Here is a 144,179-nt window from a genome sequence, read left to right as displayed (position 1 = left end):
TTTTTTCTAAGGTGATTATCTGACAAATTGTGTGAAGCAACGTAACAGAAGATCCTACGACTTAAATAGCACACATTTATTCTAATTATCGCAAGGAAAATTGCTCCCCAAACAGTTTGGTTGCTTTACTATCGATATTAACAATTTAGATTTTCATTCTACATTTCTTAGTTCTTGAATAGTCCTCATACACTTATAAAAGACTTCAATCCTTGTTACTGTCTCTCGACTGTTCTAAATTTGGAACAGTTTTAACAGATTTGTTTGTGGTGTACAAACAATGTTTCGGACGTAACATAAATGTTCATGCATACCAACATATTGTGTAGACGAATAGTTAATCCCCAAAAATTATGAAACCCGTTCTGGCGTCTGAAAGGCAGACGGTCGAAGCCATGTTATGGAAATGAACAAGAAACACCATAAAACCAACAGGATTTCGCTCATCATCAGACATTGTCGAAGAACTCATATTTTAAAAGAAATACGAAGTTTTCGAAAATGCATAAACAGAAAAAGCACAAAACTGAACTTGGAGTAGAATTTAAAACGGAAAGCCCCTAATCAAATAGCAAAACAAAAGATAAAACACATCAAACGAATGATAGATATTTCATTCTCATAAAACAATCATAGTACAAAGGTTACAGAGAAGTTTAAACAATAACAAAACAAAAAATGCATAAAAATGCATACAATTTTGGATGAGATAACATATAAAAGAATATATATATATATTAAAACAGTCAAATGTGAACGTTTAAATTGTATAAAGAAATACTTTTTGTGTATAAGTATGATAAATAAATTATGGTTGTTAAGAAGGAGTGAGCTTACCATTAATTCATCGTGTCAAATGAACAACAACTGTTATATTTCTGAATTGGAACAGGCATTTTCTAAAATTGAAAATGGAGAATTGAACCTGGTTTTATAGCGCTAAACTTTTCACTTGTGTGATAGTTGTATCAAATTCTGTTATATTGACAACGGTACGTGAACAAACAGACATAATAGGTTAAATTTTCAAAACCGGGTCACTACATGTACATTCATAACCGTGTAAATAAACTCATCAAAGATACCAGGACTAAATTTTATATATACTCCAGACGTGCGCTTCGTCTATAAAAGACTCATCAGTGACGCTCGAATCCAAAAATTTAAAAAGCCAAATAAAGTACGAAGTACAACGAAACATGCATCTGATCTGTAATTCTTATACATATAAAATACATGTTTCATTGATTTATATAAATGATCACATGTAGACATATATTTTTTTTTCTCAATGTCTACTTTTACCTAGAATGTTGTATAGTGAAAATATAATTATTTCATAGACATGGCAGAGTTACCTTCCCTTTGTACTATTATTTTGAGTATTTTATTTAGTGTGGATTGTATGGTATATGTGTTTGTTTTCGTTGTTCCAATTACTTGTCATATTAGACATCTAACTGAAGAACTTATATCAAACCGAGGTTCTAGATAAACCAATAACAACTGATTACACAGTTAGTTTTTATAACTATCTTTTCAGAATATGGAATCTCATATTTCACATTTATTGTTCATGTAAATAAATTGAAGATCCAGAAAAAAATTATAAACAAAACGTTCTATTATATATTGATGATTGAACTAGCATATTAACTTGATCAGCTAATTAACACTTTTGTTTACACATTATAGGTATATATAACCTCTAAACCGGGAATATCACAGTATATACCCTGTCTCAGACCTGAATAACATATAATATACCCTATTAAGCTTGAGAGACCTCAGTCTGCCAAGTATAGCACATGCACTTTAGCATTCAGGTTTATATATATATATATACCTATGGTTCTAGTTTTTAAAGTTTTGGTTTTAAATGTTTGACGGTTTTATGTTTGCTTTGTATGAATATGGTTTTTCAAGTCGTATATCCATTTCGTCTGGGTGAAATTTCCTTTCAAATGGCAATTGATGAAACAGATATCACCTTAAAGTTTTATGTACATATCTTTGTGTATATTCATTCGTTTATCACCATGGACACTACGGGATCATGCACTTACCCTGCAGATTAATGTTTTATGTATTATTCTGAATTAAGTGATATAAAACAATATATCAAACTAAACATTCAACTGCATTAAACAAAGCTTATTTTTGGCGCCTTTTACAATCTTATTAATAACTTATCACAATAAAATGCTGTGAATTTATGAACATACAATGTCATAATGTATTTTCAGAAACAAGCAATGTTTACTTACGTACGCATGTGTCTTACTGAATAGACAGTATTTTTCGACGTATGCATTTTGTGTACTAAAACGAACTTAGTGTAATTAGATTAACTGACTTTACTACAACATACTTCATCGTGTTCATGTAAGAGTGTATGAATAAAGATAGCTAAATACAAAATGGCAAACATAGATAATAACACAAAAGGTACTGGAACACCAGAATTCGCAGGTAACACCTTATAATTGATTTTGAGTTTGATACGTTTATTTCGTGAACATGTTTGTTATGTAATGCTATGAACAAGATGTTCAATCAATTATCCTATTGTTGTAACATTTGTTATTGTTTAAACACTACTTGTAACTTCCCAGGGATCATAATAGTTCTCTTTCTGGTGTGCAATATTTTGCTAACGTGTTTTTTTACCCTCAGTTTGAATAAAAATGAGAATGGAAATGGGGAATGTGTCAAAGAAACAACAACCCAACCATATAAAAAAACAACAGCAGAAGGTCACCAGCAGGTCTTCAATGTAGCGAGAAATACCCGCACCCGGAGGCGTCCTTCAGCTGGCTCCTAAACAAATATATACTAGTTTAGTGATAATGAACGCCATACTAATTTCCAAATTGTACACAAGAAACTAAAATTAAAATAATACAAGACTAACAAATGCCAGAGTCTCCTGACTTAGGACAGGCTCAAAATGCGGCGGGGTTAAACATGTTTATGAGATCTCAGCCCTCCCCTATACCTCTAGTCAATGAAGAAAAGTAAACGCATAACAATACGCCAGTTTGAATTTGATCCGTAACGTTTCTGGTGGTACAGTCGTCCTTCGATCATTTACACAACAAATTGGTCTAGTCTTTTTTGTACGTAATCGTGCTTTGACTTTGCAGCCGAGCATGATAAGCCAAATCATTACTGATGTAAAACTAACGACTATGACATATATTGCTTTCTAGATGCCAGAATAATAAACCTACGGAAAAACATGTAATAATTGCGGAAAAAAACTCATAAAAATTTAGAAATATATTCTTCAACATATTGAATAAATACTGCAATGTCCCTCTGTCTATTCAATTAGTAGTTTGGTTAATTTAAAAAAAAAAAGCCACAGAAATTGGGCGATGAGTGTCAATTAGAAAAACTCTCCACCAGCGTCAAACTGACACAAAACTGTAAATCCATAGGTCACCATTCGTCATATATCAATGACCAAAACTAAACAGTGGACGATATTACTACAAAATGTATGCAGTTCTTATGTGTTGTGTGTTGCTATGTATAAAAAGATACCAATGAAACATTCAAACTAATCTGTCCAGTGTCATAAAAAAGAAAATCCCAAGAATCAAACATCAGTATTCCAAACACAACATCAACTCTTAAGGGACTTACATTGACCTATAATTGTTTACTTATCTAAATTGTTAATTGGATGGAGAGTTGTCTCATTGGCACTCATACCACATCTTCCTATATCTATTGGAATCACTTACCCTACCAAATTGATGGTGCATCCGAACTGTCAACAGACCCGTCGTGTCAAATGCAATATATAAATAAGTATTTTAAATGATAAGGCACCACACAATTATATTATCGGGATTATGATTATCACACATTATTTTAACCCTCAAATATTGTACGACATCAAGAAATTAACAAAACATCGATCAAGTAAATTCTCTAACTTTGAAACTTAATACCAAAATACGAAATTTCGAATTGACGCGTTTTTCATGACAACGGATAAACAAGACCGTTACCGTTATAAACAACAGAGAGTTTGAAAAATTAAAGGCATAAAGAAAAAAAAACAATAAAAACTGAAAACAGGGCAACCTAACCCCATTAAAATCAAAACACATTTGATCGTATATGTTCCGTTATGGTAGAAAGACCCTATGGTGTTGCTCACGTAAAAATAAATCCATTTAATAAGTAGAATTATGTGAGTCACATTCGTGAAAAAAGGTCAAGATCTAAGTAAAGACAACTGCAGCATATCTGTCTTTTGACTGTAAAACAGATATTCAATATCGTTATTGCCATCTAGTTTGTGTCTAACTAAGGTTTCCTCGCATCTTAATTTATTCATAAAAAACTGAGTGAACATCAAAGATTGGTACAAATATCTTGAGTCAAGTCTTTCCCAACATGTTTATGATTTATAATCTATTCCTAACAACTACTTTACATAGTATAAACTATAACACTACCGCCCCATTTTATGTGGAGGGTTTGCGCTTACAAACATGTTAAACCCCTTATATGTATCCACGTCGGGAGTCTGTGGTAAAATAGTAATCGCTATTTGCTGTTTTTCGTGTATTGATTTGTATAATTTGTTCTTGTGGTGTACCGTTGCAAATTTTATACAGTAATGGAAAAAGGGTGAAGTTGGTGCATCTCAATATGTGTTTAACCGCTAAATCATATATGTGCCTGTTAAGAGCCTGTAGCCCAGTGTTTGTTATTGTTTTAGATCTTTTGTATTTATTTTCGTAAATTGTTTTGTAATAAGTAAGGCCGTTCGTTATCTCATTTTAATTTGGTTGTTTTCATGTTCGGGCTTTTAAAAGCCAATCACCCTCTCCAGTTTTACCAGTGATTTTTAGTTTGTGTGAAGGTATTTCATGATTTTAGGAACAAAATTTGTCCAAGATTTGGTCGCCTGTTTAGTTTTGTTACTATATCAACTTCAGATGTTTCCTTATCATCAACATGATATGTGCTTGTTATAAAATCCCCTTACATCAAACCTTTAAGGAAAATTCGTATTTCTCGTTAAACACTAGATATATATCTATAAGTTGAGATTTATTAGTTGAAGAATATGATTGATTTGATCTAAATAGATATAATTTATTTATTTCAAGCAAAAAATATAAAGCGTAAAATGAAAAACGTTTCAGTATTGAACATATCTACCAGTGCCTTACTCATAAAAATTTCAAGGAGGAACGTGTTTTGTGTAAATAGTAAAAAAAATATATCTCCGGTCTGTCAAAAAAGTTATGATTTTGTTTATGTTTTTCTCGTTTATTTTTGAGACGAGTTGTCTTTTTTTTTTTAGATCATTGAATATCCTAGTTCGAAGCTGGTATACTATTTGAAAAAAACATCACAAATGAGACGTTTAAAACAAATATTCATTTTTTTAGAAAAAACAACATTACTATACACATAGATTTATTATCCGGTAATACAAAAGATCTCCTTCATGCATTATTAGCAGATCTCACATTTTTGCAGCTAGACACATAGGCTTCAAATATGTCATCCGTCGGAATGAATTATTTTTTTTCGAAATAATCGTTTACGCCGCTTCAGAAAAGAAAGTTTGTCCCTGTCATTACCAGAATAATAGAAAATAAAAGTAAAAACAAACTATGACACTGGCTAACTCATTGATAACTATGATATAAGACGACGTGATACACTGTGATATTGGTGCCAATTAAACAACTATCCATGCAAGTCACAATTTGTAAAAAGTAAACCAATAAAGGTCAATGTACGGCCTTCGAAATAAATGCCTGACTCACATCGAACAGCTTGATATAAAGGGCACCAAAAATAACCAGTTTTAAACCAATAAAAAAAAAACAAAAAAAAAGGTGTAATTTTTTTTTTTTTTATAAAAAAAAACGAGAAACAACAAACTCTTCTGAAAATCATTTGACTCACTATATTTAAGACTAGATGTGTAATGTTTTGTTGGCGTTACACTTTAGCGCAGTTTTCTAAACATTGATTCGTCACTGTTTTGTTGAAAGACAGACATAAGCACCGACGTCGCTAAACGAGTGTGTTCCGACTTAAATGGGCATACAAATAATCTCATCTAGTTTAATTTGTTGATTCATTATTTCTGAATATTCAAAATATAACTATTGTAAAATACTATCCCCGTTATTTCTCTTTGATTGGTAAGCAATAATAGAGACAGATATATAGAATGCAAATTAGTTCTAAAATGAGTAAAGAATTCAAGAGTTTTCTTTTAAACTCTTTCACCAAAACAGTGACGAAGGAATAAATTGAAAAGTGTGCTCAATCGAACGTCTGAAAGTGATGTGGACAAATAACACAAATATAGTCTTTTATAGTGAGTAAAGTATGGTTGACCAAGATGAGATCTTATATTATATAATTGGTTGACATAACAATGATTAGAATCAATCCGCGAAAACTGTGAAATCATACATCACAGATTTAAAACAAAACTGACCAAATGATGTGGATTATGACCTTTTTGAACAACTGACATAATCAAATGTAAGACTTGATTTCTCGATACGGTCCCCTCTCCCCCCCCCCCCGCCCCTTGTCTCATTTGCTATTAAAACAAATTCGACGTTTTTGTAACTTTTAAAGTATACTATGATTGTAAAGCTTTATAGATTGTTTTCCAACTTGAAAACCTATGTTTTTGTCTTTTTTACTATCATAATTTTTATGCGTTTGTTTCGAAACAAAATTCAAACTTTTGATAATGACTTCAAAGAACGAAGCATGCTGTAGGTAATTATTTTATTATCGAGTCCTATCTGACATTATTCCCGCTGTGTTGTGTTTTGTTGGAGAATTATCTGCAAAAGACGCATGAATTAACATGAAAATGAATATAATTCATAAATTATAATAATTGATAGCATTAAGTAGTGACCGATACTATGTTTATAGTTATCAAAGGTACCAGGATTATAATTATAGTCGCCGTCACGTAAAATTGGCACCATGATTTTTGTCAAAATTTTCTTAAATATCGATCGCGTTTACTCGAGATCATGTTTTTCAATTAGCGGGATAAAAATCCAATCCAAATATATACTACTGTCCTACCTTTTATTGTGTTTGCACTGTATAATCCTGACCATCACATTTTTCAAGATTGTTTTCATTGTAAAACCGCCATCTTGGTTTCTATGAGGATCCCTTACTACATAACATTCGTTACTCTCCGGAAATATCATTGTCATTGATGATACCATTTCCCGCGCTTTTTACATAAAGATGACGCACAGCTCCGAGAGACACAAGAAAATTGAGAGCACGTGGACTCCACGGCAACACTTCCGGTAATAACAATGTCGGATTCCACCATACAAAATAATCCTGGATTTTGTGAAGGTCAGGATTATACAGTGCAAACACAAAAAAAGGTAGGACAGTAATATATATTTGGATTGGATTTTTATTCCGCTAATTGAAAAACATGATCTCGAGTAAACACGGTCGATATTTAAGAAAATTTTGACAAAAATCATGGTGCCAATTTTACGTGACGGCGACTATAGTAAGGATCTATTTTGATATGAAAATATTAAAATTTGTTTTAAAATGTCAATTTCAGCATCTGATTTCAAAAATATATGGTTTCTATACAAACAAATATAAATAAGGGAGATTTTTATTTACTTCTGGTTAAAAAAATGTTACTTCCCGTATTGTTTGATAGTTACTCGACACTGATTCCAAAAATATTTGGTTCGATATACTTTTACATTAATTCAGTACCAAAAAATAGCAACTTCCGATTAATAAAAGTCTTTTCTAGTTAATTTTACAAGGTCATATTGCTTGCAACCTAATGCATAAAGTCCAATGTCTTTATTATGTATACATGTGAGGTAAAAGCAAAGGTCAAAATCTAGCATGTTAGATTTACCAATGACCTTGAGCTCAATTTCAAGGTCATCAACCAAGGACCTCAATTAAAAAAAAACTGTAGGCCTCTACTTTACATTGTTTATAAATTATATTACAATAAGACAACTTTTATATATAAAAGGGGGGGAACTTGCATCAAATGTCCACGTACCCTTACAACTTAATTTATGTGTTACGACATGTCACAACTAACAATTGTTTGAACGTATTTTGTCGATATCTTATATGATACAAAAGAGGAAATAACTCTCATATGGAATCTCTATACGGCTTCGGTCAAAATTAAACAGAGCATCCTGAGGATATAACGAGCAATTTGGAAAACAAAAATTGTCGGTTTCTAATACGGTTGCGAGGCCTAAGAGATAAAAAGAAAAACTATTTTTGGGGAGATAACTCTTATATTGGAAAGTATTCGGTTATGCAGGGTCAGTTTCAAAAGCGTATAAACTGTTCAATATCATATTCCAAATATCTAAGCGACATCAGAAGAAAACCTATAGGTCTTTCCATGGAAAAGTGGAAAGACCTAATCAGTTTAAAATATATAAAACTATGTTCCTGCATGGGTCTGCCATATACACCTATGTGGATATGATTGAGGATAAGTATTGGTGTAAGTCTTGTGTAGGTGTCTCTCAATATCACGTTGGTCCTTACAGTATCAAAAGACTCCTGCATATCGACTTTAGTGTCTGTCTCAGATAAATCAATGCAAAGTCACCAAGAGCGAAGGTTACAAGATCATCTTTATATTCTGTTACACGGAAGGTCCAGTTGTATAATGATTTAACAAAAAATCAAGGATTTACATTTTAAAGGGTTGATCCTAAAATGAGATTTTCTATCAAGCTTAAATGTTCAAAACATGCTGTGTTTTATAAAATCGGCCTTTGCTATCCATCAAATGAATATTAAGTAGAATTTTAGTATTGTTCTTCAATAATATGAACCAATATGGTATTTATAATTATGCTATTTGGTACCTCTCAAATTTCCTATAAAGTGCAGACAGGTCACAAAAAAAGTCAAATTTGATATGGTAAAAATTCTTCCCAGGAATAACGGGGATATTTATTTCTATTAAGTTTGGTCTTTTAACTTTTGATATAGCTTTATTAACAAAATATAAAACAAACATGTCCTTGGCAAATGAATTTGTCTCCATGATTTTTATTCATCTTTCAGTCAAAGTAATGGATTTTGGCGATTTTTAAAATTTTTCAAATGGTTACTTTAAATAATCAAGTAAATTTTCAAATTGTTATAAGCATGAATACAGATGTACTGTCGTGTTTCCGGAAATGTAACGGAGTTCACGTCTTTGTTTTTTATCTGCTTGATTTATACACTTATTTTTATATCCGGCACGTTTGGAAAATTTGTTCAAGCAAAATTTTGTAAAATTTCTCATGAAATTTGTAACTTCACGACACCAAAGCGTAAGTTAATATGTAGCATATTTTTCTTTATATATGTATAAACCTTGTCTGACAAGTGTACTATTTTTAAGTCGTCCTAAACAGTTGACAAACATTCTTTTTGGTAATTTTACATGAACTGTTTATCATACCTTTTTTTTACATTAATTCTTAAATCCAGTGTGCTGATTTGTATTTCATTTGCTTTGATTAAGATGTTTTCTCTTGAAAAGTATTTAATTTGCGGTTTTTGTTATTGTAAACTGCTCACTTCGATTCATGAAAAAATGCGACTTTTTTCTACTGTAACCACAAGCACGTGTGCTACTGTTTTTTGATGTAACTGAATTATTTTATTACATCTATTATGAACTTTGAATTTGCTTAGACTATTATGACAGTCATTGTATAACACAAGTTGAATATTGAACATTGCATTTGACAAAGAGAAAAGAAAAGATTATTTAAACATTGTTAAAACCAAATATTGTGTTTTAAGTATTGATACTTTATTGTGTACTGTTATGCTAAATTTTTGTAATGCTAATTGTTAGTAAGAATTGCTTATTTTGTATTTTTCAGTTTTTCACCCTCTCCGGAGGTTTGTTTATCAAGTAAAGAATTTGAAGTCTTATTAGTCTTTCTTGTGAGCCATAACAGTTAAAAAGCTTCGACCAGTTGTGACAATGGCAACCTATCGAGAACTAAAGCAGCATGAAAAGATAGACATTACTCAGATAAAACCGAGTCGTTCAGTTTCAAATCACAGTCACTCATCGAGTAAATCTGATATATTAAGGAAAAAAGCACAATTAGAGACGAAGGTTAAATACAGTGCAAAACAGGCTAATCTTATAAGACAAAAGGTTGCCCTTGAGGCAGAATTAAGTATCCTTCAGATTAAAGAAGAGACTGAGGTGTTGGAGTCAGAGATCAGAATATTGGAAAATGAGTCCATGGTAGGAGAGGATGATGATCTAGACTCTGTATCTGAATTTCAAAAAGAAAGAACAAAAGAATATGTTCAAAATCTACATATACCAGATACAAAACCAATTGCGATAGTGAATACACCAGAAAAGCAATCTCCACAACTTAGCACTTATGCAAACACATCTACACCATATGTGCCTCCTAATGTTAACATCAATAATTCACAAATTGAACTGTGTAATTTGATCACAAAGATGATGGCTCGGAAGGATATTGTTTTATCACGACTTATCAAATACAATGATAGCCCATTTCAGTTCCTATCTTGGAAAGAGACATTTAAAGATGTTATGAAAGAACTTAGTGTGACTCCTTCAGAAGAGTTGGATCTTCTCATAAAATGGCTTGGTCCAGATTCAGCAAGACAAGCAGAAAGTATCAAAGCTGCCAGTGCTAGTGATCATGTTGGTGGCTTACACAAAATTTGGGACCGATTGGATGTTCGATATGGAAGTCCAGAATTGATTGAGCAATGCTTAAAAACCAAACTCGCTAACTTTCCAAAGTTAACAAATACTGCCAAAGATTATGAACGCCTGTATGAACATTTTATGTGAAATCCAATTTGTTAAAAACAATCCACAATATTCACAAGTTCTCGCTTATTATGACTCCTCAACTGGCGTTAATCAGATCGTAAGTTGTCTTCCTCATAACTTACAGGAAAAATGGTCAACAGAAGCTATTAAATACAAGAAAATACACAACATGTTGTACCCGCCATTCTCATTCTTTGTTGACTTTACTTACGACATGGCAAAATGGCGTACAGATCCCAGTTTTCAGTTTGCTCCTCAGACAAATAAAACTTCTAATCCTGCTAGTATGCAATCTAATTTGCGTGTATCTACTAGAAAAACTGATGTATACACAATAGATGAAAAGCAAGTTTGTCCTATTCATGGCACAAATCATGATTTTAATGAATGTAGAGCTTTCCGTCAAAAGCCAATGACTGAACGTATGGACTTGTTAAAGAAAAACAGGCTTTGCTTTCGTTGCTGCAGTCTTCAGAAACATTTGCAAAGAAACTGTATAGAAAATATACATTGTAATATTTGTAAAAGTTCAAATCACCCAACAGCTTTGCACATTTACCAACAAGACCAAAACATAGATCCATATAATGGCTCTCAATCTATAAATGACTGTGAAAGGGAGAAGATTCACGAAGGGGAGCTTGATAACTTATCACATGTATCAGCTATTTGTACAAAGATTTGTGGAAATCTGTTGAGTAGTAGCAAGTCTTGCGCTAAGATTTTGCCAATTTATGTTTATCCAAAAAATAAAACACACATGGCTCAAAAGGAATATGCAATCATAGATGATCAAAGTACTCATTCATTAGGTACATCAAAGTTTGTCGATATATTTAATGAGAATGCTTTACATTATCATCATGCTCAGGCAAAGTATCTACAATGGGTAGAGTAGCAAGACATTATACAATTGAAGCTTTAGATCATAATACTTCTATACACATTCCATCACTTATTGAATGCAACGACATACCAAACAACCGTGATGAGATACCATCACCAGAAGTTGCAGCTAGTCATGAACATCTTAACAACATAGCGTTGCACATACCACCCATTGACCAGAATATCAAAATTGAATTACTTATTGGTAGAGATGTGATTCAAGCCCATCACGTTCTTGATCAACGCTTGGGAGATGACAACTTACCCTATGCTCCAAAGTTGCCATTAGGGTGGGTGATCGTAGGAGAATCTTGTCTCGGTCAGATTCACCGAACAGACACTGTAACTGTAAACAAAACTTTTATTTTGCCAGATGGACGCACCTCTCATTTTCAACCTTGTGCAAATGCTTTTACTGTAAAACCTGAATCTATCTTTGAGAGAACACCTTACGATGAAACTATTGGACCTTCAATCGAGGATAAACTATTTATAGAATTGATGGATTCTCAAGTGAAACAAGGATCAGATAATCGGTGGACTGCACCTCTTCCGTTTCGCAAATACAGACCTGTGTTGCCTAATAATAGAGTACAAGCAGTGCAGAGAGTTAACTCGTTGGAAAGAGTCTTCGCATGAACCCTAACAAAAAAGAGCATATACTTGAATTCATGAATAAGATGTTTGTGAACAAACATGCTGAGAAGGCACCAAATCTACCCATAGGAAATGAATGTTGGTATCTTCCCTTTTTTGGGGTATATCATCCCAAAACACCTGGAAAAGTGAGAATTGTTTTTGATTCGTCGGCTAAGTTTAGCGGATCTTCATTGAATGATGTCTTAATAAAAGGACCAGATCTAACAAACAATTTATTAGGTGTTTTACTTAGATTCCGTAAAGAGGCTGTAGCAGTGACAGCAGACGTAGAACAAATGTTTTACAACTTTAAGGTAACAGATTCACATAGAGACTATTTGCGTTTTGTATGGCATGAAAACAATGAAGTTCATCGCCCTCTTATTGATTACAGAATGACTGTACATGTTTTTGGGAATAGCCCTTCTCCCTCTGTTGCCACATATTGCTTAAGGAGAGCAGTGCAAAATGCAGATAATGACATTCAGGACTTTGTTTATTACAACGTTTATGTTGATGATGGGTTGATGTCATGCCCAGATGTCGAGTCCGCAGTTGATCTTATGAAGCGATCTCAAAAGGCTCTTGTAGATGGTGGTGGATTACGACTCCATAAAATAGTGTCAAATAGTAAAGATGTTCTTCAAAGCTTCCCATCGGAAGACTTATCTGCGGACCTCAAAAACCTGGACCTTGGATCTGAAACTCCTCCTGTACAACGCAGCCTAGGACTTTCATGGGACATTTATGTCGATCAATTTACATTCAAAGTGTCTTCAGAGAAAAAGCCGTACACTTGCAGAGGTGCCTTGTCGGTCATTAATAGCATATTTGACCCTATTGGGTTTGCGTCTCCAATTACAATGAATGGAAAACTAATTCTCCGAGAGATGATGTCAGAATCTGGACCTACAAATTGGGATGAAGATCTCCCTGATCATTTGAAATTAAGATGGGAAAATTGGGTATCCTCATTGGTTCATCTTCAAAACTTACAAATACCACGAAGATATTCAGACATATCATTTTTAAACTCTACTCATTTGGAGGTTCATGTATTCAGTGATGCGTCAAAGGACGCGATAGCATCTGCTGCTTATTTGAAATTGTTTGGTGAAAATGAAAGTGAAGTCTCCTTTCTGATGGGCAAAGCTAAAGTATCGCCAGTACACAGCCACACAATACCGCGCTTAGAGTTATGTGCAGCTGTCCTTTCAGTCGAGATTGCAGATACTTTGAAAGAACAACTCAAATTAGACTCAACTTATTTTCATTTTTATACTGACAGTAATGTTGTTTTAGGTTACCTAACTAATGAAACACGTAGATTTTATGTTTATGTGAGCAACCGAGTAAACCGAATAAGAACATCAAGTTCTCCCAGCCAATGGAGCTACATTTCAACTGATCTGAACCCAGCAGATGTAGCAACAAGAAGTCTTAATACTTTAGATTTACCCAGTTCAGTCTATCTACAGGGACCAACATTCTTGAGTCAAGATTCAGATATTGGAAAACAAATGTATCCACTTGTCGACCCAAATGATGATAAAGAAGTCCGTCCGTCTGTAGATACTAATAAAACTGACATTAATGAGGAAGTAGGATTGTCAAGCAGGTTTTCTCGGCTTGCATCTTGGAAAAGTCTAGTGAGAGCTATTTAGTTTCTCAAAGCCTTTATTAGAAAGTTGCATCAAGAGAGTCCACCTTCTCGACAAGAAGTGGAACAATTTATCATCAAAACAGTGCAAGCAGAGGCATTTTCAAATGATATCAATGCAATTAGTTCTGTTGGTCAGTTACTTCCTACATCAAATTTATTGTCGCTTTCACCTGTGTTAGACAAACATAATATTCTTAGAGTTGGTGGACGGATACGACATGCAAAAAATGTTGAGCTACATCTTCAGCCAATAATTATTCCAAAGAAACATCATTTAGCTGTGTTACTGACGCGTCACTATCATGAATTGACATGTCATCAAGGAAGACACATGACTGCAGGAGCCTTGCGTTCAGGAGGTTTTTGGGTTATAGGCAGTAAAAGGTTAGTTTCTACAATCATCAGACAATGTGTCACATGTAAGAAATTGCGAGGTCAGTTTAAAGTACAAAAGATGTCTGACCTTCCGGAAGATAGACTCACTCCAGGACCTCCTTTTACCTTTGTGGGAATTGATACATTTGGACCATACCAAATCATTCATAGAAAAACTAGAGGCTCATCAATCAATCAGAAAAGATGGGCAATATTATTCACATGTTTGGTTTCAAGAGCGATACATATTGAAGTCATAGAAGAAATGAGTAGCGCCAGTTTTATCAATGCATATCGTCGTTTCATTGCTATCAGAGGATCTGTTAAAATTCTTCGATCAGACAGAGGAACAAATTTTGTTGGTGCAATACAAGATTTAGGAATCACAGCCGAATTCATTGAAAAAGGCACTGTTGATACAATGCTATCACAATACGGAACTATATGGAAATTCAACCCTCCGCATGCTTCACATTTTGGTGGATCTTTGGAAAGGATGATAGGCTTGAGCAGAAGGATTTTAGATTGCATGCTCATTCGTGAGAAAAATAGACTCACGCATGAAATTTTAGTTACTTTGATGGCAGAGGTCAGTGCTATTGTGAATTCAAGGCCGTTAGTATCTGTCTCTACTGACCCGGATAACCCGGAAGTATTATCTCCGTCTATGCTCTTAACACACAAGAAAGGACAGGATGAACAATCTATGCTACAATTTGGAACTAAGGACATGCTACGTAGTCAGTGGAAGATGGTTCAAGGACTGGCAGATGAATTCTGGTCAAAATGGAATAAAGAATATTTACATACACTACAAGTAAGGAAAAAGTGGGAAATGCCGATAAAGGACTTAAATATAGGAGACATAGTTCTCATGAGGGACCGAGAGTTACCAAGACCACAGTGGCCGATGGCAATAGTAACAAAAGTTTTCCCCAGTGCCGACATGAAAATCCGAAAAGTGGAAATTCGAACTATTAGAGACAACAAACCCAGTTCATTCATAAGACCAATTGTTGAACTCATTCCTCTCGTTCTTACTGATTCAAAATGAAGGTCAGTTATTTTTGCAACTTTATACCGTCTTCTTGTTCAGTACATGTATATTGCTAGATAAGCATAAATTTTGTATTTTTTGTGGTGATTTTTTAAAAAATCAGAAGGGGAGTGTCGTGTTTCCGGAAATGTAACGGAGTTCACGTCTTTGTTTTTTATCTTCTTGATTTATACACTTATTTTTATATCCGGCACGTTTGGAAAATTTGTTCAAGCAAAATTTTGTACAATTTCTAATGAAATTTGTAACTTCACGACACCAAAGCGTAAGTTAATATGTAGCATATTTTTCTTTATATATGTATAAACCTTTTCTGACAAGTGTACTATTTTTAAGTCGTCCTAAACAGTTGACAAACATTCTTTTTGGTCATATTACATGAACTGTTTATCATACCTTTTTTTTACATTAATTCTTAAATCCAGTGTGCTGATTTGTATTTCATTTGCTTTGATTAAGATGTTTTCTCTTGAAAAGTATTTAATTAGCGGTTTTTGTTATTGTAAACTGCTCACTTCGAATTATGAAAAAAGGCGACTGTTTTCTACTGTAACCACAAGCACGTGTGCTACTGTTTTTTGATGTAACTGAATTATTGTATTACATCTATTATGAACTTTGAATTTGCTTAGACTATTATGACAGTCATTGAATAACACAAGTTGAATATTGAACATTGCATTTGACAAAGAGAAAAAAAAAGATTATTTAAACATTGTTAAAACCAAATATTTTGTTTTAAGTATTGATACTTTATTGTGTACTGTTATGCTAAATTTTTGTAATGCTAATTGTTAGTAAGAATTGCTTATTTTGTATTTTTCAGTTTTTCACCCTCTCCGGAGGTTTGTTTATCAAGTAAAGAATTTGAAGTCTTATTAGTCTTTCTTGTGAGCCATAACATGTACTTCTACGTTATATTGTGCATGCATATTTTTTTTTGTATTAATTCGTGTTGTTTTAATTGTGTGTACACTTTATCAGTAGAGTGAAAATATGTAAAATTGCGGAAATCTGCTCAACGGAATGTGATTGAAACCGTACTTTGACCTATAATGGTTTACTTTCAAACGTTGTGACTCAGATTGAAAGTTGCATTATTGAAGCTCATACTTCATCTTCTTAATTTTTTAGAAATGTTTATTATTTCAAAACATGTCTAGAATATTCCATCGTTATGTAATCCTGGACAAACCATCAATTTTTATACATGGAGTTAAATTTGTAAAAAGCTAAGTCTCATGATTTATGAGAAACGTCTCAGGGTATACCTTAATTATGGAAAGGATTCCAAGGAGTTCATCAACAATAAACGCAATTATTAAAACAAAAACAATAAAAACAAAAATGCAGAGAAAGGACAAGACATCAATATACGTTTTCAAAAGGGTGCCTGGGAATAATACGTAATGAGTTAAACGAAAATTCAACTATTACCACTGAGGTCCCCCAACCTTTACAACAAGGGACTTTGACTTAGTACAAATTAAAAAAAAAAGCATTTGTAAACTTTATAAAGCTAAATGCCAAAATGACTACGTGGCACTAAACCAATTTTGTAAATAGTGCATTAAAAAATTTCTATAATATAGCATTGACTGCGACAAAAAAATCTAAAGTTACAATCAAAACTGTCAAAAACTTTTCTGAAACAAACCAAGCTCAATTTATTCAAACATGTTTTGTATAAAAATCAATAGAAATATGTAATCAACATATGCACAAACCACAGAAAATTACAAGTATGTAACAATGTTCTTTTAGGTGAAAAAAAACAAACAAAAAAAAAAACATGTTAAGTAACATTTAACATTGATCAAAATTGTTCAATGAGTCAATTAAAAATTGTATTCGAGAATGTATTGTGTATTACAAGAAAAAACAACAAAAACATGTTAAGTAACATTTAACATTGATCATGATTGTACAATGAGTAAGTTAAACATTGTATTCGTGAATGTATTGTGTATTACAAGAAAAAAGTGTCAAACAAATCAGTTAGATGGCACATTGAGACGTGTGATTTACCAACCGCTTACATTATAGGTTACTTTACGCCGTAAAAAAGATAAGTGAACATACTATGACATACAGTCTAGCACCACTGTTGACGTCTATGTAGAAAAAAATGCCCGTATGTCTTGCCAGGTTTTACACTAACATGTAAACAGCTAACACAAGTCAAACTTAAAACTTTTACAAAATGCTTTCATGTACACAATGATTCGATAAGTAAATATGACTGTATGTGATTTATAAAAACGCATTTGTATCTATACAGAGGTTTACTCCTAACTATTCTACTGTCTGTCGATACATTTATTTTAGACATTGCACAAGTTATCTCACAATGGCAAAATCATAATATCACCCCGCATGTGGCGTTCTACACAATGGCGAAAAAACGAAAAATGACGGAATAACACAGTCTACTAAACACAACTTGAAAGCTAAAGACTGATCAACACAAATTTAACATAAAAGAAAACTCCCTTAAACAAAACGATGAAATAGTTCTAAATCACCTACATTCATTGATAATGAAGCTTCTATAAACACGGGTTGTTTGGTAAACACAGTGTTTCAGAGTATGAAAAATCAATTTTAACTCAATTGGCATAGTGAAATGGAAAACGCGTCAAATCACTTTGGTGTTGGCTTTTTAAAGAAAAAAACTCGAATTCGAAATTTATTTTGATATTTTAGAAACTAACGAAATAGTAGAAATCTCCAAGTGTAAGGCTGTTGATATAAACCAAGCAAATGCTATCAATTTTCTACTCTTTCGCTAATATTTTCTTTAAAGATTGTTTTTGCATTGCGATTCAAATGCACAGGTCTAATTGAGCTACAGGAAAAATGATGCAAGAGCGCTCTACGTTCATTGCCTATACATGAATGATGCAATAGCACTTTGATTTCCTTGGCTAGACAAGAAGTACACGGAAGCGCACAATTCTTGTTAACAAAAATTATATAAAAATCAATAGAAATATGTAATCAACATATGCAACAACCACAGAAAATTACATGTTAAGTAACATTGAAAATTGGTCAATATTGTATTATGAGGTAGTTAAAAATTGTATTCGAGATTGTATTGTTTATGGAAAGAAAAAAGTGTCAAGCAAATATAACTAAACAGTTAGCATGCATATTGTAACGTGCAATTTACCAACCGGGAAAATAATAGGTAATTTTACGCCGTTAAAAGTTAGCATACTATGGCATACAGTCTAGCGTCACTGATGTCTTTTAAGTAGACGACATGCACGTCTGTATAACCAGGTAATACACTAACATGTAAACAGTTAATAAGATTCAAAGTTAAACTTAAAACATTTTTATAAGGTTTTTTTCATATACACAACGATATGTGTAGTAAATGTTACTGTATGTGATGTATAAAGACGCAAATTTATGTTCATTTTTATCTTTACAGAGGTTAACTCCTAACTAGTCTACATTATATTTCTTTTTCGTTTCGTGTGTTTTGTCTTTGCGACGGCACACATAATGAAAAAGACAAATAAAAACGTCATCTTTGTCTAATTTTCCTCGACTCTGGAAATGAAAATTATTACTAATGTATCAACGACACTATGTATAAAGTGTAGATCGCTGGATTGTCGTGTTATAAAAGTACAAATATATCCACGTTGATTGCTATATTTGGAGTCATTGTTTCATTTTGTTGCATATGTAGAGAAAACGTAAGAATACTTTTGTATTCAGACATTGGTTAAAGTTTGTAAAGTTTAATCAACTTTAAAAGTTGCAAAGCCCTCTTTGGGTCGCATTTCAAAATTTCAGCTTTACTAATATTTTCAAAAAGCAAGTTTCCTGCATCGACGAACTAGTATTTTACAGTAGTTAGATTTTCTGTTTCAACCTGATGCATACACGAAGAAAAAAGGTATCCATTTATATTGAGACATTGATTATGTTTGTGAATGTTGAATCAACTTTAATAGTTGTAATGCACTATACAATGTTATATTATACATGCATTTACATTTTTACAAACCAAAAACAAATTATCAAATAATCTAATTTATTTAATATCTGATCATTGTTGTCGTCAAAATGAGAGGCAACAGATACCAGAGGAACTATCAGAATCATAAAATGGAAAATAAACTGAGAACGCCATGGCTACAAATTGAAAAGACAAACAGACAAATAATAGTACACAAGAAACAACATAGAAAACTTAAGACTGAGCAACACGAACTCCAAACTTGGGGCGATATCTGGTGCTGCAGAAGGGTAAACAGATCATGCTCCACATGTGGCATTCGTCGTGTTCCTCAATACATATTTAAAAAAAGCAAGCTTTATGACCGTTGTATTGTACCGTTTTTTTAAATTTATATAAAAAAAGTATAATCAACGCCATGGGTAGACAATTATTCATATTTTATTAATGCACGAATGTTTTTAATTTTGAGGTAAATGACATGTTACAAACTATATACAATGATTGTTAATAATAATCAAACAGACAAAAAAATACACATATTTTCGTATGCAACCGGACGTACTTCAATTTAGTGGTAAATGTCTGACAGCTAAAAGAACAACCGATAAATAACAAAAGGAATTACAAAAATGCAAACACAACGAATAGAGGGAAAGTTGTCAAAATGTAAAGAACACAGAAATTATAAGAGTTTACGATAAAGATAAGATAACTTACCAATATTTAAAAATAAAATAAATAATGAAACATTTAGAATAGGAACATTTAGATTAAACTCACAATATAAACAATGCAAATTAGACAAAAAAATAAAGACTAGAGAAACATGCATTCTGAATATATAACATAACAAGATATAGATCGACATCTTTTTTTTTAGAAATAGTGAACGACAGATTAAAGGATAAGAACAGAAACATTTGGAATAATGACGTTGGTCCTTTCAATATAATGTTGGTCCTTTCAATACCAGGCTGGTCCTTTCAATATCATGTTGGTCTTACAATATCACGTTGGTCCTTCCAATTTCACATTGGTCCTTACAATATTATGTTGGTCCTTTCAATATCACGTTTGTCCTTTCAATATCACGTTGGTCCTTACAAAATCATGTTAGTCCTTTCAATATCATGTTGGTCCTTTCAATATCATGTTGGTCCTGTCAATATCATAAAACATAAACATTTGGAATAATTGTCATATAAAGTACAGATGTGATAATGAAATGTGGAGAACAGCGACATTTGACAAGCACCTATAGGTGATGAATGTAAGAAACATTGTACAGTTGTTTATCAATTTAACATGCTCGACAAGAAAGTTACAGGAATGTTTTAGACACACTGATTTGTATAAATCAAAATCTTTCTATGCGCTATTATGCTAGAATATGTTACATTTGTTTTCATAGTTCAATGAGTATCATTAAAAAAAAGTAAAATCAATATGTCGTATTAGTCCGTTGTTCTATTACACATTCTAGACTCGATTTAGCCCTTTGTAGTCATCCTCCACTACAAAAAAAAACAGATTCTTCACAAATGTTTTATTGAACAATTAGCAAAGTTCAGTAGGAGCAGGGTTCTCATAAAGGAATTTTGAAAGCAAGTCTAGGAACTCGTTATTTTTGGCCATACCGAGTCCAGCAGTTAAAATTAGACGAAATATCATTGATCATTGATAAATGAAATAGTTTGTAGTCTCCATTACACAGGGAGCAAAAGATGCACGCACCTTATACGTTCAGGTATATCACATCCAATATTTTACGTTAATATTCTTTACAAAGCACAAACATATCAGCATTTACTTTGTATATATCTGTCATTGTTTGTTTGCACCGAGAGATTCCTTTTCAAGAATTTCAAATAAAACCTGTCAAAAACAACACTTAATAAAGTAGAAATATATGATATGACAAAATAAATCAATGGTCCGGGATTTGAATAATTGACGTCACCAGCATTCCGGAACAAAGGGAGACAATCATGTTGCACTTTCCTCGATGAACCATGAAGTTACCTGTTTTATAGATATTACGGGGACACACATACCAATATTTTTTTTGTATTTATTTTAACCAATTCATTAAAATATGAAACAAAAAAAGTTTTTAAAAACCTTTGCATTTCACCTTTAAGCAATGTAAAAATCTGCAGAAACAATACTTTATTGTAAAGGAGGAACATCATACAAGTACACGGTACCTATAAAGTACTTTAAAATGTTATTACATTATTGTAATGTTGTCACGTTGTACAACCGGAAGTATTTACATGTCATAAGCAGATGTTTTAAACGTTCTGTAACATATTTGTGAATAATCTTGATAATTATTGATAAAATCATTTTATTTGTCTGCAAAATTTATTGAGAAAGTACAATGTCTCATGTTTATATAAAATATCAATATGCTACGTTATACAAATTAACATTTAACTTTGAGGATTTTGGTATTTGAATGGTTTTGTATACATGTACTGAAGATGTCGACAAAATAACCTTGTCAACATAATTGTGTGTGTTGACTTCACTTCATCTCTAAGATATCGTACACTGACTGGTTATCTTGTCGGTTAATACATTTTGATTCTTTAAATATAGGTAGAAACTAAAACTCATATGAACTAAAAATATTATAAGACTTCTGATATTGAGCACGATCATGGCATGACTACTAGATGGTCAAATCACGTGGAGACCTACGATATAAATGAACGGCACTCGCTGAGGCGAATATCGTTTGATAGCCATACCTGTTATATGTGGCGAATATCGTTTGATAGCCATACCTGTTATATGTGTTAGTTTTTTACAATATAGATTAATTAATACATTTTGCATTATACTTAATAAGTTATATACATTTATATGTCGTAATCATCAATATTTTGAGAGAGAAAAAGTTCGTGTATTATTTGTTTTGAATTTAAAACACTTTTTTTTTATTATTAAACTAACAATTTGTATAGATCTGCTTCACACCACAAACACGATTTAAATCCGTGAGTGTTGTACAAGGATTTTCAACGGTTTAAAAGATCTATGGACTAGGTATTACAAAACTTTTCATTTCGTGTATAGCTGGCAGTGTTTTGCATCAAAAGAGTCCCTTTTCAAGAATTTCAACTTAATCCTGCCAATAACAATACGTAATAAATAGGAATATATGATATAATCATATTGACCAACAGTCTGGGATTTGAATAATTCTTGAACAATTTAAAAAATCTGCAGAAACAATAAAGGATGCCTCCGGGTGCGGGAATTTCCCGCTACATTAAAGACCTTTTTGTGAACTTCTGTTGTCTGTTCTATGATCGGTCTGGTTGTTGTCTCTTCGACACATTCCCTTTATCCATTCTCAATGTTATTAAAAGTAAAGGGGGAACAACATACAAGTAGAGGGTACCTATAAAGTACTTTAAAATGTAATTGCATTATTAGAATTTTGTGTAGTTGTAAAACCGGCAATATTTACATGTAATTAGTAGATTTAAAAAATATTCTGTAACATATATGGGTGAATAATTATGATAATAATTTACTTTATTTGTCTGACAATTTGTTGAAAAAGTACAACGTCTTATGTTTATATGAGTTATAAATATGCTATAGTATACAAATGAACATTTAACTTTTATAAATTTTGGTATTTGAACGGTGTTCTACGGGTGTACTAAAGATCATAATTTTTAACCTTGTTAAGCAAAATTTTGAGTGTTAACTAAACTTCATCTTTAAGATACCGTTCACTGACTGAGTTCTTTTCCATTTGTTTGTTATGCGTTTTGTTATTTGATTTTGCAATGTGATTATATGTGGACTTTCCGAATTGATTTTCCTCTAAGTTCATTGTTTTTGTGATTTTATTTTTTGATCATGTCCGTGTTCCTTTCTCCTTACATGCAGAGAACAATATATACAATTCCAAATGCAAAGAATACATGCAAGTTTCAGCTCAATGTTAGTTTGTGCGTTTCGAACCATTGTTTATAGCTAGAAAATACAACTCATATCAACTGAAAACATAAAAGGACTTCTGATGTTTAGCACGATCATTGCATGAATACTTGCTGTATACCAAGAGACCAATACAATGGCCGAAACAAGAAATGAGTGGTGCTGATATTAATTATTATTTTTTATTCAATCTCATCGTCAACAAATGATAGAGGTTATTTACACGTACTTCATATTCTTTAACCGGACAAATCGATTTAATAATTAACAGAAGATTTCATAATACATTAGCATATTAATATCATGTATATAAATATTTTAAGTATTTACATGTCATTAGTAGATGTTTTAAATGTTCTGTAACATATTTGTGAATAATCATGATAATTATTGATTTTATTTGAAAGTACAATGTTTCATGTTTATATAAAATATAATGTGTTATTATCATGTATATCAATGTATAATTCCACCAGGATTAAATGCACACCACAATTAAAGTCATATTTAAAATCATTTATAAACAAATCCAAGTAATCTATAGGGTTGTGTGTTGTTTATCTTAATAAATATGCAGTACAAAAACAAACAATTTAATGCGCTTGTAAACTTATTAATCATAAACAATAACAAAACGGTAACCTTAAGATTTACATGTTACATACTCGAGCCAATCGTACAAGTGAAGATACATAAATATCGGTAGATTATGACAAGGGAATGTCACCATCTATAGATGGATAACTAACGATAGGAAAAGAAAAATCATCTCTTTTATCATAAATATGTGTATTAAGCTTTCGGTTAATGCTAAAGATATCAATATCGAGATAGAGCAGTGGTCATTGTATGTATTAGCTATAAGGTAAGTTCAACAGGATTATTTTTGTAGTATACATACTAAAATCGTAATTATTGACAACCAGTATATCATCAAAATATCCCAAAATATCCTTAAATTTTTGTAGCAAATGTTTTGCGATGGGTCTTTGCTAATTTTCGTCATGAACTGAAACTCATAGCAATACATAAAACAGGTCCACAATTACACAGTAAGACCCTTATTTTAATTCCATTAACTTGATGATCCAAAGGGAACACAGATGACTTGTGCACGGTAAGACCCTTATTTGAATTCCTATAACTTGATGATTTAGGGAATCTCCAAAGCGAACACAAATGTTATCTAGTAAAAACATGAAGGGCAGTAATAGTATCAACACATGTCCCATGGACTTAGTTCTTTTGTTTATTGCTTATAAAAATGACATAAAAGATTTTTAACTTATTATGTAATCCCATTCTAGCTTTAAAATACCCATTTAATTAGGTGTGTGATTTTTTTCTGAAAGAGAATATGAGGCAAAGTGGTATATAGAGTTTTTGACTTTCAAAGGTATTTCTTATACAAGTATTTGATAAAAATTATTATATGGTCATATTTAAAAATGTCCTGGTACAACCCTTTTAATTTTTCGACAAACTAAGGATTTTCTTATCCCAAGAATAGATTACCTTAGTTTGTTTAAAACTTATAGTCTTTTTTTATTATTCGACCAATACTACAGTCCATTTATGATTTTTCTTGTTGAACAAATCTAGGACGAAAAGAATGATCATTTAATTAATTAATATATTATGTAATGCACTTATGTATAGCTGTAAAAGAGGGTTTCAAAAAACCAGAGGGACAGTCAAACTCATAAATCGAGAATAAACTTACAACACCATGGCCAAAAATGAAAAGGACAAACAGACAAACAATAGTACACATGACACAACATAGAAAACTAAAGAATAAACAACACGAATCCTACCAAAAACCAGGGGTGATCTCAGATGCTCCGAAAGGGTAAGCAGATCCTGTTTTACATGTGGCATCGTTCGTGTTGCTTATAAGATAACAAAGCCGGTCGTATAGTCTAGTTACGAAGTAAGGAACATATTTTTATAAAAGTGCACATCTATGTTTCCTCCAGTGCATTGCTATTTTTAAAGTTGATTACATTTTGTTATTAAATTATTGCAATGAATTACATTGATTTCCCAGTAAAATAAAAAAAAACGATAATTTTACATGGACAATAATCCACGATTATGTCACTTTTTGACGTCATACAACAATAGGCGTTCTCAATACGTCGATAACGGCGGATCAACAAAAATTGCAAATGCGTTGAAAAAAGATGTTTTGCCTTGCAGATTTTACATTAATTTCTTGTAATAAAGAGAATATCTTATTAAAGAATGCAAATGTAAAATAATATCTAACTCGTGACCGAACAACTCATTCGTGAATAGGGTGGTGTTCGGTCACACGTTGAACATCTTTATCTATTTGAATTCTTTGATTAGTAATTTTAAAGCAATCTTTAAAAGTGTCTGAATACAAGTGCGTGGTTACTTTTTCTCTACAAATGCAACAGATTGAAACAATGTATCTAAATATAGCTTTTAACGTGATAAAACTGTTCGTTTATAACAGGACAAACTCGCGATCAATACTACGTATATATATATTGTATATTAGATATTAGATATACATTCATAATTACATTACTTACAATTTACATGTTCTGAACCAAAAACCAAGATGAAATTTGTATTTGTACTTGCCATTTTCATTGTGTGTGCTGCAGCAGTGACAATTCTTAAAGTTAAAAGTAAGACTTTATCTTTATTTGAAAATATATTATTTTTTAATTTGTGATGTTGTTTTATACACTGATTATGCTAATGCAGAATCAAAGTACAATTATGTATGTTTAATAAACTTTAACTCTTTTTTAGTTTTAGTTTTTTTTCGAGTTGATAATAGTCTGGTTTTTAATACAAATTACAGCATTTGAAACGTATTTTTCAATCTATTTTTATACGAATTTATTTAGTTTGATCTATTTTTTAACAACCTATGATAATTTTTTTTACCAACGTAACAATATCTTTATTGCAATTTTGCTGTAACAAATTACTAAGTATACAGCTTTAACTTAGTATCCCTCTTGTTAGCTTACCAACTAGTTAAGGGAAGCACTATTTGGCAAGGTATTATTTATTCATAATATTAGTATTCATAACATAAAATTTTTCACAAAATATATTCTATAAATAAATGTGATTATACACATACCTTACATTTTGTTTCTCTTTTTCATAGTATTTATTTTTTCTGGAATCAACTCCTTTATCGGTATGATCCGTGTTTCCATTAGTATTGGGCACAGCATGTGTTGTTTTTCGCATGTGCGTTATCGGGTATAGTTTGAATGTGTGTCTAAATTATATAAATATTATCCACTGGATTTAACGATTATATATGGTGAGTTTACTATTCAAATTTTCTTTAGTTATCTACTGATCTTGATTGTCGAAATGTATGTGTGTAATTCACAAATAGGTAATTTAAGTGTATCAAGTTGAAACACTCGACATGCGAAATGATACATTATATTTTTCCACATTAATTAATAAACGTACGGATATACTGTTTATACTATAACTTTTTTTTATCGTTGTTAATACACATTTTAAAATATAAAAAGAATGTTGTATAATTTACATGTGGTGACTCATGCATGGCTGAACATGCTTACAAACATTGATCATGCATGGTTGAACTTGATCATAAATATTGCCATGTTTGGTTTGTGTACAAGAAACAATTTTTTACACAATGTTGTGTGCTTCATACATAGCTTAGTCCTGATTTAATTGAATATTTGCAATGACTCTATTTGTTTTTATGAGTATCTGTTTAGTTTTTTTGTTATTAAAATTGTTTATTTCAATTATTTCTGAAATTTCTTTCAGGAAAATTTTTGAAATGTTTATTTTTTTTGTCTTCTTTTCTGAGACAAAATGTGATTTGTATATTGAGAAGGATATTAAAGTTAATATATTATTAATATCAAAGTATGCTGAATCTTCAATTTTGTACCCTGTTACTAAATTTTCAAGGCATATAATGTCTTTTTCATTAATTTCATTATTATTTTTAGAAAGTCATTATTATATGAGCAATTGACAAAAAAATGTTCATAGTCTTCCTTTTTTTTACAATGCTTACATAAGTTGTCTTAAGTAATTTTCCACTTTTTTAATAGTTCATTACTTGGCAGTATGTATACTAAACTGCGGCCAAGCTTCGCGAAAGGTCTTGCGAAATAATCAGTCAAGCAAACTTTATTAGATTAATTCTCTAAGGAACGATCGTTTTCATTGTTCAATTCAAACCTTCGACCTCACACCTGCGAAAATAGAACACGCGTACCATAACGTTGAATGGACTGATTAATATTCATGTAGCTGGTCAAGGTCGTTTAAAGCTTCCATCGGCGTCGTATTCGCATACATCAATTCTAGCTTTTATAAATGTGCATGTGAAATTCATTGGATTTATATTTTTCTCCAATTGGTAGTCAAGTTTAAACTTTAAAATCTTAACAGTTAAAATATTCAATTTAATTGTCTCCTCTAAATCAACATGATCAAGGGACGACATCGAAAGTTCAATATAGGATAAAAAAAAAAAAAAAAGGCTCAATTCACTTATTTTTTCATTGACTCCCCCAAGTTGCTTCTCCTGCCTTTTCTTGTACTCAGTTGACTGGATTAATTAACGTTGAACTTGAAAAAATGAATCAAACACTTTTCATATTCTTTGTTCATTTGAAATACGAATACATACTACATATACTTTAGCGGATAGTTCAACAATGTTAAGCAGCTCTATTCTAACAGTATGAAATTAAAAGATAAACGTTCATCCATTTAAAATCGAAAACAGTACATTTATATTTAAAAAAGAAGATGTGGTATGATTGCCAATGAGACAACTCTCAACAGGAGACCAAAATGACACAGAAATTAACAACTATAGGTCACCGTACGGCTTTCAATAATGAGCAAAGCGGCTTTGCCCATACCGCATAGTCAGCTACAAAAGTCCTCGAAATGACAATGTAAAACAATTCAAACAAACGAGAATTGTTCCTTATAAACTACGACATTTTTCACAAGTATAAATTTAGTAATTAGTTCCACACAAAGTCATGCAAAAGAAATAATCTTCGCCGAAGTAACATTTCAAATGACTTATTCAGGTGCACAAATGATACGATTAAAGTTATTTTGTTTCTATCTTTGGGGGACAATTTCCTCCGTTTATGGTACTCTTATAGCTACTCGAGTCTCTGTATGTTTTATTGCATGAAAGTAATAAGAGGAATGTCAGTGCAACCCCTCATTAATTATTGTAACGGATCAGTATTATGAGATACTTGCATGTATTATTTAGTGACTAAGACATTGTTAAGATTATTTATAACCTATAGTCAGTATGAAAGAAATTAGAAGTGGTTCACATATTCATCCGTTTAAAAGCGGCACATGTATTTTATTTTATCCTTATATTTCTTATCATGCCGGGTACAAGATAATTGAGTTGCTGCATGCATAAAGAACTTAAAATATTACTTAAAACAAAATATAAGTATAATATTTCGACCCCACTATTTGAAGTTAACATAATATTTATTTAATTCTTTTGACCAAAGGTTTGTAAACTATACAAATCATTTTTTTTTATGTTCGTATTAACATAGTAAATTCCATTGTCGGTCACCTGTGTCAATTCACGTGCACACTGATTACATTGTTGTTGTATTTAAATCTTTCGGCCAATTAAATGAGACGTAACAAGTTGTTTGTTTATGATACGCCAGAATGTTATCAATGAACTATCAAATGCTAAACTTCACTGCATTTTAGTATAGTGAATAAGTTTCCATCTAAATAGTTTCAATCTATTATCAGTAAGATATTGAAAAATAAAAACAAAAGTATTTTTCAATTTAGAATTTAAATGTTCATCAAATATTTTTCCCACATAAGAAAACCATTTGGTTTATCACAACTATTTTTCAATGTCAATAATTTATGGAGTTATTTTGTACTTATTAAGGGAGTAATTGCCCTGTGCATAATTTTTAAATCATTTATAACTTTAACTTTAGTTTTGAATGAATCTTCAGTGCCAAGAATTGTTTTCCAATCAAATGGTATTGCTTTTTTTAACATAAATAATTGCCTTATCCAATTTTGTTTATTTTTAAGTTTAGCCAAAATGATAGTTTCAGAGATATTGCCCTGTTCATCAATTACATCATTTATATTAGTAATGTCACTTTTTATCCAATCTTCGAAGTTTAAACATTTTCCATTAAACCGGATATTATCATTCCCCCATAAACTTGTTTTCTAATTTCAAGGAAATTTTTGGGATATTTTGTATTACCTCCCTTTACACTTATCTAATCTTTAATTTGGTGTTCATGATAATAAGTAGTCAGGCGTACTTGATTTTTCAAATTTTAGATAGTTAGTAAAAGAGTATAATTTCTAATATATACTGTTCGTATTTTCTAAAATCAATTAATTTCTGTTTGGTCTTATTGTGCATATCAACAGCTATAAAACTAGCATATGCATAAACAGTCAAGGGTCTAACTTAAATAAGTTATTAGAGAAAAATAACATACATGTTGTTATTGTGAGCTGAAATATCAAAAAACTGTAATAACATAGGTTTATTCCTTGAATGCCAACATCCTTTGATCTACCTACAATTTACCTGTAAAATTATGTTGGCATTCGAGGAATAGGTACAAGAAGTTAACACAACAAAAGTGCATGCTTTTTAAAACAATCATTCTAATTAAACAGAAAGGTATATTCCAGGTAGCTAAATCACATTCCTGTTTGTGAGGATGTTGAAAATTCATTTTTTGGTGTAACTGCTTGGACCAATATGTTCTTCTCTAAAACAATAAAACTTTGAAATTGTTGCATCACTAAGTCTTTGGACTTGGATGCTTTTTTATCATTTCTATAGTTTTGTGTGCCGTAATATCCTCCTATTTTACTTGGTGGAATTTCTCGAAACTTTGTATAATCTGATACTTTCTTCATTGCATAAACAGAAGAAAAAATTGAATAATATGTTACTTGTTTGCAGACAGAGAACACAGAAAACAATACATATAACATAAGTCAACATATAAGCAGATTGACAAAAAGCACTAGCTAAAAATCTTCATAAGTCTTGGAATATTGTTGGATATTTTATGCAAGCAATTTTCTTTAAACAGTCTAATACAAGTGTAAAATTTAATTAATTATACAATTAAAAAGTTAATATAGTATATTTACAAATAAAATATTCAATTTGATATGGATTTAGTTAAATCTATATATATATCCTTTTTTTTTTTTAGTTTAAAACAATTGTATTTAACTAGAATTTCTTTAATTTTTTTTAAATAAGTCTTATAAACATTTCCATTCCCAAAATATTTATTTTTAATAAAAAGTAATAAAATATAAAACAAAAATCTTTATTTCTTTAGAATTCGTGATCATTTTAACCCCAAAATCTACTATATATTCTTATCAAAAAGTGATAAAATGTTGCAATTTTATCAAGTACTCTAATTAATTTTTACATTTAAATACTCTTCAAATCATTTCAATAGGTATAAAAACACCTATTGTTCTTATAAACACATCTATAGAAAATTTTTTGTTGGCATTCAAGGATAGGTAATATATAAAATGTTGGCATTCGAGGAAGACACCATAACATATGTATGTAACATGTTTCAAAGGGAAAATATACAACCTTTATTTTGTCTCAAGTTCTATTGATATTATAATTTTCTTTATGTATACTAATCTTTGCAAATATATAACAGCTCATAGCTTACCAATCATGCATAGTACACCTATGTTATTACAGAAAATACATTCCTGCAATAACCAATGGGTGTTATTGCAGCTTCTCTATATCTCTTTAAAGGCTTTGCTCTGACTTGCATAAGAATGTATTTCAATTCATTGTAAGAAATGATGATCAGAGCTTGTAATGAGGCACTGTGCAAGATTCCAAGTGTCTCATTTACTCTGATATAGTAAATTATATTACATGCTTGTAATAACATAAGCCTGGTTATTACAGCTTAATTTCCCTTAAAAGCCTTGTCTCATTGATTTACCATGGTTAATCATAATTGTATTAATGGAATAAGAAAATTAGTTATCAAGGTAATTTATTAAGCTACTTATTTAAGTTAGACCCTTGACTGATAAATGATAAAAAATATAGATTGACTGGATCAAATTTTAAAACAAAAGTTGTTCAGGAAATGTTAAAAAGAAAAGATCAAAAACATCAAACGAATTGATATCAACTGTCATATACCTGATTAAAGACAGTTTAAACATGATAGATTTAACTTGGATGTATTGCTTAATAAACCTTTTGCTTCGATAACAGTCACACACACATCCATTATATTGACTATTATAAGGGAAAAAAACTAAAAGACATAAAAAGTTAAAAGTCACATCGTGTTATAACTAACAGTTAACCAACATGAATGTAGACCCAGTGTACAATTAAGAATAACACTATTTTTTCTATATTTTCTATAATTAAATCAAGGATTATAAACAAATATTATTATATTTGTATCAATTGTATATCTAGATACACGTCAATGCAAATCTAATGGTGGAGTATGTAAACAAACTTGTGCTGTAGATGAAGAAGACATAGGTCAATGTTGCCGCAATAGTAATAGATGTTGCCAAACGTCTACATGTATTGGTATGTACAAATGTTACACAGGTTCATGTTGCAATGGTAATATACGTTGTTTGCCACCTACGTGTATTGGTATGTACAAATGTTACACAGGTTCATTTTGCAATGGTAATATACGTTGCTTGCCGCCTACATGTATTGGTATGTACAAATGTTACAGAGGTTCATGTTGCAATGGTAATATACGTTGCTTGCCGCCTACATGTATTGGTATGTACAAATGTTACACAGGTTCATGTTGCAATGGTAATATACGTTGATTGCCGCCTACATGTATTGGTATGTGCAAATGCTACACAGGTTCATGTTGCAATGGTAATATACGTTGCTTGTCGCCTACATGTATTGGTATGTACAAATGTTACACAGGTTCATGTTGCAATAGTAATAGATGTAGCCAGACGCCTACATATATTGGTATGTACACATGTTACACAGGTTCATGTTGCAATGGTAATATACGTTGCTTGCCGCCTACATGTATTGGTATGTACAAATGTTACACAGGTTCATGTTGCAATAGTAATAAATGTTGCCAGACGTCTACATGTATTGGTATGTACAAATATTACACAGGTTCATGTTGAAATGGTAATACACGTTGCTTGCAGCCTCCATGTATTGGTATGTACAAATGTAACACAGGTTCATGTTGCAATGGTAATATACATTGCTTGCCGCCTACATGTATTGGTATGTACAAATGTTACACAGGTTCATGTTCCAATAGTAATATACGTTGATTGCCGCCTACATGTTTTGGTATGTACAAATATTACACAGGTTCATGTTGCAATGATAATATACGTTGCTTGCCACCTAAATGTACATGTATTAGTATGTACAAACATAACACATGTTCATGTTGCAATAGTAATATACATTGGTTGCCGCCTACATGTATTGGTATGTACAAATGTTACACAGGTTCATGTTGTAATCATTATGGTAATATACGTTGCTTGCTGCCTAAATGTAGTGGTATGTACAAATGTTACACAGGTTCATGTTGCAATGGTAATATACGTTGGTTGCCGCCTGCATGTATTGGTATGTACACATTTTACACAGGTTCATGTTGCAATAGTAAAAGATGTTGCCAGACGCCTACATGTATTGGTATGTACACATTTTACACAAGTTCATGTTGCAATAGTAATAGATGTTGCCAGACGCCTACATGTATTGGTATGTACACATTTTACACAGGTTCATGTTGCAATAGTAATAGATGTTGCCAGACGCCTACATGTACTGGTATGTACACATTTTACACAGGTTCATGTTGCAATAGTAATAGATGTTGTCAGACGCCTACATGTACTGGTATGTACACATTTTACACAGCTTCATGTTGCAATAGTAATAGATGTTGCCAGACGTCTACATGTACTGGTATGTACAAATTTTACACAGGTTCATGTTGCAATAGTAATCTACATATTATGGTATGAAAACCGCGTACACATACAACTGTTGATTGGTTGTGGTTTGTTGATTGAAACGAAAAACAGCTTTTGTAGACTAAGTGATACAGTGCGAAATGTCGAACGAATTACTTCTTTTCTATAAGTGGTATGTAGACTTTGTCAAAATCAGGAAACTAACTTATTGAACAACACGTCACATATAGAGATCAGATTAAGGTTAACATTTATTTACCTTTAGTAATCAACATTGGTACCATCAATAAAGAAAAGACACACTGTTCATAATATTTAATGGTCGTACTTTATCATGTTTATTGTTCAAAAGAAACTGAGAATTTTTTATTTAGATAATTTTGTGTTTATTGACGACATTTACATCGTTAATGGCTCTACTATTTCTTTGCAATTTCTACAACTTCATAGATATCAAGTTTTAATTTATTTCATGAAAATCTGTCTTTTGTTTTGGAATATTAGTAAATTTTTTTTATCATTTGGATGCTTTGTAATACACGTCTGTCCTTACATCGTTTAATTTATAAAAATTTCATCATGAAGTAATAATAATGGTCATTACAATTGGTGATTTTCTAAAATAATTAAAATAACTTAGATTTTTTTACAAGAAGACTTACATGTACATCATTTTTAGGTTTAGATGCAAAAAAAAAGGTTCATAAAGACTATATGTTAGATATTTATAATGATACCTTTCTTTGCGTGAAATCCTAGAATTAGTGCAACTCTTTTATAATATATTATGAGCATTGAATTGTCTTTCTTATCTATTCTAAGACACGCTTCAGTATGCCCAGTGTAAAGCTAAAAACGGAGATATTAAACCTGTGTGTGATGCTAATGAACAAGATACAGGCATAGGCCCTTTTTGCAATACACACAGATGTTGTGAGCCGCCTACATGCATTGGTATGTAACAAATATTTTACCCGTTATATAGTTTAGTAGGTCGCTTTAACTTTTTGAAACAAGCAATGTGCCAGTAAATGTATTTTACATGTCACTTCCATAGTGTTTACATCTAGTTAAGTAAAATGTGTGTCACAACTACTAGTTCTATTTTGACGATTTGTTTATCTTTTTTAATAAAAAATTATCAGAAAATTTCAGGATTGTTAATTCTTATATAGACGTCGGAAGATAAGATATGAGTGTCAATGAGACAAATTTCCATCCACGTAACAAATTATCAAAGAGAAACTATTAACAGTAAAGGTACGGCCTTCAACACAGAGCATATATGTTTGCTATTTGAAAACAAGCGGTTTCACTAGCCGCAAAACCAGGTTCAACACAACATTTGTTTTATTTAAATGTACTGTTCCAATTCCGGAAAATGGCTATTGTTATATTATAGTTCATTCCTGTGTGTGTTACATTTTAGTGTTGTGTTTATGTTGTTTCGTAGTTCTCCCTTAATATTTGATGTCTTTCCCTGAGTTTTTACTTAGTTACCCGGATTTTTCTTCCTTAATCGATTTATGAATTTTGAACAGCGGTATTTTGTTGTTGCCTTTATTTTGGTAGTGAAGAGATAGACAAACATAACAACATAAAGACCTGTTTATTAATACCAAAACACATTTCATATTCTTTTATAGCCAAAGTAGATTGCAACTGTAAACATTTCAATGATTGTCCTATCGGTAATACGGAGTATGAGGACATCACTGGAAATTGTTCAGGAAGTGATGAATGTTGTAAGCCATGTTGTCGTAAGTTCTCGTATTATAACCTAAAAAACACCACACGTTTGATCATTTAATATAAAAACTATGATCACACTTAACCTATTGTATAAATATAGATTCTACCATAGATATTTTTTTTGTTTTTTTTAAAAGCGAGGCTCGCAAGTGATTCAATTGTAAAATTTAACTTTCGAGAGTGGATACATATCGTACTGTACAAGGTTTGATGGTGGAATCTGTTTCTCTCATGATTTTAGACAACATGCAGAAATCTTACTTCTTCTTTTCGAACTACCCACAAAAAGATGCGTTCTATCTATGTTACGTCATGAGGCATTGTCGCCATTTTTCATGACGTCACAATAGACATTTCAGAGGAAAGCAAGTTAATAGGACGTCATAATCAAACAAGGCTAGAATTATTCCATATGAATCCCTTAATTTAAAGGTGCGAGTCAATTTAATGCAATGGTAATGCAGCAATAATTAATGCTGATTGCTGTTCAAACAGGCTTGTTTGATGAAGGCACTAACACATTAAACTAAATTATCACGCGTACGAGAAGCTCTTCCGTAGATTTCACTGACAATATTTCGAACAATCTAAAACACACAAATTAAAGTACAAACAGGACAGTTATAACCATTAAAACCTCTCACTTGACCAGAGGAATATAACAGTACAAACAGGACAGGTATAAACATTAAAACCTCTCACTTGACCAGAGGAATATAACAGTACAAACAGGACAGGTATAACCATTAAAACCTCTCACTTGACCAAAGGAATATAACAGTACTAACAGGACAGGTATAACCATTAAAATCTCTCACTTGACCAGAGGAATACAGCAGTACAAACAAAACAGGTATAAACATTAAAATCTCTCACTTGACCAGAGCAATATAACAGTACAAACAGGACAGGTATAACCATTAAAACCTCTCACTTGACCAGAGGAATATCACAGTACAAACAGGACAGGTATAACCATTAAAACCTCTCACTTGACCAGAGGAATATAACAGTACAAACAGGACAGGTATAACCATTAAAACCTCTCACTTGACCAGAGGAATATAACAGTACAAACAGGACAGTTATAACCATTAAAACCTCTCACTTGACCAGAAGAATATAACAGTACAAACATGACAGGTATAACCATTAAAACCTCTCACTTGACCATAGGAATATAACAGTACAAACATGACAGGTATAAACATTAAAACCTCTCACTTGACCACAGGAATATAACAGTACAAACAGGACAGGTATAACCATTAAAATCTCTCACTTGACCAGAGGAATATAACAGTACAAACAGGACAGATATAACCATTAAAACCTCTCACTTGACCAGAGGAATACAACAGTACAAACAGGACAGTTATAACTAGTAAAACCTCTCACTTGACCAGAGGAATATAACAGTACAAACAGGACAGGTATAACCATTAAAACCTCTCACTTGAACAGAGGAATATAACAGTACAAACAGGACAGGTATAACCATTAAACCCTCTCAATTGACCAGAGGAATATAACAGTACAAACAGGACGGTTATAACCATTAAAACCTCTCACTTGATCAGAGGAATATAACAGTACAAACAGGACAGGTATAACCATTAAAACCTCTCACTTGACCAGAGGAATATGACAGTACAAACAGGACAGTTATAACCAGTAAAACCTCTCACTTGACCAGAGAAATATAACAGTACAAACAGGACAGGTATAACCATTAAAACCTCTCACTTGAACAGAGGAATATAACAGTACAAACAGGACAGGTATAACCATTAAAATCTCTCACTTGACCAGAGGAATATAACAGTACAAACAGGACAGGTATTACCATTAAAACCTCTCACTTGACCAGAGGAATATAACAGTACAAACAGGGCAGGTATAACCAGTAAAACCTCTCACTTGACCAGAGGAATATAACTGTACTAACAGGACAGGTATAACCAGTAAAACCTCTCACTTGACCAGAGGAATATAACAGTACAAACAGGACAGGTATAGCCATTAAACCCTCTCAATTGACCAGAGGAATATAACAGTACAAACAGGACAGTTATAACCATTAAAACCTCTCACTTGATCAAAGGAATATAACAGTACAAACAGGACAGGTATAACCATTAAAACCTCTCACCTGATCAGAGGAATATAACAGTACAAACAGGACAGGTATACCCAGTAAAACCTCTCACTTGACCAGAGGAATATAACAGTACAAACAGGACAGGTATAACCATTAAAATCTCTCACTTGACCACAGGAATATAACAGTACAAACAGAACAGGTATAACCATTAAAATGTCTCACTTGACCAGAGGAATATAACAGTACAAACAGGACAGGTATAACCATTAAAACCTCTCACTTGACCAGAGGAATATAACAGGTCAAACAGGACAGGTATAAACATTTAAACCTCTCACTTGACCAGAGGAATATAACAGTACAAACAGGACAGGTATAACACGTAAAACCTCTTACTTGACCAGAGGAATATAACAGTACAAACAGGACAGGTATAACCATTAAAACCTCTCACTTGACCAGAGGAATATAACAGTACAAACAGGACAGGTAAAACCAGTAAAACCTCTCACTTGACCAGAGGAATATAACAGTACAAACAGGACAGGTATAAACATTAAAATCTCTCACTTGACCAGAGGAATATAACAGTACAAACAGGACAGGTATAACCAGTAAAACCTCTCACTTGACCAGAGGAATATAACAGTACAAACAGGACAGGTATAACCATTAAAACCTCTCACTTGACCAGAGGAATATAACAGTACAAACAGGACAGGTATAACCAGTAAAACCTCTCACTTGACCAGAGAAATATAACAGTACAAACAGGACAGGTATAACCATTAAAACCTCTCACTTGACCAGAGGAATATAACAGTACAAACAGGACAGGTATTACCATTAAAACCTCTCACTTGACCAGAGGAATATAACAGTACAAACAGGACAGTTATAACCATTAAAACCTCTCACTTGACCAGAAGAATATAACAGTACAAACATGACAGGTATAACCATTAAAACCTCTCACTTGACCAGAGGAATATAACAGTACAAACAGGACAGGTATCAACATTAAAACCTCTCACTTGACCAGAGGAATATAACAGTACAAACAGGACAGGTATAACCATTAAAATCTCTCACTTGACCAGAGGAATATAACAGTACAAACAGGACAGGTATAACCAGTAAAACCTCTCACTTGACCAGAGGAATATAACAGTACAAACAGGACAGGTATAACCATTAAAACCTCTCACTTGACCAGAGGAATATAACAGTACAAACAGGACAGGTATAACCATTAAAACCTCTCACTTGACCAGAGGAATATAACAGTACACACAGAACAGGTATAACCATTAAAACCTCTCACTTGACCAGAGGAATATAACAGTACAAACAGGACAGGTATAACCATTAAAACCTCTCACTTGACCAGAGGAATATAACAGTACAAACAGGACAGGTATTACCATTAAAACCTCTCACTTGACCAGAGGAATATAACAGTACAAACAGTACAGGTATAACCAGTAAAACCTCTCACTTGACCAGAGGAAATAACAGTACAAACAGGACAGGTATAACCAGTAAAACCTCTCACTTGACCAGAGGAAAATAACAGTACAAACAGGACAGTTATAACCATTAAAACCTCTCACTTGACCAGAGGAATATAACAGTACAAACAGGACAGTTATAACCATTAAAACCTCTCACTTGACCAGAGCAATATAACAGTACAAACAGGACAGTTATAACCATTAAAACCTCTCACTTGACCAGAGCAACATAACAGTACAAACAGGACAGGTATAACCAGTAAAACCTCGCACTTGACCAGAGGATTATAACAGTACAAACAGGACAGGTATAACCTTTAAAACCTCTCACTTGACCAGAGGAATATAACAGTACAAACAGGACAGGTATAACCATTAAAACCTCTCACTTGACCATAGGAATATAACAGTACAAAGAGGACAGGTATAAAAATTAAAACCTCTCACTTGACCAGAGGAATATAACAGTACAAACAGGACAGGTATAACCATTAAAACCTCTCACTTGACCAGAGGAATATAGCAGTACAAACAGGACAGGTATAAACATTAAAACCTCTCACTTGACCAGAGGAATATAGCAGTACAAACAGGACAGGTATAACCATTAAAACCTCTCACTTGACCAGAGGAATATAACAGTACAAACAGGACAGGTATTACCATTAAAACCTCTCACTTGACCAGAGGAATATAACAGTACAAACAGGACAGTTATAACCATTAAAACCTCTCACTTGACCAGAAGAATATAACAGTACAAACATGACAGGTATAACCATTAAAACCTCTCACTTGACCAGAGGAATATAACAGTACAAACAGGACAGGTATAAACATTAAAACCTCTCACTTGACCAGAGGAATATAACAGTACAAACAGGACAGGTATAACCATTAAAATCTCTCACTTGACCAGAGGAATATAACAGTACAAACAGGACAGGTATAACCAGTAAAACCTCTCACTTGACCAGAGGAATATAACAGTACAAACAGGACAGGTATAACCATTAAAACCTCTCACTTGACCAGAGGAATATAACAGTACAAACAGGACAGGTATAACCATTAAAACCTCTCACTTGACCAGAGGAATATAACAGTACAAACAGGACAGGTATAACCATTAAAACCTCTCACTTGACCAGAGGAATATAACAGTACAAACAGGACAGGTATAACCATTAAAACCTCTCACTTGACCAGAGGATTATAACAGTACAAACAGGACAGGTATTACCATTAAAACCTCTTACTTGACCAGAGGAATATAACAGTACAAACAGTACAGGTATAACCAGTAAAACCTCTCACTTGACCAGAGGAAATAACAGTACAAACAGGACAGGTATAACCAGTAAAACCTCTCACTTGACCAGAGGAATATAACAGTACAAACAGGACAGTTATAACCATTAAAACCTCTCACTTGACCCGAGGAATATAACAGTACAAACAGGACAGTTATAACCATTAAAACCTCTCACTTGACCAGAGCAATATAACAGTACAAACAGGACAGTTATAACCATTAAAACCTCTCACTTGACCAGAGGAAATAACAGTACAAACAGGACAGGTATAACCAGTAAAACCTCTCACTTGACCAGAGGAATATAACAGTACAAACAGGACAGTTATAACCATTAAAACCTCTCACTTGACCCGAGGAATATAACAGTACAAACAGGACAGTTATAACCATTAAAACCTCTCACTTGACCAGAGCAATATAACAGTACAAACAGGACAGTTATAACCATTAAAACCTCTCACTTGACCAGAGCAACATAACAGTACAAACAGGACAGGTATAACCATTAAAACCTCTCACTTGACCAGAGGAATATAACAGTACAAACAGGACAGGTATTACCATTAAAACCTCTCACTTGACCAGAGGAATATAACAGTACAAACAGTACAGGTATAACCAGTAAAACCTCTCACTTGACCAGAGGAAATAACAGTACAAACATGACAGGTATAACCAGTAAAACCTCTCACTTGACCAGAGGAATATAACAGTACAAACAGGACAGGTATTACCATTAAAACCTCTCACTTGACCAGAGCAACATAACAGTACAAACAGGACAGGTATAACCAGTAAAACCTCTCACTTGACCAGAGGATTATAACAGTACAAACAGGACAGGTATAACCTTTAAAACCTCTCACTTGACCAGAGGAATATAACAGTACAAACAGGACAGGTATAACCATTAAAACCTCTCATTTGACCATAGGAATATAACAGTACAAAGAGGATAGGTATAAAATTAAAACCTCTCACTTGACCAGAGGAATATAACAGTACAAACAGGACAGGTATAACCATTAAAACCTCTCACTTGACCAGAGGAATATAACAGTACAAACAGGACAGGTATAAACATTAAAACCTCCCACTTGACCAGAGGAATATAACAGTACAAACAGGACAGGTATAACCAGTAAAACCTCTCACTTGACCAGAGGAAATAACAGTACAAACAGGACAGGTATAACCAGTAAAACCTCTCACTTGACCAGAGGAATATAACAGTACAAACAGGACAGTTATAACCATTAAAACCTCTCACTTGACCAGAGGAATATAACAGTACAAACAGGACAGGTATTACCATTAAAACCTCTCACTTGACCAGAGGAATATAACAGTACAAACAGTACAGGTATAACCAGTAAAACCTCTCACTTGACCAGAGGAAATAACAGTACAAACAGGACAGGTATAACCAGTAAAACCTCTCACTTGACCAGAGGAATATAACAGTACAAACAGGACAGTTATAACCATTAAAACCTCTCACTTGACCCGAGGAATATAACAGTACAAACAGGACAGTTATAACCATTAAAACCTCTCACTTGACCAGAGCAATATAACAGTACAAACAGGACAGTTATAACCATTAAAATCTCTCACTTGACCAGAGCAACATAACAGTACAAACAGGACAGGTATAACCAGTAAAAAACCTCTCACTTGACCAGAGGATTATAACAGTACAAACAGGACAGGTATAACCTTTAAAACCTCTCACTTGACCAGAGGAATATAACAGTACAAACAGGACAGGTATAACCATTAAAACCTCTCACTTGACCATAGGAATATAACAGTACAAAGAGGACAGGTATAAAAATTAAAACCTCTCACTTGACCAGAGGAATATAACAGTACAAACAGGACAGGTATAACCATTAAAACCTCTCACTTGACCAGAGGAATATAACAGTACAAACAGGACAGGTATAAACATTAAAACCTCCCACTTGACCAGAGGAATATAGCAGTACAAACAGGACAGGTATAACCAGTAAAACCTCTCACTTGACCAGAGGAATATAACAGTACAAACAGGACAGGTATAACCAGTAAGACCTCTCACTTGACCAGAGGAATATAACAGTACAAACAGGACAGGTATAACCATTAAAACCTCTCACTTGACCGGAGTAATATAACAGTACAAACAGGACAGGTATAACCAGTAAAACCTCTCACTTGACCAGAGGAATATAACAGTACAAACAGGACAGGTATAACCAGTAAAACCTCTCACTTGACCAGAGGAATATAACAGTACAAACAGGACAGTTATAACCATTAAAACCTCTCACTTGACCAGAGGAATATAACAGTACAAACAGGACAGTTATAACCATTAAAACCTCTCACTTGACCAGAGCAATATAACAGTACAAACAGGACAGTTATAACCATTAAAACCTCTCACTTGACCAGAGGAATATAACAGTACAAACAGGACAGGTATAACCATTAAAACCTCTCACTTGACCAGAGGAATATAACAGTACAAACAGGACAGGTATAACCAGTAAAACCTCTCACTTGACCAGAGGAATATAACAGTACAAACAGGACAGGTATAACCATTAAAACCTCTCACTGGACCAGAGGAATATAACAGTACAAACAGGACAGGTATAACCAGTAAAACCTCTCACTTGACCAGAGGAATATAACAGCACCTGAGATCACCCCTAGTTTTTGGTGGGGTTCGTGTTGTTTATTCTTTAGTGTTCTATGTTGTGTCATGTGTACTATTATTTTTCTGTTTGTCTTTTTCATGTTTAGCCATGGCGTTGTCGGTTTGTTTTAGATTTATGAGTTTGACTGTCCCTTTGGTATCTTTCGTCCCTCTTTTACACATATACAGCTTGGTATTCAACATACTTACTTCAAAAAATGGTTTTCATAAGAAAGGAAAGATAATCCAATTGGTTCTCATGCTTTCATAAGATAAAAAGTAGTCCCTTACCTTTTAAAAACAACCATCTATTTCGATACAAGAATTCTACTAATAAACATCTGACTTATTTACTATGACAGTTACATGTGGTGGAATATTTAAGGGACCAGTTGGAAGTTTCACGTCACCGAACTATCCTTCTAAGTATTGTATTGATCAACATTGTTATTACAATATCACAGTTGCAGAAGGTTTAAAAGTTATCCTGAAATTCACTTACTTTCATTTAGAGGCGGGAATCAGCACTTCCGGTCTGCCTTATGACTTTGTGCAGGTATATACATATTCAAATGGTTAGAAAAATGTTTAAAACATGCTTTTTAAGTTATATAATTGTATTCATGTATGTTTTGGGGATTCTAAACATTGATAGAAGACTTGTTTGCCATCACATGTTTTATTTCTTTTTGCCGTATTTTTCTTTCTTTAAAAATTGTTTTATACAAATAAAAACAGAATAATCAAACCTAATCAAACCTAAAATCAAAATTAAATTAGAAGTCGAGAAAATTAGGTTATTGTAGTTAAAGCCGTCATCTTAAAAAAAAAACAACAACGAATTATAAAAAAGTATGCAAAACCAGACACAGAAAGTAACATATTTATTGTAATGAAAAATCGATAGCAATGCTCTGTTTTACATTATGTTATCGTCCAGTGGACAGTAGATGCAATGTGATACTAAAACATCATTATCTATTTATAATAAATGATTTTGATTAGATATATGATGGTGAGGTTAAAGCCGAAGCATTACTAGATACTTTGTATGGCGGTCCTACTGAAGGAAAAGAATTTAATTCCACTTCCAATAAGATGATCATTCACTTCGTAACTGATGATCGTGACCATTTTCCTGGGTTCAGTGTCAGTTATAAAACCTTACAGTAAGTGACAGCTTATCCTATTAAATGCATGATATACACATTCAAATCAAATAGTTATATAAAAACCAGAAGCAGACTGAGCCTAACGAACCAGAAAAATCAATAAGCATGCTTGAGAATCCATGAGCATTAGAAGGTTGTGTCGTCCTGAGTGTGCCAAAGTATCGAATATCGTATAAAGTACTAAAATGTATCTCATAAGAGTAACTCGTCCCTTCAATATCATAATATTTGTTTTTTTCTTCTACTGAAAACATATATCAATGTAGAATTATACCTATCTTGTAATTAAAGTAAAAGTGAGACGAAATATACCAAAGGGACATTCTTACTCATAAGTCGGATATAAACTGTCAAGGCTATGAGCACACAAACGAACAACAGACAACAATAGAAAACTAAAAACAATATATGGAACAGAATGTTATCAATTATTATTATTTCTGAAGTATATCCATTTTAATTGCAATGCATGTCTCTTTTGCAGATGATTCTCCTACACAAAATGCACCAAGTGAAAATAATACCAGAAAGGAGTTAAAAGAATACGTAGCCTGCAGCATACTTCGTTATTCATTATCAACAGTTGGAACTTTTTAGTTTTGGTTTTGAACATCATTAAAGATAATAAAAAAAAAGATGATTGTTAAACATACTCCCAAAAAGGTTTTAAGTTATACTTAAAAAAAGTACCAACAAAATCCCCATACACAATTTCGTCCCGAAATTGATAAAGGTTATCAGAGGTACCCTGCTTATAAAAACGAACTAAAGATACCAGAGACACAGTGAAAGTAATAGCTCGAAAATAAAATATCAACGCCATGGATAACAAACACATTTGTTACGCCAGACTTGCGTTTCGTCTAAGGATTTTCGTATCCCAGGATTGGATTACCTTAGCCGTATTTTGCATAACTTTTTTTGTTAATTTTGGGACCTCATTGATTTCCAACTTTGTACTTGTTTGGATATCTTACTATTTTGACCTGAGCGTCACTTATGAGTCTTTTGTAGACGAAACGCGCGTATGGCGTATTAAATCATAATTATGTTACCTTTGATCAATAAATTCGTATACACAAGGATCAAATATTCAAGAAGGTTATTAAGATTTTACCAATTAAAAAAAGACCGTTTAGTTCAACTCCAAGACTTTACAATTTTCATTTCTTTTAAATCTAATTTTAAATTAGTCAATTTGCATTTATTTAAGTAAGGAGTCAGAAAAAAAAGAGGGACGAAAGATACCAAAGGGACAGTCAAACTCATAAATCTAAAACAAACTGACAACGCCATGGATAAAATGAAAAAGACAAACAGAAAAACAATAGTACACATGACACAACAAAGAAAATTAAAGAATAAACAACACGAACCCCACCAAAAACTAGGGGTGATCTCAGGTGCTCCGGAAGGGTAAGCAGATCCTGCTCCACATGTGGCATCCGTCGTGTTGCTTATGTGATTTCAAATCCGGTAAATAGTCTAATTCGGTAGGTCACATTCATGAAAAGGAAGGGGATTGTAGTTACGACGTAAGGAACATATCCGATATCATTTGTGAAACGGTTATTCCATAACGGTCAACCAACTCGTGATGGCGTCCGTAAAATTTACGAAGGGATGATTTCAACTTCACCATTTGGAACTCTTGGTTTAATAGCTTCCTTGTGAGCAGTAACCCTCTATCAAGAAAATCATGATAGGAAATGCAAGCACGGTAATATTGTATCAATTGGGAGATGTATACCCCGTATGCAGGTGCTGCTGGAATGTTGCTACTTAGAAATGAAAAGTTCACAATTGGAAAGCTGAAATCATCTCTTTTGTCGTAAAGTTTTGTTTTCAACCGACCCTCATTGTCAATTTCAGTTTGTTTTAGATTTATGAGTTTGACTGTCCCTTTGGTATCTTTTGTCCCTCTTCTAGATGTAAGTCAAGATATGAAGCCGACTTAACTGTATCTGTAGTATCCTTTATCTCCAATTCGATGGGATAGATGCGTTCCACATAGTCACCGAATTTTAAATTGTTTAGTGAAAGAACGTCAGCTATATAGCGGAAAGTAGAGTTAAAGGATATTGCTAACTTCTTATCTTTCTTCCTAAGAAGTTCCTGCATGAAGTCAGCCTCATACTAATAAAGTAACAAGTCGGCAAGTAGAGGGGCACTGTTTATTCCCATTGGGATGCCGACAGTCTGTTGAAAAACACGTCCTCCGAACTTTACAAATATGTTGTCAATCAAGAAATCAAGCATCTTGATAATATCGGTGTCAAAGAATTTTTTGTTTGAATCAGAGTGATTCTTTACAAATACGATTTATCCCTCCCTAAGACAAGATACTTGTATCTACGTTGGCCATTTTTTTTATGAAGCAAAGCAATACAAACTCTTTCAATTTGTCTTTTAGTTTGGAATGTGGAATACATGTGCAAAGAGTAGAAAAGTCAAATGTTTTAATACTGTTACAAGATGAAAGAGAGTTAGATTGTATGTACTCTAAAAGATCTTTGGAATTTTTAAGTATCCACATCTGATTCACGCCACCTCTAGAATAGGCAGTTTCACAATAACTTTGAAGGCCGTCTTTGATTGCTGATAAAATAGATGTTAATAATTTAGAAAGAGGTTTCGTGGAGCACTTGGAATATCCAGCAATATACCGTTGTTTGTAAGGACACTTATGTAGTTTAGGTATCCAATATAGTGATGGAAGATCCAGTTCTTCATCTTTGGTTGAAATATCAAAGGAACAAAGAACAGACCGATGATTATCCAGGATTTCCTCTTTGGTAAGTGTCGTGAGGGTATATGTTGAGTTCCCAGTGAATTGTCTATACCTAATTTGTTTATCAAGCAATTAATGTAGTGACTTTTACAGACAAAAACGATGTTATTTGGGGCTTTGTCTGCGGGGACAACAACATATTTATCATGGAGGTCGGATAAGTGTTTAGCAACATTTGGGTCTTTAAAGATTGACGTAGCATGGGCATTGATGGACCCATTCAGTTTCTTAATTCTGATTTGTATTAACGACCTCACTGCCTTAATCCATTTGGATAGAGTGTCTACATCTTCCTTTTCACGTTTAGCCCATTGCCTTGCATAATCCTCGACTGAGTCCATCAAAATTTTAAAGTTGAATTTCCAATTGATGGATTTTGGCTCACGATAGTTCGGACCTTTCGATAACACATTTCGTAGAGAAGTGTTATTAACAATGTTAAGGTCACCGGTAATAACGTGGCCAGCAGGATTATATGTGAATTGGGAAATAGCACAAGTGCAATCAGGATGTTTAGACTTGAAGTCGTCAATATCGAGATTCTGCAAAAACTATGCTGATGAAAATTTTTCAGCTTACAGGTCCAAATAATAGAAATGGTCACGTTATCCACCAAAGACTTTCAAATTAGCTGATACACCGCTGAGGAGATTACAATAAATGGGGAAGTACACATAGGAGCAAGTCATATTTATTTCGGTCTAACAAGTTGTTTGTCTGTTTGTCTTTTTCATTTTTAACAATGGCGTTGTAAGTTTTTTTGGGGTTTATGAATTTGACTGTCCCTCTGGTATCTTTCGTCCCTCTTTTGTGGACAATAATCACTGTAATCACAATAAACTAAGACTAGGGTGACGTTAATACAAGTCTGGATTCATCCATTGTGACTACAGACACATTAAAGCACCTTGCAAAACTATTGCTAATACTAGAAAGTAATTTCATTATTAAATTTTCCACACAAAATCGTATGAAGTTTAAAGGAAGAGAAGTCAAAGTAGACATTTAAATCAAAACATTTCATTTGTTGTGAAAAGGTTTGTATCATTCTTCCGAACACTGTTTATAAGTCATCTGCAAACCAAGTTCAGCCTTTTGCCGTTTTGTTCCCCAGAATTCCGCCTGACGTAGTTTAAGATAATTAAGAAACTCTGCATCTACACTGCTAAAAATGTTCGGGAATTGAACTGTTCGTTACTTTCTTTTCCCCTTCCTATTATGCATGATATTTTCATCTACAAAAACCCTTGCCTCCTGTCTGCGAATCCCTGTTGTATTACATTACTTACAATTTACATGTTCTGAACAGAACACCAAGATGAAATTTGTATTGGTACTTGCCATTTTCATTGTTTGTGCTGCAGCAGTGACAGTTCTTAAAGTTAAAAGTAAGACATATTTATCGTTATTTGAAAATATATTATTTTTTTTTAATACAATGGACAAGACTTTTCTGTTGTCTTATTGTTTTCTTCAAATTTGTGATGTGTTTTTATACATTAATGCAGAATCGAAGTACAATTATGTATGTAAAATAAAGTTTAACTTTTTTTAGTTTTAGTTTTTTCGAGTTGAATACAGTCTGGTTTTTAATACAAATGACAGCATTTAGATACGTTTTTTTCAATCTAATTTTATACGAATTTGTTTAGTTTGATCTGTTTTTAACAACCTATGATAACAAGTAGTCAGGCCTACTTGATTTTTTAAATTTTGAATAGTCAGTAAACGAGTATATTTTCTAATATATACTTTTCGTATTTTCTAAAATCAATTAATTTCTGTTTGTTCTTATTGCGCATATCAACAGCTATAAAATTAGCATATAAATAAATAATAAAAAGTATAGATTGACTGGATCAAATTTAAAAAAAAAAGTTGTTCAGGAAATGTTAAAAAGAAAAGATCAAAAACAACAAACGATTGATATCAACTGTCATATTCCTGATTTGAAACAGTAAAACATGATCGATTTAACTTGGATTTATTGCTTATTTGCTTCGATAACAGTCACACATGCATCCATTATATTGAACAAAACTAAAAGACATAATAAGTTAAAAGTGACATTGTGTTATAACTAACAGTTAATCATTCCATAGGAATGTAGACACAGTGTACAATTAAGAATAACAGTATTTTTTTCTATATTTTCTATAATTAAATAAAAATAGAAATTATATTTGTATCAATTGCATATCTAGATACACGGCAATGCAAAGCTAAAGGTGGAATGTGTAAACAAACGTGTGCTGTAGATGAAGAAGACACAGGTTCATGTTGCCACAATAGTAATAGATGTTGCCAGCCGCCTACATGTATTGGTACGTACAAATGTTACAAAGGTTCATGCTGCAATAGTGATATACGTTGCTTACCGCCTACATTTTATGGTATGTAACATAGGTTCATGCTGCAATAGTGATATAAGTTGATAGCCGCCTACATATTATGGTGTGTAACACAGGTTCATGCTGCAATAGGAATATAGGTTGATTGTCGCCTACATATTATGGTGTGTTACACAGGTTCATGCTGCAATAGTGATATAAGTTGATTGTCGCCTACATGTTATGGTATGAAAACCGCGTACACATATTACTGTTGATTGATTGTGATTTCTTGATTGAAACGAAAAACAGTTTTGAAGACTAAGGGATACAGTGCGAAATGTCGAACGAATTACTCCTTTTCTATAAGTGGTATGCAGACTTTAGCAAAATCACGAAAACAACTTATTCAACAACACGTCAAATATAGAGATCGGATTAAGGTCAACGTATATTTACCTTCATTCATTAACATTGTTATCATCAATAAAGAAAAAATCCACTGTTCATGATATTTTTTGGTCGTACTTTATCATGTTTATTGATCAACAGAAATTAATTTTTTTTATTTAGATAATTTGGTGTTTATTGACGACCTTTACATCGTTAATGGCTCTACTATTTCTTTGCAATTTCTACAACTTCAAAGATATCAAGTTTTAATTTATTTCATGAAAATCTGTCTTTTGTTTTGGAATATTAGTTATTTTTCATGACTTGGATTCTTTGTAATACACGTCTGTCCAAACATCGTTTAATTTATAAACATTTTATCATGAAGTAACAATAATGGTCAGGAATTTGTACAATTGGTAATTTTCTAAAATAAATTAAAATAACTGCGATTTTTTTTACAAGACAATAAAAGCAAACGCAGATGTGTTTTTAAGGTATAAATTATACTTACATTATTTTTAGGTTTAAATGTAAAAAAAAAAGTTCATGAAGACTACATGTTAGATATTTGTAATGATACTTTTCTTTGCGTGAAATCCTAGAATTAGTGCAACTCATTTATAATATAGTATGACCATTGTCTTGTCTTTCTTATCTATTCTAAGACACGCTTCAGTATGCCCAGTGTAAAGCTAAAAACGGAGATATTAAACCTGTGTGTGATGTTAATGAACAAGATACAGGCATAGGCCCTTTTTGCAATACAAACAGATGTTGTGAGCCGCCTACATGCATTGGTATGTAACAAATATCTTACCCGTTGTATAGTTTAGTAAGTCGCATTTACTTTTTGAAACAAACAATGTGCCGGAAAATGTAATTAACATGTCACTTCCATAGTGTATACATCTAGGTAAGTAAAATGTGTGTCACAACTACTAGTTCTGTTTTGACGATTTGTTTACCTTTTTTAATAAGAAATTATCAGAAAATTTCAGGATTGTTACTTCTTATATAGACGTAGGAAGATAAGATATGAGTGTCAATGAGACAAATCTCCATCCACGTAACAAATTAATAAAGAGTAACTATTAACTTCAACATAGAGCATATATGTTTGCTATTTAAAAACAAGCGCGAGGTTTGACTAGCCGCAAAACCAGGTTCAACACCATTTGTTTTATTTAAATGTCCTGTACCAATTCAAGAAAATGGGTATTGTTATATTATAGTTCATTTCTGTGTGTATGACATTTTAGTGTTGTGTTTATGTTGTGTCGTAGTTCTCCTTTAATATTTGATGTCTTTCCCTGAGTTTTACTTAGTAACCCTGAATTTTTTTTCTTATTCGATTTATGAATTTTGAACAGCGGTATTTTGCTGTTGCCTTTATTTGAGTAGTGAAAAGATAGACAAACATAACAACTTAAAGACGTGTTAATAAATACCAAAACACATTTCATATTCTTTTACAGATTGCAACTGTCGTAAGTTCTCGTATTAATTATAACCTAAAAAACACCACACGTTTGATTATTTAATCTTAACACTTAACCTATTGTATAAATATAGATTCTCCCATTGCATCGAATATGATACAAGACAGATATTTTTTTGTTTTATTTTAAAAGCGAGGCTCGACGATTGATTTAATGGTAAATTTTAACTTTCGAGAGTGGATACATATCGTACTGTACAAGGTTTGATGGTGGAATCTGTTTCTCATATGATTTTAGACAATATGCAGAAATCTTACTTCTTCTTTTCGAACTACCTACAAAAAGCTGCGTTCTATCTATGTAATGTCATGAGGCATTGTCGTCACAATAGACATTTCAGAGGAGAGTAAGTTAATAGGACGTCATAATCAAATTCAGACCAGTGAATAACTCAGATTGACAAGTCGATTAAATAATGATAATGAACGGGTCAGGAAAAGGATAAATTTAATAAGAATGAGATAAATATTGTCTCTTAACCTTGAGGTCATGATTTCGAACCCGCATGTGTTACGTCTTCCTTGGTAATAATTGTCAGTTTTCTTGCCAAAGATCGTGGGTTCTTTCCGTGAATAGTGCTTTCTTCTTCAATAAAACTTTACTGTCTAGAAAAAGCCATTATCATTGTTACATCAATAAAAAAAACCTCAATAATACTATATTTGAACAAGGCTAGAATCATTCCATATGAGTCAATTTGATGCAATGGTAATGCAACAATATTTAATGCTGATTGCGCTGCAAACAGGCTTGTTTGGTGAAGGCACTAACACATTAAATTAAATTATCACGCGTATGAGAGGCTCTTCCGTATATTTCGAACAATCTAACACAAACAAATAAAAGTCCAAACAGGACAGGTAGAACCATTAAAATCCCTCACTTGACCAGAGGAATATAACAGTACACGTTAGATTCACAATGAACTTGCTTATACGGAAAGTTTGTGAAGGTAGAATCAGCTGTTGATTGGATACTGATGCAACGAAGACAAGACCAACAGTTATAACAAAAGATAATTTTTCTTTAAAATTATATTTTTGTTTTAAAGGAAAACGGTAACAACGTTACACATATAAAGTTTGGTATTCAACATGCTATAACTTCAAAAATTGTTTTTCATAAAAATAGAAAGATGATCCAATTGGTTCCAATGCTTTCATAAGATGAAAAGTAGTCCCTTATCTTTGAAAAACAACCATCTATTTCGATACAAGAATTCTACTAATAAACATCTGACTTATTTACTATGACAGTTACATGTGGTGGAATATTTAAGGGACCAGTTGGAAGTTTCACGTCACCGAACTATCCTTCTAAGTATTGTATTGATCAACATTGTTATTACAATATCACAGTTGCAGAAGGTTTAAAAGTAATGCTGAAATTCACTTACTTTCATTTAGAGGCGGGAATCAGCACTACCGGTCTGCCTTATGACTTTGTGCAGGTATATACATATTCAAATGATTATAAAAATGTTTAAAACATGCTTTTTAAGTTATATAATTGTATTCATGTATGTTTTGGGGATTCTAAACATTGATAGAAGACTTGTTTGCTATCAAATGTTTTATTTCTTTTTGCCGTATTTTTCTTTCTTTAAAAATTGTTTTATACAAATAAAAACAGAATAATCAAACCTAATCAAACCTAAAATCAAAATTAAATTAGAAGTCGAGAAAATTAGGTTATTGTAGTTAAAGCCGTCATCTTAAAAAAAACCAGCAACGAATTATAAAAAAAGTATGCAAAACCAGACACAGAAAGTAACAAATAAGAAGCATGCATATTTATTGTAATGAAAAATCGATAGCAATGCTCTGTTTTACATTATGTTATCGTCCAGTGGACAGTAGATGCAATGTGATACTAAAACATCATTATCTATTTATAATAAATGATTTTGATTAGATATATGATGGTGAGGTTAAAGCCGAAGCATTACTAGATACTTTGTAAGGCGGTCCTACTGAAGGAAAAGAATTTAATTCCACTTCCAATAAGATGATCATTCACTTCGTAACTGATGATCGTGACCATTTTCCTGGGTTCAGTGTCAGTTATAAAACCTTACAGTAAGTGACAGCTTACCCTATTAAATGCATGATATACACATTCAAATCAAATAGTTATATAAAAACCAGAAGCAGACTGAGCCTAACGAACCAGAAAAATCAATAAGCATGCTTGAGAATCCATGAGCATTAGAAGGTTGTGTCGTCCTGAGTGTGCCAAAGTATCGAATATCGTATAAAGTACTAAAATGTATCTCATAAGAGTAACTCGTCCCTTCAATATCATAATATTTGTTTTGTTCTTCTACTGAAAACATATATCAATGTAGAATTATACCTATCTTGTAATTAAAGTAAAAGTGAGACGAAATATACCAAAGGGACATTCTTACTCATAAGTCGGATATAAACTGTCAACGCTATGAGCACACAAACGAACAACAGACAACAATAGAAAACTAAAAACAATATATGGAACAGAATGTTATCAATTATTATTATTTCTGAAGTATATCCATTTTAATTGCAATGCATGTCTCTTTTGCAGATGATTCTCCTACACAAAATGCACCAAGTGAAAATAATACCAGAAAGGAGTTAAAAGAATACGTAGCCTGCAGCATACTTCGTTATTCATGATCAACAGTTGGAACTTTTTAGTTTTGGTTTTGAACATCATTAAAGATAATAAAAAAAAAGATGATTGTTAAACATACTCCCAAAAAGTTTTAAGTTATACTTAGAAAAAGAACCAACAAAATCCCCATACACAATTTCGTCCCGAAATTGATAAAGGTTAATATGAGGAAGGCGCTACCTTAAATGCCAGCTTTATACTAAGACAATGTCCTATGTATTGATGGTTGTTTGTTGTTTAACGTCCAGTTGCAAATATTTGATGCATGTTCAGAACGAATGTGGAAGGCTACACTAACGTATTGTTTATGTCTAAAATAAAGTTCAGATGGAAAATGTTTAGGGAACAAACATAGAACTTGAAAAGGCATGAGGGGTTATGCTATTTTTCCTGAAAAAATATTCTGATTCCAAAATTGATGAATAAAAAATCTGTTCAAGCATAGGACAAAACAAATATTTTGAATCCAGATCTTTACCAAAAATGATTTTATCTATCAGGTATGCAAAATAAATTTAACTTTTATATATCTAAAAACATAAAAACTTCCCAAACCGCACATATGTCAGTTTGTACACAGTATTTTTTTAGGTGATAATTATTATTAAGGTCATATTTGCCAATTTGACTGTTATGATAAACCTTAATACTAGTGTTAAATTTTGACTAAATAATTTTAATTGATATCGCTGAAGGGTTTCGGTAATAAAAATCTGACTCGAATAAAAAACATTTGTATTTCTGATCATCTCAAGTTTGTGAGTTCTACATAAATATCATGTACTATTAAATTCTGAGGCGGTTTTAGGCCATAGTTATTATATTTTTAATTTTACGAAATTTTTTGACAAAACCAATGGGAAGGAGGACGAAAAAAAACAAAAAAAAAAACTGCTGCTGCTGATTTTTTTTTTAATACCAACCGTCAATATCAAATATTTTTTTTTTTTATTTCACCAGGAGATTTTCTACTGTGTAACAACTATTTTTTCTTTTCTTGACAAAGTTTGAATTGAAAATCAATGTGCAACAGCTTACTAAATCATCAAGAGCATAAATTTAGATTCTTTCATGCAGTTATGAACTTTTTTTGCATGAAAAACACTGGGTTGGAGGAGAAAAAAAAATAAAAATCAATATTTTTAATTTTATTTTTTTTCCTATTTGGCAAAAATTAGGGTAGGAGGGTTCGTAAAAATAAAAATAAAAAAACTACGGCCCAATATGGTTTTATGTCCTTTCTTGCATATATTTGTTTTTGTTTATACATGTACATGATGTAGCTTACTTTTCAAGTTATTATATGACAGCAAAATAAAATTGAGAATGGAAATGGGAAATACAAGCATGTCAAAAATTTGCTTTCCAGTAATGCTTAATCATGTCATAGTTGTTTTCAAGAAGACACATTTGGTTTTAGACAATAACTTGAGTATAAGATAATGGATCTCCATGAAATTTCACTAGGAGGTTCAATACACAAAAGGAAGATTAGAATTGATTTTGGGGTTATGGTACATTATTATTGGGGATATCTTATTTTTTCATTTTGGGATTTTCTTCCAAAAATTACCTTATTTACATTGATTATACTTATCTAGTATATATATAGATACAACAAATACTGATTTGGAAGGAGATGCACTTAAAATAGGGCGTTTTTAATATTTTATCTGTAATTTGTGTATTTTTCCTATGATATGCACTTCTTGATAATGTCTCTGTGAGTATCAAGATAAAGAAAATATATTTGGTAATTATATATTCACAATTGACATGCGCCAGTGCGAGGCAAAAAGGATCTTCTTTCCCTTTAATTCCAAATATTGCACAAGATTTTTTTCTCTCACAAAAACACATGAGTGGTAAATAAAACACTTGTCATTGTTTGACACTTTCAGCAATAAAAATTTAGTTTAGCCTGTTTAAATGTTTCACTGATTGTATGAAAATTATAACAGAAAATGTACAAAACTCTTGATAAAATTGCATTATCTGCAGATTTATTGATAACTTTCCTCAAGATATATTCACAAGGACATAGAACTAACATATTGTATTGAAATTGAAAGGGGGGGTTTCCAGGGGTCAGAACCCCCCTTTTTTTGGCCAATCAATGCATTTGAATGGGCCCCCCTCCCCCCTTTGTCCTGTGTTGGGAACCCCCCTTTTTAAAAATTGCTGGATCCGCCCCTGTATTGTCCATGCTATTCTGATCTGAGTTTTTATTCATACATACATGTATACTGGCATGGCTGGTGCTGTTTCAAGTTGTCTTCTTTTTCGGTTTCTTCAGAAGTATTTGTTTAACCTGTTCGGTCACTATGAAGTGTTACAATTCTTATTTAGACGCAACACATAAATAGTGACCAAAAAGGTACTGCTTTCACATGAGAGAAGCTACAAAAAAAATTAAATGTACACATTTTCAATATTTTTGTAGGACTTATTATCATATGAAATTAAGGAGATATGTAGTTAGAGACTTCTGCTGAATAGAAATATTTGGGTCTACCTGCTACCTGTTTTCAAATTAGTCCATATTGAAGTTTAAAGGATCCAAAATTAAAATATGTTTGATTTCAACTGACAAAAAAAATTGTGTTATTTAGGGACAACATCAAAAGTTTAATGTAGGATAAAAAACTTAATTCAGATAGTTTTATTTACTGACCCCCCATCCCCCCTCTTAACTTAATTTGGTAAAAATTGATTGACCCATATGGATATATGTAAAATCAATGTAGGTTAAACAAAACTTGCAGCAAGTTTAACCTCCCACCCCAAAATTATTTGAAATCAGTTTTTTATCCTTCATTGATCTTTTGATGTCGACTCCCTTATATGCTCAATATACATCTGCGGTCGTATCAGGCTGTGCATGGCAAAGCATTTTATTGCCTTTAAGTTTGTACTTTTTTGTTTGTTTTGGTCATGAAAATAAATTTGCAGTTCTGTTGTGAAGTTGCTAACATGAAAGTACACAAATTGAATCTATATTGTTTTTTTCACCAACTTTTTCTATGAACCAGACAAAAGTTTATTTTGTGCTTATTTTTTAGAATATCCTTGTTTACAATATAGTTACACGGTCACCAATTTAATTTTGAGTTCATCCAGAGTCATAGAAAAATGGGTTTCAACTGACCTCCAAACATTCCATGATTCTGTAATGAGGTCAGTACCCAAATTTCATACATCATTACATTTTATTTCAAATCCTTAAAACTGGAATTAAACAAATATTTTGTTTTATTAATTTATTTCTTCAAATATTTCAATAAATTTGACATTATACCATGCTTAAACTTTATGTTTTGAAGAAAAGGATGCTGGTAACAAATTTAATTTACTCATTTTAAGAAGATGATATTTAGATAACTTCACATGGTGAAAGAAAACTTGTAAGATTTCCAGGGTTTTTTGTTGAATAGGTGCAATTTTAGTTACTGAGACAGAGTACAGTTTTGGTACTGTAATGTTATATAACCATAAGTGTGTATTGCTAAATAGGTTCAAATGTGAACCTGATAGTGATATAGTGATAAAGTACTTGGTAGAGTGAAAATGTTTTTTGATCAGGTTTAAACCGATGCATAAAATATACAGGTGACTGTTGCAGCTTGAATGTTTAAGGATGTAGCCCACAAATATGATAATCTCCAAAGTAATGTATGCCCTGTACATGTATATACCTATCAAAGTCATGGTATTATCATGGGTTATATTATGAAATTATCTCCCATCTTCCCATACATCCAATTTTGGACAATATGAGAGCATACAATATTTAGTTTGTACTTAAATGTACTACTCAGACTCAAGTCTCCTTTTATGATTGAACTTAGAAAGAGAAAACAAAACAGTTTCCATCTCCTGGGACTGTATCTATTAAAGGGATCTATGTGACATAATCAGTGAAAAGATTTGTTGAGAGTTGGCCAAAGGAAGTTATGAAGTTATGTAATCATTAGTTTTGAATTAGTCTGTGGGTTTCATGACTTACCGTGATCAACAGTATAACCAACGTCATTACCACTGTTCTTTGGTATGGGGAATTATGTGGCAGGTGAACATAAGTAGTCATGGTCAACCACAACCGGTGCACTGGATTCTACCCCGCATGCCGCATGGCCATTATAAAAAAAAAATCCGAAATATATTACTTGCAGAGTTTTTTACTGTGTTCCCATGACTGGACGGAACTTTTACACTAAATATGTTATCGTTTACTATGATTTTGTGACTTTTAAATGCAGTACCTGTTATTATTTAGGTGATTTGTTTTGACCTCACTGATAATGGAATGTTGTAGCAGACGAAACATGGCGTCAGATGTTGTTGTCCTAACTTCGGTAATTTCCGTGGTACGATAAAATTCAAATAAACTACAAAAGTTACCAAAATTTCTGAATTCTTGTTTTTGCAAACAAATAAAAATTCATGACGTAATTAACATCGAAATTATTCCGATCTGTCCCGTTTTTTCAAGATCGCGTTGAAACGAGAATTTTGGCAGCCATTAAAAAAAAATAATCGTACGAGATTTAACGAGAGTGACGAAACTTTTCAGATGGGTCGTCTAGCAAGAGTTATCGTTCTTTGTCCCAAAACGATGCTTCTACCATAAGTGCCAGCATAGCTGGCATATCAGAGGTACCCTGCTTATAAAAACGAACTAAAGATACCAGAGACACAGTGAAAGTAATAGCTCGAAAATAAAATATCAACGCCATGGATAACAAACACATTTGTTACGCCAGACTTGCGTTTCGTCTAAGGATTTTCGTATCCCAGGATTGGATTACCTTAGCCGTATTTTGCATAACTTTTTTTGTTAATTTTGGGACCTCATTGATTTCCAACTTTGTACTTGTTTGGATATCTTACTATTTTGACCTGAGCGTTACTTATGAGTCTTTTGTAGACGAAACGCGCGTATGGCGTATTAAATCATAATTATGTTACCTTTGATCAATAAATTCGTATACACAAGGATCAAATATTCAAGACGGTTATTAAGATTTTACCAATTAAAAAAAGACCGTTTAGTTCAACTTCAAGACTTTACAATTTTCATTTCTTTTAAATCTAATTTTAAATTAGCCAATTTGCATTTATTTAAGTAAGGAGTCAGAAAAAAAGAGGGACGAAAGATACCAAAGGGACAGTCAAACTCATAAATCTAAAACAAACTGACAACGCCATGGCTAAAATGAAAAAGACAAACAGAAAAACAATAGTACACATGACACAACAAAGAAAACTAAAGAATAAACAACACGAACCCCACCAAAAACTAGGGGTGATCTCAGGTGCTCCGGAAGGGTAAGCTGATCCTGCTCCACATGTGGCACCCGTCGTGTTGCTTATGTGATTTCAAATCCGGTAAATAGTCTAATTCGGTAGGTCACATTCATGAAAAGGAAGGGGATTGTAGTTACGACGTAAGGAACATATCCGATATCATTTGTGAAACGGTTATTCCATAACGGCAACCAACTCGTGATGGCGTCCGTACAATTTACGAAGGGATGATTTCAACTTCACCATTTGGAACTCTTGGTTTAATAGCTTCCTTGTGAGCAGTAACCCTCTATCAAGAAAATCATGATAGGAAATGCAAGCACGGTAATATCGTATCAATTGGGAGATGTATACCCCGTATGCAGGTGCTGCTGGAATGTTGCTACTTAGAAATGAAAAGTTCACAATTGGAAAGCTGAAATCATCTCTTTTGTCGTAAAGTTTTGTTTTCAACCGACCCTCATTGTCAATTTCAGTTTGTTTTAGATTTATGAGTTTGACTGTCCCTTTGGTATCTTTTGTCCCTCTTCTAGATGTAAGTCAAGATATGAAGCCGACTTAACTGTATCTGTAGTATCCTTTATCTCCAATTCGATGGGATAGATGCGTTCCACATAGTCACCGAATTTTGAATTGTTTAGTGAAAGAACGTCAGCTATATAGCGGAAAGTAGAGTTAAAGGATATTGCTAACTTCTTATCTTTCTTCCTAAGAAGTTCCTGCATGAAGTCAGCCTCATACTAATAAAGAAACAAGTCGGCAAGTAGAGGGGCACAGTTTATTCCCATTGGGATGCCGACAGTCTGTTGAAAAACACGTCCTCCGAACGTTACAAATATGTTGTCAATCAAGAAATCAAGCATCTTGATAATATCGGTTTCAAAGAATTTTTTGTTTGAATCAGAGTGATTCTTTACAAAGTACGATTTATCCCTCCCTAAGACAAGATACTTGTATCTACGTTGGCCATTTTTTTTATGAAGCAAAGCAATACAAACTCTTTCAATTTGTCTTTTAGTTTGGAATGTGGAATACATGTGCAAAGAGTAGAAAAGTCAAATGTTTTAATACTGTTACAAGATGAAAGAGAGTTAGATTGTATGTACTCTAAAAGATCTTTGGAATTTTTAAGTATCCACATCTGATTCACGCCACCTCTAGAATAGGCAGTTTCACAATAACTTTGAAGGCCGTCTTTGATTGCTGATAAAATAGATGTTAATAATTTAGAAAGAGGTTTCGTGGAGCACTTGGAATATCCAGCAATATACCGTTGTTTGTAAGGACACTTATGTAGTTTAGGTATCCAATATAGTGATGGAAGATCCAGTTCTTCATCTTTGGTTGAAATACCAAAGGAACAAAGAACAGACCGATGATTATCAAGGATTTCCTCTTTGGTAAGTGTCGTGAGGGTATATGTTGAGTTTCCCAGTGAATTGTCTATACCTAATTCGTTTATCAAGCAATTTATGTAGTGACTTTTACAGACAAAAACGATGTTATTTGGGGCTTTGTCTGCGGGGACAACAACATATTTATCATGGAGGTCGGATAAGTGTTTAGCAACATTTGGGTCTTTAAAGATTGACGTAGCATGGGCATTGATGGACCCATTCAGTTTCTTAATTCTGATTTGTATTAACGACCTCACTGCCTTAATCCATTCGGATAGAGTGTCTACGTCTTCCTTTTCACGTTTAGCCCATTGCCTTGCATAATCCTCGACTGAGTCCATCAAAATTTTAAAGTTGAATTTCCAATTGATGGATTTAGGCTCACGATAGTTCGGACCTTTCGATAACACATTTCGTAGAGAAGTGTTATTAACAATGTTAAGGTCACCGGTAATAACGTGGCCAGCAGGATTATATGTGAATTGGGAACTAGCACAAGTGCAACCAGGATGTTTAGACTTGAAGTCGTCAATATCGAGATTCTGCAAAAACTATGCTGATGAAAATTTTTCAGCTTACAGGTCCAAATAATAGAAATGGTCACGTTATCCACCAAAGACTTTCAAATTAGCTGATACACCGCTGAGGAGATTACAATAAATGGGGAAGTACACATAGGAGCAAGTCATATTTATTTCGGTCTAACATGTTGTTTGTCTGTTTGTCTTTTTCATTTTTAACAATGGCGTTGTAAGTTTTTTTGGGGTTTATGAATTTGACTGTCCCTCTGGTATCTTTCGTCCCTCTTTTGTGGACAATAAACACTGTAATCACAATAAAAAAAGACTAGGGTGACGTTAATACAAGTCTGGATTGATCCATTGTGACTACAGACACATTAAAGCACCTTGCAAAACTATTGCTAATACTAGAAAGTAATTTCATTATTAAATTTTCCACACAAAATCGTATGAAGTTTAAAGGAAGAGAAGTCAAAGTAGACATTTAAATCAAAACATTTCATTTGTTGTGAAAAGGTTTGTATCATTCTTCCGAACACTGTTTATAAGTCATCTGCAAACCAAGTTCAGCATTTTGCCGTTTTGTTCCCCATAATTCCGCCTGACGTAGTTTAAGATAATTGAGAAACTCTGCATCTACACTGCTAAAAATGTTCGGGAATTGAACTGTTCGTTACTTTCTTTTCCCCTTCCTATTATGCATGATATTTTCATCTACAAAAACCCTTGCCTCCTGTCTGCGAATCCCTGTTGTATTACATTACTTACAATTTACATGTTCTGAACAGAACACCAAGATGAAATTTGTATTGGTACTTGCCATTTTCATTGTTTGTGCTGCAGCAGTAACAGTTCTTAAAGTTAAAAGTAAGACATCTTTATCGTTATTCGAAAATATATTATTTTTTTTAATACAATGGACAATAATGTTCTGTTGTCTTATTGTTTTCTTCAAATTTGTGATGTGTTTTTATACATTAATGCAGAATCAAAGTACAATTATGTATGTAAAATAAAGTTTAACTTTTTTTTGTTTTAGTTTTTTCGAGTTGATTACAGTCTGGTTTTTAATACAAATGACAGCATTTAGATACGTTTTTTTCAATCTAATTTTATACGAATTTGTTTAGTTTGATCTGTTTTTAACAACCTATGATAACAAGTAGTCAGGCCTACTTGTTTTTTTAAATTTTGAATAGTCAGTAAACGAATATATTTTCTAATATATACTTTTCGTATTTTCTAAAATCAATTAATTTCTGTTTGTTCTTATTGCGCATATCAACAGCTATAAAACTAGCATATAAATAAATAATAAAAAATATAGATTGACTGGATCAAATTTAAAAAAAAAAGTTGTTCAGGAAATGTTAAAAAGAAAAGATCAAAAACAACAAACGATTGATATCAACTGTCATATTCCTGATTTGAAACAGTAAAACATGATCGATTTAACTTGGATTTATTGCTTATTTGCTTCGATAACAGTCACACATGCATCCATTATATTGAACAAAACTAAAAGACATAATAAGTTAAAAGTGACATTGTGTTATAACTAACAGTTAACCATTCCATAGGAATGTAGACACAGTGTACAATTAAGAATAACAGTATTTTTTTCTATATTTTCTATAATTAAATAACGGATTATAAAAAAATAGAAATTATATTTGTATCAATTGCATATCTAGATACACGTCAATGCAAAGCTAAAGGTGGAATGTGTAAACAAACGTGTGCTGTAGATGAAGAAGACACAGGTTCATGTTGCCACAATAGTAATAGATGTTGCCAGCCGCCTACATGTATTGGTACGTACAAATGTTACACAGGTTCATGCTGCAATAGTGATATACGTTGCTTACCGCCTACATTTTATGGTATGTAACATAGGTTCATGCTGCAATAGTGATATAAGTTGATAGCCGCCTACATATTATGGTGTGTAACACAGGTTCATGCTGCAATAGGAATATAGGTTGATTGTCGTCTACATATTATGGTGTGTTACACAGGTTCATGCTGCAATAGTGATATAAGTTGATTGTCGCCTACATGTTATGGTATGAAAACCGCGTACACATATTACTGTTGATTGATTGTGATTTCTTGATTGAAACGAAAAACAGTTTTGAAGACTAAGGGATACAGTGCGAAATGTCGAACGAATTATTCCTTTTCTATAAGTGGTATGCAGACTTTAGCAAAATCACGAAAACAACTTATTCAACAACACGTCAAATATAGAGATCGGATTAAGGTCAACGTATATTTACCTTCATTCATTAACATTGTTACCATCAATAAAGAAAAAATCCACTGTTCATGATATTTTTTGGTCGTACTTTATCATTGATCAACAGAAATTAAATTTTTTTTATTTAGATAATTTGGTGTTTATTGACGACCTTTACATCGTTAATGGCTCTACTATTTCTTTGCAATTTCTACAACTTCAAAGATATCAAGTTTTAATTTATTTCATGAAAATCTGTCTTTTGTTTTGGAATATTAGTTATTTTTCATGACTTGGATTCTTTGTAATACACGTCTGTCCAAACATCGTTTAATTTATAAACATTGTATCATGAAGTAACAATAATGGTCAGGAATTTATACAATTGGAAATTTTCTAAAATAAATTAAAATAACTGCAATTTTTTTTACAAGACAATAAAAGCAAACGCAGATGTGTTTTTAAGGTATAAATTATACTTACATTATTTTTAGGTTTAAATGTAAAAAAAAAAGTTCATGAAGACTACATGTTAGATATTTGTAATGATACTTTTCTTTGCGTGAAATCCTAGAATTACTGCAACTCATTTATAATATATTATGACCATTGTCTTGTCTTTCTTATCTATTCTAAGACACGCTTCAGTATGCCCAGTGTAAAGCTAAAAAAGGAGATATTAAACCTGTGTGTGATGTTAATGAACAAGATACAGGCATAGGCCCTTTTTGCAATACAAACAGATGTTGTGAGCCGCCTACATGCATTGGTATGTAACAAATATCTTACCCGTTGTATAGTTTAGTAAGTCGCATTAACTTTTTGAAACAAACAATGTGCCGGAAAATGTTATTAACATGTCACTTCCATAGTGTATACATCTAGGTAAGTAAAATGTGTGTCACAACTTCTAGTTCTGTTTTGACGATTTGTTTACCTTTTTTAATAAGAAATTATCAGAAAATTTCAGGATTGTTACTTCTTATATAGACGTAGGAAGATAAGATATGAGTGTCAATGAGACAAATCTCCATCCACGTAACAAATTAATAAAGAGTAACTATTAACTGTCAAGGTACGGCCTTCAACATAGAGCATATATGTTTGCTATTTAAAAACAAGCGCGAGGTTTGACTAGCCGCAAAACCAGGTTCAACACACCATTTGTTTTATTTAAATGTCCTGTACCAATTCAAGAAAATGGGTATTGTTATATTATAGTTCATTTCTGTGTGTATGACATTTTAGTGTTGTGTTTATGTTGTGTCGTAGTTCTCCTTTAATATTTGATGTCTTTCCCTGAGTTTTACTTAGTAACCCTGAATTTTTTTTCTTATTCGATTTATGAATTTTGAACAGCGGTATTTTGCTGTTGCCTTTATTTGAGTAGTGAAAAGATAGACAAACATAACAACTTAAAGACGTGTTTATTAATACCAAAACACATTTCATATTCTTTTACAGATTGCAACTGTCGTAAGTTCTCGTATTAATTATAACCTAAAAAACACCACACGTTTGATCATTTAATCTTAACACTTAACCTATTGTATAAATATAGATTCTCCCATTGCATCGAATATGATACAAGACAGATATTTTTTTGTTTTATTTTAAAAGCGAGGCTCGACGATTGATTTAATGGTAAATTTTAACTTTCGAGAGTGGATACATATCGTACTGTACAAGGTTTGATGGTGGAATCTGTTTCTCATGTGATTTTAGACAATATGCAGAAATCTTACTTCTTCTTTTCGAACTACCTACAAAAAGCTGCGTTCTATCTATGTAATGTCATGAGGCATTGTCGTCACAATAGACATTTCAGAGGAGAGCAAGTTAATAGGACGTCATAATCAAATTCAGACCAGTGAATAACTCAGATTGACAAGTCGATTAAATAATGATAATGAACGGGTCAGGAAAAGGATAAATCGAGTAAGAATGAGATAAATATTGTCTCTTAACCTTGAGGTCATGATTTCGAACCCGCATGTGTTACGTCTTACATGGTAATAATTGTCAGTTTTCTTGCCAAAGATCGTGGGTTCTTTCCGTGAACAGTGCTTTCTTCAATAAAAATTTACCGTCTAGAAAAAGCCATTATCATTGTTACATCAATAAAAAAAAACCTCAATAATACTATATTTGAACAAGGCTAGAATCATTCCATATGAGTCAATTTGATGCAATGGTAATGCAACAATATTTAATGCTGATTGCGCTGCAAACAGGCTTGTTTGGTGAAGGCACTAACACATTAAATTAAATTATCACGCGTATGAGAGGCGTTTTCGTATATTTCGAACAATCTAACACAAACAAATAAAAGTCCAAACAGGACAGGTAGAACCATTAAAATCCCTCACTTGACCAGAGGAATATAACAGTACACATTAGATTCACAATGAACTTGCTTATACGGAAAGTTTGTGAAGGTAGAATCAGCTGTTGATTGGATACTGATGCAACGAAGACAAGACCAACAGTTATACCAAAGATATTTTTTCTTTAAAATTATATTATTGTTTTAAAGGAAAACGGTAACAACGTTACACATATAAAGTTTGGTATTCAACATGCTATAACTTCAAAAATTGTTTTTCATAAATATTGAAAGATGATCCAATTGGTTCCAATGCTTTCATAAGATGAAAAGTAGTCCCTTATCTTTTAAAAACAACCATCTATTTCGATACAAGACTTCTACTAATAAACATCTGACTTATTTACTATGACAGTTACATGTGGTGGAATATTTAATGGACCAGTTGGAAGTTTCACGTCACCGAACTATCCTTCTAAGTATTGTATTGATCAACATTGTTATTACAATATCACAGTTGCAGAAGGTTTAAAAGTAATGCTGAAATTCACTTACTTTCATTTAGAGGCGGGAATCAGCACTACCGGTCTGCCTTATGACTTTGTGCAGATATATACATATTCAAATGGTTAGAAAAATGTTTAAAACATGCTTTTTAAGTTATATAATTGTATTCATGTATGTTTTGGGGATTCTAAACATTGATAGAAGACTTGTTTGCCATCACATGTTTTATTTCTTTTTGCCGTATTTTTCTTTCTTTAAAAATTGTTTTATACAAATAAAAACAGAATAATCAAACCTAAACTCAAAATTCAATTAGAAGTCGAGAAAATTAGGTTATTGTAGTTAAAGCCGTCATCTTAAAAAAAAAACAGCAACGAATTATAAAAAAAGTATGCAAAACCAGACACAGAAAGTAACAAATAAGAAGCATGCATATTTATTGTAATGAAAAATCGATAGCAATGCTCTGTTTTACATTATGTTATCGTCCAGTGGACAGTAGATGCAATGTGATACTAAAACATCATTATCTATTTATAATAAATGATTTTGATTAGATATAGGATGGTGAGGTTAAAGCCGAAGCATTACTAGATACTTTGTATGGCGGTTCTACTGAAGGAAAAGAATTTAATTCCACTTCCAATAAGATGATCATTCACTTCGTAACTGATGATCGTGACCATTTTCCTGGGTTCAGTGTCAGTTATAAAACCTTACAGTAAGTGACAGCTTATCCTATTAAATGCATGATATACACATTCAAATCAAATAGTTATATAAAAACCAGAAGCAGACTGAGCCTAACGAACCAGAAAAATCAATAAGCATGCTTGAGAATCCATGAGCATTAGAAGGTTGTGTCGTCCTGATTGTGCCAAAGTATCGAATATCGTATAAAGTACTAAAATGTGTCTCATAAGAGTAACTCGTCCCTTCAATATCATAATATTTGTTTTGTTCTTCTACTGAAAACATATATCAATGTAGAATTATACCTATCTTGTAATTAAAGTAAAAGTGAGACGAAATATACCAAAGGGACATTCTTACTCATAAGTCGGATATAAACTGTCAAGGCTATGAGCACACAAACGAACAACAGACAACAATAGAAAACTAAAAACAATATATGGAACAGAATGTTATCAATTATTATTATTTCTGAAGTATATCCATTTTAATTGCAATGCATGTCTCTTTTGCAGATGATTCTCCTACACAAAATGCACCAAGTGAAAATAATACCAGAAAGGAGTTAAAAGAATACGTAGCCTGCAGCATACTTCGTTATTCATTATCAACAGTTGGAACTTTTTAGTTTTGGTTTTGAACATCATTAAAGATAATAAAAAAAAAGATGATTGTTAAACATACTCCCAAAAAGGTTTTAAGTTATACTTAGAAAAAGAACCAACAAAATCCCCATACACAATTTCGTCCCGAAATTGATAAAGGTTATCAGAGGTACCCTGCTTATAAAAAAGAACTAAAGATACCAGAGACACAGTGAAAGTAATAGCTCGAAAATAAAATATCAACGCCATGGATAACAAACACATTTGTTACGCCAGACTTGCGTTTCGTCTAAGGATTTTCGTATCCCAGGATTGGATTACCTTAGCCGTATTTTGCATAACTTTTTTGGTTAATTTTGGGACCTCATTGATTTCCAACTTTGTACTTGTTTGGATATCTTACTATTTTGACCTGAGCGTCACTTATGAGTCTTTTGTAGACGAAACGCGCGTATGGCGTATTAAATCATAATTATGTTACCTTTGATCAATAAATTCGTATACACAAGGATCAAATATTCAAGAAGGTTATTAAGATTTTACCAATTAAAAAAAGACCGTTTAGTTCAACTCCAAGACTTTACAATTTTCATTTCTTTTAAATCTAATTTTAAATTAGCCAATTTGCATTTATTTAAGTAAGGAGTCAGAAAAAAAAGAGGGACGAAAGATACCAAAGGGACAGTCAAACTCATAAATCTAAAACAAACTGACAACGCCATGGATAAAATGAATAAGACAAACAGAAAAACAATAGTACACATGACACAACAAAGAAAACTAAAGAATAAACAACACGAACCCCACCAAAAAATAGGGGTGATCTCAGGTGCTCCGGAAGGGTAAGCAGATCCTGCTCCACATGTGGCACCCGTCGTGTTGCTTATGTGATTTCAAATCCGGTAAATAGTCTAATTCGGTAGGTCACATTCATAAAAAGGAAGGGGATTGTAGTTACGACGTAAGGAACATATCCGATATCATTTGTGAAACGGTTATTCCATAACGGTCAACCAACTCGTGATGGCGTCCGTAAAATTTACGAAGGGATGATTTCAACTTCACCATTTGGAACTCTTGGTTTAATAGCTTCCTTAAGCTTGTGAGCAGTAACCCTCTATCAAGAAAATCATGATAGGAAATGCAAGCACGGTAATATCGTATCAATTGGGAGATGTATACCCCGTATGCAGGTGCTGCTGGAATGTTGCTACTTAGAAATGAAAAGTTCACAATTGGAAAGCTGAAATCATCTCTTTTGTCGTAAAGTTTTGTTTTCAACCGACCCTCATTGTCAATTTCAGTTTGTTTTAGATTTATGAGTTTGACTGTCCCTTTGGTATCTTTTGTCCCTCTTCTAGATGTAAGTCAAGATATGAAGCCGACTTAACTGTATCTGTAGTATCCTTTATCTCCAATTTGATGGGATAGATGCGTTCCACATAGTCACCGAATTTTGAATTGTTTAGTGAAAGTACGTCAGCTATATAGCGGAAAGTAGAGTTAAAGGATATTGCTAACTTCTTATCTTTTTTCCTAAGAAGTTCCTGCATGAAGTCAGCCTCATACTAATAAAGTAACAAGTCGGCAAGTAGAGGGGCTCTGTTTATTCCCATTGGGATGCCGACAGTCTGTTGAAAAACACGTCCTCCGAACTTTACAAATATGTTGTCAATCAAGAAATCAAGCATCTTGATAATATCGGTTTCAAAGAATTTTTTGTTTGAATCAGAGTGATTCTTTACAAAGTACGATGTATCCCTCCCTAAGACAAGATACTTGTATCTACGTTGGCCATTTTTTTTATGAAGCAAAGCAATACAAACCCTTTCAATTTGTCTTTTAGTTTGGAATGTGGAATACATGTGCAAAGAGTAGAAAAGTCAAATGTTTTAATACTGTTACAAGATGAAAGAGAGTTAGATTGTATGTACTCTAAAAGATCTTTGGAATTTTTAAGTATCCACATCTGATTCACGCCACCTCTAGAATAGGCAGTTTCACAATAACTTTGAAGGCCGTCTTTGATTGCTGATAAAATAGATGTTAATAATTTAGAAAGAGCTTTCGTGGAGCACTTGGAATATCCAGCAATATACCGTTGTTTGTAAGGACACTTATGTAGTTTAGGTATCCAATATAGTGATGGAAGATCCAGTTCTTCATCTTTGGTTGAAATACCAAAGGAACAAAGAACAGACCGATGATTATCCAGGATTTCCTCTTTGGTAAGTGTCGTGAGGGTATATGTTGAGTTTCCCAGTGAATTGTCTATACCTAATTTGTTTATCAAGCAATTAATGTAGTGACTTTTACAGACAAAAACGATGTTATTTGGGGCTTTGTCTGCGGGGACAACAACATATTTATAATGGAGGTCGGATAAGTGTTTAGCAACATTTGGGTCTTTAAAGATTGACGTAGCATGGGCATTGATGGACCCATTCAGTTTCTTAATTCTGATTTGTATTAACGACCTCACTGCCTTAATCCATTCGGATAGAGTGTCTACGTCTTCCTTTTCACGTTTAGCCCATTGCCTTGCATAATCCTCGACTGAGTCCATCAAAATTTTAAAGTTGAATTTCCAATTGATGGATTTAGGCTCACGATAGTTCGGACCTTTCGATAACACATTTCGTAGAGAAGTGTTATTAACAATGTTAAGGTCACCGGTAATAACGTGGCCAGCAGGATTATATGTGAATTGGGAAATAGCACAAGTGCAATCAGGATGTTTAGACTTGAAGTCGTCAATATCGAGATTCTGCAAAAACTATGCTGATGAAAATTTTTCAGCTTACAGGTCCAAATAATAGAAATGGTCACGTTATCCACCAAAGACTTTCAAATTAGCTGATACACCGCTGAGGAGATTACAATAAATGGGGAAGTACACATAGGAGCAAGTCATATTTATTTCGGTCTAACATGTTGTTTGTCTGTTTGTCTTTTTCATTTTTAACAATGGCGTTGTAAGTTTTTTTGGGGTTTATGAATTTGACTGTCCCTCTGGTATCTTTCGTCCCTCTTTTGTGGACAATAAACACTGTAATCACAATAAACTAAGACTAGGGTGACGTTAATACAAGTCTGGATTGATCCATTGTGACTACAGACACATAAAAGCACCTTGCAAAACTATTGCTAATACTAGAAAGTAATTTCATTATTAAATTTTCCACACAAAATCGTGTGAAGTTTAAAGGAAGAGAAGTCAAAGTAGACATTTAAATCAAAACATTTCATTTGTTGTGAAAAGGTTTGTATCATTCTTCCGAACACTGTTTATAAGTCATCTGCAAACCAAGTTCAGCATTTTGCCGTTTTGTTCCCCAGAATTCCGCCTGACGTAGTTTAAGATAATTAAGAAACTCTGCATCTACACTGCTAAAAATGTTCGGGAATTGAACTGTTCGTTACTTTCTTTTCCCCTTCCTATTATGCATGATATTTTTATCTACAAAAACTCTTGCCTCCTGTCTGCGAATCCCTGTTGTATTACATTACTTACAATTTACATGTTCGGAACAGAACACCAAGATGAAATTTGTATTGGTACTTGCCATTTTCATTGTTTGTGATGCAGCAGTGACAGTTCTTAAAGTTAAAAGTAAGACATATTTATCGTTATTTGAAAATATATTATTTTTTTTAATACAATGGACAAGAATTTTCTGTTGTCTTATTGTTTTCTTCAAATTTGTGATGTGTTTTTATACATTAATGCAGAATCAAAGTACAATTATGTATGTAAAATAAAGTTTAACTTTTTTTAGTTTTAGTTTTTTCGAGTTGATTACAGTCTGGTTTTTAATACAAATGACAGCATTTAGATACGTTTTTTTCAATCTAATTTTATACGAATTTGTTTAGTTTGATCTGTTCTTAACAACCTATGATAACAAGTAGTCAGGCCTACTTGATTTTTAAAATTTTGAATAGTCAGTAAACGAGTATATTTTCTAATATATACTTTTCGTATTTTCTAAAATCAATTAATTTCTGTTTGTTCTTATTGCGCATATCAACAGCTATAAAACTAGCATATAAATAAATAATAAAAAATAAAGATGACTGGATCAAATTTAAAAAAAAAAGTTGTTCAGGAAATGTTAAAAAGAAAAGATCAAAAACAACAAACGATTGATATCAACTGTCATATTCCTGATTTGAAACAGTAAAACATGATCGATTTAACTTGGATTTATTGCTTATTTGCTTCGATAACAGTCACACATCCATTATATTGAACAAAACTAAAAGACATAATAAGTTAAAAGTGACATTGTGTTATAACTAACAGTTAACCATTCCATAGGAATGTAGACACAGTGTACAATTAAGAATAACAGTATTTTTTTCTATATTTTCTATAATTAAATAACGGATTATAAAAAAATAGAAATTATATTTGTATCAATTGCATATCTAGATACACGTCAATGCAAAGCTAAAGGTGGAATGTGTAAACAAACGTGTGCTGTAGATGAAGAAGACACAGGTTCATGTTGCCACAATAGTTATAGATGTTGCCAGCCGCCTACATGTATTGGTACGTACAAATGTTACACAGGTTCATGCTGCAATAGTGATATACGTTGCTTACCGCCTACATTTTATGGTATGTAACATAGGTTCATGCTGCAATAGTGATATAAGTTGATAGCCGCCTACATATTATGGTGTGTAACACAGGTTCATGCTGCAATAGGAATATAGGTTGATTGTCGCCTACATATTATGGTGTGTTACACAGGTTCATGCTGCAATAGTGATATAAGTTGATTGTCGCCTACATGTTATGGTATGAAAACCGCGTACACATATTACTGTTGATTGATTGTGATTTCTTAATTGAAACGAAAAACAGTTTTGAAGACTAAGGGATACAGTGCGAAATGTCGAACGAATTACTCCTTTTCTATAAGTGTTATGCAGACTTTAGCAAAATCACGAAAACAACTTATTCAACAACACGTCAAATATAGAGATCGGATTAAGGTCAACGTATATTTACCTTCATTCATTAACATTGTTATCATCAATAAAGAAAAAATCCACTGTTCATGATATTTTTTGGTCGTACTTTATCATGTTTATTGATCAACAGAAATTAATTTTTTTTATTTAGATAATTTGGTGTTTATTGACGACCTTTACATCGTAAATGGCTCTACTAATTCTTTGCAATTTCTACAACTTCAAAGATATCAAGTTTTAATTTATTTCATGAAAATCTGTCTTTTGTTTTGGAATATTAGTTATTTTTCATGACTTGGATTCTTTGTAATACACGTCTGTCCAAACATCGTTTAATTTATAAACATTTTATCATGAAGTAACAATAATGGTCAGGAATTTGTACAATTGGTAATTTTCTAAAATAAATTAAAATAACTGCGATTTTTTTTACAAGACAATAAAAGCAAACGCAGATGTGTTTTTAAGGTATAAATTATACTTACATTATTTTTAGGTTTAAATGTAAAAAAAAAAGTTCATGAAGACTACATGTTAGATATTTGTAATGATACTTTTCTTTGCGTGAAATCCTAGAATTAGTGCAACTCATTTATAATATATTATGACCATTGTCTTGTCTTTCTTATCTATTCTAAGACACGCTTCAGTATGCCCAGTGTAAAGCTAAAAACGGAGATATTAAACCTGTGTGTGATGTTAATGAACAAGATACAGGCATAGGCCCTTTTTGCAATACAAACAGATGTTTCGAGCCGCCTACATGCATTGGTATGTAACAAATATCTTACCCGTTGTATAGTTTAGTAAGTCGCATTTACTTTTTGAAACAAACAATGTGCCGGAAAATGTAATTAACATGTCACTTCCATAGTGTATACATCTAGGTAAGTAAAATGTGTGTCACAACTACTAGTTCTGTTTTGACGATTTGTTTACCTTTTTTAATAAGAAATTATCAGAAAATTTCAGGATTGTTACTTCTTATATAGACGTAGGAAGATAAGATATGAGTGTCAATGAGACAAATCTCCATCCACGTAACAAATTAATAAAGAGTTACTATTAACGGTCAAGGTACGGCCTTCAACATAGAGCATATATGTTTGCTATTTAAAAACAAGCGCGAGGTTTGACTAGCCGCAAAACCAGGTTCAACACACCATTTGTTTTATTTAAATGTCCTGTACCAATTCAAGAAAATGGGTATTGTTATATTATAGTTCATTTCTGTGTGTATGACATTTTAGTGTTGTGTTTATGTTGTGTCGTAGTTCTCCTTTAATATTTGATGTCTTTCCCTGAGTTTTACTTAGTAACCCTGATTTTTTTTTCTTATTCAATTTATGAGTTTTGAACAGCGGTATTTTGCTGTTGCCTTTATTTGAGTAGTGAAAAGATAGACAAACATAACAACTTAAAGACGTGTTAATTAATACCAAAACACATTTCATATTCTTTTACAGATTGCAACTGTCGTAAGTTCTCGTATTAATTATAACCTAAAAAACACCACACGTTTGATCATTTAATCTTAACACTTAACCTATTGTATAAATATAGATTCTCCCATTGCATCGAATATGATACAAGACAGATATTTTTTTGTTTTATTTTAAAAGCGAGGCTCGACGATTGATTTAGTGGTAAATTTTAACTTTCGAGAGTGGATACATATCGTACTGTACAAGGTTTGATGGTGGAATCTGTTTCTCATATGATTTTAGACAATATGCAGAAATCTTACTTCATCTTTTCGAACTACCTACAAAAAGCTGCGTTCTATCTATGTAATGTCATGATCATGAGGCATTGTCGTCACAATAGACATTTAAGAGGAGAGTAAGTTAATAGGACTTCATAATCAAATTCAGACCAGTGAATAACTCAGATTGACAAGTCGATTAAATAATGATAATGAACGGGTCAGGAAAAGGATAAATCGAGTAAGAATGAGATAAATATTGTCCCTTAACCTTGAGGTCATGATTTCGAACCCGCATGTGTTACGTCTTCCTTGGTAATAATTGTCAGTTTTCTTGCCAAAGATCGTGGGTTCTTTCCGTGAACAGTGCTTTCTTCTTCAATAAAAATTTACCGTCTAGAAAAAGCCATTATCATTGTTACATCAATAAAAAAAAACCTCAATAATACTATATTTGAACAAGGCTAGAATCATTCCATATGAGTCAATTTGATGCAATGGTAATGCAACAATATTTAATGGTGATTACGCTGCAAACAGGCTTGTTTGGTGAAGGCACTAACACATTAAATTAAATTATCACGCGTATGAGAGGCTCTTCCGTATATTTCGAACAATCTAACACAAACAAATAAAAGTCCAAACAGGACAGGTAGAACCATTAAAATCCCTCACTTGACCAGAGGAATATAACAGTACACATTAGATTCACAATGAACTTGCTTATACGGAAAGTTTGTGAAGGTAGAATCAGCTGTTGATTGGATACTGATGCAACGAAGACAAGACCAACAGTTATAACAAAAGATAATTTTTCTTTAAAATTATATTTTTGTTTTAAAGGAAAACGGTAACAACGTTACACATGTAAAGTTTGGTATTCAACATGCTATAACTTCAAAAATTGTTTTTCATAAAAATTGAAAGATGATCCAATTGGTTCCAATGCTTTCATAAGATGAAAAGTAGTCCCTTATCTTTTAAAAACAACCATCTATTTCGATACAAGAATTCTACTAATAAACATCTGACTTATTTACTATGACAGTTACATGTGGTGGAATATTTAAGGGACCAGTTGGAAGTTTCACGTCACCGAACTATCCTTCTAAGTATTGTATTGATCAACATTGTTAATACAATATCACAGTTGCAGAAGGTTTAAAAGTAATGCTGAAATTCACGTACTTTCATTTAGAGGCGGGAATACGCGATACCGGCGGTCTGCCTTATGACTTTGTGCAGGTATATACATATTCAAATGGTTATAAAAATGTTTAAAACATGCTTTTTAAGTTATATAATTTTATCATATATTTAGTACAAAATACAGCTATTTTGTATATCTAATAAAGGTTCGTTTTTCCAGTCTGTATCACCTACCCTGTATCGCATACCCCGTATCGCATACCCCGTATCGCATGGTAAAACCCGTATCGCATACCTTTTTTTTTTTTTTTTTTTTTTTTACATGAAGTCAGTTCTTTGGGTTTTTTGTTTGCTTAAGAAAAAATTTCTTCATAATAGGTCAATTTTTTGAATGACATTGTTTGGTATGTAACGTCACGAACTTCAAGTTTTCATTTTGTATGTGACGTCACGAACATCAAGTTTTTTTTTTGGCACACTAAATGCAACTATAAAAAATACAAAAATAAACAAAATATTTTTAAATCAACAGCACGCAAATTGAAAGGTAACCCAGGTGCTTCGTATAAATAATTGAGCAGTTATTTTAAGGCTTTGAAACAAGACAAAAGCAGAACTGAAGGTAACCCAGTGCTATTGATCAGAAAACAGTTCATATAATATAATACTCTTCTGTTGAAATATATGATAAAGCGTATAATACATGGCAAAATCCGTATCACATGCCGTATCACCCTGGACCAATATCATCCCTCGGGCCTAAAGGCCCTTGGGCTGATATTGATGTCTCGGGATGATACGAAATATGATACGGATTTTGCCATGTATTATTCTCTATGTATTCATGTATGTTTTGGGGATTCTAAACATTGATAGAAGACTTGTTTGCCATCACATGTTTTATTTCTTTTTGCCGTATTTTTCTTTCTTTAAAAATTGTTTTATACAAATAAAAACAGAATAAAAATCAAAATTAAATTAGAAGTCGAGAATTTTAGTTTATTGTAGTTAAGACCGTCATCTAAAAATAATCAGGAACGACATACAAACAGTTTGCAAAACCGGACACAGAAAATAAGAAATAAAAAGTATGCATTATTATCAATAATAGGTTGATTTCAGATACACTGGAAATGACATAAAGCAGATCTTGTTCATTTATTGGTACACTTCGCGATAGTCAATGCAATGTACAGTCGACTATATGCTTTATTGTAAGCAACATATTTATTGTATGAAAAATTAATATCAATGCTCTGTCGTACATTAAGATATCGTCCAGTGGACAGTAGATGTAATGTGATACTAAAACATTATTATCTTTTTATAATAAACGATTTTGATTAGATATATGATGGCGAGGTTAAAGCCGAAGCATAATAATAGATACTTTGGCTGGCGGTCCTACTGAAGGAATAGAATTTAATTCCACTTCCAATAAGATGATCATTCACTTCAAGTCTGATGGATCTACCGTTAAACCTGGGTTCAGTGTCAGTTATAAAACCTTATAGTAAGTGACAGCTTATCCTATTAAATGCATGATATACACATTCAAATCAAATAGTTATATACAAACCAGAAGCAGACTGAGCCTAACGAACCAGAAAAATCAATAAGCATGCTTGAGAATCCATGAGCATTAGAAGGTTGTGTCGTCCTGATTGTGCCAAAGTATCGAATATCGTATAAATTACTAAAATGTATCTCACAAGAGTAACTCGTCCCTTCAATATCATAATATTTGTTTTGTTCTTCTTCTGACAACATATATAAATGTAGAATTATACCTATCTTGTAATTAAAGTAAAAGTGAGGCGAAATATACCAAAGTGACATTCTTACTCAAGTCGGATATAAACTGTCAACGCTAGGAGCACACAAACGAACAACTGACAAACAATAGAAGACTTAAAACAATACAGTGTATATTCAGAAATTAATGCGAGGTTTTTATGATTGCGAAAAATGCGACTGGGTTGTAAACGCAATAATTTAAACTCGTATTTAAAAATATTTTATATGAATTTAACAGGATTTGTCTCAAAATCGTAAAAAATTTAAAATCGCATTAAGGTCTAAAATGACAAAATCGCAATAATAAATGCACGCAATAATTTCTGAATTTACAGTATACGGAGTAGAATGTTATCAATTATTATTATTTCTGAAGTATATCCATTTTAATTGCAATGCATGTCTCGTTTGCAGATGATTTTCCTACAATAAATGCACCACGTTGAAATAATACCAGAGAAAAGTTAAACGAATACGTAGCCTGCAGCATATTTTGTTATTCATAATCAACAGTTGGAACATTTTAGTTTTGGTTTTGAACATCATTAAAGATAACAAAAAAAGATGATGGTTAAAAATACTCCCAAAAAGGTTTTAAGTTATACTCAGAAAAAGAACCAAAAATATCCCCATACACAATTTCGTCCCAAAATTGATAAAGGTTATCAGAGGTACCCTGCTTATAAAAAAGAACTAAATATGCCAGAGACATAGTGAAAGTCATAGCTCGAAAATAAAATGTCAACGCCATGGATAACAATCACATTTGATACGCCAGACTCGCGTTTCGTTTAAGGATTTTCGTATCCCAGGAATGGATTACCTTAGCCGTATTTTGCATAACTTTTTTGTTAATTTTGGGACCTCAATGATTTTCAATTTTGTACTTGTTTGGATATCTTACTATTTTGCTCTGAGTGTCACTTATGAGTCTTTTGTAGACGAAGTGCGAGTATGTCGTTTTCAATTATAATTCTGTTACCTTTGATTAATAAATTCGTATACACAAGGATCAAATATTCAAGAAGGTTATTAAGATCTTACCAATTAAAAAAGTAGCTTTTTATTTCCGTTTAATTCAACTCCAAGACTTTAAAATCTTCATTTCTTTTTAATCTAATTTTAAATTATCCAATTGGCATTTATTTAAGCAAGGACTCAAAAACTATGCTGATAAAAAATTTTCAGCGTGTAGGTCCAAATAATAGAAATAGTCACGTTATCCACCAAAGACTTTCAAATTAGCTGATACACCGCCGAGTAGTTTATAATAAATGGGGAGTTTCACATAAGAGCAAGTCATATTAATTTCGGTCTAACATATTGTTTGTCTGTTTGTCTTTTTCATTTTTAACCATGGCTTTGTCAGTTGTTGGTTGGGGTTTTTTTTTTTGGGGGGGGGGGGGGGGGGGTTATGAATTTGACTGTCCCTCTGGTATCTTTCGTCCCTCTTTTGTGGACAATAAACACTGTAATCACAATAAACTAAGACTAGGGTGACGTTAATACAAGTTTGGATTGATCAATTGGGATTACAAACACATTAAAGAACCTTGCAAAACTATTGCTAATAATAGAAAGTAATTTCATTATTAAATTTTCCACACAAAATCTTCTGAAGTTTAAATGAAGAGAAGTCAAAGTAGTCATTTATGTCAAAACATTTCATTTGTTGTGAAAAGGTTTGTATCATTTTTCCGAACACTGTTTAAAGGTCATCTGCGAACCAAGTTCAGCATTTTGCCGTTTTGTTTCCGCCTGACATAGTTTAAGATATTTGAAAAACTCCATCTGCACTGCTAAACCAGATGGTCCGCCTGGCGCAGCTTTATACGACCGCAGAGGTTGAACCCTGAACGGTTGGGGCAATTACGGACACAACATTCAAGCTGGATTCAGCTCTAAATTTGGATTGTGATTAAATAGTTGACACAGCATAAGTTTCTGACACAGAATGAATGTGTTCTAATAAACTTAAAATTTTTATTTTGCCTTTGAGCAATTCACTATGCTGTTGAATATTAATCCTCTCAAAAAAATATTTGAAGAAATTTTCTTTTTATTTATGAAATTTCAAATGAGAAAAATTGACCCCCCCCTCCCTCAATTTTTTTACTTCCCCTTTTTCTTTATTCCAAAACCGATATCAATTCAAATTTCTAATGGAGTTTGCAACAATAATCACTCTTTTAAATACATCATAAAATATTAAAATGTAAAAAAAGTTCTTGTTATCACGGAATGGTAAAGATTGTTTTAATTTATCAGTTGGTAGTAAAAGTGAATATACATTGTATGTTGTATAAAACAATGATTTAAGTTGATTCAAATACTATTCTGCACAAAGAAAGATAACTCCAATTAAAATTGTGCATTTATATATTTCTTGCTATTGTGCAATACTGTGCAATTGAAAATACTTGCTTTTGCACAATACTGTGCAATTGAAAATTTCTTGCTATTGCACAACACTGTGCAATTGAAGATTTCTTGTTATTGCTGAGTACTGTGCAATTGAAAATTTCTTGCTATTGCACAATACTTAATATAATAATTTTGGATCCTGATTTGGACCAACTTGAAAACTGGGCCCATAATCAAAAATCTAGGTACATGTTTGGATTCAGCATATCAAAGAACCCCAAGAATTCAATTTTTGTTAAAATCAAACTAAGTTTAATTTTGGACCCTTTGGACTGTAATGTATACCAATTTGAAAACAGGGCCAAAAATTAAGAATCTACATACACAGTTAGATTTGGTATATCAAAGAACCCCATTTATTCATTTTTTGATGAAATCAAACAAAGTTTAATTTTGGACCCCGATTTGGACCAACTTGAAAACTGGGCAAATAATCAAAAATCTTAGTACATTTTTAGATTCAGCATATCAAAGAACCCAACAGATTCAATTTTTGTAAAAATCAAACTAAGTTTAATTTTGGACCCTTTGGACCTTAATGTAGACCAATTTGAAAACGGGACCAAAAATTAAGAGTCTACATACAGTTAGATTCGGAATATCAAAGAACCCCAATTATTCAATTTTTGATGAAATCAAACAAAGTTTAATTTTGGACCCTTTGGGCCCCTTATTCCTAAACTGTTGGGACCAAAACTCCCAAAATCAATTCCAACCTTCCTTTTATGGTCATAAACCTTGTGTTTAAATTTCATACATTTCTATTTACTTATACTAAAGTTATGGTGCGAAAACCAAGAAAAATGCTTATTTGGGTCCATTTTTGGCCCCTTATTCCTAAACTGTTGGGACCTAAACTCCCAAAATCGATACCAACTTTTCTTTTGTGGTAATAAACATTGTGTTTAAATTTCATTGATTTCTATTTACTTAAACTAAAGTTAATGTGCGAAAACCAAGAATAATGCTTATTTCAACCCTTTTTTAGCCCCTAATTCCTAAACTGTTGGAACCAAAACTCCCAAAATCAATCCCAACCTTTCTTTTGTGGTCATAAACCTTGCGTCAAAATTTCATAGATTTCTATTCACTTAAACTAAAGTTATAGTGCGAAACCCAAGAACATGCTTATTTGAGCCCTTTTGGGCCCCTAATTCCTAAAATGATGGGACCAAAACTCCCTAAATCAATCCCAACCTTCCTTTTGTGGTCATAAACCTTGTGTTAAAATTTCATAGATTTCTATTCATATTTACTAAAGTTAGAGTGCGAAAACTAAAAGTATTCGGACGACGCCAACGTGATAGCAATATACGACGAATTTTTTTTCAAATTTTGCGGTCGTATAAAAATGGTCGGGAAACGAACTGTTCGCTACTTTCTTTTCCCCTTCCTATTATGCATGATATTTCTATCTAGAAAACCCTTTACTCCTGCCGGCGAATCCCTGTTGTATTTTTGTAAGTTTATTTTTTTAATAGGTGATAATATTCAAACATCATGCCATACCATCGCACTTCAGCGAAAGGACAATCGTACTTCGGCGAAGACCATCGTTTTTACTTCAGCGTGAACATGGCACTTCAGCGTCCCTATCGCACCGCCGAGTCCTACATATGTACAGTACCTATAATACCATGAGGAAAACATTATAAGGGCAAAGGGGCCTCGGTGGTCAAGTGGTCTAAATAGTTCAAGAACTAAAATCACTAGCCAGTCAACATTCAGGTTGTGAATTCGAATCCCGCTGGTGCGATTGCACTCGTCTAGAATCCTAATTGACTACACAGCTACTTTTGCATAGGTACTATTTCTGTACTTAAATAATCCAGTACTGGAAATTTACTTTTAATATTTAGTAATATTTCTTTACTTTAAAACTATTGTAATATTTAGGTACATGTATTTTACAGTACTTGATTTGTACTAAATGTTTTGGTACAGAAAGAAAAACAATATTCCATGTTTGAAAATCAGAACTTTAAGAGATTTGAAATAGAAAAACTTTGAAAATGTTGAAAATATAACGGTAGTAACCAAAAATCTGTAGTACATTTCAAGTACTAATACAGTATTGTAAAATACAGGTACCTAAATATTACAATAACTTTAGAGCAACAAAATAATACTGAGTATTAAAAGCAGATTTCAAGTACTACACATTTTAGCACATAAATAGTAACAATGCAAAGGTAGCTGTGTAGGAGTCATTTTTCCTTTCGAAAGTCAGTGGTTTCTTTCCAGGCACTCAGGTTCCATCCACCCATTAAAATGTCGCGGGTAGGTTAATGCGGTTTCAAATAATTTTTTATAATTTTTGGTGATTGCATCGAAATCTCATCTATTACGTCATTTTCGAAACTATACGAATTTTGATTGGCTAAATCGGACGTTGGGAGAATTTGCTATAGAGTGGTGATTTTTTGGCATCACCGAGGTCAAAGATTTATCAACTTGTTGTTTTTTGACAACGGCATTGCGACATTAACAATATCTTCATACATGACCATTGTTCCCTTGAACACATACAGTTTTAAGTAAGAAAATCGCCAAAAACTAAGATTCATCAACGTCAATGTTTAGCTTGTCACGTCACAGTCATTATTATCAGCTGTTGAGCACCTTGTCACAGAAGTCGGCACATGGAAATCACAATGGAAAGGTGGATTTTGCATACATTTTGAGGTAAATACGTTGTAAATTGTAACTCTTTATCACCGGTACCCATTTCTTCTTATTGAATTTGTTAAAGTGAATCAAAACATTTATAATTCGTCATTTATAATATTATTAGGATAACCGACGACCGAAACCGTTGACCTATGAATCAATCAACGAATCAATAAAGTTAGCTAAATAGTAAATGGAAACAATGCTCGGAGAAAGATTGTTTTAATATTAGTTATATTAGACTTGATTTTTCCCAAGCTAACTGTTAAATAATAATTACAACCCCCCCCCCCCCCCCCTTATTCCCTCTTGGTTAAGTGTATGCAATAAATAAAAACTATTCATTTTTACTTTGGTAGTAAGGGGTGCACCCCCTATATTATCATACCCAGTCTACCTATCCTTAAGCTTAGTCATTTTTTGTTTATACTTTTATACACCAACCACGCAAATGAACAGTGTTGGTGTTTGTACATTTTAAACAGAGAATGACATTGTTTCAATTCAGAATTATTTTTTTTCATTGAGTTTAAGCATAAATTTTATTAAAATAAAACATGGATTTGTTTCACAAATAGTATTTATATATCCATTGTCATTTCTAAGTTTATAAAAAATACCAGAATTTATAAATGCATGTTCAAACAAATAAAATGTACTATTATTATTAAAGTTATATTTCAGTTATCAGGCTACTGAGATTTTACAAAATGAGAGAATTTGCTCATCTCAGTTTATATATTATCAAATTTAATTTTTAGTAATAGACATGAACATTTTAAATTGATCACCACTTTCATTCAATTGACATAAAGACTATTGATTACTTGTAGGATTTGCTAATCCAAATAAGTGACTTTAAAAAGTGTCAATCTACATTGATGTAAATATTTCAATATCATACAGATTAAATACCTAACAGTTTTTTTTAAGTATCTCCTTTATTGCCTATTTCCTACATGTTTAACAAAAAACTTTTGGTTTGTTTATTGCTTTTAAAGTTTTGATTATGCAATTTTATATTTGTCTTTTGCAGAATTGGTATTCACTGGTTTTTTTACTGCTTCCAAGTGAGTTGACATGTAGGAAGTCTGCATTATGATGTAAGCATTCAAATATTATATTATTGTTACTGACACTTTAATATTTTTTAGTCACATGAAGTGATATGAAAGCTATTTAAAGATTAATTGCTTATGAGTTTAGATTACTCTGTCTATTATATTTATGTGTTAAGAAAGTAAACAAGCATGGCAATTATTTTATTACAAACATGTTTACTATTAGTTTTACCAACCACTGCTGATACTAAGGGCTATAGCTATTAAGCTTACTAAAATTTGATTATATTGAAGTTCTCTTTTTGTATCAGAATAAGAATGTAAATAAGATAATTGTTATGTTCAAAATATTAATAACAGGGCACATTAAGAGCATATTATTATATAAATCAAGTACAATGATTGAAGTAATAGATATTATGCATATATATAGCAATGGGGCTTATAAATTAATTATATTGTGTATAATAATATAATTTTTGTTTGCAGGATTTTAAGATGAATGAGAAACAATGGCTACTTCCAATACAATAGCACAATTGATACAATGAATAAGACACAAGGACTGCACTTTTCATTCTAAGGAAGATCAACAAATAATACCCAAACAAGGATATTATTTTCCTATCAGATTCCTGTACATGAGATATAAAGAGAAAATTCATTTTCCTGAAAAGACAACTCTTTACTTATACATATGTGTGACAAAATTAATGGAATCAAGACTGTTTTAACTGTGCTAAAAGGAATACAAATTAGAAGTTAATTGACTGTATTAAAAAAAAAGTGAGAGAAAAATTTACTGTATGAAAAAGCAGGTTCAGCAAAAGGAAATATGTTGAAATGAATGAATAACTAACTGCAATGATTCTGGAACATGTGTTAGTTCATGATCAAACAAAGGAAAAATTTATAAGAAAGTGGAATACATATAGTATGTGATATTGTGTCCTAATTATGATCACTGAGGAGAGGATGTTTCACAGAACTTTTACTTCATAAATGTGTCACTGTGTACAAATTGTGATTTCATTCAGTGGATAAATTATACTTAGCTGTGCTCCATGGAATATTAAAATCAAAATCATTAATAGTGTTTATTAATAATAATGTGAAACAAAAGCAAAAGTGTGATGAAATGTTTTCACATACAAATTAGCATATAGATTCATCAATAGGAACACTCATTCCCTAATTTCAATGATTGTGAAACATGTTTTATAACAAAAACAAAAAAATCTATGTTATTTGGTTATGATGGTAAGTTGTGACACATTGAAAAACATACCACATGAAGTAAAATAAGTCATGTTAGCTACATTTAATACACAATTTCAAATCAATCAATCAGTGAATGTATATTTTAAATTACTTGGGTTAAATGAAAAACTTTGAGGTTTTCTGTCAGACACTGATCATATATTCCCTTACAAAAACATTCACACCCCCTTTTCAGAAAGTACCAAATAATGCTTATTGAGGAGCAATTATCAATATTAATTCAATTATCTAATTACATGAAGCTTTAAAAGATGATAAATATTATAATAACTTTTCTTATTCAGTTCAACATGATTTAAACTGATGTCTGCTAGTTTTATGCTGCTTTATCCTTAAAAATAAACACCTCATTGATGGTTAGCATTGCAATTATAAAAGATAAGATATTATATTGATATTAATAAAATATAGATAATAAAAACAGTTGTCCAAGTTCATGATTTTTCTAATTTATACAGATTAAGGCCACAGATTCATTAATTGGGGTCTGAACTGGGGGGTGAGGGGGGTTGTCAATTAGTTGCTATGAGAATTTTTCTCTATTATTTTTATTCAAATAGCATCTTTTCTTTACCCTGCAAAATTATTATTATATATTCTTTAAATAAACTTTACACCCTATAGTATATATACCTATATTTCTGTTTCCTGTACCTTAAAAAGAGATTACAGCTAATTTCCTAAAGCATGTAGAGCAAGACTTAGGTTACCTTGCTTGCTTTGTTTGTATATTGTACAATAATAATTTAGATAACATCCAATTGAATTTCACTATAATATTTACAGGTTTAAGTTTGTCTATATTTATTGTTTGAAGATGACAATCTTAAGTGCTTTAAGCTTTAAGCTTGGGTAAATATTTATACAAACAAGACAAGCGAGTCAACCAAAGTTTTACTCTACAAGCTTTAGGAAATTAGCTGTAAAAGAAAATATTCTGCAAATTTATAAGTTAAAGAGATAATGGTACATATATACATACATAGAATAAATACATATTTTGGAGTTTTAAGTATGCTTGAATGAGACACAGAATATTCATTGAATGTGTACATGGTGTATAAAGGGTATGTGTGAAAAAAATGTTGCAGGATTTGAAATATAATTAAATTTCCATTAGCTCTTGCACTATCATATTTGGTATAAATTGATTTAATAGTCCCATACTTACTGACCATGGCACCATAAGTTTTTTTGTTATGAAATCATCATCTATTTTTCTTAAATTATGTTTTCTATCAGCATGTGGTAATTAAATTTATTGAGAGAGAGAAAAAGCAGGACATTGAATATATATTTCAAGCTGTCATTATTATATGGTGTGACCAACGACTGAATGATGTACAGTGTATGGGTCTGTATGATTTATGAAGAATGAGCAAGATTCATGATTTTATTGTACACTCTAAAAGTTTACACTGTTACAAGTGGCAAAACCCAAACATGAGAGGCACCTCACCTGACAAAATAGAATTCAAAGAGCTATCTGATTGATTGAATGGTGTTTAACGACACTTCCCACACTGTTTTGCGAATACACCGAGGTCATGTTTTATTGGTAGATAAAGCTACAGTGTCCGTAGAAAAATTCAATACATAATTTTTTGGCCAAAAAATACCAAACAGAAGGAAAAGGGGCTTCATACCCCTAGCCGATGTGTAATTATAATCATTCTGATCTATTCTCCGAGTAAAATATATATATTTAAATAGTTTGTTTCTTTTATTAAATATTTGGTTATGGAGAAGATGCAACAAAAAGTACATTTAAATAAAGATCAGCAATAATTTCCCGATGACTGAAATTTTTATTTCTGTTTACAGAATTACTTCCCTTTGAAAGTCACTTGTGCGTTTGTAAACAATGTCGGACACAAAAAATTGTGAAACACGTTAACTTTGACTCAAAAGTGCTAGCGTGTAGAAATGATGAATTTTTAATCCAAGTTAACGTACAGAAAGCTGAATATTAATATTTTTCGAAAACTGCTACTCGTTTCATGTTGTTTATACCGTTTAAGTGTTAGACGTTGTAATATCTGAAGGTCAAAGTATTTTTGGCACAATTCAGTCGAAAATCTCCGTTTATGTATTTAATCTTTTTATTCAAAGGAGGCGAGTAGCACTTTTCTAATACTTTGGTATATAAGCTATCCACAGATAACAAGATTTAGAAAAACAAGACTGTCTACACGCTAGCACTTTTGAGTTTACTGTTTCCTCGTTTATAAATAGATTTTGAGTGTCACGTGATAACCACGTGATAATTTGAGAAGGTTATTTTTGAAAACGAAAATTTATATTGTCAACTTACTAGCAAAACTAAAAAATACAACAAATTACACTATAAATGAGTCAAAAAGTCTTTTTATTAAAAGTCGAAATTTAAGTATCATTTTTTCATTTTTTCGAAAATACAGCATTAACATACCCGCGGTATAGCCATAACATAGATCAAAAGTGGTGCAAAACACCAAAAATAAAGTAAAACAAAGTATCATGGCTTTATCATATGAGAGAAAAGTATTGGTCAAAACCTAGAACGTCAATTAAACCTAAGACCTTGAGTTCAATATCAGGTCATAAACCAAGGGTTTCAAATCAAAAGACCATAGATCTTGATTCTGTATAGTTAGTGAGTTATATCTCTATATGCATAATTTCTGATATAAAAAGAAGGAGGAAACTCTAATCTAATTTAAGCGTACCGTTTCAACTAAAATCAATGTTACGACCTGTTGCAACTTACAATTTAGTAAAAATATGTTGATGATATCTAATACAGTGTTTGAAAAAGAGCCCAAATCAAAAATATGACCTTGGATTTTGACTTGACCTAATTTTCTTCTTTTTGAATCAAGAATCTTACATCAAAAGATCCATTGTCTAAACGTTTCTTCCCCTTGGGTATCACCAGCCCAGTAGTCAGCACTTCGGTGTTGACATGAATATCAATGATATTGCCATTTTTACAAATTTCCTCTTAGCAAAACTTTGCACTTTACAAAAAACTAAGTATGGTCTTATCCCAGGAATGAGTTCCCTTGGCCGTATTTGGCACAACTTTTTCGAATGTTGGGTCCTCAATTATCTTTAACTTTGTACTTGTTTGGCTGTATAATTATTTTGATCTCAGCCTCACTGGCGTATTATATTATAATCCTGTTACCTTTGATAATTGTTTGCACGAAAGATGTTTATTTCAGTCTAGTAGTTACAATGCAGATTGCTATCTCTTAGTTTCGTTCCCTTTATTTCAAGCAATAGTATAATTCGCACACATATTTTCTTACTTTAAATTCTTCAGATTCTTAAGAATTTGTTTATGAAATCTTATATTGACCACATACAATGTTGAAATAGGAAGAAATGCTTTAAAGTTGTTTTTTTTCGCAGATTGAGGTATTTTGGCAACTGTATGAGTTGTTATGATTTACTCTTTGATTAGAAGTAAGCATAATTTTAAGAAATTTATGATGTCCAAAACTTCTGTGATAGTTATTACAGGGTTTCACTAAGTTTTAAGTGATAAACAGTTGAATCAGAAAAAAAAACAATTTGATTTTCACACATTTTGTTAACTTTTACTCGAGTTTCAGGAAATACGTGCTGTCTATCAAACACCCGCTTTAAATATTTAAAAATGCATTTGATTAATGACACTTTATCTAACTGCTAAAAGCTTAAATTGTTTACATATGTGAATTTAGTTTATAAAAGTCATGCAATCAAGGTGAAATTCTAGAAAATATACACTTATTTGTCATTGACCTTTGCGCTTCATTTGACTGAAATTGCACGGTACGATTTTTTTACGACCGGGCAAAACAGAAAGTACATATGTGTAGATTTCAAATGATATATATAAATCTTCCGTGTGTTAGGTGGGTGTATTAAAAATTTAATTTTATGGTTAAAGTCACTCGCCAATTATAACATGCATTCAGACAAGAGAAAAAATGTAGTCATCGAAATTCTCTTGTTTTGCTACATATCAAAAAAGGTATTTCAAAATAATTTCTATTATAAAATAACTTTATCTGAGTTATCTCCCCTTATTTGACAAAGTTAAATCAGAACTTATCAAACGCAAACAAAGTGGGGTTGTTGTTTTTTTTTTAGAAATTACAGCTGTAATTATGATAAAACACACAATTTCTATATTTATATAAAATGCCTTTTACATAAATTACATACAACTCTCACTATTTGCACATTTCATCAAATATCTAGACCAAAGTTATCTACTTCTTCAAAATCCAAGATGGAAGAAGGCACCCGAACCACCTTAATTTAAATATCTTCTGCATTTATTTGAAGAATGGCTTCACTAGAGATTAGTTCATACACATTTGTACATTTTCCCCCCAATACCTACTAAATCGACTCATTTCGTATATTGAAATAGTTCAGTATATCCATTATAGGGGTAGCTATGCAACCATTCTGCGGGTGATTAGCAATCGCCATTCCAATACAGCCTTGAACCTTTTGAACAGGATCAAACATATAGATGCACATTCCTGAATCTCCAGGCTTAAATCGTATATTGGTTATGTGGATTTGTCCGTACATTTTGCGTGAAATTCTTTTAAAAGATTCTTTGTCAAAACTCATCTTTAAGAAGGTCTTTTGCATGTGTACATCGCTTATTATTCCCGACAATATACTAGAGGTATGGTATATTGTTGATGTCTGCAGTAGTTTATCAATGTCATGTGGTGCATCACCTCCTCCATTTGCTTCTGATTTACAATACACGTCATACGCAATGTTAGCAATACTTTGTTTGGTTTCTTTTGAAAAGTTTGTATCACTTTCGCCTTCTACTATATTTATGATTTGTTTTTCTAATGGTATAGATGAGTTAAACGTTTTTTTAATGGTTGCGACTACAGAACTGGCCATTTTTTTCATATTTTCCAGAATCACATCATTAAATGACTTATCAAACGGTTCTATGTCCACATCAAATGGCTTTCTACTTTTCGACACCTCTGAATCTACTTTAAAGTTTCCTGTATCAGGTATACGAGAAATGGCTCCAACTGAGACAGTGGCTATTGTTCGCTTTGGATTAGAGAAACAAAACTGGCGGTAATCTATACAGCTGTCATTTAGAAAATCCGATTTAAGACCTATACGAAAAAATAAATACTGTTTAAATATATCATGAGATCACTATCAACGATCAACATTTCCATTTTAGAAATTAATAAGATTATACATGTTCTATAAACATCGTTTGTTGCTGTCATATTTGGTTTTCGTTCATTTTTTTTGTACATGTATAAGGCCGTTAGATTTATCGTTTGATTGTTATACATTTGTCCTTTCTGGACAATTTATAGCTGACTATGAAGTATGAGTTTTACTCAATGTGGAAGGCCGTACGGTGACTTATTTTTGTTAATGTCTGTGTCATTTAGTCTCTTTTAGAGAGTTGTCTCATTGGCAATAACATGATCATACTACATTTTTTTATCATCATTTATCAACACATAAGGTTATTGCTATTTTACAAAAACAAGAATCGTTTTTTTTTTTTGTAAATACGAATATCTGAGTATTGATTCAGATTGTAAAAAATTATGTAAATCACAAAGTACAATGCAGCAACATGTATATTGGTTGTATTAGACATTCTAATATTTAAGATAGAAAATCAACATCTGAGTAGAACACAAGACCCTATGTTGTTTGCATACTTTAATTTTCGATTGTAATTTGAGAAACAAGGACTTATCATGCAATTATCGTCCCAAGTTTGTCACGCATGGTCTAAACTATCTCTTCCTCAACTGAGTTGTTATTTTTAGTTCCGTGTATACGGTTAACGTGTACACAATATCGATATTAGCTACTGCCATAACTTGGTATGCACGAACCTTCTTATTATTCTTTTAAATCGTCTACTAAATCTTGAAATTGTGTATTTACAGTTATGATCAAGTTTAACCTAAATATATTGTATCTCATATTTAAGTTTTTCTTGATCTAAATTATATACACGATGTCCACAAGAGTGAGCAATATAATCGGTTCACACATGCATGTCTATAATTTTCTGTGTGCAGTTTAATAGACACATACAAATGTATTAAGAATGGTTATAACTTCACATCTTAACTAAGTCAATAAACTATGCGCATGAATATTCTACCAAAAACAACGTAGCGTGGGAATGACATATATCAATACTTATGCAATTGCATGCCAAATATTATTTACTAACCACAAATGATTCCCCTTTAACTAAACTAATCACACATTTTGAAAAGAATGCCAACGTCCAGAAATTAATTTTTAGATAATTTCTAAGGGGGGCAGGAAAACATAATAAATGGAAAAAAAATTGATTGCTAAATCCTGCACACCAAACATGAATGACTTATCGTCCCTTCCATGAACACGAGATCGGCTTATACAATTGTAAAATGAAAAACATGCAGTTACCGTCAGTAGTTACCCTTCAACAGCCTTATGTTGTATTTGTACATCAATTTACTAGGTTAGGCGTGGGGTTGGATCCGGCTAACATGTTTAACCCCGCTTCATTCTGTATGTATATGTCTGTCCCGAGTCAGGGGACTGTAATTCAGTTGTTTTCGTTTGTATATGTGTAACATGTTTGATTTTTGTTCAGTCTTTATACATAAATTAGACAGATACTTTTTCATTTGAATTGTTTTACATTGTGATTTCGGGGCAATTCATAGAGCACTATGCGGTATGAGATTTGCTTATTGTTGAAGGGCCTATGATGACCTATAGTTGTAAATTAATGTGACATTTGATCTCTTGTTGAGACCTGTCTCACTGGTATTAATAATGCATCTTCTTTTTTAAATTAATATCAAACTTATATTCTTAACTTATTCATTTGTTATTAGAAATTTCAAATTCAAAGATAATGACTATGGAGGCGGGGCTGAAAAGACCCAACGAAAATAACATGTAAAACTATAATATTTCTGCATACTAAACATCTACGTTTTAGGCTGTGTTCACATCAAACGCCATGTACAATAAACATGTGTACATTTAGTTTAATGTAAAAAGTACACTGGTTTCATATTTAATTTGTTCACATCAATACATATGGAACTTATATTAAGTGCTCACAACATTATATTGAGTGCTCACAACATTATATTAAGTGCTCACACCATTATATGCAGTGCTCACACCATTATATTAAGTGCTGACAACATTATATTAAGTGCTCACAACATTATATGCAGTGCTCACACCATTATATTAAGTGCTCACAACATTATATTAAGGGCTCACAACATTATATTAAGTGCTCACACCATTATATGAAGTGTTCACAACATTATATGAAGTGCTCACAACATTATACGTTTTTTGTTGTATGATGAGCTTGTTGTATGATGAGATTGATGTATGGTGAGATCATTTGGTAAACATCGTTTTTTTGCGGAAATTACCGAATCCATAATTTGTAAATTACGGTAATGCCCAGCAAACAAATTTTAACAGTTATCAATGTTTGGTGCAAAATAACTAGTTTGTGAATTTAAATTCTTTTAAGAATATAATTCGGACTACGCCGCATTTTTGCGCCTGTCCCAAGTCAGGAGCCTCTGGTCTTTGTTTTTCTTATATTATTTTATTTTTTTTAGTTTCTTGTGTACAATTTGGAAATTAGTATGGCGTTCAGTATCACTGAACTAATATATATTTGTTTATGGGCCAGCTGAAGGATGCCTCCGGGTCCGGGAATTTCTCGTTACATTGAAGAACTGTTGGTGATCTTCTGTCGTTGTTTTTTCTATGGAGTCGGGTTGTTGTCTCTTTGATACATTCCCCATTTCCATTCTCGATTTTATGCTATACATAAAAGTCAAATTAGCTTCGACAATTTTCCATTTTTTTCCCCGTGAGTGATCCCTATCCATCAGAAAGAAGCCCCACAGAAACAATCAAGATCCGCTGTCAAAAGTAACTTTCCAGATAACGAAAAAAATATTCAGATATGAAATTTTCAAACTTTTAGATTGATCCTAAGATGGAATATGGAAAAAAATTGGTAGCAAAAATAACAGAAATCCTCAGACTATAGACAAGCTTGTATGTGAGAAGAATTAGAACGCAAATCACAACAACGAGAAGAATTCACAGTAAAACAATACTAGAAGTTCTCCATTAATATAAGTATATTACAATTATATATTGACATAATAATGAGTATCTTTTTTTTTTGTGCTTCCGTTACAAAATAAATTGTGTGGACTTTAAATAAAATCAAAGAAGTGCTCAGCAACAAAAAGCATTCCTCTTTTTTGTGTTGTTGCTATCATCTGGACCTAAACACAAATTTGAATCTTTTTTCGAGGTCCATTGTTATCAAAGAAGTGCTATCTAAAAGATATTATTCTTCTATGACTTGTAGTTGATTATATTTTGTATCTTAATGTACCTTAACCAGAATTAATTTAGGTCAAGTAGTTATCAAAGGTACCAGGATTATAATTTAGTACGCCAAATGCTTGTTTCGTCTACATAAGACTCATCAGTGACGCTCATATTAAAATATTTATACATCCAAACAAGTACAAAGTTTAAAAGCATTAAAAATGACTCCTTTTTCATGGACAATCGTTACTATCCAATAATAGTAAATCATTCTATTTTACTCACAGTTTGTTTCAATCATTACCTTAATGCAAAACTTAGATGCATGTTTTTTTATTAGTTGTTAGTGGCTTTGAACTAGCTGTCAGTAATTGCGAGTACTCTCAGATCAGTACTTATAGTGTCTATTTGTACCCATCTGATGAGTTAAGCCTTTTACAACTGATTTTCATAGTTCGTTCTTATGTTGTTCTGTTACGCCACTGTCCGAGGTTAGAGGGAGGGTTGGTATCCCGCTAACATGTTAAAACCCGCCGCACATTATGTATATGTGGCTGTCCCAAGTCAGGAGGTGCCTTTATTTCAGTGGTTGTCGTTTGTTAATGTGTTATATACATGTTAGTTTTTCGATCCTTTGTTTGTACATAAATTAGGAATGTTTTACGTTTATCATTTCGAGGCCTCCTATAGCTGCATGACTATGCAGTATGGGCTTTGCTCATTGTTGAAGGCCGTACTGTGGCCGTTTAGTTGTTAATTTCTGTGATGTCATTTTGTCTCTTGTGGAAAGTTGTTTCCTTATCAAGCATACCACTTTTTTTTTATATATATCAACCGTGCAAACTGACGAACAAACGTAGTAAACGTTTTATTCATCCCCACAAACTCAGTTTTCATAAGAGATGATAACTTTAAATGAAAATAATGTTAAACTGGGTCTTGAAAGGGTAAAATTTATTGATTTTTTTGAAAAAAAAGTGTGTTTCCAGTTTTTGGAGAAAAAAATAATTTGTTTTTGATTCTGAGAAAAAAAAATTGGTTGATTCACCCCTAGCTGCCAATATATATAATGCTAAAATTGAATTAAAAATATTTTCGACTTGTCGCGAAAAAAATAAAAATCAATAGGCCCCCCCCCCCCCAAAAAAAAAATTTAAATGGTTGCTGCCTAAAGTTATGTTAAACACCTACAATGAAATGCTTTAAACTGCATTGTCCATATCTGTTAGATACTTATTCATGTGAAATGACAAATTCTGAAAATGGATGCCAAAAATGACTCAATCATGACATATATAAGCTAGCGTAATATGACGCTTATGTGTTATAGAAAGCTGACTGTTTTATTTAAAAGGTAATTAAGCTTTTTTTAAACTGAGTACGGACTATAAAGTGCGACTTGCTAAAGTTCTTCAGTAGGAAATGAACTCGAGGAATATGTCATACAAATTTCCCTTCGATATTTCTTTAAATAAACTTTTTATTATTTCACTTACATTTTGCCATTCGTATTTCTTACGACGAACAGAACTACTTTAATCATTCACTTCTTAGTTTCATCTTTTCCTTACTTATTTCAATCAGTTTTAAATATTGTATTCTGCCTTATGATCACATGACTTTAATAACTGTTCAAATTTGTTTGCTGGGTATTACCGTAATTTACAAATTATGGATTCGGTAATTTCCGCTAAAAAACGATGTTTACCGAATGATCTCATCATACGTCAATCTCATCATACAACAATCTCATCATACAACAAAAAACGTATAATGTTGTGAGCACTTCATATAATGTTGTGAGCACTTAATATAATGTTGTGAGCACATAATATAATGTTGTGAGCACTTAATATAATGTTGTGACCACTTCATATAATGCTTTGACCACTGCATATAATGTTGTGAGCACTTAATATAATGTTGTGAGCACATAATATAATGTTGTGAGCACTTAATATAATGTTGTGAGCACTTAATATAATGATGTGAGCACTGCATATAATGGTGTGAGCACTTAATATAATGTTGTGAGCCCTTAATATAATGTTGTGAGCACTTAATATAATGGTGTGAGCACTGCATATAATGTTGTGAGCACTTAATATAATGTTGTGAGAACTAAATATAATGGTGTGAGCACTTAATATAATGTTGTGAGCACTTAATATAATGGTGTGAGCACTGCATGTAATGCTGATCATTAACATAAGGCAGTCATGGGGTTCCATACATACACCTGGTTTAATAACCTGAACATAAGATTTGTTCACACTTGTACACTAGTTGTTATTTAAACGCAATTACATTGAATCAAATTCAAATTACTCGGACAACTTTTCTAGCTGTTATGAAAGCCATTTTGACGAACTGCTGTACTTAAAACATGTTAAAGGTACTAATGATATCTCGATTACAAAACAAAAAAATAACGCTGCAAGCTTATGGTTCAACCATTCAACTTCATAAGAGAGTTATGGTTTGTTTGTTTTCGTCAGAATTTGTTTTCCTTTATCAATTTTCCAGGTTTTTTTTAACTCTCTCGATCCATTTGTCTTTTGACATCAGACTCGGACTTCTCTTGAACTGAATTTTAATGTTCGTATTGTTATGTGTTTACTTTTCTACATTGGCTAGAGGTATAGGGGGAGTGTTGAGATCTCATAAACATGTTTAACCCCGCCGCAATTTTGCGCCTGTCCCAAGTCAGGAGCCTCTTGCCTTTGTTATTCTTGTATAATTTTTTATTTTAGTTTCTTGTGTAGAATTCGGAGTTTAGTATGACGTCCATTATCAGTGTTCTAGTATACATATTTTTAGGGGCCAGCTGAAGAACACCTACGGGTGCGGGAATTCTTGCTACATTGAAGACTCATTGGTGGCCTTTCGCTGTTGTCTGTTCTATGGTCGGGTTGTTGTTGCTTTGATACATTCCCCATTTCTTTTCTCAATTTTATCATGTTTAATCATATATCATACATGTATACGCAATATATACGAATCTAATGAATCGTGTCTCAAAAACTTTTAGTAGCAAAGTAATACGTAATAATCAAATTGAAAATCTGATTGGTTGCATTGTACTTTCTTTTCTAAAAAAGTATGAATAATCGGGGTTATAATTGCTACTACTTTATCCGAAAGCAAACATAGAATAATGGCCCAATCAAAATTTCAATTTTTTATCAAATTACATCTATCAATTTGTAGTGCTTAAAATTCAAAAATAAACATTAAAATGTGTTGCATTTTAACTGTATTTGCATTTTAAAATAAATAATTTATTCAGAAGTTAATACAATACTATTGCTTTTTCTAAGTATTCAACAGATTGATGTATCAAATTATTCATTTCCCTGTTGTTGTGGTAAACAATTCAAATACAGTCAAAATGTAACACACTACCAGTTGACCATACATACCTATTTGTTCATAGTTTATAGTATTCTGATTACCAGTGGACACATAGTCGGTTGAACACATCTCGATTTTTTTCTTTACTTTAATCAATGCCGCGTCTATACTGGTGGATTCAGGATTGTCGGTTTTGAAGGCTATATCTCGTATTTTCCCACAAATGAATGAAGGTGAGCTTGAGGCACCTGATTTTTCAAAGGCTGGATAGCATTTTACCAACAAAGGTTTATTATCATTAAGGCTGATTTTATCCGCAGCCAATTCCTCAGCATTTAAAAATATATGGAGACATGTAAGAAAGGCTGTATCCCCCCTTACCTTTACAAATCCTCCGAGAGTTCCTTTTTTGAATTCATCTGTGCCGATCATGTCTCCAACTCTAAGCTTAGACATAAATTCTGGGCTCCCTTGTACAACTTTTGTTGGCAACCCACAAAATATTTTCGGGAATTCATTTTCCCCAACAGGTAAGAACCCTTTAACTTTACAGAATAAATTAACACATTGCTTTTCAATACCACGTTGTTGAAATGATGATTTGCTTATAAGAGTCAGTTTGCTGTGTTTTGCAAACAAATCCCTTGCAGACAGTCCAGTTATTTGTTTGTTATCAGGAAACAGTACTTCCGCATTTGATTCTTCTGATTTAACAGTGTTAGTGTTTTCTTTAGAAATATCCTCATTTACCAAATATACAATATCAACTGAAAAATATTTAGTCGTTACATGAACATTGTTCATCTTACACTTCAGTTCAACAACTATTACAAGATTTTCAGACTTTAGTATGTGTTTACAGTTAAAGGCTGGCCAAATATCTAGTATGCGATCTAGGAGAACAACTTTGTTTGCGAGGAAAAATGTTCTCGTTATAAACCAAGCTATTGCCATTGCACAACAATTTTCTTCTTCGTCAATCGCTACTGATAGAGCCTCGAACAGGTATGAAAACGGTGTTTGCCTATCCATAATATTGGCAAGCGTTAATCTACATAACATGTGTTGTTTGGTCTTCACAGAATGAATAAGCAATTCTCTGTAAGGTGATAATGAACGTTGCTTTGTTTCCTTTAAAAAAGTGGATACCAAGCTCAAAATTTGAAATTCATTCATTTTTCCTTCTTCAATGTCATCTTTTAACTTCTGGAAATCTATAAACCAACAATAATGATCATTTATTCATGTTATTATTAGTGCAGATTACGGTATGTATTATCAATTTAATAAACCTCGATCATCAATTAAGAGACAGTAATTGTGCATATGATGTATACATTTTGGAAACGTTAATGTTATTAATACCACTGGTACTTCTATCTGCTGGTAGACCGTAAGTTCCCAAGGGTATCACTAATGAAATAGGCAGTACTTAAGTATTTGCATGAAAATACAGATGTTAAGTACAGCCAGTTACCCTTATAAATGTTCCTAAAAGTATTTTTGAACTTTAAAAATCATACTTGCCTTTTTTTTCTTAATTCATTTTATTTTTTTGAGAGTATGATAAGAAAGTTTGTACATCTGCATTATATTCACAAGAACTAAAGGATAAGTAAAATCAAATTTCTTTTCGGGAAATGTTTCATCCTCATTTCAGAATTTGATAGCTGTAGCATGCATGTATAGGTTGCACCAGTCCGTGATCAATGGAAAATTAAGGATATTGTAGATAAAGAATATGTTAGCAAAAATATGTGTGTGTCAAACTTTATCAAATGTGTTGCCACAGCACTGTAATCTTTCCAAGACACTGGCATAAAGTATGCAATATTATGCCATAGCTCAGGTTTTTACAAAATTCGTGTACATTTAAGATGGCACTAATAAATCAGTAGTGTCGTAATTGATGAAATAAAATTGAGAATGGAAATGGGGAATGTATCAAAGAGACAACAACCCAACCATAGAAAAAACAACAACAGAAGGTCACCAACAGGTCTTCAATGTTACGAGAAATTCCCGCACTGGGAGGCGTCCTTCACCTGGCCCCTTACCAAATATATACTAGTTCAGTGATAATGAAGGACATACTAATTTCCAAATTGTAAACAAGAAACTTAAATTAAAATAATACAAGACAAACAATTACTTGCATTTTATCCTTTCCTTCTAGTTTATCAATTTCAGACATATATAGGTTGATCATCAAGAAACAATTATTAGATTTAGTTATCCTAAAAACAGTTCAGTCCAAATATGATTGAAATTTGTCAAGTGTTCTCAAAAATCTTTCTTACAGCAATATCTTATTATTTCAATTTTTCAATAGTACTGACAAAACTATGCTAACTCGACCAAATGATAAAAAAATTAAATGTACCTACATTTCTGTATTTGGAGACATTTCCTTTATCAGTGCATCATGTATTTATGTGAAAAATATATGTAAAAACTAATAGCTATTTTTTAGATTAAATTCCCATTTGTCATATTATACCTTTAGTTGTCTTTTTCCTCACATTATGAGAGTCAATCAACCTTTTGTCTACCATCACATCTATAGCATAACCATCGCATACAATTGGAGTCAACAATAAGGAACCTAAAATACCAAATTATGAGATTTTGTTAAACAATGATATAACAAATATTTACAAATGTTACACCAATCACAAATTTAAGGACTGTTTTCTACTTTTCTTCCTATTATATGGTATGATCACTTTATCTAACTTGTGTCTTTTTATGTTTTTTTCTCAGTCCCTGTCGTTTGATTCAAAACGATGGTATAATATGAAAATCATGTAATAAATATCAAGCAAGTGAAACTGCGAGCTACTGCTCACTGATGATATTCCCGCTGCAAGTGAATAGTTTTAATAGTGTAAAAGTATGTGATTTTCGGTTAACAGGATGTTGTATAATTTATCTGAAAACAAATCACACGGTGTAGTTAACTAATATATACTCTGAAACCAAATTTCAGAAATCCTTATATTGTAGTTCCTGAGAAAAATGTGATGAACATTTTCAACTTGACTATCATGTGTAAAATGATTTAAGTTTTCAGTAAACAGGAAGTTGTTGAGTGATGAATCTGAAAATGCATCAAACCGTAAAGCTGACATACATAAATCCTGAAAACAAATTTCAGAAATCCTTGTAATGTAGGTCATGAGAAAATGTGACAAAAATTTTCAACTTCGCTATCACGTGTAAAATGATAAAAATAAAAAGAGTATAATGATATGTATTTGGCTGGGGCATCATCAAAAAGTGCACCTGCTGCAACATAATTGTCACATTGTCACTAACTGTACAATTTTTATTTTTCCATTCGCCAATCACTAATGTGAACAAAAAACTGACCTGTTTGTAAAACCTAGCTTTTGTTCATTCAGAAACATATTGCCATAAAGATGTTAGGAATATCCTTTACTGGTCCAACAAATCATCCAAAGAACTACTCAGAGACGATTCAATATTTCCAGAAATATACTGATATATCGTTTATAAGATATAATTACTTGATCACAGCTAAATAAATAGCATAGCATGTATCAACAATGAAGTAAACTGATATATATGTATATAAATATTAAAAGAATATTTTGTTCTGAATGGTTTTTTAAATGTTTTGAGCTTTTCACAGGTATGTTTGGATTAAAAAACATTTGTGGTCTTGAAAAAATAAATACTTTAACATGTTTAACTATTTTATATTGTGGCATTCTTCTGAATGATGAAGAAACTACCTGGTCAAATGTTTACATATGGTGATGATAGGTTAATAAGATAGCTAAATCAGTTCAAACATTTAGCGCTCCTCATCAACCAGTATTATTGAATCATCAACATTAGACAGGTGAACTCTATATGAATAACACATGCATTTTACCGTTATTATATTGACCAACATTTGGTTGACTTTTACTTAAACAAAAAAGCATTTGTTAAATTTACATTTCGATATTGGAAGATGTGGTATTAGTGCCAATGAGACAACTCTCCTTCCATGTAACCATTTATAGGTCAAGGTACGGTCTTCAACCAAAAGCCTTTGCTCACACCAAATAGCAAGCTATGAAGGCCCCCTAAAATTACTAGTGTAAAACCATTCAAACGGGAAACACTTAAGAAGAATGTTATACATATCAAAAGGCTTAATACATGCAACATGGGACATATATCAGATAGACAAATTTTAACTTAATTTTAACTATGAGCAAAATAACTACACAACATATTTACTATACCTGTATATGGTAATTCAGAGACTGTATCCATTGCTAATGTTTTCTCATGATAACATTTGGAAACACCAGTATTGTCCTGAAGTACCATTTTTACAGAATTTGAATGTCCTCTTACATTAGCCACATTTAAAACAAACTTTCCACTAAAGTTGACGTGAGAGATATCACCACCGTTCATAAGTAAAAGTTCTTCTATAGCTGTATGTCCTTTTTCCCGGGCAACAAACAATGGAGACTGTCCACAACTATTACATTGAGACACATCAGCATTGTTCTCCAGTAACAGTTTAACTGTATCTGTATGCCCACCTTCACATGCAACAAACAAGGGTGACCGTTCACTGATGGTAAACTGAGACACATCAGCATTGTTCTCCAGTAACACTTTTGCTGTAGCTGTATGTCCACCTTCACAGGCAACAAACAATGGAGACCGTTTACTAGTGGTACTCTGAGAGAAATCAGCATTGTTATGCAGCAAAGTTTTTACTATACTTGTGTATCCTCTTTTACAGGCAACGTACAATGAAGACTCCCCATCACTGTTACTCTGATCAACATCCGCTTTGTTCTGAAGTAACATTTTCACAGTATGTGTATGTCCTGATTCACATGCCACATACAAGGGAAACTTTCCAACATAGTTAACTTGAGAGACATTTGCATTGTTCTGTAATAATAGTTTTACTATATCTGTGTTTCCTCCAGCACAAGCCACATCCATTGGAGACTCGCCAGAATTGTTACACTTCGAGAAATCAGCATGGTGTTGCAGTAACAATTCCACTATATCTGTATGTCCTCCTTTACAAGCAACAAACAATGGAGACTCACCCATTTTGCTAAACTGGTTGACATCAGCATTGTTCTGCAGTAATAGTCTTACAATATTTGTATGTCCTCCTTTACAAGCAACAAACAATGGAGACTCACCCATTTTGCTAAACTGGTTGACATCAGCATTGTTCTGCAGTAATAGTCTTACAATATTTGTATGTCCTCCTTTACAAGCAACAAACAATGGAGACTCACCATGTTTATTACACTCAGAGGCATTAGCATTGTACTGAAGAAACAGATTCACAATTTCTGTATGCAGTCCTTCACAGGCTACATACAATGCAGACTCCCCACCATTGTTTAATTGAAATACATCAGCATTGCTCTCTAATAAAAGTTTAACAACATTAATATGTCCACCCTTAGAAGCTTTGTGTAAAGGTGAATTACCATAATGGTCTGTAACATTGACATTAAAATTAATAGAAATTAAAAAGTTAACTAAATCAGTGAAATCATGTGATGCTATTTCCAATAAAGGTGAAGCATAACATAGTTTATCTACTAGAAATGTTGAACTTACGAATGAAGAACTTGAGCAGTGGGTGTATTTTGAAGATTCTTTGCCACTCATTGTATCAATCTTCTTTAAACATAATTTTGTTTCATCACTTCTCCTCAAATAGCTAATTAACTTCCCCCTAAATGACGTATATCTTAACATGTTATTTTTAAATGTACTTGAAATGACATACTCCTTTAAGTCACATACCAGTCTTTCAAAATAATCTTCTTCTTGGTCTTCAAATATTACAATTGAATCATCATTGACTTCCAATAAAGATCTAAAGATGAAATGATCCTGAATAAATACAGAAGGCGCGTATTTGATAAAACATTTGGTAAGCAGCTGTCCACAGATTAAAGCTGCTATTTTATAGATTTTTCTATTCATCATTCTATACAAAGAGCCTCTTTGTTTCAAATATGTACCACTTAATGTTGCGAAACCAGATTTTAAAGAATTTCTATGTCTCTCTTTGCTTAAGTCTATGTCAAATTCTTTAACAATTTGCTCAAGCTTCGATCCTGTCGCTTCGGAAGCTGATTTTAAATCAATCTGTGTCAGCCAATCTGTATTGAATTCACCACCAAATAAGATAGTCAGAGTAAGAGCACAAAATTGATATATGTTCTCGTGAATAATGTTTTGTATGTTCATTTTAATACTTTCCAAAGGAGACTTAAACAGTGTCTTTACTTCTTTTAATGTTTTGTCTTTTGACAATTTACAAAGCAAGGGAAAGTAGTAAAAGTTCTCTGTGACTTGCTTTACATTCAATTTGGTAATGATGTCATCTGGAAGGTACCTCCGCAGCATATGCAATCTTTCTTCATCCTGCAGACACAACTCGCGTGATAATAAATTGCATTCTTTTTTTGTGAACAATTTAACACGTTGAAACTGTAATTCTTTATATATATGAAGTCTACAAGAAATCAGTAGTTTTGAACTTGATATCTTTTTATGAATTTTAATTGCATCATCTTTGTCTGCAACTTTAAATATTTCCTCCATTTTTTCTGAATAATCTCTCCATGTCTGTAATGTCTGCATGTTGATTGTTTCCTTTCCACAGATGTCATCAACAATAAACACTTGTTTTTTATTTTCATTATAATAATTCATAATGTCTGTTGGTCCTGTTAACACTGGTATAATTTCATATTCCAAACTGTCACGTAAGTGTAAGGCAGCTTGATGTATGTTCGAAGATTTACCACAACCCGAGCTTCCTGTCACAACAATACAGTTATGCGAGGGTAGAGATTCTAGTATGTGACGCGTTGCTCTGGTTTCCAAAAAGGTAGTTTGGTCTTGCTCCCATTCTCTTATTTCTTGTCTATGGTGAGCTGTAAAGAAAAGAAATTGTATAAGCTGATGTCTGATTTGTAAATTTAGTTTTGACCATGAACTGAAGATAGAGGCCTGGATATTCATTTACAAATCTCCATGCCCCTTTCTAAGTCCAAATATTTTAATGTCCTTGATTAATCTGTTACTAAAACCAACCAGTTAAGTAACAGATCAATATAATCTGTGCTATTTGTGTTGATGGATTGCTGACCAATTTGTGTATTTTTTTCGGGGGGTTCATACTTAAGGTGAGTTGATAGAACCTTTTGCTTGATTGACTTTTGATTAATGCCACATCAACAAATGATGCAATACCCTTTCAAGCTATAAATAACTTGTTATAACATAGAAACTGACCTTATCACATGAACATTGATAAAAGAACAATGATAAAAGAACAGAGTTCCAATGCCCCCCTAAAAATGCTTGTTTTTGGCCCCTAATTAAAAAAACCGTTGGTACCATAACCACCAAAATCAACCCCAACCTTTCGCTTGTGGTATTGAACCTTCTGTTAAATTTTCAAAGAGATCCATTCACTTTAACTTAAGTTATTGTCTGGAAACCAAATGTCTTCAAACGCCATCGCCGTAGCTGACAACGACGACAGCGACATCATAGCATTATACGATAGAAATTGTTTTTTGCGGTTGAATAAATAACAAATTCCTGACTTGGAACAGGACATTTTAAGAAACAATCGATCACTTGTTTTTTAGCAGAGAAGATTTTTGAATGGATGAACAAATTGTGAAAATTTGTCGGTCAATTGACAATTTTGGTCATATTAACTTTTTTGTAGATCTTACTTTGCTGAACATTATTGCTGTTTACAGCTTATATTTATCTATAATAATATTCAAAATAATAACAAAAATATGCAAAACTTCGTTAAAAGTACCAATTCAGTGGCAGCAACCCAACAATGGAGTGTTTGATCTTGACCAATTGAACAATTTTACCCCATGTAAGATTTGCTGTAAAAGTTTTAGTTTTTGAGATATAAGCCAAAAACTGCATCTGACCTTTATGTTCTATTTTTAGCCATGGCAGCCATGTTTGTCGATGGATCAGAACTTCAGATACAATTAATGAACTAGATCCCTAAGGAACGTTTATCTAAAGTTGTCCGATTAATCAATTTTAGTTTCTTTTATAGATTTAGGAGTGGAGTTTTAGTATGACGTCCACTATCACTGAAATTGTAAATGTAGTATACATTTTTGTTTCGGGGCCAGCTGAAGCACGCCTCTTGATGAAGGACTTTTTCGCTGTATTGAAGACCCATTGGTGGCCTTTTGCTGTTTTCTGTTGTCTCTTTGACACATTCCCCGTTTCCATTCTCAATTTAACTTACATTTGTAATAAATTTTTTATTGGTCTTATTGCCTACAAACAGTTTTGAAGACAATCTTAAATAAACTTATCATAGATACCAGGACTAAATTTAGTATATACGCCAGACGCGCGTTTCGTCTACAAAAGACTCATCAGTGACACTCGAATCCAAAAAAGTTGAAAAGGCCAAATAAAGTACGAAGTTGAAGAGCATTGAGGACCAAAATTCCTAAAAGTGTTGCCAAATACAGCTAAGGTAATCTATGCCTGAGGTAGAAAAGCCTTAGTATTTCAAAAAAATCAAAAATTTGTAAACAGTAAATTTATAAATATAACCATATCAATGACAAAAAGTACTGACTAATGTCCTTAAAAATTGTAAGGGTATCTGAAACAGGTGTAACAAAACATTTTTCCAAAGTGTTTTCTAATAAATGGTAATGTCGTATGAATGGTGAGAACCCCTTTGCTTAAACAGTAGGTCAATGAAAAACAAGTTAAGGAATTTTTATCTCCTCATACATTTGCTTCAAATCAAAGAATTTGCAACAAAAGCTATTGTACTTGTATTTCCAAAGAAAAGAAGCTGGATTATGTATTTCTTTTATTTTTAGCTTCCTGAGCGCTGCATTAAGACTTCAATACTTTAAATTTCCTGTGATCCTTGTTGTAGAGTGGTAAGATGAATTAAATGACAGCTAAATTAATTAATTTCCTCAAAATTCAATTAAAAAAAAACCAGCTAAATACTGCTGAACTAAATGACAGCAAAAAAGTGCTTGTTCAAACCTAGGAGGTTACACAAATAAAATCCTGTAATAACTAAACTTTTCTCAAAATTCTAATTTAAAAAAAACCAGCAAAGGTCAAGTTCAGGGCAGTTGATCTTTAATTACAAAAAAATATATCTAACATGTAAAGCTCATATACCATGTCCTGGTTTGGCTAACGTAAGGTTCTGTTTCTGGTGTAGTAAAATTTGTACTTTATAAACTGTGTGTTTTTTTTTTTTGATTATGGAATTGTATATTATACAAATATAGCCTTTGTATGAGGTCGATACAAGGATATATTGACCTGAAAGAAATATATTGACTTAGGACGAAGTCTGATGTCGATATACTTCTTTGGGTCGATATATCCTTAGTATTGACCACATACAAAGGCTATATTTTTTATATTATTAATTTCCTACCATATTTATATCAAAATCTTAATTTTATTTTGTTGAAATATTATAGATATCATATTGTCTCCTTGACAATAACAAAACATTAGTTGTTATTTCATTTACTTTTGTATTTGTTAGGCATCTTATGTATTTGAAGATTTTTTTGGGTCAAATAATCAATCACAAATATCATGTGTTTCAAAACGTTTTAACAATATTCTGAAATCCATTACATGACGTCACAAAGTATATCGGTTTTTAGATATTCTAAAAATAACAATGCAATATGCTTTTTGCTGTGCAATTTGCTTTTTGCTATCAGCCTTTTTCTCTCTACCTTAGAAAATATTGTTTAACATGTGACAATCCCTAAACGAATCAGATTTGTTAAAATATACAAATTAATAATATTGCATATCCGGTAGGTTACTTCTAACAAGAGGCTGTCACAACGACAGCAAACCGGATTTATTAACATTTATTTGTGTCCTGGAAATATCACAAGAACCATTACTGATGATTAATGAAAGTGAAAATCGTCAATTTCAAATTTGACCTCCATTTTGTCATCAGTATCAACATATTAAAATTTGAAAAGCTTAGATTGAATGGTTCGTGAGTAAATGCAACAACATGAATGGAAACACCATTTCACGATTTTTCAAGAACCATAACTACTGAACGGTATAAGTCAAAATCATCATTATTGAACCTGACCTCTATTTTGTCATCAGTAACAACATATACGAATTTGAAAAGCTTTGGTTGAATGGTTCATTAGAAAATGCACGGACACGACTGGAAACACCATTTTACGATTTTTCAAGAACCATAACTACTGAACGGTATAAGTCAAAATCATCATTATTGAACTTGACCTCTATTTTGTCATCAGTAACAACATATTAAAATTTGAAAAGCTTTGGTAGAACAGTTCATGCGTAAATGCACGGACACGACTGGAAACTCCATTTTTCAAACTTTTAAGAACCATAACTCCTGAACGGTAAAAGTAAAAATCGCCATTATTGAACTTGACCTTCATTAAGTTGCCAGTAACAACATGTTAAAGTTTATACCAACCCCCCCCCCTACCCCCCCCCCCCACTCCCCCCCCCCCCACTCCCCCCCCCCCCCCCCCCCCCCCCCCCCCCCCCCCCCCCCCCCCCCCCCCCCCGCCCGGCCGCCCACCGAGCATCCCCAAAACAATCACCGACATTTTTGTCACAAAAATCTGATTAAAAATTGAAACTGGATACAGCAGAAAACCTTCATCAATAATATACAAGTTGCAAGAAAGATAAGGGCTATTGTTCTGTTAAACTGTTTCGGTCCGTATACATGTTATACATCTTTGGCTTTGGGTGTTCCTTACAAGGGTAAATCCAGATAGGAGCTATAAATGCATGAAATCATTAAAAGTGTTGTTTTCAATTTTTTCTACCCCATCATCTATGTACCAGTTTATATAAATGTAGAGCACTGGCTATCTGTTATAAATACATACATATATTATAACTGATGAGCTATTGTGATTATTGAAAATAGAGACTAAGTAAATTACAATTATGCATACCTCGAATATGTGGTGGAATATGATCTTCAACTTGCTTTTTTTTTTTTTCTTTCAAGGTATCTGAAAAATAATTCAGTTATTCAAGTTGCAATAGATCACACATTATTTATTTTTATTCTATCTTTTCTGTCTGATAATGAACGCCATACTTAACTCCAAGTTGTACACCAGAAACTTAAATTAAAAATAAAACAAGACTAACAAAGGCCAGAGGCTCCTGACTTGGGACAAGCGCAAAAATGTGGCAGGGTTAAACATGTTTATGAGATCTCAACCCTCCCCCTATACCTCTAGCCAATGCAGAAAAGTAAACTCATAACAATACGCACATTAAAATTCAGTTTAAGAGAAGTCCGAGTCTGATGTCAGAAGATGTAACCAAAGAAAATAAACAAAATGACAATAATACATAAATAACACCAGACTAGCAGTTAACTGACATGCCAGCTCCAGAACTCAATTTATCTGATTGAATGATTATGTCTTCAGCATATGAATATCAGGCACAATCCTTCCTGTGAGGGGTTTAGTATCATACCATCATAACATAAAATGTAAGGATAAAGAACAGCAATTTAAGCACTATTCCTTTTCTTTTTGTCTGTGTGTTTTTTGGCTATGCATGTACTGATTATGTGTCATGGATGAATACTCCATACCCTTGTTGTTTCTATTACAGGTAAATGGATGAAACAATAAATACACTCACTTAATGTTCCATCATGCTCCATAGATTTCTGAAAAATAATTGAGTACCTTTAAGGACATTTAACTCAAAACTATATACATCTCAAATGTAACTGTATAGTAAAGAAGCAATCTATTATCAAGTGAATTAGTGTTGATGTTAAGTTTGGTGTTTGTGAAAATGGATGGCAAAGAAAATAATTAATAAGTCTTACAAGGAAAGACAACAACATGTCAAAATAAACTGTTAAAACGTTTAATCCCGCTGCAAATGTTTGCACCTGTCCTAAGTCAGGAATCTGATGTACAGTAGTTGTCGTTTGTTTATGTAATATATACGTGTTTCTCGTTTCTCGTTTTGTTTATATAGATTAGACCGTTGGTTTTCCCGTTGGAATGGTTTTACACTAGTAATTTTGGGGCCCTTTATAGCTTGTTGTTCGGTGTGAGCCAAGGCTCCGTGTTGAAGGCCGTACTTTAACCTATAATGGTTTAATTTTTAAATTGTTATTTGGATGGAGAGTTGTCTCATTGGCACTCACACCACATCTTCCTATATCTATGTATGTTTAGATACAATATAAAAACCCTTGTATCTAGTACGCAGCAATAACAATGATCTGTGTTGAAAATGTTGGTATATTGATATATTTGACTAAGTTTTTACCTATCTCTAGCATATTTTACAAGAAATTAAAAACAACAAAATTGGGTCGAGTTATCATGGGCCAACACCTATATAAAGATGCTATTATTGATTTGGACTAATTGTGGATCTAATAATTACATTTCATGTATGTTTCATAAGAATCCATTATTTTGACTGGATAACAATGCTTGTGCATCATACTAAAATTAACCTTCATATCCTAATGAAGTGTAAATTCATGATGACATTTGCCATCACAATAAAGTGCACAGGTTAACTAAAGAAATAAATGATGAAAGTCGATTTTTCAAGACCCTAGCATAAAACTGTAATTATAAATAAAGGCAACAGAAGTATACCGCTGTTCGAAACTCATAAATCGATAGGAAAAAGCAAGTCAGGATTACAAACTAAAACTGAGGGAAACACATTAAATATAAGAGAACAACAACACAACATTAAAATGTAACACACAGAGAAACAAACTAAGCATAAGAATTGAATGTTTCTTTAAGTAATTTTATAGGGTTGTAAAAGAGTTGATCGTGTGCACATTCCTAGAATGAAGCACTTTTACACCCCAATAAAATTACAAAAAGATGCATTCAATTCTTATAATTACTAGTCATATGTGCTGTTCATAGAAGAGGGATGAAAGATACCAGAGGGACAGTCAAACTCATAAAAGAGGGACGAAAGATACCAGAGGGACAGTCAAACTCATAAATCGAAAACTGACGACGCCATGACCTAAAAATGAAAAGAACAAACACAACAGAAAAACTATAGTACACATGACACAACATAGAAAACTAAAGAATAAACAACACGAACCCCACCAAAAACTAGGGGTGATCTCAGGTGCTCCAGAAGGGTAAGCAGGAACATATCCGATATCATTTGTGAAATGGTTATTTAAAAACGATCAACCAACTCGTTATGGTGTCCGTAAAATTAATGAAGAGATGAAATTAACTTCACCATTTGGAACTCTTGATTTAATAGCTTCCTATCTATCTGTAACAGTGTTCAAAAAAGAGTCTTTAAAGGACAGTAGTCCAGTAAATTCATGATTTCAATAATTATTCCAAATTGTAAGATACCATTTTCTGATTATTTTTCTTTTACAGTTTTTTTTAATCTCCTACACATGATGATGTAGAAATGAATGCAAACATGAGCTAAATCCTTATTGAAGGAAAAGAAACTCATGTAAGGAATTGGTTGATGATTTTGCCTCTATCAAGCAGGGGTATAAAAACAATCGAAGAAGAAGGACAGAAGTAGCTACTACCAGACAGACACATTTTTGACAGATTATCAACTTTTTCTATCATGTTTAGACAAACCATGACTGTCTATTTCTACAATTTCTATATGTACCTATGTTTATTTTATCACACATAAAACAAAATACTGCTGGTGGAATAAAAATGATTTATCCTTTTAAGGATTCCAGCAAATATCATGCATATTACTGAGTCTTTCTAAAGTGTAACTTAGGTACAATAGTTGCATATATATATATATATATTTATTTGTTAATTTTACATACACTTTCTAAATTCTTTATCCTTTCCTGTAAATCGTTTTCTATTCTTGATAATTCTTTTTGCACTTTGATATACTGACCACCTGCTTTATAACACAAAGTCTGTACATATCTACTAAGAACATGTGTCTGTTGACGAAGCTCCCCCACTATCTCTAAACCAAGTGTTGTTCCACTGAGGAATTGTTGACCTGTAAAACAAGATCATTTGTTTGCATATTCAGGCATGGTTGGAGATTACCTGTTCCAAAAACATACTGATAACTAACTTTGTTCATATTGCATGTATGTGTGTGATATATTCCACAGTATCAAATTATATAATTAAAGTCACTGCAAGTTTTTTGTATTGACTGTCATTTTTAATTTTTAACAAATCGATGAAACATCAATAGTTTATTAATAATCAAAGAAATTCAAAGACAAGAATGATATATCTTGTTTAGAAAACAGGTTCAAGCATCGACTTTTAGAGTTTGTTTCAAGTTATTTCATAAAAAAGACACTTTTGTAAAACTTCCGATAATTGTTTCTCAAATTGACAGGGTACATCAAATCATTATAACGTTTTGTGACAAAAAAAGATTGTTACTTTATCAGAACGTGACGAAAGTTGCATTCATCAAATGTTTAATCCATTTATTGCATTAAAAACGTCATATGCATTTCCAAATAATTTGTCAAAAATTGTCATTGTTTGTAAGTTTTCTTTGTCTGGCATTGAAACATTTATACAAACTAGGGATTGGAGGCTGGACTAATTGGACACAGACCTGCCAGGACTAACAGAAGAATATTGATCCCAAAAGTAAAAATTACGCATTCCACACGCACTAACAGACCTTTGGTTAGATTTACTTGATTAATATATATAATTGCACGTATTATATATGCATTGTTTCAATTTATTAATTAAAGTTGCTTCACTCTGGTATTAATATATTAAATCATGATAATGACCCAGTTTTATTTTTAATTTATATATTTGTTAATGAGAAACACTTAATATCCTAAACTAGAGGCTCTAAAGAGCCTGTGTCAATCACCTTGGTCTATGTGCATATTATGGACACTAACATAATACATGTAATTTCACATATCAAAAACCAGCTCTGTCCTGTCTGTGCCTGTCCCAAGTCAGGAGCCTATAAATTCAGTGGTTGTCGTTTGTTTATGTGTTACATATTTGTTTTTCGTTCATTTGTTAACATAAATAAGGCCGTTAGTTTTTTCATTTGAATTGTTTTACATTGTCTTATCGGGGCTTTTTATAGCTGACTATGCGGTATGATCTTTGCTCATTGTTGAAGGCCGTACGGTGACCTATAGTTATTAATGTCTGTGTCATTTTAGTCTTTTGTGGATAGTTGTCTCATTGGTAATCATACCACATCTTCTTATTTATATCATAATCTGAAGGCGTATAAAAAAAATCCATATAACTGTGATTTTCACATGTTTCAACAATTATCAAAATCTTAAACCCTTAATTTCGGCAAAAATCAGCGGCGCGAAACTTTACCTTAACTCGATCTGTAACTATTCATGGTTAACTTACATACCAAAAATCAGCCCAATATCTCAAGGCGTTTAGAAAAAAAAGTCTGTATAATGGTTTGTTGCGGAATGACAGAATGATGGACAAGGGTAAAACTATATGGCACCGACAACTTCGTTGCTGGGCCATAAAAATTTACTTTAAAGGGCAATAACTCCTTAAGGGGTCAACTTATCGATTTGGTCATGTTGACTTATTTGTAGATCTTACTTTGCTAAACATTTTTGCTGTTTACAATTTAATTAACTCTTATTACCAAACAAAGGGGTTGTCAGATTCATCTGGAAATTTCAGGGCAGATAGATCTTGATCTGATAAACAATTAAATCATTTCAGATTTTCTCTTCATGCTTTGTTTTAATGATATAAGCCAAACATTGCATTTTACCCTAAGTTCTATTTCTAGCCTGTCAGCCATCTTGGTTCACGGGCGGGGTCATCGGACAAACATTTTAATTAATTACCCTAATGATGATTGTGGCTAAGTTTGGTTAAATTTGTCTAAATAGTTTCAGAGGAAAAGATTTTTGTAAAAGATTACAATTTTTTTTTTTAAATTGTAAAAAATTGACTATAAGGCCAACCAAAATTAATTAGTAGATTTTCATCCAAATTTTTGAAAAAAATGGGGCGGTTGGGAGGATTTTATTTTTTTATTTTTATTTCCAAATTTGAAATAGGAAGTTTGGAAGGAAACACAAATTTTGACGGTTACTGGAAACGGAGATGAACAAATCCGGAAATCGAAAAATTTTCAAAATAACAAAAATCGGGGCGGGACGATTTCAGAGGGGCGGGCGGGGATGAAAATCTACCAATTAATTTTAATTGGCCTAAAGGGCAATACTTCCTTTAGAGGTCAACTGACCATTTTGGTATCGTTGACTTATTTGTAGATCTGGCTTTGCTAAACATTATTTCTGTTCACAGTTTATCTATATCTATAATAATATTAAGGAAAATTTGTAAGGGTTCCGCGTAACCCAGTGTCTCGCCTATTTTTTAAATCTCAGGCTTAACAACAATGAGGAAAAAAATCAATAAAAATATTCCTCTTGTTACTATTTTATGATTGTAGGAAAATCTAAGTCCATTTAAAACTAAATTACAGAAAAAACGGAGTAATCTTTTTACAAACTTTACTTCTGGATACAATCTTATGATCATAAATAAGCTTCTGTCCAAGTTTGGTACAAACCCAGGATAGTTTAAGAAAGTTATTAAAATTTTAAAAACTTTAACCACAGAGTGAATGTAATGGTTCCCCGCAGAAAAACTAAGTCCATTTAAAAGTAAAATATGGAAAAATGGATTTAATTATTTACAAAATTTACTTCTCCATGGATACTATCTTATGATCATAAACAAGCTTCTGTCCAAGTTTGGTACAAACCCAGGATAGTTTAAGAAAGTGATTAATATTCTAAAAAATTTAACTACAGAGTGAATTTAATGTTTCCCTGCAGAAAAATCTAAGTCCATTTATAAGTAAAATACGGAAAAAATGGAATTTTATTTTTACAAAATTAACTTCTGGATATTATCTTATGATCATATACAAGCTTCTGTCCAAGTTTGGTACAAACCCAGGATAGTTGGAGAAAGTTATTAAAATTCTAAAAACTTTAACCACAGAGTGAATGTTTTGTTTCCCCGCAGAAAAAACTAAGTCCATTTATAGTAAAATACGGAAAAAATGGAATTTTATTTTTACAAAATTTACTTCTGGATACTATCTTATGATCATAAACAAGCTTCTGTCCAAGTTTGGTATAAATCCAGTATAGTTGAAGAAAGTTATTAAAATTTCAAAAACTTTAACCACAGAGTGAATATTTGTTGACGCCGCCGACGACGCCGACGCTGACGGAAAGTGGGATCGCTTAGTCTCGCTTTTTCGACTAAAGTCGAAGGCTCGACAATAATAACCAATGATGTCAAAATTTTCTTAAAATTACCAAATCAGGGGCAGCAACCAAACAATTGGGGTTGTGCCATCCATCTGAAAATGTTAGGGCAGATAGATCTTGACCTGATAAAAAGAGAAGTCACACCTCAATATGATTCTCAAGATGTGTGAGCCCAGCAAAATAGTACATTTAGTACGCTATACATTTTATCATTTTACCATTTGTTGCCCAAGTATTGAGTTCTCCCAAGATCCTGTTCTCTTCTCTGTTAGTTAGTCCAATGTCCTTAACAAGTTGTCCCATTGCATTGAATGAATGTGTATATTTGCCAGTGGTCCATTCTCTGAACTCACAGTGTGCCCAGGGATTACGTATGTCTGATCGTATCTATAAAATTTAAAAAAAAGAAGGATAACTATTAAGTCCATTTCATATTTGATGACAGAAAAATACCTCTTTTTAAAAACTTAAAGAGAAGGTATGATTTTGGACCTAACTGACCTACAATCTTAATGTTTCAAAGTTGTTCAATTCGCAGAGTTAAAAAAAGAGGCAGGATATAAAAAGGAAACTTTTAAAAAGATCAAAGAAAATCGACAATAACATAGCAACATTTAACAAAAAACAAAAAAAAACCAATACAAACATGTCAACACACAAGATAAATTAAAAGTACACATATAATAATGCATATATTAAAATATCTTGAAAATGTATACAGAATTCAACAAGTAAAGGGATTGCTAGGACACAATTAATCTCAAAAGGTCAAAAGAAAAACGAAAATACAGAAAAAACAGCAACAAACCAGATGATACGCAGGGCGCAGCTTTATACATACGCAGAGGTCGAATCCTGAACGGTTGGGGCTAGTAAAGACACAACATTCAAGCTGGATACAGCTCTGAATTTGTATTCTGATTAAATAGTTGACACACCATAGGTTTCTGACACAGAATGAATGTGGTCAAATGAACTTATTTTTTTTTTGCTTTTGAGCAATTCACTATGCCGTTGAATAGTAATCCTCTCAAAAAAAATATTTGAAGAAATTCAGATTTAATTTCTGAAATCTAAAATGAGAAAAATTGAACCCCCCCTTTTTGTTGTACCTCCCCCTTTCCCCTATTCCAACGATGATCTCAATTCAAATTTCTAATGGAGTTTGCAACATTTATTACTCATTTGCACATCATTAAATATCAAAAAATAAAATATAAAATGTCATACAGTCATGGTTAAAATTAATATTAACTTCTTAAAAGAATGGGGAATGTGTCTAAAGGGACACATATGATGCCCCCACTAGCATATAACGTTATAAAAGGACATTACTCAAGAACTGTAAAAGTGAAGCTGCAAATAATTGAAATTAAACTGAGTTTAGAGGTAAATAAGCATTATATACACATTTAATTTAATTTAGTTCAGACAAACTTAAGTTTAGAGAACAGATTTTTTTTTTCTTCAATTTTTTCCATTTGTAAAGGGGCATAACCCTAGAATGGTAATCAAAGTGCCTGTCATCACTGAATGGTAAAGACTGCTTTAATTTATCAGTTGGTAGTAAAATGAATATTGCATTGTATATTGTAATTGCATTGATTTAAATTGATTCAACTACTATTCTGGACAAGGAAAGATAACTCCAATTTTCAAAGATTTCATAAAGCATAGGTTTTAGGTGATCCAACAACCATTCTGGACAAAGAAAGATAACTTCAATGTATTGTCTTGAAACTACAATAAACATAAAGGCTTCATCAGTAACATTTCATATTGGCAAATTTCCAATAAAGTTTATTAAACTAAAGTTATTGGCAAATTTCCAATATACTTAATTTTTAAAGCAGTTTAGGTGAGATAAACAAAAAAAACTTCACTTGCTACATTTTATATTGTCAAATTTCCATTGAAGTTCATTCAACTAAAGTTATTGGCTTATTTCCAATGGAATTTATTAATAATAAAGTTTTTGGCAAATTTCCTATATACATCATTTAAAAGCAGTTTAGGTGAGATATTCAAATGAGTTACAATTACCAACCTCACACTGCTTTTAAATTATGTTTTGTACTTAAGTAATTGTCCATTAACCTGGAAACCCTTTTCCCCCCTTTTTGAACCTTATTCCTTAACAGTTTGAGCCATAACTCCCAAAGACAATTATTACCATCACTTTGTGGTATTCCAATATCCAAAATTTAAATACATGGTTAGATTCAGCATATCAAATAACCCAAAGAATTCATTTTTTGATGAAATCAAATAAAATTCTATTTTGGACACTTTAGACCTCACTGTGGACTTATTTGTTAAGCGGGCCAAAATATCATAAATCTAAATACATGGTTAGATTCAGCATATCGACAAAACCCATATATTAAATTTTTGTTGACATCAAACAAAGTTTAATTTTGGACCCTGATTCGGACCAACTTGATAAATGAACCCATAATCAAAAAGCTAAGTACATGTTTAGATTCAGCATATCAAAGAACCCCAACAATTCATATTTTGTTAAAATCAAACTTGGTTTAATGTTGGACCCTTTGGACCTTAATGTAGACCAATATGAAAACGGGATCAAAAATTAAGAATCTAAATACACGATTATATTCGGTATATCAAAGAACCCCAATAGTACAATTTTTGATGAAATCAAACAAAGTTTAATTGTGTACCCTTTTGCCCCCACTTCCTAAACTGTTGGAACCAAAACTCCCAAAATCAATCCCAACCTAAGCTTTCTTTTGTGGTCATAAACCTTGTGTTAAAATTTCATAGATTTCTATTCATTTATCCTAGAGTTAATGTGCGAAAACCAAGAAAAATGCCTATTTGGGCCCTTTTTTAGCCCCTAATTCCTAAACTGTTGGTACCAAAACTCCCTAAATCAAGTTCAACCTTCCTTTTGTTGATATAAACCTTGTGTTTAAATGTCATAGATTTCTATCAAATTACACTAAAGTTATAGTGCAAAAAATATAATACGACAACGCAAAGTCAATAAATTAAGCATTTAAGGTATACATGCAATAATGTGTATACTAATCTATCTTGAAAATTTATACCTTCTCAGCATCGGTCTGTACACTTGACGGAAATATACTGATGTCATGAATGTTGATTATCAAACCAAGCAGCGCAGATAAGTCACAAGTCTCATTAATACCAGAGTATTGAGCCATATTAGGCTGTAAAAACAACTTCGACAGATCCACATGGCTTGTTACTCTGTAATCATAACTCCTATAATTCTTGTTCAATCTTCTGTTGTTGTTGACTGATTCATAGTTGAGATAATATATATTTGTAACTGGATATTTTTTAAGATATCCATTGCAGCTCTGTGTATCAATAGAGTTGCTGGATACCAGTGAACTATACAAGTTACTGAGAATAGGATCAACATATTTTCTCAGTAGAGGAGAAATAATTGAATGTAGACATATTCCAACAATCAGCCATCTTTTCTTCTCCTCATCTAAATCTCCTGGTGGACCTAGAAGAAAATCAATGTGAGAGAAATGTATTTCATAGAGAGAAGACGGAGTTTAATATATTCTCTTGCCTTCCTTTTCAAACAGTTTTTTTTTTTACACTTGATTTCGTGTAAGGATTTAATTGTTAAGAATTGAAATGAAATCATTTAACAAACTGACCTTATATGTAATCAGTGTAAAGCATGTTCATTTTTCTAATCCACTTTGACATCAGAATTTGACAATATCTTGTGACACATTTTAAATTTTTTTGCAGTGACAATTGCTGAATTTCTTTTCCAATTATCCACCTCTGTTGCCTAGTGGAAGATTGAGGTCCTCGAGTGAGGAAGGTTTCGGTTTGCTTGCCATTTTGGTCAAACCAATGAACTTGAAAGGTATTTACAGCTTCTCCATTAATCCTGTCCACTCAGCACTGGGTTGATACCTCTGCTAGTTGGCTATCAGTCATTGAAGGTATCATCAGCTCAGTTATCAGTACTTTGGTACTGACATGATTTATAACAAACGTTTTTAAAATTGTGCGTTTATAAATTTTATGAATTTTATGACTTTTTCAAGTCCAAGGACCATGACATGCAGAAAATTATCCGACCAAAACAAAAAAATTGAAATTGGTCTGTTACTTATTCATGATAAAACTATATACCAATTATCAATCAATATATCTTCATGCATGATGAAAAAAAAGAGTGGAAATATAGATTTCACAATTGCAACCAGTATATTATGATATTTCTCCACTCGAGACAGTTAAATTTTAATATTTAAAGCGCGAGGCTTGCCGAGCTTTTTAAATAATTAAAATTTAACTGTTGAGAGTGGAGCTATATTGTAATACATGAGTTACAGTGGAGGAATCTGTTTCTCTTATGATTTCTATCCTTCCTTTTCAAAGATTTGAGGAAAATTTTGTACTTTTGATGTGACGTCATCAGACAAGGTCGCCTTTTTTCATGAAGTCACAATAAGAAAATTCAGAAGAAAACAAGAAAATTTAACGTCACTGTTAAATATCAACCAATCATTTGCCGAGAACAGATTTTTCACAATTGAGGAGAAATATTTTTTTTCACACTGGTCAGGAAAGGTGAAAATATCACAAAAATTAGAAAAAAATACTCTTAACATTGGATATGATCATAGATCTCTAAAATTAGATATGATGTAATGCAAAAAGTAAAATCACAAAAATACTGAACTCAGAGGAAAATCAATTCGGAAAGTCCATTATCACATTGCAAAATCAAATAACAAAACGCATCAAAAACGAATGGACAAGAACTGTCATGTATATCTATTTTCAAATTATCATCAAATATATAAGTAATATTTTTCTTTCAACATTAAATATTTAGCAGATCACAGAAAAGAGCTTAGGACGAATGAAATTATTAATGTGGTGTTTTCAATATTTTCTACCTCATCAATTTGTACCAGTTTATATAATTGAAGAGCACTGTCTGTCTGTTATAAATACAATCATATATAACAACTGATGGGCTTGTATGATTATTGAAAATAGAGACTTAGTAAACTTTAATTTATGGTTACCTCGAATATGTTGTGGAATATGATCTTCAACTCTTTTTATTACGTCTTCTGAAAAATAATTCAGTTACTCAAAATACAATAGAACAGACATATTTTTGTATGTAAATTCTATCTTTTCTGTCTTAATCTTATCATTAAACACCTGTTTTAAATAAGACTACTTTTATTGTTTTAATACGAAGATCTTTCAATATATTTTGGCCCTTCTGTGTATTTTTTTTTTAAGTGTTTGCTTGTAATTATTTTTATTTTTTTGTCTTGGATGGGTTCATTTCTTTTTTCATTTGAATTGTTTCAGAATTTTGTACTTGCTTCTTCAAAAGACTCATTAGTGACACTTGAATTAAAAAAAGTTAAAAGACCAAATAAAGTATGAAGTTGAAGATATTTCTATCAATAAGTTGAAATGAATGAATGAAACAGTGAAAAGATATTCGTTGAACTCTTATCAAATTAAATGATCTCAACAGTTCTGCCTGTGAATCATTTGTGATAATATGGGATTACCCACTATTTTTATTGTTAAAGTTTGTTTTTGTTTGTTGTTTGCTGTCGGCTGTATAATTATCAATCAGTGTATGAGATGTGAGAAATATCTATTTAAACGAATAGATGAAGAACAGCAATAAACATGCTTTGTCTTTGCTTTTTGTGGATTATTATTTTCTGTTTATGTACTGATTTTGTGTAATGGATTGATATCCTTTGTTTTTCTAATATATGACTGACACAATAAATTCACTCACTTATTGTTTCCTTATTCTCCTTTGCTATCTGAAAAATTAATTGAATAAAAGTCAACAAATTTATCTTGAAATATAATTCAAATGCCACTATAGTCATGATAGTTTCAAAAATAAGAATCAATTTAGTCAGTCTGACAGTGGTGCTGTTAAGTTTCATTTTTGTGAAAATAAATGGCAAAGAAAATTATAAATCTTTCAGGGGGAGTCAACATAAAAGAATAAGATATACAGGTGCGGATCCAGAAGGGGGTTACAGGGGTTGGAACCCCCCTTTTTTGGGGACAATCAATGCATTTGAATGGGACATGTAATTGGAACACCCTCGTGTAAGGTGTAATCATGACATTGAGGAGTCACTCTCATGCCAACCTTTTGAATAGATTTCTTCATAATGACAGTTTTCTTTTCTAGATCATCGTATAAAATAAGTAAAACTATATGCTTGAAACACGTGGTTCATTGAAACGACTTTGAAGTACCCACTCAAATAGATAATCTATATGAAAGTTAAATTATTAAGTTTTAAATTAGAGACTTTTCTTGCTTTTGAACATTTTCCGTCATAACAACAAATTTTTTTTCTGGACTATCATTAAAAGAAGGAGAGGAAGCGTAAAAACTTTGCTTCAAACACGTGCGTCGCAAAGTGGTAAATAAATCCTGTTTGTGACATGTGACATAAGCCATTTAACCATATCATTTTGTTATAAAATACAATCAACACCTTTGTTAATTAGTCCTTTGATGTCGATAGCTGTGAATGCAATCAGCTGATTATTGGTTTTCTGTCAAAATCTTCAAGAGTTCAAGGTGAATTCAGAGCATTGTCTGATCGGTAAAGTCTGCTAAACCCGAAAAAAGTAAATAAACAAGATGGCTGAAAATAAATCGTTATAATATTTCATTCGCCAAATTCTTTCGCCATGCAATGACAAACTTTTATCGCCACTATTATTATTTTTTCGCAAATTGCGAAAATGGGACTGCCAGCGGAAACCCGGGTTAGGAACCCCCCCTTTTTAAAATGGCTGGACCCGCCCCTGGATATGAGATACAATATGGATTCCCTCGCATTTAATACTAATCATTAAGAATATGTGTGTTGAATTGAAACAGTATGCCAAAATTGTTAACTCTTGATATTTGTTTTTGCTGAATCAAATGTGTGTCTGTATGTAGCATTTTATAAGAAAATAGGCAAACTTTAAAAAATGGTCAACATTATACAGGATTCTTATATGACGTGCTTCTTTCGCTTTGTAAACAATACTGTGATAAAATTCTCGATATATCTATACTTAGCGCAGACTCTGTGGTGTACTTGATAATGGCTGTTACAATACACTTCCCACGTAATTCCACATGTATTGAAACCTATTTGCAAACCCTTTGCCGATTTTATTGTTTTAAAAGTTGCAATTAAAAAAAAGACAAAATCACCTTTATTCTTATCCATATGCATAATAAAAAAAAAGCCATTCACAAAACCTCGAAGAAACCAACAAAATGAATATAAAATAAAATTCCGCGAAAGTCTATTAATGTTTTTGGTGCATTAAATCATTTCAAAACATGACGTCATACAAATGAAAACGCTAAAGTTGAAAATTTTTCTGTTACCTAAACCCTTGAAATGTTGAATTATTGATATCAAGGTAGGTTTTGTTTGATTTTCTTTTCTATTGTATTATTCGCATATTTACTGATTTCAGCAGGTCAACATTGTGGCTCCTTAGTTACGAAATATCAACTTTGGATTTGACGGTAGCTTACGAGAAAAACATGTAAATCAAAATGACAATTGTTGGTTTTGAGAATGTAACAGATTTTTATTTTAGCGATTGTTCACAAATGATCCATGCAAGCTACGGATTAATTAGAATGTTTGAGCTTTATCTAACAGGGAGTAAAAAAGAACAGCCACACACAGCTTTACCCCCCTGGCTTCAATTTTTTTAATGATCATATTTGTCCCATTCGAATCGAAATTATTCATGGAAGCCATAAATTATTGGAAATTTACACATGGCCTGGGCCGTGATATTCGTTAATTTTATCCCTCGCTAACGCTCAAGATAAAGTTCGAATATCACGGCCCAGGCCATGTGTAAATTTCCAATAATCTATGGCTTCCAAGAATTATCTCTTAAATAACACTTCTAAAATAAATTTGGGTCTTTTGTTTTCTCCTTTTTTTGAGTGTAAATTCACATTGCAATAAGACGAGTCACGGTACTTGTCTATCCCAAATTCATGTATTTGGTTTTGATGTTATATTTGTTATTCTTGTGGGATTTTGTCTGATGCTTGGTACGTTTCTTTGTGTGTTACATTTCAGTGTTGTGTTGTTGTTCTCCTCTTATATTTAATGCGTTTCCCTTAGTTTTAGTTTGTTACCCCGATTTGGTTTTTTGTCCATTTTTTTTTATTTATGAGTTTTGAACAGCGGTATATACTACTGTTGCCTTTACTTTACTAAGCAATATTATGCATTTTGACTCATTTGTGGTTCTAGTGTCTATAAAAGTGTTCAATAGATTAGAAAAAATACAAAATGATAAAATTAACTTAAAAGGACAAACACTCAGTTGATCTTTTATTATTCTGAATTGCTAGATATAGTTTTAAGATATTTGATTTTTTTTATACAGTTTATTATAATTTTCTATAATTTTATAAGATAACATCCTTAGTGAAGAAAACAAACTCATGTTAGGTATTGTTTGATGATTTAGCCATCGCAGCTACATTAAGGCCGTTTTCACACTACTTTCGACAAGGGCAGATAACTCCGTTCAATCTCATTAAATATTCATGCGTCGTTGTACACGCCGCCATGATGGAGAAGAAAAAATGTCCAGTTTACCATCTTTTGATGAAGCAGCGTTGCAGCAATCGTTGCCTTAGGATGCGGAATGGTCCAAGTCAGGGTAATTATAGAAAAATTGTAAAAAGTCATGGATAAATTATATGATTTAGGCGATTTTCTGTCGAGTATATAGCCCCGCCCTCTACGAATATTTAGCCCATCAAAAAATACCTGCTTCATTTAGAAGCTTGCATCAATATTTTTCTCGAGCACCTGTAATGTGACGAAAAATAGAAAATATGGACAGAAATGTGGAATTTGTGTTAATCTAGATAGATATTTAGTAAGAATTAACCCAACAACATCACAAAAAATGGAAACAGTACGTTTAAACGGAGTAGTCTGCAAATCTCAGGCCTCCGACTTGTGATGTTGTGGGTATCAGGTCCATTCGCGCCCAATATACTTTCACACCCTACACGTTCGCACCTCGCACGTTCGCACCCAAGGTTCGTTCGCACTCTACACGTTCGCGCCCAATTTTAATTCAAATTCCAGTTGAATAATATGAAAATCATGATTGTTGTTTTTAATTGCTTTGATGTAAATACTGAATGTATTTATAGCTTGGTATGAGTAAAAAGATTGAATATTTTAAATACAGAACACAAAAGATAATTGTTTTTAACAGCTTGGTTCCTTTGATCTGAAACAATGAAATAATAAAATATGGCAATACACTATTATAAAAACCAAAACATGATAAAATTTATTCAACACACAAATATATCAAATTATGGAGTAAAACAATTTAGGGGATGTACTTAGCCCCACTTTGTTTAATATTTATATAAATGGCTTTGTAAATGACCTTGATCATGCAAACACTCAACCAATTATTATAGGAGATGTTAAATTAACATCATTATTATATGCAGATGACACTTTAGTTGTTCCAATAACTCTTTATGGGAGTGAAGTTTGGGGTGTAAGCCAAGTGTTCAAAGATTCAGATCCATTTGAACATTTACATATTAAATTTATTAAAGAAATTTTAGGTGTACAGTGCAAAACAACAAATGTAGCCTGTTTAACTGAGACAAACAGAATCCCTTTGTACTTTAAAATTCAGCTTTCAGCTATAAAATTTCTAAACCATATTTTAAACTCGCCTAACACTTTAGTCCATAAAATATATAATAATGTAGAGAAAACAAGTAAATGGGTTAACATTGTAAAAGACTGGTTAAATAAATTAGGTTTTGGTCATCTCACTTTTGATACTTTTAATTTAAAATATCACATAAATAGTATCCAACAAAGAATCTATGACCAGGCTTATCAAATTATAAATTGTTCTATCAATAAATGTGAAAAATTAAATTTATTTTGTCATACTAAAAGAATTAGAAAAAGGCCCCCATATATTGATATATGTAAATTCAAAACTGACCGATCAGTTTTCAGTAAATTTAAACTAAGTGCACATTCCCTAGCAATTGAAAGAGGGCGTTATACCAACATTGAAAGAAGTAAACGCATTTGCTTATCCTGTAACAGACAAGAAATTGAGGATGAATACCATTTCTTCTCAATCTGTCCATGCTATACATCATTAAGGGATACCTATATACAAAATATTACTAAAAATCTTAATTTCAATTTTATTAAATTGCAGTCCACTATAACACTTAAGCATTTGACTGTACTTTTAAATAGCAGTCTACCAGTCATTATAAAAATCACCATAAAGTATATTAATGATTGTCTTTTATTAAGAACATCTGTATAACTTGTATTTCTTTTAATATGCAATGCCAACCTAATTTTTGTTTGTGTTCTTTTTTCAATTGTTCATGAACATTAATAATGTGTTAACTGTTGATATTTATAGCCTTTTTTCTTCTTTGCTGTGAATACCACTGTCACTCTAATATAATTGTAATCAATTTAACTATTGTAAGTTTATTGTCTTAATTTTGTATGCCATAACCATTTAATGTAAATGTGTTTGTGCGAATAAAATATTGTCTATTGTCACAAAAAAACGTAGTCAGAATCTCCCTTTATTTTGAAACAAGTCAATGAAACAAAGTTATAGGCAATGCACTAAACAAAACATGATTAAGTGTTATTCAGCACAAAATAAAACGTTGACAGAATCCCACTTTAATTAGAAAGGAATGTTATTTTTTAACAATACACTCTCAAAAACTTGATAAAAATTTTATTCAACACATTAAAAATGCTGTCTCGTTTTGTTTTTGAGAGAATTAAATCAATTATACTTTTAAGAATACTACTTGCCAAAACTTGATTACAAAGTTATTAGACACAAAACCAATTAAAATTGGGCGCGAACATGTAGGGTGCGAACGGACTTTTGGTGCGAACATGTGGGGTGCAAAAGTGAAAGGGGGCGAACATGAGTGGGTGCGAACGTGAATGGGCGCGAACGGACCCGGATTCGATGTTGTGCCTCCGACAGTGTCGGGGGTATAACTAGCCTAATTTGTGCATTCTCTCGGTTAAAAGAAGTTATTTGCACTGATCCAATCTATTGTTTTCACATTTTTGTTGATTTTAATGAATGTTTGATGCATTTCCTTTACAAATGAAGATATACACAAAAAGGGGGGGGCACATTTGTTTCAAGATGATGAAATTATACCCCCTTATCATGTTCATATAGTCTTCAAGCCAGGAAAGTGATATATTTATACCAGAATTGATGCAGTTATGCAGACCATCTTGCTGAATGTGTGGTCAAGCCCTTTCAGTCATTCATTTTGTGATAGCTATATGCAGCAATTAACTTAAAGCTCCTCTAAAAATTCTAAAAGTTATCGTTTAATAGGCGTAGCTCAATATTATCCTCGTCTCTTGGTTGTTCTTGCCATTAAAAATTGTGATGTCACGCTTTCAATGCTTGTTATTTTTACTTTGGCACTATCCTATGACCGATTGGAATAGACTTAATGATTAGTTTAGTTAGCAGATGTTTAAAATAGTTATCAAAGGTACCAGGATTATAATTTAGTACGCCAGACGCGCGTTTCGTCTACGCTGTACAGTATATTGAGTCAGTAGTTTCTAACGATAATGATAATTTGAGATACATGTACATAAGTTTTCATCTCTAACTGTACTTTTGCTTGTATGTTTAGGATGGCATTTACTTCCACACGTTTATATCTTAGCTTTTTTGCATTTTCACGTCTTGGTTGTGCACGAATCTTTTTATTAACATCTTGTGCATGTTTTGGTTGTAAGTGACAATTAAACTAGCATTCTTTGCAACTGCGTGCAGTGATATCAAGGTCTCGGGCCATACCGATGTGTCTGCAGTGTCTTTAAGAGGCTCTAGATCTTCAATATCGTAACATGACTGCAGTACACTTCTAGTATATTCACAGAAAAAATATTTATAAATTAACTTTAAACTATGGTCCTTGGCGGTGATGTCATCTACTTTACACAATAAACGTGGTAAATCACCAGACGCCCTGCCCTGTTAACCACCGATATGCGCAACATAACAAAACTTCATTTTACAATAAGTGCAATTGATTTTTGAGATCTTCTTATTGTTCTTACAAGTAGTCAGTAAACTTCAATGTGTGAAACTGCTTTTTTTTATTTAGTTAAAAAAAATTCTTATAAAAATATAATAAAATTACCATTTTAATGACATGACAACTAGAAGGGTCTGACATACCTTACGAAGAGTTTAGAAAACGTGTTAATTACCCAGATCATATGTGTACAGTTGGACCATATGAGTATTTATCTTACCTCCTATACATTTCTAGGAATATGATCGGTTAAAAGCGTCCTCGTGGAGACTGTGTATATTTGATATCAGGTTAGTAGGGAGACGTGGCTTATTTCATACATGGTTAGTAGTGGTGTTTTGTCCCTGAATACTCTATATTAGGCAAAAGGGAGGTGTTTTATTTCATACTGGATACAAAAATTCAATATACTGTACATACAAGACATAGACACATATATGCCAGAAAAGAAGTCATGTGCCAGATACACTGTATATACATAAACATTAATTAACATTTCCCGTCATCTATGTTAAAATAACTTTTAATATGGACATATCTCTTATTGTCATGTCATGATGTCACTATTAGAATGACTCGGTGAGAGCTTCAGTCCTTTCACTAAAACTGGGTACAATTTTACTATATCCAGAAATTGCATGCCAGAAAGGTAGGCAAGTGAGAAATAAATATTAAAATTCAAATGTATGCTAAGTTAGCCAGCTATGTTGACATGTCAGCTTTGAGTTAAATACATTCATCGTACATGTACGTACATTTGTACCAACATACATTTGTACATGTACATCTTGAATATAATATATTTGAAGCCGGTTCTGGATGACTACCAACTTACTAAAATGATATAGTTATTTAAGCAAGATATTATATACAAAATCTATTCTATTTTTGTCTAACATTTGTCTAAGTTCATTACAAAATGTAGAGTAATTTTTTTCCTTAATTTCTGTTGGAATATTATGCTTGCAATTTTTTTTCAGATATATCAGAGTATACATGGTACATTGTATACACTTAAATGTATCTTGTTAAGTTTAAAGATTATAGGTTCTTTTAAAATGAAAAGTCACATGTTGACAAAATTGTATTTAACATGATCATTGCAGATACATGTAGATTGAAAGCTTTGCCGTTTTTAGTTAATCAATATAAGGTCCCATAAATAAAAACAGACACATCTTATATATCTTGAGTACTTTTATTCACTCACACAAAGTGTAAATATTCTTATGAATTTTAAAAACACCGGCTTTTATATTTAAAAAACGTATTATATCATCTCTTATTAAGCGCGGAAACAACCCTCGCTTTCCCCGGTACCGATTCAAAATCGTTATCTTTGTTGCGCTTTAAAATATTGCCGACAATAGAATTTTCGTTTAATTTTCAATATTTTGACCTAGCACAACCTTTTAATCTCAAACAAATGCCACCAACTGAGGAAAATTATTTTAAGAATTTAAATACGATCATGAATCTTGCTGGGGGTTTCTCCAATTTTGTTTCTGAGAGTCATACGAGGTAAGCAAAGATGACAAAATCACGGAATTTGACCTTCAAAGACGTAAAATCATTCTAAATAAACATTTTTAACAAACTGTTCTGACCCCCAGCACTTTTAAGTGACACTGGTAGTTGCTTAATCTATTGTTAAAATTTGGATGAGAATGGTGAAGGGTAAAAGGTTGTGCTCGAGCCAAATACAGACGACAATTTTAACATATGAAAATGGCATGTCACGTGCCAGTGTTAGGGTCACGGGGTCATATTTTTATGTTCAGTGATGAGAAATCAGACGGCCTTTCGTTATTGTCCATGTACGACTATGAAATATTTGACATTAAGCCAATTCTGACAATTCCGTTTTCACCCCCCTTTTTTCGTCAAATTTACAAAATTGCGTCCTTAATGTAGCTGCGATGTTTCACTATAGTTAAGAAAATGGCCATTGTTTTATAACAGTTCTCTTCTGTGTGTGTTACATTTTTTATTTTGTGTTTCTGTTGTGTTGTTCCTCTCCTTTTATATTTGATGCGTTTCCCTCAGTTTTAGTTTGTAACCGGGATTTATTTTTTTCTCAATCGATTTATCAGTTTCAAACAGGGGTATACTACTGTTGCCTTTATATAGCAAGCATGGGTTTAAAACAATTAAAGAAGAAGGACAGACATAACTACTACCTGACAGACAAAATTTTGACAGATTATTGCACTTTTTCTATCATGTTTTGACAGACCAGGACTATCTATTTGTCAGCTTATTCCTACAATTTCTATATGTATCTATGTTTATTTTATCATTCATCATACTGCTGAAGGAAACACAAAGATTTATCTTTTAATGGATTTCAGCTAATATCTTTGTGGATTTCTAACTTTTAACTGAGTTACAATAGTTGTATATTTATTTGCTTATTTTACATACACTTTCTAAACTCTTTAATCTTTCCTCATGTTCCTCTAAACTGTTTACTAAGTTTGATAATTCTTTTTGCACTCTGATAAACTGACTGTCTGTTTCTGTACACAAAGTCTGTACATATCTACTAAGAACATGTGTCTGTTGACGAATCTCCCCCACTACCTCTAAACCAAGTGTTGTTCCACTCAGGAAGTTTAGACCTGTAAAACAAGACCATTTGTTTGCATAATCATGTATGGATTGCTGATAAGTGTACCAGACACATATTTTGTGTGTTTCTTAAAAGATGATAATATTTTGTGTTGTCCTCTATCTGGATCATGTTGTATAGTTTAAGTTTTCTGTAATATGTTCTAATATTGTATAGTTTAAGTTTTCTGTAATATGTTCTAATATTGTATAGTTTAAGTTTTCTGTAATATGTTCTAATATTGTATAGTTTAAGTTTTCTGTAATATGTTCTAATATTGTATAGTTTAAGTTTTCTGTAATATGTTCTAACAATATAGTGTTTGTTGTCTGTGATTGTGTGAGTGTGTTGTCCTGTTAATCATTATACCTTATCAGGTTAAATGAAAAATTCATAACCACAAACGCTGTTGTTATTGGTTTTGGAAGGCGGCTTACTTATGTAGTAATTGCGCCTTAAATTCATATAACATAAATATTATGTACATATACTTTCAGTCTTTAATTTATTTTTAGTATTATGTTTTGGCGAGTAATTATATGAAACTTTGACGAACATGGTTGGCTGAATTACTAGGAAATATATATATGTTGAGAGACAAAAAAAAACACATATCAGAAGGTACAGTGTACATGTACTATGTACTACAAGCGTCATAATTATTTAATCGCATAGCTATATATAGTGGAATGAACTATTTGTGGATTCTCATAAATTCTATAGAACTTTTAGACTATTTTAAATCTCGGTCTATTTCTGACATACATTCTTACATACTTTTGATTTTTAACCCTGTATGCTAACATTGCCCATGTGAAATTTTAAAATTGTTTGTATAAACATTGAAGACAAAAATATGAGACGTATAAAATTTTCTGACGTCAGACTAGCCAATCAATAAATGTGTTTGAAGATAAATGTTTTTGTATTCTGTTAAATTGTCCTTTTTAAAATTGTTACAGGATGATGACTGCTGTACCCATATTTTGACTATTTCATTTATTATGTCTGTTTAGTTCACGCATCATTGTAAATATAAAATGGAATTTGATGAGACTGTCATCAAAGTGAGAGGTTTAGCGCTATAAAACCAGGTTTAATCCACTATTTTCTACATTTGAAAATGCATGAGCTAAGTCAGGAATAAGACAGTTCTTGTTCATTCCTTTTTGATGTGTTTTGTCATTTGATTTTGCCATTTGATTATGGACTTTCCAATTTGATTTTCCTCTGAGTTCAGTATTTTAGTGATTTTCCTTTTTTTGATTTTACCACTATCAATGACTATCATGACTATTTTCTGTTTTGTTAGTAATACAAGTTATTGTGCACTGGAGATTTGTAAGTTGATTTTTAATAGAGTGCAGAGGTCAAAATGTCTTGATTGCAGATCTTCACTATCAGACAAACCAAACAATAGTTCTATAAACATGATAAACCAATTCAACAGTGTTTACATCCTTGATTATTGCTTTTGGTATAGTGTAACCTGTCATATCTGACTCACTGGGGGACTAAAAACAAATATCTGATTAAGCTGGGTGTTGGAATACTTGGTTTTTTCAGCAATGACAGGCAAATTTTGGACCAGAAATGTGACGGTTAAAGCAGGATGTTGGAAACTCAGGTGTTGGATTAGACAGGTTAACCTGTATACATAAATGAGATAGCAGCCAACAAGCATCTTATATTAAACAATACTTTTACCATTAGTTTCCCATCTGTTAAGCTCTCCTAAGATTTTGTTTTCCTCTCTGTTACTCAGCTTGAGGTTTCTAATAAGTTGTCCCATCAACTGGAAGTAATCTGTATATTTTATAGCAGTCCATTCTGTAAAGTCACAATGTGCCCAAGGGTTTCGTATGTCTGATCGTATCTAATAAAGAAATGTATATATATCACCTGTATTTCTATGAATAAATCATTAAGATAATTCCACAAACCATCAAACACATTTTTTAGATACCCTATTCATGGTTGTAGACGAGTTTGATTGAACTTGGCCAAGTAGTTTCAGAGAAGAAGATTTTTGTACAAGATTACAAACTACTGCTCTAAAGATCCTGTGTCTCTAACCTTGGTCTATGTTCATACTAAACAAAGGACACACATTATAGATGAGAATAGAATTCATGACAAAATTATGTTTGGTGATGATGATGTGTTTGTACATCTTACTGTACTGAACATTCTTGCTGTTTACAATTTTCTCTATCTATAATGAACTTGGCTCAGTAGTTTCAAGGAAAGTGTTTTGTAAAAGTTTACAAAAATTTACATAATTTACAAACAAAATTTAAAAATTTACTACAAAGAGCAATAACTCCTAAAGGGGTCAATTGACCGTTTTGGTCAAGTTGACTTATTTGTAGATCTTACTTTGCTATAAATAATAGCTGTTTACAATTTATCTCTATCTATGACATGTAAGATAATATTTAAGATAATAACAAAAAACTGCAAAATTTCTTTGAAAATACTAATTCAGGAGCAGTAACCCAACAAAGGGTTGTTTGCTTTGTCTGCAAATTTCAGGGCATAAATCTTGACCTGCTTAATAATTTTACCCCCATGTCAGATTTGCTCTAAATGCTTTGGTTTGAGAGATATAAACCAAAATCTACATTTTACGTCTTTGTTCTATTCTTACCCATTGCGTCCATCTTGGTAGGTTTGCGGGGTCATCAGACACATTCTTAAACTAGATACTCCAATGATGATTGTGGCCAAGTTCGGTTAAATTTGGCCCAGTAGTTTCAGAGGAAAACATTTTTTGTTAAAGTTTACGGAAGGTAGCTATATAGACGACAAACGATGACGGATGCCAAGTGATGAGAAATGCTCACTTGACCTTTTAGGTCAATGAGCTAAAAATGATGAAAAGTTGTTAAATATTTACTACAAAGGGCAATCACTCCTTAAGGAGTCAACGTTAATGTTTGCAGTTTATCTCTATCTATAATAGTATTCAAGATAACAACCATGACCGCAGAGTTTGAATCCTAAACAGTTGGGGCAAATTTGGACACAGTATTAAAGCTTGATACTCTTGGAATTTGGATTGTCATCTAATTTTTGACATAAAATCGTTTTCTGACACAAAACAATGTCAAGATCTTACAAATATATTGGGCAGTACTTTGCAATTTTAAAAAAAATTTGAAACTTTTAAAAAATTTGAAATTAAAAAAATTTTGAAAAAAAACTTGAACCTCTTAAAAAAATTTGGAACTTTTTGAATCCCCCCACAGCAATTACACCCACACTTGATCGTGGCCTTTCCTTTGTAGTAAAATTGGACTGTTGTAGTACAGTTTAATAGAGCTCCACACAAGTTATTGTTTTTGGCCCCTTATTCGTGCAGGAATGAGCCAATAACCCCCAAACCTAACCCCAGTCTTCCTTTTATGATATGGAACCTTGTGGTACAATATCTGAGAGATCCATATAATTTCACTTAAGTTATTCTGCTGAAACTACAAAAATGCTTGTTTTTGGCCCCTTTTTGGCCCTTAATTCATAAAATGTTGGCAACATATCCTCCAAAATGAATCCAAACCTTTTACTTGTGGTATTAAACATTGTGGTACAATTATAGGGCAACTGAAACACTTATCATGCTTATACACATGTTATTATCCTGAAAGTAGAAAAAAAATTGTTTTGGGTCACTTTTTGGCCCTAATTCCTAAACGGTTGAGACCATCATCCCAAAAGTCAATACCAACATTCCTTTTGTGATATTGGACCTTCTTATTAAATTTCATACAAGTTTTCTGAAGTTATTGTCCAGACGCCAAATGTGGCTTCAGACGACAACGCAGACTTTTGATGACCCAGACGAAGAAGCTAATGACATCATACCATTATATGATCCCCAAAACATGTTTGCTGTCGTATTAAAACTGTGTTTTAACCCTATGGTCTATTTTGAGCAATGTCAGCCAAGCTGTTTGGCAGGCTGGGTCATTGAACACATTTTAGATACCCATATCATGTTTGTGGCAAAGTTAAGTTAAATTTGGCCCAGTAGTTTCAGAGAAGAAGATTTTTGTACAAGATAACAAAAAAATGAGAAAATTTTGGAGCTTAAATTTGGTTATTATCTTGAATATTATTATAGAACGAGATAAACTGTAAACAGAAATAATGTACAGCAAAGTCAGACCTAAAAATCAGTCAACATGACTAAAATCGTCAATTGATCCCTTAAGGAGTGATTGCCCTTTATAGTCATTTTTTAAAAATGTTCATAAATTTGGTAAATTTTTGTAAATTTTACAAAATACTTTTCACGGTAATTACTAGGCCAAGTAATCCTGTAATAGTATGTTGTCATTTTAATGTTATATTTAACATTGCCATTAATGTGTGAGGTTTGGCATACCAAAAAACCAGGTTCAACCCACTGTTTTTTTCTTTAAAAATGTCCAGTACCAAGTCAGGAATATGGCCATCTTTATATCATAGTTTGTTTCTGTGTGTGTTACATTTTAGCATTGTGTTTCCATTGTGTCGTTTATTTTCTCTTATAATTGAGTGTGAATTCACATTACTATAAGACGTGTCACAGTGCTTTTCTATTCCAAATTCATGTATTTGGTTTTGATGTAATATTTGTTATTCTCATCGGATTTTGTCTAATGCTTAGTCCGTTTCTGTGTGTGTTACATTTTAATGTTGTGTCGTTGTTCTCCTCTTATAAATGCGTTTCCCTCAGTTTAAGTTTCATACCCCAATTTTGTTTTTTGTCCATAGATTCCTAGATTTACGAGTTTTGAACAGCAGTATACTACTGTTGCCTTTATTTATTATAGATAGAGATAAATGTAAGCAGCAAGAATGTTCAGTAAAGTAAGATCTACAAACACATCACCATCACTAAAGCGCAATTTTGTCATGAATCCATCTGTGTTCTTTGTTTAATTTGCACATAGACCAAGGTGAGCTAAACAGGCTCTTTAGAGCCTCTAGTTTTAATACAATATGCATTGCTTAAACTTATTGTTAAATTACCTTTCTAGCATCAGCCTGTACACCTGGTGGGAATCTGTCAATGTTAACAATGATACCAAGTAGAGCAGATGAATCACATGAGTCATCAAATGCTGTGAAGTGTGCCATGTATGTCTGAAGGAACAATCGGGATAAATCCACGGGAGTCTTGACACGGTAATCATACTGTGCTTTATTCCTTTTAGTTTTGTTGTTGTTAATAGCTTGGTAATTAAGTTGTGTTTTAGTAGGAGCATATCTCTCCAGATGACTTCCATATGTTTGCTTATGAATTTTGTTCCGACATGTTAGTGAATAACAAAGTTTTGTAACAACATTCACAACATATGTCCTCAGTACTCGAGATATGATTGTATGGAGACAGATACCAACTATTAACCATCTTTTTCTTCTGTCATCTAAATCATCTGATGGGCCTATGTATATAAATATAAAATTAAGTAAGCCAAATTATCATGATTATTTCCTTTTACCACCATGACCATGTGCAGGACTAGGTTTAGAGGCGGATCCAAGGGGTGGTCACCCGGTGCTGGTGACAAGCCCCTGGGTTAGAAAAATGGTGCACCATGTACCAAAAAATGGTGCACCTTGAACATTTTGATAAAATAAATTCCTCGATCAAATCAATTTTTCTATCGTAATCACCAGTCATAAAGTTGTCATTACTTACCTTAAGGCTAAATACATGTACCTTGACCGGTATGTTTATACAATGAACATGTATATGTTTTATATAATATTTGTTTAGGGGCCAGCTGAAGGACGACTCCGGGTGCGGGAATTTCTCACTACATTGAAGACCTGTTGGTGACCTTCTGCTGTTGTTTTTTATTTGGTCGGGTTGTTGTCTCTTTGACACATTCCCCATTTCCATTCTCAATTTTATGTAATCAACAAACGCTAATTACTTGGTCGATTTCTTTGATGTTAAAGTGTAAAAATTTGTAAGGGTTCCGCGGAACCCAGTGTCTCGCCTACTATTGCTCTAAATCACAGGCTCAACAAAAATGAGGAAAAAAATCAATAAAAAATTTCCTCTTGATATTATCTTTTGATTGTAAGAAGCTTCTGTCCAAGTTTGGTAAAAATCTAGGATAGTTAATGAATCTAATAAATGTTTTGAAAACTTAAACTGCAGACTGTATGCAATGTTAACTGGAAGAAAGTCCAAATTTACTTCTGGATACTATCTTATGATCATAAATAAGCTACTGTCCAAGTTAGGTACAAACCCAGGATAGTTTAAGAAAGTAAACTTTAACCACAGAGTGAATGTAATGTTTCCCCGCAGAAAAACTAAGTCCATTTAAAAGTAAATACGGAAAAAATGGATTTATTTTTTCACAAAATTTACTTCTGGATACTATCTTATGATCATAAGCAAGCTTCTGTCCAAGTTTTGTACAAACCAAGGATAGTTTAAGAAAGTTATTAAAATTCTAAAAACTTTAACCACAGAGTGAATGTAATGTTTCCCTGCAGAAAAAGAAAAAACTAAGTCCATTTATAAGTAAAATACGGAAAAAATTGAATTTTATTTTTACAAAATTTACTTCTGGATACTTATAATCTTATGATCATAAACAAGCTTCTGTCCAAGTTTGGTACAAACCAAGGATAGTTTAAGAAAGTTATTAAAATTCTAGAAACTTTAACACAGAGTGAATGTAATGTGTCCCCGCAGAAAAAAACTAAGTCCATTTATAAGTAAAATACGGAAAAAATGGAATTTTATTTTTTCAAAATTTACTTCTGGATACTATCTTATGATCATAAACAAGCTTCGGTCCAAGTTTGGTAGAAATCCAGTATAGTTTAAGAAAGTTATTAAAATTTCAAAAACTTTAACCACAGAGTGAATATTTGTGGACGCCGCCGCCGCCGACGACGACGGAAAGTAGGATCGCTTAGTCTCGCTTTTTCGACTAAAGTCGAAGGCTCGACAAAAATGAAGAGACAGTCCTCAATCTTAGATGTTTTTAGCAGGTAATTTAAAGTTTGTGTAATAACTTTTCTCGACTAATAATATTTTTTTACTGTAATGCAGAAATTCAAAAATAATTTTAAAGTTTTAAAGTCACATAAATATTCTATATTGAATGAATACCCCCGTTCCATCATCTGCTTGTCTAAAACTTTCATTCATTCCAACTTTTTAGTAACTTATACCCTCTTTCCAGTTCAGGAAACGCCACAAATCAGCCCCCTCTGAAGTACCAACGACTTGTAATGGACCTAGCATTGATATGAATAAAAGTGATCAGATTAAAGAAACAACCCCCGACTTACATACAACTAGAACACACCCGCGAAATCGCGGGCATTCAGAGCGTATTTGAAAGGATGTAAAGTGTTGTAGGAAGAATTTTGTAAAAGATTTAATGACTTGAGAATTTCAGGAAAAGTATCAAAAGTCATAGGTACTTGGGGACAGGAAAATGTTTTTTTTTAACCCTCGTCCTTTATTTCCCAAATTCCCATTTTTTGTTTTCTATTAATTTCATTATGAACATACATTTAGTGTACATGTATTATGAACATTCCAGTCTGGAGCCTGTAATTCAGTGGTTCAGTGATATTTGTTTTTCTTTCCTTTTTTTGTACATAAATAAGGCTGTTAGTTTTCTCATTTGATTTTTTTTACATTGTCATTTCGGGGCCTTTTATATCAGACTATGCAGTATCGGATTTTGCTTATTGTTGAAGGCTGTAAGGTGACCTTTAAATATTAATTTCGGTGTCATTTTGGTCTCTTGTGGAGAGCTGTCTCATTAGCATTCATACCACATCTTTTTTTTGTAAAACATTTAGTGACTTGAGAATTTTTTGTTTGTTTGTTTGCTATTAATTAATTCTATTAATTCTAATGACACATGAATACTTTTAGCGCTTATCTGTATATTATGAACATTCATTAAAGGGGGGGTCGGGGCAGAGACGGATTTAGTGCCCCCCCTTTTCTGGAAAATAATTGGTTGCTTATATAGGGAAACACTGAAGCATGACCAGAGCGGGCCCCTGCATATGAAAATTTTTGGATCCACGACTGCAGAGGGGCCCTGATCCCAATAACCCGGGCTTAAAAACATGAAATCCTGAGGTTCTGAATTTATTATACAAATTAAATATCTCGTCATATCGAAATTCGAAAAAAGAAATCCCGGATCCTGAAATGGTCAAGGCCAAAATAAAAAATAGGTTTGTTTGTCCAAACGCTACCTACCCAGAAAAAAGCTGCCTACTCAAATTCTTTTATTGTCCTGATTTGAAGAAGTTTTTTTTTAATCAAATAGGCATGAAGACTTACTAACATCTGATACTTCAATTTCTTTTTTTGAAAAAAAAAAAAGAAAATGCCTACCTACCTACCCACTGTCTCAAACCTGGGTAGGGTTTGGGCAAACCAAAATATTTTTAAATGTGGCCCAATCCTGAAATTTCGATCTTTAAAACACCCGTTCCAGATGTCCCGAAAGTGTATTTTCTTTTTAGTCAATTCTCAGTTTAATAAATGATCCACAGCGGTCATTGATATATTATTCAGACCCTCTCTATTAAATAAACCTTGTGACTGCCGTGGATAATAAACTTGAAAATGATAACAAACAGAAAAAAGAAAGAAGAGAAGCGACACCCAAAATGAGGTCTTCTCGTTTAATAGTATAGATAAGTACAAACGACATTGGTTTTGTAAAACACTCAACATGTAAATTCACAAACAAAGAGAAATTTAATTTGATAAGAAATCATTTCGAACCTGGAATAAACTATAACTTTCCTATAAAAAAATATGCAGGAAAGAACAGACTGTTTCAGCTGAATTGGCTAAATCGCTATGATGGGCTAGTGTACTCACCTTCACAATAAGGAGCTTACTGCATATACTGTGCTCTGTTTGAGGTTGATAGTTTTGGAACATTATCATGCAAACCACTAACAGATATGGCACATGCAAGTCCAAGACTTAACGATCATTTCGGCCTTGATAAAAAATCATTTTTACGTGCAATAAGGTGCCAGGACCGATTAAATGGACTTGCACTGATGCACGTGCATTACAATTTAGAGTTAGAACTTGATGTTATAGTTGACATGTTTGCACGCAGGCATCCAAGAAAAATGAAATTGGAATCAATTTTATAAACAATGTGTAACTTTTGTCTTCTATATATTTTCATGATACCAATAAAACAATTGAATTTTAATTTAAGATTTCAAAAGGTCACCACCCCCTAATAAATTCCTGGATCCGCCCCTGAGGTTTGTGTTTCACATACAAATCTAAGTAAGTTTGATAATCTCCCTTTACTATGTACAGGACTAGGTCTGTATCACATATAAATCTAATGACTATAAAATTGATTTTCAGAATACTCAATTGTTCAACTAACAATCATGACAATATATATAAACTAAACTAACAAGATAATAAGATATTTTGTGAAACAAGCCTTTTTCAACTCATTTCTGTAGTTTGTTCTTATAAAATGTGCCTGGTCAGTCAGAGCTCAGACATAAATAAGTCTGAATCTGCTTTTGACTTATAGACATGATAGAGGTCTAAATTTGTAAGTTTTAGGAGTTGTCTCCCTTTAATGCAAGACAAAATACGACTTAAATAAGTCAAATATTGTTAAGCAAGAAATAATTGACCAGAATCAAAAAGTTGCAAATATCGACTCCTACAAGTCGATTAGTTACCAAAATTGGTTAACTTCAAGACCCACGCATACTTATAAAAAGGTCATGCATCTAAATCAAATAATGACAACATTGATAGCCAGTGCCTTGTCTTCTAAAGAAAAATATGAATGAGAGTCTAAAAAATCGGGGATCATGTTAATTAACCTTACAATGCAACCACCTGGATCCACACTTAATGAGGTAAAACATCTGTGTTTAGTAAGGATGTTCAATAAGATAATTAAATATAGATAGATCAAGTCCATGTGAACTCTCAGACAAGTTTTTACTGTCATAGGTGGTGTAGTTTGGCCACCAAGTCAAGCTAAGTTTTTTCATCAACATGAATAGACCTAAACAAGTCTGTCATTTTGTGACTTAGATAAGTCTAAAATTGAAAACACATTTTTATAAAAAATACATGTTTGGACTTTTCTAAGTCAAAAACAGAAATAGACTTGTTTATGTCTGAGCTCTGACTGAGTTTTTCAATATTTTTTTCAAATATAAGTAATAATTAACAATATAATGGAATATACAATTGGTTTCATTCCATTCAATGGTTCTCTAAAAGAAGATATTTGTATGTATTTCCCATAGGGTCCCATGTTTAATTAAGTCCCCTGCTGGTGGCCATCTTGGATGATGGATCGGCTACAAAGTAACAACACTTGGTCATGTTGGTCAGCACCACATAAGGAACATTCATGCCATAGTTGGTTCTATTTAATTCAGTGGTTATCTAGGAGTTTAAAATGTAAAAGTAAACGACAACAAAGGACGACGCCAAAGGACGCTGGACGCCAAAGGATGCCGGACACCAAGTGATGAGAGAAGCTCACTTGGCCCTACGGGCCAGGTGAACTAAAAATTAGGACAGTTTTAAAAATTAAGTTCTTAAAAGAAATAATCATAAATATATAAATTCAAATGCATCTAGTTTCTGACATATGAATTTTTCTCTTATTACTTTAACTTTGCATACACAAAAACTTTAATTTTAGTCGTTTTAGTTATTTTAAAATACATGTATATTATTGTGTTTCGAATTTTATTAGAAAATAACCTACTCTCAGATCAAGTTTTTTTAACATATAAAACATATATATCAGTATATAGCACTGTATAATTTCATTCTCTTAATGTGCATGTATACATTTTATTTCTATTTTTCTAACTATAAATACAGTAAATACAAATAATTATTTATTATTTGCCATTCTCTTCACCAAACATGCTGAATTAAAAAAATCACTTTCATGTTTTATTCTCGACAGTTTTTTTTATAAAATTGGTTGTGAGTACGCCTGTACACGTAGCATACGAAGGCCAATTCCGCTATGCGTCCCCGCATGCGAGAACAGGCACTGCCTATTTATATACATATATACAAGTCAGGAGCCTCTGGCCTTTGTTAGTCTTGTATTATTTTAATTTTAGTTTCTTGTGTACAATTTGGAAATTAGTATGGCGTTCATTATCACTGAACTAGTATATATTTGTTGAGGGGCCAGCTGAAGGACGCCTCCGGGTGCGGGAATTTCTCGCTACATTGAAGACCTGTTGATGACCTCCTGCTGTTGTTGTTTTTTATAGTCGGGTTGTGGTCTCTTTGACACATTCCCCATTTCCATTCTCAATTTTACATGTATATAACAACACATTATTGACATCGGACATTTTTGAGAATCTTTATCAGAACTATTTTAGAATCATGGTATCAAAACATAATAACAAACCGTTACTGACTAAGACTGAACAATTATGAAAATCATTAGTCAAAATAAAATGAAACACAAAATCTGATCTATACCTGTAGTTCTTGGTATCTTTATCTGTATGTCTTCTACCCCTCTCTGTAAATCAGGTGGTATAGTCCGTTTTAGTGGTCTATCTTCTGCTGGTACACTCATTCTGTCATGTATGAAATCTACTCTTCACTTCTCGTAATTTAAAGTCAATCTTTAAAGAGCTTTTAATTGGACAATTACTGTGAAAATAAAAGTAAAAACAATATGTATGTATAAAGTCATCCCAAAATAATTATCAATAAAATATATCCAATTTATTACAAATGAAATTAATTAACCATGTTAAAAATGTGTGTTGAGGTTTGTTAACATGATTAACGTGTTGTAACCAAAAATTGATTGACTGTAAAAAATCCTTCATTTTACTACCCATTTAAGAGGGTCCTAATGGGGGTACCTTCATGACGATTAATGGTAAAAATTCTTGCCAAATGACGTTAACGGTAGTTTTTGGTGTATGACGAAAAAATGAACACTTACTATTACACGATAAAAACATCGACTGATTATTACATGTGTTACAAATTACGTAATTTTTTTTCCAAATGACCTAAACAATAATTATTTGAGACCCCTGACGAACCAAGATAAGGATAATTAGACGAATCACGGTAAAATTTTAACCAGTTTGACACTAAAGGTAGCCGAAAATGAAATGTTTGATGCCTGATGTAAAAGGGCATTACTACCCTCATAAAACATGTATAAAAACCAACATATGACTTCACATTCTCATTCAATTTTTAACATTTTTATACTGATATTTTCATTTATTTTTCTTTTAATGCGAATGGCACATTGATAGTAAAAAAAATTATCAGAACAGTCATGTCAGACAGTAAATATAAAAAGTAAATAATGCCCCCAAGGTCATATGTTATAGGACTACAGCAATACCATGAATACCTCAAATGTTGTGACTTATGTTCAATAGGTATGAGCTTTTGAATTAGGCATTTGATTAGGGACTTTCTTCTTAACCTTCCTCAGAGTTCAGTATTTTTGTAATTTTACTTTTTCCTTACCTGGCAAATTGAACGATGCAATTTCTCAGTATATCGTGTGTCTGGTCAGATAAAGGAGAATTAATAATACAATAAACCAAGGGTTTGTAGAGTATAGTTTTACTATAATACACAAAAACTCACAACCAACTTTTCCGGTAACATGTTTCTTCATCACAGGCACTTGTTTCTATCCATTGGAAGACCCACTATCAATGCATATTTACGTAAATAAATTGATAGTGGGTCTTCCAATGGATAGAAACAAGTGCCTGCATGTGTTCTTCATTTGCCATTTTTTTGTACTTTCGTTTTGGTAAGGAGAAATAAGTAAAATCATGAAGATGGAGATAAAGGATTAGAAAGGGATCCTGCTATCATAGGTGATCCAGGGGGCCCTGAGAGGCAAGGTCCCCCCAACCCTTTCGTGGGGAAAATTTGGTTGATTATAAAGGGAATCACTGAAGCATGACTCGAGTCCCCCCTTTTAGGTCAATCAGCGCCCCCTTTTTATGGCAAGTTCTGGATCCGCTACTGGCTATATATAATCACCTTGTTCTATGATATATGAAATATGTAATATGCACATTGATCTAGACAGGCGAACCAGTCTACACGATACATTTTCAAACAGTTTTAAAAGTTTACATCTTGTTCGGAACTCTCCGGATACTTCTTTGGTAGGAGGACAAATCGCCCCTCTGTTACAGGTACGTTCCTCCGACCTAAGGAGCACTCCCAAAGGATAAGAATATGAATATGTACATGTATAAATGAATATTTACAGGGACCTGTTAGTAGCACCATTATCCATATATAAAAGTCATCACTCTGTACTCAAGTTCTTATTTTAGGGATTATTCTCATTGCGAAAAGGTTAAATCCCGTTAATTTTTATTTCTGCCCAAATTAAAAAAAAAAAATAGACGGTAAAATCTAGAGACATAAATATAATATATCATCTGGTTGTATACTGAGTTTTCAGCTCTGCTAACTCGTCCCACTTAAAGTAAAAACTAATCAAAACAGAATAGTAAAAAACGAAAATTTATTAAATTATTATTATTGAAATTAAATTTTGTTTCACTTTCTTTGAATATAATTGTAAATACATTATTTTAATATGTATAATTTAGTGTATTATTGGAGAATAACTTCATTCTTGTACTTAAGCCGTTAGATATCTCTCGGACCTTGAGACTTTTTTCAGTGAAAATGGTATATCTGGACTCCAAACCGTATCACAAAAAGCTCTTGAACACTTAAATACGTTTTTGTTGTTATTTATACTATTGTATGCTGATGATACAATAATTTTAGCTGAATCAGCAGGTGCATTGCAAAAGTGTTTAAATGTATTCGAACAATATTGTAATATATGGAAACTGTCAGTAAATGTTGAAAAAACTAAAGTAATGGTATTCTCCAAAAGAAAGTACACTATGTGTGATAATTTTAAACTATATGGTTCAATTATTGAAAGAGTGGAGTCGTACCCGTATCTTGGCTTGCTTTTAAACCAAAACGGGAAATTTGTTATAACAAAAAAGAAGTTAGCAGAACAAGGACAGAAAGCACTTTATGCTCTATATAGAAAGATTAGGAATATATCTATTCCAGTAGATCTACAGCTTCAGCTATTTGATTCTTTGATTGATCCTATACTTTTATACGGGAGTGAAATCTGTGGATTTGAAAAATTAGACAGATTGGAAATTGTGCACTTGCAATTTCTAAAAAAAGTGCTCTCTGTCCGTAGATCAACGCCAAACTTCATGGTGTACGGCGAAACAGGTAGATATCCACTAGAAATACATGTAAAATTACGTATACTTAATTTTTGGGTAAAGCTACTTTCGAATGATTCTAAACTGTCTAGTATTATGTATAAGTTATTGTATGAAATGCATTGTTCAGCAAATATGCAATCAAAATGGTTATTGAATGTGAAATCTATACTGAATGATGTTGGCTTATCGTTTGTATGGGATAGCCAAGAAATTCTTAGTAAAATAGTATAAAGTACTATGTTAAACAAATCTTACAAGACCAATTTGTACAAAAATGGCACAGCATGGCTGAAAGTGCCTCAAGAGGGGTACTTTATTTATCATTTAAAAGGGATTTCTGTCTTGAAGGCTACTTGGTAAAACTAAATAAACAACGCAGAGTACAATTGAGTAAACTGCGATGTTCAAATTTAAAATTCCCTATAGAAGCCGGTAGATGGTTAAATATACCTCGTGAGGACAGAATATGCACATTATGTGACATGGGGGTGATAGGAAATGAATTTCATTATCTGCTAGTATGTTGTAACCCTAATATTGCAAGAATTAGAAAAATGCATATACCAAGATATTATTTTTTAAATCCAACAGAGGACAAGCTCTCTGGTTTGCTATACTATTGTAATATAAAAGTACTCAATAATGTCGCATTATTTTTGCAAAAAATCATGAAGTATTTTTGATCAAAGAAACTGTTTAGTACTTACCTAATTCAAGTTGTGTGTTATAATCCAATTGATCATATTATATATATATATATACGGTGTGTTTGATGACTTATATTCAATTGACCTGTATATATATGTTTATTTCAATTTTGTTCTGTTATTATACAAATCTTATACCACTTCTGTCAAGCTGTATATTATGTATATCTGCCTCTTGTAACAGTGTAAACTGTCAGAGTGTACAATAAAATCTTGAAATCTTGAAATCATAACAATTGAAAAGAAACCATTAAGAGCTAGGTGTGCGCCAAGGATTTGTGTTGAAGACCGTACTTTGACCTATAATGGTTTACTTTATAAATTATGACTTGGATGGAGAGCAGTTGTCTCATTGACACTTATACCACATCTTCTTATATCTTTGATCATTAACCCCGCCGCATTTTTGCGCCTGTCCCAAGTCAGGAGCCTCTGCGTGTCATTTGTTAGCTTTGTATGTTCTTTCAATCTTTGTCCATTTATATGTTTGGAGTTTAGTATGTCGTCAATTTTCCTGAACTAGTACACATTTTTATACGCCCGTCAAAATTTTGACGGGACGTATTATGGTATACAAATGTCCGGTGTCCGTCCGTCCGTCCGTCCGTCTGTCCGTCCATCTGTCCGTCCGTCCGTCTGTCCGTCTGTCCGGCGTAAACATGTCGCACCGTAACTTGAGAACGACTTATCCAAATTTCATGAAACTTAACATAGTTGTTTCTTATGATGATCAAATGATCTGTATACTTTTTGGTGAAAATAAGATTGAAACTTTTTGAGTTACGGCACTTTGTAACTAAAACAGGGGTGTGTTGGTTTTTTTTTTCAAAT

The 144,179-nt window shown here is 32.4% G+C and overlaps 5 protein-coding genes and 1 long non-coding RNA gene across 6 annotated transcripts; 4 read left to right on the top strand and 2 right to left on the bottom strand.

Moving 5' to 3' along the window:
- The first annotated feature begins 12,453 nt into the window (after positions 1–12,453).
- On the top strand, positions 12,454–14,076 carry LOC134695338 (uncharacterized). The gene has a single exon (XM_063556561.1). It carries the CDS (start codon positions 12,454–12,456, stop codon positions 14,074–14,076), a length of 1,623 nt encoding a protein of 540 aa, XP_063412631.1.
- Positions 14,077–14,406: 330 nt separating this feature from the next.
- LOC134695337 (uncharacterized) lies at positions 14,407–15,504 on the top strand. Its single transcript, XM_063556560.1, has one exon. It carries the CDS (start codon positions 14,407–14,409, stop codon positions 15,502–15,504), a length of 1,098 nt encoding a protein of 365 aa, XP_063412630.1.
- Positions 15,505–26,021: 10,517 nt separating this feature from the next.
- Positions 26,022–44,678, top strand: LOC134695149 (cubilin-like). Its single transcript, XM_063556348.1, has 7 exons — positions 26,022–26,115; positions 31,998–32,117; positions 34,340–34,471; positions 35,164–35,277; positions 43,254–43,447; positions 43,897–44,060; positions 44,548–44,678. The coding sequence occupies exons 1-7, from the start codon at positions 26,046–26,048 to the stop codon at positions 44,549–44,551; spliced, it is 798 nt and encodes a 265-aa protein (XP_063412418.1). The 5' UTR covers positions 26,022–26,045; the 3' UTR covers positions 44,552–44,678.
- A 7,612-nt stretch (positions 44,679–52,290) lies between these two features.
- LOC134695470 (uncharacterized) lies at positions 52,291–53,729 on the top strand. The gene is made up of 3 exons (XR_010102772.1): positions 52,291–52,529; positions 52,994–53,157; positions 53,645–53,729. It is a non-coding gene; the product is annotated as an uncharacterized LOC134695470 (long non-coding RNA).
- A 34,822-nt stretch (positions 53,730–88,551) lies between these two features.
- LOC134694667 (uncharacterized) lies at positions 88,552–141,535 on the bottom strand. Its single transcript, XM_063555712.1, has 11 exons — positions 141,404–141,535; positions 139,850–140,026; positions 116,608–117,038; positions 113,752–113,920; positions 110,069–110,256; positions 107,887–107,914; positions 107,178–107,237; positions 100,395–103,088; positions 98,636–98,740; positions 96,204–97,349; positions 88,552–89,537 (listed from the first exon to the last, which is right to left on the bottom strand). Exons 2-11 carry the CDS (start codon positions 139,947–139,949, stop codon positions 88,777–88,779), a joined length of 5,682 nt encoding a protein of 1,893 aa, XP_063411782.1. The 5' UTR covers positions 139,950–140,026; positions 141,404–141,535; the 3' UTR covers positions 88,552–88,776.
- On the bottom strand, positions 119,332–135,595 carry LOC134695249 (uncharacterized). The gene is made up of 5 exons (XM_063556467.1): positions 135,523–135,595; positions 133,351–133,766; positions 130,042–130,210; positions 128,148–128,344; positions 119,332–119,367 (listed from the first exon to the last, which is right to left on the bottom strand). The coding sequence occupies exons 1-5, from the start codon at positions 135,593–135,595 to the stop codon at positions 119,332–119,334; spliced, it is 891 nt and encodes a 296-aa protein (XP_063412537.1).
- Positions 141,536–144,179: the final 2,644 nt, after the last annotated feature.

Source organism: Mytilus trossulus, chromosome 13, assembly GCF_036588685.1.
Source record: "Mytilus trossulus isolate FHL-02 chromosome 13, PNRI_Mtr1.1.1.hap1, whole genome shotgun sequence".
Lineage (NCBI taxonomy): Eukaryota > Metazoa > Mollusca > Bivalvia > Mytilida > Mytilidae > Mytilus > Mytilus trossulus.
This window is presented reverse-complemented; position numbering and strand designations above follow the sequence as displayed.

Bases quoted from the DNA above. Each gene is read 5' to 3' on its own strand.
- LOC134695338 (XM_063556561.1), top strand. From the start codon at position 12,454: ATGTTTGTGAACAAACATGCTGAGAAGGCACCAAATCTACCCATAGGA.
- LOC134694667 (XM_063555712.1), bottom strand. From the start codon at position 139,949: ATGAGTGTACCAGCAGAAGATAGACCACTAAAACGGACTATACCACCT. The intron at 110,257-113,751 runs GTAAAATGATAA...CTTGTTTTACAG, and splicing joins CAATACTTGGGCAACAAATG to GTCAACAATTCCTCAGTGGA. The intron at 97,350-98,635 runs GTATAATATGAC...GTTGGTTTATAG, and splicing joins GAGGAAAAAGACAACTAAAG to ATTTCCAGAAGTTAAAAGAT.
- LOC134695249 (XM_063556467.1), bottom strand. From the start codon at position 135,595: ATGCTAGGTCCATTACAAGTCGTTGGTACTTCAGAGGGGGCTGATTTG. The intron at 133,767-135,522 runs GTATAAGTTACT...TTATATACATAG, and splicing joins TTTCCTGAACTGGAAAGAGG to GCCCATCAGATGATTTAGAT. The intron at 128,345-130,041 runs GTAAAAGTATTG...CTTGTTTTACAG, and splicing joins TAACAGATGGGAAACTAATG to GTCTAAACTTCCTGAGTGGA.
- LOC134695149 (XM_063556348.1), top strand. From the start codon at position 26,046: ATGAAATTTGTATTTGTACTTGCCATTTTCATTGTGTGTGCTGCAGCA. The intron at 32,118-34,339 runs GTATGTACAAAT...ATCTATTCTAAG, and splicing joins CCAAACGTCTACATGTATTG to ACACGCTTCAGTATGCCCAG. The intron at 35,278-43,253 runs GTAAGTTCTCGT...TTACTATGACAG, and splicing joins ATGTTGTAAGCCATGTTGTC to TTACATGTGGTGGAATATTT.
- LOC134695337 (XM_063556560.1), top strand. From the start codon at position 14,407: ATGACTGCAGGAGCCTTGCGTTCAGGAGGTTTTTGGGTTATAGGCAGT.